We start from the raw sequence: 140235 nt of genomic DNA, 5'->3' as shown, positions 1-140235 counted from the left end.
GGAAATTGGGGTGATCAGAAGAAGGCCCATCAGGCACGTGCTGGTGTCTCGCAAGTGTTGAATCGTCTAACTTTCGCCTCAACTTTGTCGCATTTGAGGCGGGTTAATTCACCAATTGGACGCGATGGGAAATTGGCTAAACCTCGTCAGCTTCACAATACACTCTGGGGAATGATTTGCCCAGCAGAAACTCCCGAAGGGGCAGCTGTGGGTCTCGTGAAGAATCTCGCCCTGATGGCGTACATTTCCGTTGGGTCGCAACCATCGCCCATCCTGGAGTTCTTGGAGGAGTGGTCCATGGAGAATCTCGAGGAGATTGCTCCATCAGCAATTGCCGATGCTACGAAGATCTTTGTCAATGGATGCTGGGTGGGGATTCATCGAGATCCGGAGCAGCTGATGGCAACACTGAGGAAACTCCGTCGGCAGATGGACATCATTGTCTCCGAGGTGTCCATGGTGCGAGATATTCGTGACAGAGAAATTCGCATCTACACTGATGCGGGGAGAATCTGTCGCCCGTTGCTTATTGTGGAGAATGGGAATCTCCTGCTGAAGAAAACTCACACAGACATGCTGAAGGAGCGCGAATACAACAACTACGGATGGCAGGTACTCGTGGCAAGTGGCGTTGTGGAGTACATTGATACGCTGGAGGAGGAAACAGTCATGATTGCCATGTCTCCGTATGATTTGAAGCAGGACAAGGAGAATGCCTACTGTACGACCTACACGCACTGTGAAATTCATCCGGCAATGATTCTTGGTGTTTGTGCCTCAATCATTCCATTCCCGGATCACAATCAGAGTCCCCGTAATACCTACCAGAGTGCTATGGGGAAGCAAGCTATGGGTGTCTACATTACCAACTTCCACGTACGCATGGACACGCTCGCGCACGTCCTGTACTACCCCATGAAGCCCCTCGTAACCACACGCTCGATGGAGTATCTGCGTTTCCGGGAACTTCCAGCGGGAATCAATTCAATTGTCGCTATTCTCTGCTACACTGGCTACAATCAAGAAGACAGTGTCATCCTCAATGCTTCCGCCGTTGAGAGGGGTTTCTTCCGTTCGGTCTTCTATCGTTCCTACAAAGATTCCGAGAACAAACGTATTGGGGATCAAGAGGAGCAATTTGAGAAGCCAAACAGACAAACCTGCCAGGGAATGCGGAATGCTCTGTACGACAAACTCGACGATGATGGCATCATTGCGCCGGGGATTCGTGTCTCGGGCGATGATGTGGTCATAGGGAAGACAATAACCTTACCGGAGAATGATGATGAGCTCGATGGGACAACAAAGAGATTCCGCAAAAGGGATGCATCGACATTCTTAAGGAATTCCGAAACGGGAATTGTGGATCAAGTTATGCTGACGCTCAACAGTGAAGGCTACAAATTCTGCAAGATTCGCGTGCGCTCAGTGCGAATCCCCCAGATTGGGGATAAATTCGCCTCGAGGCACGGGCAGAAAGGAACGTGTGGGATTCAGTATAGGCAGGAGGATATGCCCTTCACGTGCGAAGGCATAACACCCGATATTATCATCAATCCACACGCTATCCCCTCGCGTATGACAATTGGGCATTTGATTGAGTGCCTCCAGGGGAAGTTGGGCTCCAACAAGGGCGAAATTGGTGATGCCACCCCCTTCAATGATGCCGTGAACGTGCAGAAGATCTCAACGTTCCTCCAGGAGTACGGCTATCACTTGCGTGGGAATGAGGTGATGTACAACGGGCACACGGGCAGGAAGATCAATGCTCAGGTCTTCTTGGGGCCAACCTACTATCAGCGTCTCAAGCACATGGTGGACGATAAGATCCATTCACGGGCTCGTGGTCCAGTGCAGATTCTCGTGCGTCAACCCATGGAGGGTCGTGCACGTGATGGTGGCCTGCGTTTTGGGGAGATGGAACGTGATTGTCAAATTGCCCACGGAGCAGCACAATTCCTCCGAGAGAGGCTCTTTGAAGTCTCTGATCCCTACAGGATTCACGTCTGCAACTTCTGTGGCCTCATTGCAATTGCTAATCTTCGCAATAACACATTCGAGTGCAAAGGATGCAAGAACAAGACACAGGTGAGAATAAATCATGATAAAAAGGAAAGAAAAGAGCAGGGAATGAAGGAAAATCTCTCTTGTTTGCAGATCTCCCAAGTAAGACTCCCCTATGCTGCTAAGTTGCTGTTCCAAGAGCTAATGTCCATGAATATAGCTCCACGGCTGATGGTCGTCTAGAGGAGCAACGAAGGTAGGAATTTCTCTTCAATTTAATTTTTTTCTTAAATTTTGAATAGATTGTAATACAGATAAATTTTTAAAAATTAAATTGTCTTTTACTTCCTTTTGATTTTGAAGGAGTTTATTCATTTTTGTGGCTGTTTTTGGTTGAATTTTTAAGGAGTTTATTCACATTCATTCGTGTTTTGACTTCATTCAAAAATGTCATAATAATATATATACCGAGAAAGAATTCTTTTAGAACATCATACTGAAAAGATTTAAGAATAGGAAAACACGCCTTTATTGTATTTTTAATTGCATAAAGCCCATAAAGCATATGCTTCATTGCTTCAATCAATGTTCAAAAAGAGTTTCAGAAATATCCAAACAGATTTACTATTTTTTTTTTAAATTAAAATGATTTTTTTCCATTTACGATCAGTGGGGAAATTCGGCAAAAAAATTTCATAGAAATTAAAAAAATTACGTCACGATCTTTAGAAAAATTCAATAATGACGTCATTGTTTGCATTTTCTGCAATTTTCAAGATATTTGGTTTATTTTTGGCTACCAGACAGTTTTTGAGAGCTTTAATTCGAGTCTGAGTTGATAAAATTCAACAAGTAATGATTTATCCCTAAACAGTTTAGATAACCTTAATTAACTAAACGGCTTGACCGATTTTCAAGTACGTGAACAACTCAATCCAGAGTCAAAGAAATTTATTTTTTATTCAAAGTTATTAGATTTTAAAATCTTTCTGAATTTTGTTTATCCGAAGGATTATTGGGCCTCTTAATGGAGCACTTTCGTGTAGAAGAAATCCTCCTGTCGGGTCCTGTGGGGAAAATTTCGCATATAAATGGTTTCTTTTTGGTACAGGGAACGACTTTCCATGAATTTTCCTTTGTGATCGTCACACAAGCGGCATGTTTGAATTTTCTGCGAAATGTAAATTTAATTTTAATTATTTTTTGCACGTTTAAGAATAGAAATGGGATGATTACCGCGGAAATCCGGGACTCCATGCTCTGAAAGCGAAACATTCTAGAGGAAATCCTTCAGATGTGTGATAAGTGTATTGATTAGTCGTCTCGTTGTGCTCCTTTTCACGCAGGTCAACGAATGCCATGTCCTGGTGGGTTGTGTTGTATTTTAGTTTGAGTAGCTTAGAGAGGGCATTCGTTTGGGATTCAGAAACAACACCAGCAAGGCTTCCATTTATTTCCTGGCAAGCATTGAAGGCTCGAGAGTAGTTTTCTGGTTTGTCGTAGTAGATGAACATGCCCATTCCGGGTAAGCAGGTTGCATTATCAGGAGCTAAAGGAAAAGGATATTTATTTTAATTTAATTTTTAGGGAACAAAAAAAGGAAATTAATCTCACGCGGAGGATTGGCATAGAGGCTGTAATAGTCAAAGCGCGTATCGTTGATCATTGATGAGAAATTCTTCAATTCAGGACATGCTAGAACTTGGCAGTTGTAGTACTCCTCCGATTGTTCAATAATATCCTTCCCAGAAGGATACTTATTCCCTCTGTACTTTGTTGCATTTTTATTTGCACGTTCATACAGATTCTGAGTCCCTCTCTCCTGTGGAGCGTAATTGAAGGCGAGAGCATTTTTGTCTCTTGCAAAATTCTCACATTTTCTCACTGATTCAAAATTAGCCAAAGCCATAACGGACTTATTCGATCGTTGGCAGTGTCTTGCAATGTGATATCGATCGTAGAAAGGAAGATCACTTTCTTCACAAACATTGTCACCTCTCAAAATGATCAGAATAATTGTGAAATGAAGTGCAACCAGCAGAGTCTTCATTTCGACAACTAAAAGCTTTTTAAAAAAAAAAATTCTGCAACATTTTTATGCGATTCAGCACAGAAAAGAGGGTCAAAGAGAGTCGGAGGAAATGCCCATCAAGGAAACAAATGATTAACTTCAACAATTTAATAAATAATAAACACAATTCATTTGCAATTTGCTTTGCGATGAGAGAGAACTTAATGCAACAGAGCAGGAAATCACTTTGTGTCTTTTTTTGTTATTTTACTTTTTAGCCAGCAATTCGTCTAAATATTTTTCAACATCCCCGAAAATCTCATCGATCGAACGATCAGCAGGGATCTGCAATGAAAGATAAAAATTGTTTAAATGTTTTAATAATTAAGCAAAGCTTTTCGCTTTTTTAAAAAAAATATATATTGTTTTATAGAATAAATCTTAATCTGAGCTACGAGGTCTATAAAAACATTTTTTAGACTGTTTAGATTTTTAATTCTTCCAATTCTGAATTATTTTTTAGGAATTGAGGTTTAAGGAGATTTCGATGATTAAACAGTTATTGAATGCTTTTGATGTCTAATTAATCTTTTTTCCGATTTCTTTACAATTCTTACGTTTTATCGTTTTTCTAATAACGTCCGACGTTTTCTAAAAATTGTTTTATCGTTTCTTTTTTTAATATTTAACGTTTCTTTTCTAACGTTTGTCGCTTCTCTTCTAACGTTTAACGTTACTCTTCTAACTTTTGACTTTTTCTTCTAAAATGTATAATTTCTTAATTAAAATATTGAAATCTTAATTTCAATTAATCGTATTAATTTTATTGAATTAAAGAAATGCTTTGAAATAACAAAAAAAAAAACCTTTAATACATTTTAAATAAGTTGCAATCTCTTTCATATATTTTTCCCAAATGATAAAGAATTTTATAAAAATAATATTTCTTTAGATATATTTTCATATTCTTAATCATTTTTGTTTCTTTTATCTTCTTTGTGAACTTCAAAATAGCTCCTAAAACTTCAAGAATCATTTGTTAATAAGATTCTAAAACAATTATTAATCATTTCCTTATTAAATCGTTAACTGGGGTGAATAGGAGCAGAAAAATCTGTTCTAGAAGTTCTTAATTATATTACCTGCACATCTTACTTTCTTTTCTTTATCTTTTTAGAAAGAATCTTAAATTATTCAATCTTTTTAAATAAAGGGCTAATAATATCCTATTAATCCGCAAAATAATCTCTTTACCCCACATCACGATAACAAAAATAATAATTTTTCTTTTTTTTTCGTAATCATGAAATTCTTCAAAATCTTGAGAGAAAATTAATTCTTGTGATTAATTCATGAGAGGAAAAAAAAGTTATAAATACCCGTTTAACTTTATCTCCGTACTGCGAGAGAATTTCTTCGGTGTTTGTGTGAAAAATATGAATGCGATTCTTAATTGTGGCTTCATTGTCATCAGCGCGAACTTGGGCACTCTGGGAGGCACGAAATAGAATTCGTTGGACCATTGTCTCTTCGGGGCATTCTAAGTATAGAATGAGATTTACTGGAGCGATGGTTGCCTCAAAGGCAGCTCCTGAAAAATCAAATGAAATTTTTAAAAATCAATGAAGAGATCTTATAAGTAGAAGGTTGATTAATTTAAACGAACCCTGAGACTTTTCACGAGGATAGCCATCGATGAGGTAGCCCACAGTGGAGTCCTCCACCTTCCTCATAGCTTTCTCAAGGAGGGCCAGAACGTGCTCATTCTGCACCAAATCTCCGCGTTGCATTAAATCCGAGAGTTGCTTTCCCAGCTCCGATCCCGAAGCCACCTGTTCCCCACAATTTGCTAATTAATTCCTGAATTTTAAGGACATTTTAAGCCAAAAAAAAATTTTTTTTTGACCTCTCACCTCTTCACGTAGAAGATCTCCAGTACTGAAGTGACTAAACCCGTATTTCGCCACAATTTTATCACATTGAGTGCCTTTGCCGGAGCCAGGACCTCCCAGGATCCATACAATTGGAACTTTGTACTCCTTGCCCTGAATGCAAAATAAATTGGATTTTGGGGGAATTTTTTAATGCTTTTCCTGCATTTTATTTACAGCAATGTAATAGCAGTTAAAGGAGCGCGCAATCATTCCAACAATAATAATAGTTCTTAGTCGCATAAACATAGAGGACACATATAAAAGCACTCCTTACGGGAACCAAGAGGGGTTGTTGTGTTGATTTCTGACTCTCTTGAGCTTCCTGCTGCATTTTCATTTGATGCAACACAAATAGCTGCAATTAGCAAGACAATATTCTTCCTTTTTCATTTTACTCTCCACTCAAAAAAGCCAAAAATCAAAAATCAGATGATGTGAAATGAAAATTCATCTATATCATTCTTTTTAAATTTATTTCCAATCAAAGAAAATTTGATAGAAAAATTTGAAAGCTCCTGAAAGCTTTTTTTTTTGTATATAAAAATGAACTTTTCTTCTTCTCAACAACAAAATTTCAAAACACAAATTAACGTAACAAATTTATTATTCTTCCCACATTCACGGCCCAAAAATAAAACAGAGAATCAATTTCTATATTATTTTGTTCTTTCTTGCATTTCGTATCATTCGTATTAATGGTCTGATTACCCAAATTACATTGAGGGTGATACAAAGTTGGACTAAATCACAAATTATTGTAGCTCTCTCTCTCTCTCGCGTGAGTGAGAAAAACCAAAATGGAAAGGGAAATTCATGTTGTAGGCAATTAACCTCCACCCACCATTATAACGACGATATTGCACAAATTCACAAAAGAGAGTGAAAACTCCAATTCTTTTTTTTCCAAATGGAACTTTTTTTCTCTTCACAAAACCACTCTGCCCGTGACACGCTTCTACTCTAGACGAATTTTTCTTGTACACTAAATAGGTTCACGAGCTCACGCTATTCACGAATATTTTCGTATACGAGAGAACTTATAAATAGAAAACAGAGAAACAATTTAATAGAGTCTATAAAATTTTATAATACTCTGTCACATTCGTTGTTATGTAATGCTATATGAGTACACACAATCCGTGGGAAATACTCTTCAATAAATTCTTAATTCATAAATTCTAAATCGGATGACCTTGTCCACTTTCTTACCATTTTTCAATGAAATTTTTAACTCTCAGCAGCTGATTTCTTTCACACCTATATAGGCCACTTTTACACGTGATTCATTAGGCCAACGCGGAAAAAAGGTTTTTCCTCAATGAATGTTCGACAAAGACTGACTCTATATACTTAGGAGAGCTCCACTTGGCTCCACTCCTTGGTACATTATTGATTTTTCCTTGTGTGAGAAAAGTCCTTTTTCATGGTGAATTGTGGAGTCGAGAGGGAATTTTTAAAGTTGGACTGTTATAGCTCCATAGTTTGACTTTATTTTCCTTGATTTTGGAATGAATTAAAAAAAAAATTTTTTAATGTAATTTTGTAAAGAGATTGAATATTTTTAAATAAAAAGAATGAAACAAAGAAATTAAAAAGATGAAAAAGTTGTTTTCTTGATTTTCTTAAAATTACTTCTAGAAAATTAATTCTAGATTCTTTTGTCAAAAATCAATTCATTTTTAAAAAGAAAATCTAGAAAATTACTTCGAGACCGTTTCTTAATGTGTTCAAGGATGAGCTTAAGATATTTTTAACCAAAATTTCGAAAAAATTGTTTGAGAATTGATTTTTTTAGACTTTAGGAAAATATTATCTATGTATTTAGGCATATGTATGTAAAAATAATCACTCTAAATAAAAATATTTAACCAGTATAAACTGAAAATTTCCGACCTGTTCTTACATTCTATTGGCAATGGAGATTCATATTCTGAGTCAGGTGCGTCAGATCTTAAATTCATTTCTCAGAAAAACCTCCATAAAGCCCAAGAAAAATATTTTTTTATTATAAAACCATATAAAGAAAATTTCTCTATAGATCCTAAATTTGTACCTAAATAAAAGAATAAATTAATAAAACCTTTATCATCTGAAAATATACTAACTGCTAATTAAGCAGTGAAGCAGTAACAATTTGCGATAATGCGTGGCTATATAAGAAAAAAGTATCTGCAGTAGTGAGTAATTTTGTGGAAGAAAGTGCTGAGAAAGGACAAAGAAAAATGTTCCTCTTGGGGAATTTCTTAATTCTTTTTGGGATCTTTGCTCTGACCTTTGGGGCGAGTAACCTGCCTCATCTTCTCAGCGTCAACACTTACGGGAGTATGCAATGCGGTGGGACAGTTCTATCAGCTAATTCAGTCCTCATTCCCGCATTTTGTGGTGGAGAATTGTGAGTAAGAGAAATAAATTATTTATTAGAATTTCTAGATTTTTTTTGTCTTGTAGAACTTCTCGGGATATTAATGTGAAGATCCGTGATGCGAATACCCCACCGAATGATTCAGGAGACATTTACAGAGTCTCAAGAATTATTCTTAACCCAAAGATTCTTGATCCAAATTGGCCAGGAGGGAATTACGATACGGATCGGATGTTGATTAAACTCGATCGTCCAATTGCAACTGCTGGGGCAATGTACGATCCAGCAGCTCCTGAACCAACACCTGGAACTGTGTGCACAACTTCAAGAGAAATTATGAGAATATCAACTACAACGTGGCACAGTACTGGACGGATGTAATTTATCATTCTGTGACTGTTCTTTCCCCGGATGTTTGTCAGTCTTATGATTTAAATCGGAATATGACTGATAAAATATGCGTGATGGGCTCAGATCCAGTTGGACCCAATGAGTGTCGTCCAGAGGATGGTGCTCCCCTCGTCTGCAATGGAGTCATCGTTGGAATAACTGCCTGCGGTAAATTATTTAAATGCAAAATATCTCATAAAATTCTTATGCGGCTTAACAACAATTCTTTTCTTCTTTTAACTTATTTTTAGATGTTACTTGCTTCGGTACAGATGGTCAACCGTGCTTCTTCAAGAAAATATCGTACCTCGATGATTATGTTTTCCAGTAGATATAAAAAGGTTTTTTTAGGATGAGCATTTTAATAAAAGGATATCTTCCTCAAAGAATTTGCATTTTTTTCAATTTTAATTATTTCAAAATTGGTTAATCAGAGCTTCAGGAAAATGTTTTGGACTATAAATTGGTTTAAAAAGAAAGTATTTTTGATATTAATTGAATTTTATGTAGTACCGCTGGTACTAACTGTCATGGTATAGGACAGATTGGCTTATGTGTGTGGGGTTGGCGGGCGTCTTAAGGTGACTCTCTCTCCCAACCACCGTAGTACGGTTGGCTCAGTTACTCGTGGGCCATGGGGTCGTACGGACGGACTCACCCCCATAAGTCTGAATCGTAGTACCTGACTATGACAGTGGTATCTCATTGTCAGGTATTTTACAATTCAGAAGTGGAATAAGCCCAAAACTTGTTCGCGGAAGTGGAAAAGTGCGTGATTTGTGCGAATTCGCGAGTGAAAAATTCCATGGCGTCTCTTTGACGTCACGTGGTGGAATTCGCGGAAAAAGTCCATCGTTTTGGGACTTTCGTGGCGTGGACAAACCGCGTTGGGGCACCTGTGAGTGCCATTCATAGTTTTCTTGTCGGGAAAAGTGCCGTTTTGTGTGAAAACGCGTCGAAAAAGTGTGAAAAATCGCGAGAAAATACATGCCATTTTGACATGTCGTGACGTGTTCGTCGCGGAATTGAGGAAAAAAAAGTCCTTCGTGGGGCTTTTCCGGGGCATGGGGACGTTGCGTCGTGGTTTCCTTCGATGCGAAAAACGTTTTCGCAGAGGAAAAGTGTCGCAAAATAAAGAAAATGCGTCATTTGAGGACGTTTAAGACGCAAAAAAGTGTCGCGTGTGCATGAGAGGGAGCGGGCGCGTAAGAATGTGTGTGTGCAGCAGCGACGGAGATCGACTCAGCATGATCGTCGCGGAGAGAGAGAGCACACACACACACACACCAACGAAGCTCTCGGCGATGCAGCGAGTCTCGCACGCCGAGGACGATGCGGCATGTGTGTGCGCGGAGAGTGGTGAGAACTCCACGGTGTACATCAGGAATCGTGACGAAGCGACACACACACACACACCAACGAAGCACCGTGCGGCGGCCCTGACACGCGTATGGTGCGGCGAAAAGGAGCGTATGCAGCAATGCATGAGAAGTATAAGAAGGAAAATCGCAAGTATTTTCAATGTGTTGGAGAGTGGTATTCTCCATATAAAAATAATCATTGAAAATTTTTAATTGTTTCCCCCAGAAAAGCGCTTTTCATCCCTCTGTTATGTTATTCTCTTGATGAATTTTATGTTTATCTGTAGCATATTAAGTTTAAGAGAATGTTAAATGGAAGATTCCTTTACAGCTGTCAATGGAATAAATTATGGTTTTTTTTTTATTCCTTGTATTATAATGTGTGATATTGTAATGTTTCAGCTGTAGTTTGTGCGGGAACTCATCTTTAGATGGAACCCGATTTAATAAAAAAGAAAAGAGGTTGTGAGTTGCAAAGGAATTATAAGGAATCAATGTGTTGAAATCTTCATGAAATTCGAAAAAAAAATGAATTTTAATGAAAATTTCAAAGAATAGAAGAATTGGTTGAATTCCTTGAAATGCAACGTAACAAAAAATTTTGACCATTAATTGAAGGTTTCCTTTCAGAGAATTGAAGAAAAAAAAGGAATAAAAAAAAAAGAAAAGACCAACAGGGACTCTTCTTGAAAAAAAGGGGGGAAGAATCTTTCAAGAAGATTAATGAAGAATTAGGGCAACTCGTTTTTTTGTGGTCTTTTCTTGGGAATTCGTACATCTCGGGTTAGGATTATTGAGGGATCTTAGTAAAAAACCGAGATGAAAGGAATATTATGGTGGTTCGAATAGAGATCAAAGAGGATGGAATCAAGGTTGTCGATGTCCAAGAAAGATTCTTCAGTAAATTGTAGGGAAGAGAGAGAGGTTTCACTGAAGCATAGTTAGGGCTTGAATCTAGTGAAACGGACTAGTGGCGTTATAGCATAGGTAGTCTCTCTTTTGTGCAATGCCTACCGAGGCATCTGATGATACCTGAGCGGAAGGAAGTTCTTCGAGGTTATCGCTCTTTCCCTGGTGAGGTATCATGGTAAAAGAAAGGTACTGGTATTGGTACAAATCGTTATTTACTGAAGCGTAGAAGTATAGCTTGCAGTATAGGACACTGACAAGACGTAGTGTGTTGAAGTAGCGTTTCTCTTCTGATCAGGTTTACTGAAGCATTAGATACCTGGGTGAAAGGAAGTCCTCTGAGATTCTTGTTTCGCATAGAGGTATCAGGAGAAGAGAAAGGTGCTTGTGCACATGGAAGAGCGATTCACTCTGTTTATGTGATCAGTAGAAATACTGTGATAAACTGGCTCTTCAAGCATCCATAGAACCAACCTTATGTCTCAATAGATATGGTAGAATGGATGAATTGGAATGTAGGTCTGGGCGATCAATGGACGCATTGTAAGCTAGACAAGACATTCAGGTCATGTAACCAGTTAATACTAAAGACAACATTCATGAGTCTTCGTTGACTAGATGATATAGAGATTCATGAGTCTGTGAGTAAATGATACTGGTGTAGATAAAGCATGACGAGGTTTTCGCGGAGAGGCATCATGCTTGCATGGTGGGCCTGTTACGTTGAAAATCTGAAATGTCGTATTGGTTAACATCAATCCAAGGTTCTTGATAGTTAGTCATACGACGAATGGTTTCTCGGAGACACTGTCTCTATGGAACGAGCTTACGGTTCCTGGAACTGGGTAAGCTAAGTCTAGACATATGTTCCATGAGAAACAAGTAACATGGCGGAAGCTGTGTTGAGAGAACCTCCTGTAGGTTCATGGGTGTGATGATTTTGTGTCATGTGCACTGGCGTACTAAATCAAACAGAACCCTTGTGTACTTGGACTACCAAGTACGGTTCCATTAGGAACAATTTGATATATTCTTCCAGTTGTCTATAGAGTTGTTGTCCACTGTGCCGGGCTTGCACTCTAGAACACATGAACCCAGTTGTTATCGCATTCTTTGCGAAGTATACTGGTCGGAAGAGGTTCCACTGGAACATTTTGATATGATCTTCAGTTTGTGCAAAGAGTTGTTGTCTAATACAGACTTGTACTCTATACAAAGGACCGCAGTTGTTATCGCATTCATTGCGAAGTATACTGGTCGAAGATCACGGGAAAATTCGGTCAATCTGTCTTGCTTTTCCTAGCTTGTGCCGAGGACGTCACAAAAGTCAGGAATGGCCGAATGTAGTACCGCTGGTACTAACTGTCATGGTATAGGACAGATTGGCTTATGTGTGTGGGGTTGGCGGGCGTCTTAAGGTGACTCTCTCTCCCAACCACCGTAGTACGGTTGGCTCAGTTACTCGTGGGCCATGGGGTCGTACGGACGGACTCACCCCCATAAGTCTGAATCGTAGTACCTGACTATGACAGTGGTATCTCATTGTCAGGTATTTTACATTTACAACCAATTAATTAATTAAATTTTCATTTTAGGAAAGTTTTATTAGAAAACTTTCAGCTCAAACATTTGTTTAGATCAATTTTTTATCTCCATGGGGAATAAATTGCTTGAGCTTTTTTAAATCTCGCACAAGCAAGTCTTTTCTGTCTTCCTTATTTCAATAATTTTAATTCAAAAATTAGAAGAATCGATTAAGAATAATGAATTTGAGAATTAAAGAAGAAATGCAAAAAATATCATTAGGAAAAATAATAATTTTTCTTTGAACTTAAATTTTTTATTGAGGTTGAAATCCTATTTTTTTTATTTTATATTAAAAAATCTACAAATAAATTCTTCATAGAATAAAATTCAAGATCAATCAGGAATCAAGCTATTTTTATGGTCATCAAGATCTCTTTGAGATCCAACGATTAAATAGATTCATCTTTACGATCTTTGTAAACGTTTCCTGGGAAAATTTTAGCGTATCTCTAGAACCTCTGCGCAATGCCTTTCCTAGAATTCATTTATTTGGGTAATTTTGGAAATTATTGCCATCATTTCTTTTTACAATGAGATTACCCCAAGCGACCTGAAAACAACTCCATTCCCAGACAAGCGGAGCCCGGATCCCATTCACGTGAATTTAACAGAATTTGAAAAAAAAATCAAAAGAATTAAAAACCTCAAGATGTAATTTAAAAGTTTTATTTTTAATATCTAATTTTTAGCTAAAGATTTTTACATCACTTTGTAGTTTTCTGAGAAGCAGCCGTTGCTTCCGTTGTATCAAGTACATCCAGAGAGATTTTCTTCTCTCCAAGTCCTGCATCGTGTGCCTTTAGAATGGGATCCTCCTCTGCGTTGGGAGTTGAGGGTAATCTGGCTTTGATGGTATTCTGCCGGTCGACTTTCCATTTGTACTGCCAGTAGCGTACCTCCTCCATTGACATACCCGTGGCACGGAGGATGGTTAACGAGAGAATCCCACCGACGGTACCAAATGCACATCCGAATATTCCACCAGCTGCCATGCCTCGTAATCCCCGATTCATCTTATAAAATGCCCCAGCTCCAGCTCCTGCTAGGGCGTATTCTAAGATTGAAGATTTTCCTCTGTAGGTGGATATTGTTGTGACCAGGCCACTGCAAAAAGGTGAGATTTGTGATTAATACCACGAATTGGTATTCCAGGGATTTCCTTACACGTAGGTGTAGGTGAAGAGCCCCAAGCGCCAGCCCCACCGGAAGGCTCCCTTTCCAAAGCTCATTGTGACGGCATGCTGGAGTTTCTTCTTTGCATCGAGGTGAGATGCGAAGCTGGTGGCAAGATTCCTTTCCATGAAATCCACATAGGCTTTGCGGGAGTGCAGGAAGCCCCCATAGCATGCACCCACGAACATTCCTATTAATCCCGCTTGATTCATTGATGTCAACTCCGGAGAGACTCCATCCTCGGAACTACAATAAATCAGGATTTAGTTCATCATGTCAGGGTATTTGTAGGATTCTTACTTTATCGTAAACATCTTCTTCAGGCGCTCCTTCCCGGTCTCTTCACTCACGAGTCTTGAATCATAATCTCGGGCTGTTTTGATGTCCTTTGATACATCGTCATGCTTCTCAAAGATCATCGGAAGGAATGCCATCAGGGGCAGGTGCTTTGCTGAGGATTTGAGCATCTTTTACAAGTATTTTTGGAAGATTTTAGGAAAACCAAGAAAAGGAATCTCACAAGAAATTGAGGTTATGTAACACTAAAAGTTTCCGGACATTTAAAAGAAAATCGTTAGTTTTATTTTTCTTAATTTTTAACATTTTTTTTTATGAAGATTTATAGAAAAATTCCGATGATTGCCACATCTCAATGGACTTGGACACGATAACATCTGAGAGTTCCTTTTCATTCTTTGCCTGGAATTTAAAGGATTTCCATTAATTTTTCTCTTTTTGAAAACTCTTAGAAAATGGGATCAAAAGCCTCACATTGAGTTTATCGATACATTCCAGCAGAGCATCAATATCCTTGCACTTGAAGATGCACCTATCGACTTTACTGAGCATCTTAAAGAGGACAAATGCAAGGATCTGGTATGATCCACCAATTATTTTATCCCAAACTCTGGCAAGTGCTGATTCATTGAGAACTCCCGCAAAGCAAGTCACATACCATCGATTAAGGGGGAGTTTCTGCAGCAAATTATTCGTTTCCATGTGCCTGTAGAGATCCTGATTATTCTTCTCGAGTAGGGAATTAGTGAGTGTGGTCAATTTGGGAAGATCCTTCTCAATATCTTCGGTGATCTGGTAGATTTTCTTTGCCATCCAGTAGATCTCCACTTCGTTGTCGAATAGCTGCAGCAACGTCTCGGAAATTGCGATGAAATTGTGTTCAGATGTTGAGATGTTGCATCCCAGGGGCAGTCTTTTGGTCTCCAGCAGCCACATGGCGTACAATATGCGGGATTTGGGCATTTTGGCCTCATCTATAAGCTTCATAATCTTCAGGGCTCGCAGGAGGTCCGTGTAGACGGCTTTTCGCTGGATCATCACATACTGCAGGTTATTCGTGTACATCGGATGAATGTCTGTGGGAAGAGAAATTGAGCTTCCTGATAAGATCCTCTGAATCCTGGACACTTCTCGCAATACATACTGAGCAGTGAACACCAGAGGAGACTTCTGTGCCGTACGGGAACTGCAAATCTAATGCAGAACTGCTTCAACTTTCCCTGATCCACAAGTTTTTCCTTCAGCAAATTCTCCAGTTTATTTGTCTCACCAACACCGCGACATCCCACCTTTTCATAGTAGACAGACCGGAAATTCCTCTCATCGGTCGTCATTGTGGGAAAACAACGAGGAAAACACTGAGAAAATCACAAAAGATTCGATAGAAAAACAAGCAAAAAAAAACTTTGTTTATGTTTTCCTCTGCCCACGAAGTGTTCCGAAAAATTCGGAATAATGCAGAAATTCGGAATCACATTGAGTCAGATTCAGAATCAGCAGGAATCAATCAAGTGAGTCTGTGAAATCAAGAAGAGTTTTTTCAGTTGTGCCATTTAATTTTTCGTTTTAATGTTGTTTTAACACCTTATTTGGATACTTGAACACTTAATTCAGGTAATTTACCATCCCTTCTTGGGTTTTGCAAGAAAATCCGCAGTGATTTCCCCGCGAAATGGGGTGAAAAGTGCAGAAAAATATTAGCTCGAGATCTGTGTCAATTGAACCTCGTTTTCCCCACAGAGCGCCGAGATATTTCGTAATATTTGTGCATTCGATTGCATTATTTATTATTATTTTTCAAGATAAAATTTCTTATCAATACTAATGGGGGAACTAATTGACCACCCACAAGCTCACGGAGGAAAATCACTCGCACCGTCCCAAAGGAAATAATTAAATGAAAAGCTTTTCGCTGAGAAAAAAAATGTCAAAAGCGCCCCAGAATATTTACATAAAAATCACCTTTAGTGAGCGGATGGAATCCGCTTAGTAATTCAATAAATGTGGGAAAATGCCTACATTATTCGACTACGTACCGTCACAATTGCATAACACATGAATTTCCGCAAGCAGCGTGAAAAAAAACAGTCAAGTTTAAGGTGAAATTCTTGACTTTGACGGTGGAATCCTTGAACAGTTTGTACACTCAGAGAAAAACATCGTCCAAAAATTTACCCATCGGGATTACACTCCGCGCTTGGGGACCACAAATTGTCCTTTTAATTTTCTCTCAATTACCCAAAATTAGTCCTTTAATTATGTACGACGGTGCGACTGAAGAAGGTGGGAGAAAGAGAGAAAAAAAGCCCACAAACTTTACTGGTTCATGGCCACATCTATGTAAAAGTCGTACATAAAATCATTTTAGTTTTATTTCGCTCTGTCGTGCCTTGTTTTTTTCGTTTTTACTGCCGACATGGTGTAGTTGAATAGAAAATAAATGAATTTGCCTGGTAGATTATGTACAGAAAGTAAGATGAGGGCTGTGAGACTCGGCTGTGTGCTCGCATCTGTGATCTTTAATTTTTTTTTAATCGATTTAGAATAAAACTTACTCATGATTTGTAATAAAAAATTAATTAAAAATACAGAAGGGGTGCTGTGAAAGAGCCTAAGAACAGATAGGGGTAGCACATTATTTATTAGAATACTGTGGTACCTCATAGTCCTCGAAGTTTCACATCCTTACACCAGAACTGACGACTTCTGATTTCTCAGAGACTTCAGAAACCAAACAATTATTTTTCTAGCTTATTCAAACCAAGCTTAAAGTAAAGCTCCGCCCTAATCTTATCTGAATACAAAAATTTCGAACAAGAGCTGTCTGATTGATAGATTCTGGCAAAACGTTATCAATATGGCTATATCGTTCGGTTATAGAATGAAGTCTCGGTGCAGAGTTAATTCTAATTAATTCTGAACTAGAATATAAAACCTAATTTTACCGCTCTTAGCAAGGAATAAAAAGGACATTATTGATTAAATCTGAAAAATAAAGAATTTAAAACTCTGAGATAATCATTTTGAAGTTATTTAATCATTATGAAGACCAGAGGCACAACAGATACCTTAAGTATTAACCTTAACAGATATCTTAAAAGGACCTTATGTGAAAAATTGATACTCTTTTGAAGCTCTCTTTCTTTCTCTATATACATCTCTTTTTCAAAATTGGACCAGATCTAAAAAATCTAAAAGTTGACCTAAAAAAATGAAGAAAAAATGCTTTTTTATGATTTTTTGACGTAGATATACTAAAACCTAGCTAAAACTCAAAATCTTTAAAGATTTGAGCCATTTCATCATTTTAAAAATGAAAATGATTTTGGGTTTTAGAATTTTCTATCGCTTTTTCTTATAATTGTTTAATAAATTTTATAAAAAATGAAGGTTTGTTGAAATAAGTTAAAATAGCAAATAAATAATTAGTCAATTGATTACAATATCACCCCACTCCTTCCAGCATTTCGTGATTATGAAGAATAAAAAAGCGAAACACATATACATGGTGAAATTATTTACCGAAAAACGAACACGCGAAAGAGAGTTGGAAGAGTCTGCCAAAATTTGTGTCTGAATTTCTTTGCATATTATTTTGTTTATAGTAATAAAATATATATCCCCCAACCAGAGTGAGGGGGGTGGGGAGGGTGAGAAGTGGCTCAAGATGCCGCGCGCACGAGAATTTTTAAGAGAATACAGAGAAGTTCCTCATCTTCACGCCGGAGAGGCTTTCAAAATATGTAAATTTCTCATCAGCACGAATGAGCACTGGCAAAGGATATAATGTGATACCATTTCATAGGAAGGGAAGCAGGATGTAAGAAAAAAAAGAAAGAAAAGAAAGAAAAAGTTTAGCAGAAAAACCAATTTTTCATCGAGAACTCACACAGAATATCACATACATATCCTAACATTGTTTTTGCCATGGGATTTTATTATTCCACAGCGGCCGGCGTACAATTAATCAATAAATACTTCGATATTGTGTAAAAGAGGCATATATGAATTACATAAAAAGTGAAGAATGATTTTATTTTTATACACATTTTGATTGACCTTTGCGTTTAAATGGCTGAGTTTCGTGTCAAGCTGAAAACGCGAAAAATGGTTAGCATTAGCATTGATAACGAATATAGAGAAAAAATTGACATAGCTCGAGAGAGCGAACATAAGACAGTAAATTGTACAATTTGCAATCGATCGAACAGTCAAGAAAATATACGTACATCAACGAGAGACTTTGAGATAAATAAAAATGATCGTAAAACCCGCGCGCGGTATCACATTTATATTTTTATATTTTCAATAATAAATACAACATATAGGTAATATAAAACATATGTAATGGGGCGGCTTCTACGGTATGGATTTTCCCACCAATTTTGCATCAACTTTCACGACAAAGTTAAATCAAGATTTTAATTAATATTTCTGGGCTCGTTAAGAACCCTTCGGCAGTGTACCTACGGCTTGAAATTTCCTTAATTTTAATATTTTAATTGTCTTTTTGTTGTTCGAAATTTATCATTCAAAAATATATTTTTATTTTAAATTAAAAATAATTTCATAGAAAATATTGAATTTGATAAAGTTTTGTGAATTTCAAGAAAATCTTAATTTAATTATTTCTAAACAAAAATTCTTTAGAAGATTTTTATTATTTATTAATGAATTTCATAATCAAATCAAAAAAATCTCTAAGCCTGATGAAGGCAGCAAAAATACCAAAATGTAATAAAATTAAGAATGTTAAGATTCTGTTATAGTGTTTAATTTTTTTTTTACGCGGTTCTCAAGTTATCGGGTTTTAATGGAAATATTTATAATTAATTTAAAAAAACTAAATACTTTTCCTATTTTTATGCAAAAATTGCTTATTTGCCTATACTCATGGTTTTACATACTTATAACTCATTTAAAAGAAATTATTGAGTTCCAATTCGTAACATAAAAAAAGTTTTACTTTCAATTTCATTTTAAATAACATTATATAACCTGCACGAAAAAGTTTTGGAAAATATTACAAGTTATTTCCCCTAAACATTGCCTAAATGTAGAAATTTTAAAATAATTAGACTCCCACCGTCAAAATAATATGTAATTACCTACATAAAATACTGTCTGTGAAAATACTTTTTCCTGCAGACATGTCGTAGGTATTAATTCACATCTCGAGAAAAAAACGAACATCATTCTTCATCATGTAAAATAAAGTTCGTGCTTTTTCAATTCTCTATTTACCAAAGCATTATTTAGATCTACATAATTGAAGTGTGAAATGATAAAATTCCTCGAAACAGATGTTTTGTGTATTGTAATATCACGTTTGTTCTTTTCTTTATGCGAATCAATAGAAAAATCAATCCTCCACACTGTGAATTGCGTCAGTGTTGTTATTTTATCTTTTTTTATATATTGAAATAAATAAAGTTTAGAATAAAAATGTAAAGTTGAAGAATAATCTGAATGGGTTTTTAAAGGGGTTGCATAGCTTTGAACTAGGTATTTAAAATAATGTTTTTTGGAGTATTTGATGAAATATTATCGTGAATGTTTTTGTGAAGACAAAAAATGCAATGTTGACGTCAAAGTTTGCATTTTTAGATAAATCTTTACCAAATAATTAGTCTTTTGGACGATAATAGACTAAATCTTCTTGATTTTTTGTAAGATGAGAACCAAGAGAAGAACTTTTTAAAATAAAAATTATCTTTTTATTTATCGACCGTCTAAAAAGAAAATTGAGAAGAAATTATAATTTTCTTCAAGATATTTCCAAAAAAAAACTTCTCAAGTCTCAAAAAAAATTTTTAAGAATGTATATACCCCCTTATTATGGAAAGAATGTTGATTTTAGGCTATGTTCTTTTTCTATTTAATCATATATTAATTGTATAGTAATTTATTTTGCGCCTCTTGGTAGCGCATAAAATATTGTGCGAAAGATTTGCAAGTGATCTCTTCTACATGAGTGTGGGGGTTTTTATTTGCAATGTGGCAAATCTGTGAGAGAGAGAGCGAATTTGTGTATATAATATTGTACTACACTGCTATATTTACATTTAATGACATTACGCAATATTTCAATAATAAATTCATCTCAAGCTGGCTTGTTTAAGGAAATTCAATTGAAATAGATTACTGAGGGAGATAATTGGAATTATGGGATTCATTTTATTTTCATCATACTTGTGTGTAGGACTGGCGCATATGTACCTACTTACAGATATTCTTTTTTGCATTTTGTTGGGGATTTTATTTAAATTAAAATTCTATTTTTCTTGTTTAGTTTATTACAATGTGGGTTAATCAGTCAGTGATGAGTTATACGTGATTTTTATTGAGGCAGCTTCTAAAGAGTTTTTTTTCTTATGTGATGAATTCTTTTTTTTTGCAAAGTTCTTATATGCGCAAATTAATTCAGAGACAACCCATATATACGTGTAGATTATGTACAACAAGTCTCATAATTCTAAAATATATATGTAGTGCTCTGTGTGTATATTTTTCAATGGTTTATAAGTGTAGGATATTTTTTTTCTTTTCTTTTTTTGATTGAGAATATAATATGTGTGAAGTCTTGAGAATTTTTCTTCCAACCAGCATTTCTATCTCACTTGTGTTTAGAAGTCTCTCTCTCTGTCTGCCATTCAATTGAGACTTTTTTGAGTCCTCTCTATAGAAACACTACTTTCAAGCAACAATTCTCGTCAGTTGCTTCTGAGCTTGGTATCGTGTTGGAGTGTATATTTTTCATTATCACGAATGAGAAGAAATACAAAAATTGTATATAACTAGAGAGGAGTAAAAGCCAGAGGGAAAATTGCTCAAAATTGTAGCATTAAGTGAAATATAAATAGGAGAGAAAGAGAGTGATAATTTTTTTTTCTTACTACATACTTGAAAGTTTTATCGGCAGTAATATTTTTCTGACACACGAAAAAAAATATAGTTTTGGTTCTCTTTAAATGAATATTATTTTTTTTATAAATGTACCACACAACGTAACACATACAATTCCAGCACTAAAATATAACTATATACAGGGACTTTGTGAATATATAATGTATTTTATCTTGTTAAAATTTATTGTGTAAAAAAACTTGGTGATAAAAAAATAGTCAGCATTAATCAACAGCAAATATGAAGATGAATTTCAATATTTTTCTCTGAAAAAAAAAATCTTCGTGGATGTTTATTGAGTGGAGGAAAATTTGAAGACCTCTCTTCGAAAGATTAATTTGAAGAACAAGAAATTGACAACTGAAATGTCCCCAATGAACAGTTGGGTAGAGAATTTGGTAAGATTAATTTTTTTCTATTAAATGAAGATATTAAAAAAATTTAAAAGAAATTAAAATTTCGTTAAACATTGTTGAAGTTAAGTCACGAAAAAAAGAAATCTCTAACAAATTTTACATTGAAATTGTTTTTGGTAAAGTTCTCAATTCAAAATCATCCTCAGACTTTAATTTTCAAAGGTAGCGTGAAGCTTAAATTTTGCAAGATAAGTTTTGCAGAAGTATAAGTTCTGGTCATTCAAGTTTCTAAGAGGCTATTTTTGACCCTCTTGGAACCTATCATTTGAAGATTCTTAGCTCTTCAAATTCTTAAAGCTTGTAGTCATTTTATTTCTTTAATTCTTATAGATTATGTCATAAAACATTTTTATGTTCATGTTGGGAAGTGATAAGTTTTACTGATAAATTTCTTTAAAGATTACGACTTTTATGGTTAGGAAGATTATAGGCTAGGCTAGGCTAGGCTAGACTAGGCTAGGTTTAAAATTAAATAGTTCGTACATTATATAGGCTAATTATGTTGCACCTGTTTACCTTAAATATTTATTAATTCCTCAATTCTCATGAATAAGTCTCTAAACCATTATCAAATCTAACATATTTGATAACAATTTCTTTATAAGAATTTTGTGATAATTTATACACACCCTATAAAACAATCCCTAAATATTCTCACATGTTCTACTCATATTAAGATTGTTGTACTAAACTTTTACCTTTCTTATTCTACACAAGATATTTAATACCTAATATGAAAGACAGAATGATGGAGTAACTAAAATGTTGTTGGTGGTAAATTTACTTTTAATGTGTGAACAACTCCGCGTGTTAGAATTATCTTATTCGCTCCACCTCATAGTTTTCTTACACCGTTCTCTTCTTTTTTATTTTACTACATAGTTGTTTTTTTTACGAAGCATATATAGAAAGTAAAATTGCTAAATTATTTGGGAAAATAAACAGGGTGTTGTACGTGAAGGATATAATTTGAAGATTGTTCTAGTTGAAATTAGGAGATGGAAAGAATTTAATATAATACGAGGGAAAAAAATATTAAAACACATTGCGTGCGATGGAATACCTCAATCTACGTGGTAGGTATGTAGTAATAATCTTGCATAGTTTCTACGGTTCGGGACAGATGTGTGGTGGTTATGTAAATTAATTCAAGTAAATAAATGTACCTATATACCTACCTACATATATATAATGGCGTCTATATACATATTAAGAGAGTAGGTATAACTTGTGCTAAAATATAGTAGTGGGGCGGGTACAGAAAAAAGTGACAAACAGAAAAAAACTTTTAGAGTGTTGTATGAATGATGATTATATTTAAATAATGTACATATGTATATATAAATGAAAAGAAAAGGAGGGGAGGGAATAAATAAAAAAAGAGGCTCGGTATAAAACACACAGACTGGTTTACCTTGAACTTGGCCGTGAAAGAGAAACACCGACACAACCAGACACATTTACATTATTTAGTATTTGATCGCGCATTGATTCGCGGTTTAGTGTGTTACATCTCTTTCCTTCCACTGGTTTGCTTTTAAAATAACAGTTTTTTTTATTAATTTCTTTTCCCCTCAATCACTTTTGATCTCTTTCTCACGCTGTGTTTTTATATTTAAACATTTTTTCTTCGTTAACTATATACATTGAGTTTAATATATGTGTGCCTCTTGCTATGTACAATTTTCTATATTAAAAACATTTTGACAAAAATAGCCGAGAGAAGAATACATAGCAGAGCGAAGAAAAAAAGTGCTTTGGTGTTTGAATGTTTTGCACAAAAAATGCAATTTATTTAAAATTCGGGTATTAAAATCACGATGGTAATAAAAAGTTTATTTAATATGGTTAGCAGATGGTACGAATTTACGTCGAATATTAACGAAAGATTTGATCTTCCTTTAGGAAATGTTCTTACTGAATAATTCTTTTATTTTGCTTGATCTTAAAAATCTTATTATTGATTTTTTTCCTTTAGATTTTGAGCATTTAAGAGAAAATTGTTAGAATTTTTTTTGAATGTGTCACAGGCCTGATGAAGACCAGATTTGCATCTAAATGACATTTTAATATGTATGTAACCTATATTGTTCTTAACCTATTATCTTGTTAAGTTATTGATGAAAATTTTAAAACCATTAGAATGATAAAATTCTTTCAACTATTCAATTTCGAGAGTTTATTTGCCTTTCATCAGGCAAATTGGTAAAGAAATAATTGTTAAAAGAATTTTATTATAAATGTGTTTTTTTTCTTCAAAATCCGTAATCTCACCTGAAAACACAGGACGATATTTATTAAAATATAACAACAACTTAGCTTCTCTGAAAATATCAAAAATGTCATCAAATGTCGGCGAAATCATTTAATTTAATCAGTTTAATTTGTATAGAGTTGATGATGGGGAGAAATATAATGTTTATATTATGACATATCTCATGAATCTTTATTACAATTGACAAGATCATTAAGAGGTGTGACACAAGAAAATAATAATCAACTCCTGAGCCGGTCTAGCAACATTGAATCATTCACGATGATTGCAAAAAAAGCAGGCACAGCGAGACATAATAGAATAGACAAAATAGCGTCTCACTATTCTAATATATCGCTATATACCTACATTGTAGTTATATATGTAGGTATGCATATACATACATTAGACAATAGAGTTTTTCATTTAAGTATCAACACTTTTATTTTTAAACTTTTCTCATAAAAAAATTGTAAATTGATATTAAAATGTTTATTATCCCTTCTTTTTTTTGAGTGGTACTAAATCAAAATGAATTTACGATGATAAATCGAGAAATTACTACGGATTAGTATTCTACAAAAGCTATATATAATGTACATAATATAGGTATTGTGTGATGTATAAATCACGTTTCGCAATCGAATTACCAACGAACGATGTCGAATTATATCCGGATATAAGCTATTTTTTTTATTTTGTGGTGTGGGAAATTTATTTTTTAAATTTTTATAATTGTTTTTTAATGACCACAGGATGGAAATAATGTAAAAGTTATGAATTTCACAATTTTCTTTGGAAATTTTTATGATGCAGCAAAAATAAGAAAGAAATGTGAATGAAGAAAAAAAAATGCAATTTTCTGACCTCTGCGTTGACGTCGTTTAAAATTATATTTACGACATTGATAAAGATTATTCAATGTGATTGCGTCTTCAGCAGAGCATCACATCTTTTAGTATGTACAATAAGAAAGTTAATCACTGCATTTGTGAAGTGATTAATACAGAAATATATTTAACTGGATGGAAGGAGATTTTTGTTGGGTTATCAGAAGCTTCTGAAACTCTGTGAAGTAGAAGAGTTTTTTTTTCGAATAATCGTCTTTTGAGATTTTTGAGGAAAAATTGCTTGAATTTTTTTTTTAATTTGGAATGAAATATATTTTTTTTTTATTTTCTTTAGAGAAGCTTCTCTTAACGAGATATTAAAAAAACGGAATTATCTCTAATTAAAATAAATTATTAATATGTGTTCTTTTTATTTTTCTTTAAAAATTTAGATCAATGGTTAGAGTAGTTTAATCATAAGGCAAATAACCCCGGTTCAAATTGCGATCAGATTTTTTTCACTAATGCAAACACGAAAATTTCTATAGATTCTTGATCTTCTTGATCAATTACGATCACTGATGTAGGCTCAAAGCAAAAATGCAAAAATGTAATTCTGAATTAAACTATTAAAAAAAAATATCATCATTAGAATAAAAATTAAAATTAGGCATTTTAACTTAAACTTGGGGTAATTTAAACCCCCTCAATTAGACTTCAAGTGTTAGATATCGCATCAATTAAATTAAATGTATTTCATTGATAGATTTACCTGAATTTAGATAAAATATCTCTTAAGATTTTTTTTTATAACAAGAATAAATGGAAAAAAGATTGCATCATCGATTGTTGTTAGGTGAGAATTGAAGAGGAAAAAAGAACCAGCAGGGAAAATTGCGAGGGGAGAAAAAGTCTGGTGTTTTGCATCACTAATTCTCGTTACATGTGCGATCATGAAAAAAAATCAGGCAGGGGGTTTAAATAGCTAAATTCGCCATGAGATAGAAGAATACAACACACACGAAAAAAATGAATGGGAAGCAAAAAATTAAGAGAAGCATGATGAGACAACCTTGAAAGATTCAATGAATCTTTCTCACTTACATGTGTTTTGTCTCTTTATTTTACTTTTTTTCCTTCTTCTCATGTACCAATTTTCAACTAAACATTGTCCAAATGTCTCTGTTTGCCAAAAATAGCTCTTCTGGGGAAGAACACAAAAAAAAAATGTGGAAGACGCGTTTTCGAGATACATACAGTACACATAAGACATGAGATTGTTTATTTTGTCTAATTCGCTGAAAAATCTTTTTTGAATGTGAGATATTCTCCACTCTCGTTGTCTCGGTCGGAACAGGGCGGGGGGTGCATGCGGTGGCTCGCTTTACAAATAAATCCACCCGAAACAAGTGGCTTATTAAGGAAATTACAATCCCAAATCATGTTCAATTATTTTAACACACACAACACGATCTTTTGTCTGACTAAGGCGGTTCTTGTTAATTTCTTTCTGCAACGTTTTTGGGGTGTCTGATGATGATGATGAGAGAACTTTTGGAGTATTAAACAACACTTTGTTTCCTTATTTTAAACTTTTAAGGATGTAAAATGTGTGTACATCGAAACACATAACATCCATAATGTTGAGCATGAAAAGGAAAGGAAAAGACGGCAACTGTCTGGTCTTTTTGGATGTAGATTTTTTCTTCTTCTTCTTGAGCTATTAAGACAAATTGACTGAAATTGCTCTTATTTTTCATTGTCAAAAAAATACTCACATTCAAGGTCTCGCGAAGTTGTGAGCTATTCAATAAAATGTCTTGTAAAATTTTCAACTAGACCCTGTTTTTCTTTTCTATGTTGTTCTTCAAGCCATTTCCATTTCATTGGGTCTTTGTCAATATCTAATTAATTTGTGTGTTCAAAGAGTTCATTATATATGTTGTATATCATTAGCTTAATTTTGAGAGGGATGTTTTGGCAATTTACATTATTATTTTATACGAATTATATAAAAAAAATAATGAAAGTTAGGTTTTTTACTAAAAAATAATTTTTAAAGTTTTGAGCAGTAATGAATAGCTTTAGAGCTTAAAACAAAATAAATTACTACCCTTAATTACCTCAACAAGTATGTTTTCAAATATTTTAATGAATAGAAAAGAAGATTTATCTCCAACTAACGATCATGGTCATACTTAAATTGAAAAAAAAATTAACGAAGAAGTTCCAAGAAAAAGTAGAATAAATTGAAATTTTATTGTTGCTTTATTTCTTCTACTTAAGAAAAAAAAAAAAAAAGAAAAATCATTGTGATTTATGTGTTCTTAATGGCCATAGGAATGCAATCAATCGAGATACAATAATGCACTGCAAAGAATTACGTAAACATGAATATTGACGTGAGAATTTGCATATTTATACGTTTGATTCTTAGAGAGCAACATTACGTAATCTAAGCACTAGTCGCTTTGGCTGTGAGTAGCCTTTTTTGTTGTTAGAATCGTGTGTAGAATATGTGCGGAGAATAAATGAAAACCACATAATTTATACGATAAAAGTTAAATGAATTACATTGCTTTACCTCCTTTCTTGTGTTCCACTAAAATCACTCTCTCGCACAAACATATACGCGCGTGGTGATCGCTTTAGCAAAAGTTCTTACAAAAGGGGGAAAACACAGCGAGATAATGTCGCGCGACCATTTAATTAATATTACGCTGACCACAGAATGCGAATACCATTAAATAACATGATTAGAATTTATTTTTTTAATGTGGGACATTTTAATTAATTTTTCGCATTTTTTTCTTTTAAAAACTTTTTCAAGGTTTCTATGATGGCAGAGGAAAATGGTGCGAGGATTAAGCAAGAGGTCGATACAAATTCATGCTGCAGTCCATCTCCATCAACGGGAAACAATGCACACGGTGTCAACTTCAGAACATCTCCAAATTCAACTGTAAGTTGGTTTAATCTAGAAGAAAAATTTGATTAGTTTAAATAAAAACTTGTAGACAAGATTTACGACCGTGCAAATTGTAGGAAAATTGTTCGGAATTCGGTCAGCGGGGATGATTAAAAATGCAATTGTTTGCATTCAGCGACGTTTCGGAAATGTTTATTTCCTTCTTCAGGCTCTAGGGAAAATACATTAAGTTGGACATTAGGTGGCTTTTCTTCACAAAGGATATTGGACGTTTTCAACGATTAAGTGTTTTTGAGCTCTTGAGAATTTTCTGTTCCAAGACTTATGTTGTTGTGTAGTTTAAAATTAATTTATTTAATTTTAATGATGTGTAGATTGTTATGGAGACTTTCCCCTCCCTTTTTGACGAAAAATGTGATAACTGCAGAGTGAGTTAAATTAGTTTTTTGTAATTTTCTGTGAGAATTTTCCTTTGTGAAGAAAAGCCACCTAATGTCCAACTTAATGTATTTTCCCTAGAGCCTGAAGAAGGAAATAAACATATCCGAAACGTCGCTGAATGCAAACAATTGCATTTTTAATCATCCCCGCTGACCGAATTCCGAACAATTTTCCTTTAAATAAAAAAGAATTAAAAGGAATTTCTAAGTTCGAAAATTTTGACACAGAAATTTCACGTTAGAATGTCTTTATATCGAAAAATAATTGTTGAAAAATATCTTAATCAAAAACTGAATATTTGGTGTTGATTTTTATGAATATTATTTGATAAAATATGTTAGGATGTTAAAGAATGTGTCTAACAAAAGTTAGACGTTCGAAAAGTCTTTATCAAAAATTTTACGTTTGAATATTCTATATCGAAAATTGAACATTTGAATTTTTTTTTAATCAAATGAACTTTTAAGTTTTTATTGAAATTTAAACGCTTTAAATTCATTTTAATGAACGTTCGAAAATTTCTCTGGAAGAAGTTATACGTTAGAATGCATTAGAATGATTCTATATCGAAAGCTGTACGTTAGAAAATTTATATATCGAAATTTCTCTATTAAATCTTTTACGTTAATATTTTACTATAGAAAATTAATCATGTGGAATTTATTTAATTAAAATTCCTTTGAAAATTGAATGTTTGATTATCAATTTATTGAAATTCTATGCTAGAAAATTTCGATGATTTGAATTAACGTTAGAAAATTCATTTCTACAAATTTTTATGTCAGAAATGCGTTAGAAAAGTTCTTTAACAAAAATTGAATGTTGGAAATTTATTTTATGGAAGTCCGTTAGAAAATCTTATGTGGAAAATTGAACGTTAAAAATTGTCTAAGTTCGTTGTAAATTCTATGCTATCTCTTTCAAATATAGAAAGACCTTAGAAAATTAAGCAAGACTTTCAAAATTTCAAAGAGAATTGATTTCTTAAATATTTTTTTCAACGATCTCACAATTAAAATGAAATATTCGTTATAACTTTCAAGTTTTCTGACAAAATGTTTAATTTATTAGGAGCTCCTTGATCTTGATCTTCTCTTAAATTTCGTTGCTGTATTTGAATTAATTATTAGCAAAGAATATGGCAAAACATAAATTTTTTTATCACAAAAGGAGCATATTCTTATCATCCTTCCCCCTTAAAATATTTAATTCAGATTGAGTACAAAGTGACGTTGCTGGATCATGCAAATTCGTCACCAGAATCACCCGATGGCCAGTTCTGTAGCTCAACAACATCAGCCTTGGGTGAGGTTTCGAGTGATTCTATTCAACAGAGTACAATAAAAGAGGAATTGCCAAGGTTTGTAGTACCTACTCCTGAAAAGAAGAATTTATCCTTCTTAAAAGGAGAAAAGAAATAGATTTTTTTTTAACACAAAATATCCGTTCAGGAGGATTTGCTTGGTGTGTGGCGACACAGCGTCTGGCTTTCACTACGGTGTGGCGAGCTGTGAGGCGTGTAAAGCATTCTTCAAGCGTACCATCCAGGGGAATATTGAGTACACATGCCCAGCAAATAATGTGTGTGAGATCAACAAGAGGCGCCGTAAGGCGTGTCAGGCGTGTCGCTTCCAGAAGTGCTTACGCATGGGGATGCTGAAGGAGGGCGTCCGGCTGGATCGGGTGCGTGGTGGGAGGCAGAAATACCGGCGAAATCCCCTAAATAGTCCATACCAATTGCAATTACCTCACTCAAATGCCATCTCAACGGGTGGCGCAACGCTCGAGGATAACAAAATCCTGGAGATGTTGTCGTCATTCGAACCTGATCCCCTGTGCGTGGGTCATGGTGGGATTGACCTCATGAACCGGCAGATGGATGTGAAAGTCTTCATGGATGATCGCATGGGTGTCGATGCTCAGGAAATGCTTAGTGTTTTAAGTGATTTGTACGATAGAGAATTAGTCAATGTTATCAGTTGGGCAAAACAAATTCCAGGTAAGTCAAACAACTTCTTATCTCTCTCTTCCTCTCTCTTCTTTCCTTTCCTGGGGCTTCTATCACATAAATCCCAACACTATATTTTCCTGCAAATATTAGATAAAATGCATTAATGTGTGAGGAGGCAAGTGACCTCCGCACAACGATGAACTTGATGCGCGAGGGAATTAATGAAAAAATACATTTTTTGTGTGATAAACAGGCTTTACAGATTTACCTCTGAATGATCAGATGAAACTCCTCCAGGGAAGCTGGGCGGAAATTCTCATTCTACAGCTGGCTCATCGATCAGTGCCATTTAATGGCAAATTGTACTTTGCAACGGATTTCTGGCTGGATGAGAGATCAGCAAAGGAATGCGGTGCAGTAGAATTGTACAGTCATGTAAGGGAAAACTGATTTTTTTCTCGAGGTTTTTGGTGCTAAAAATTGTATTTCTTCTGCACAGTGTGCCCTTACAATTCAGCGCGTGGAAAGAATTGCGGCCAGCAAAGAGGAATATTACTTACTTAAGGCTCTTCTATTGGCGAATTGTGATGTTAAATTGGACAATTATGGAGCTCTGAGGAAATTCCGGGAGACCATTCTCGCTGCACTCAATGATTGTGTTTATGTGCTGAGGTGAGTTTTCTTTTAAAAATATTCTTAAAATTTCTTCTCAAATCCAAATATCTGAGCAATTTCTTCTGATAAAAAATGCATTAAAAATATATAAAAATTAAATAAAACTTGTTCAAAAACTCTTCTAAATTTTTTTACTTCAAACACTTTGAAACATTTAAGAAAATCCACAATCTTTATGATTATTTTTTCATTTTCTAATGTCAACGCACACAATAGTGTTGACTTTTCGCATTTTTACTTGAAATTGTGCATAAATTCATCAAATATTTGTTTCTTGTGAGCTTAACAATGCAAACAACGCAACAAATTGAAAGAGGGAGTTCTTTTTTAAATTTATTTCTTCTGAATTTTTCTTTATTGGAAAACAAGGCATAGTACAGCAGTTTCCCACCAGCAACAGCTGCTCCTTCTGTTGCCGGCTCTAAGGCAGGCGGATCCCATCATCAGAAAGTTCTGGAGCCGAATCTACCGGGAGGGGAATGTCACGATGAATAAGTTATTTCTTGAGATGCTGGAACCTGTTTCGCGGTAAGTTTTACATTAATATTTTGTTGAATTTATTTAAAATTAAATTGGATTTAAATGTCGTTTTTGTGGGTTCTTTTTTCTTCTTTGATCTTTCAGATAAAACTTAACAAAAGAAGCAAGAAAGAAAAAGGTAAGGAAGGGAGAAAGCCTCCAAAAATAACGAGAGAATGAGGGAATGGTGGAATTAAATAGGGGAGAGAGTTTGAACTGGGATTTATTTTACATACATGGGATGTGATCTTAATAAGGAAAAAAAAATATATAAAGAAAAATATATAAATTAGAGAAAGTTGAGAGCAATAAATTTGATAAGAAAGAGGAAAAAAGAATGAAAATGAAGCATTAGGAAAATGGAAAAGTTTAATAATTTTATCGTCGGAATCTCTTATTGATTTTTTCAATTAAATTTTCTCTTTAAGAATGAAAAAGAAAGGAAATGAAGTAAAATTTTAATCACAGTTTAAGAAAAAAAATATTTGACCAGCTTCACAAATTTATTTAAATAGCTTTTAAGAAATTAAAAAAAATTGGTAGAAATCATGCTTAAAAAAATTGAGAAAAAATTATTGACAAAAATTTCCATGAAAAAATCTTAATAATTTCTTAAGGATTTTTGAATAAAAAGATTTAAATATATTTGTCAATTTGAGTACAAAATGAAAAATATTATTGAGAATGGATCAAAGAGTTTCTCTTTATATCGGAAAGGAGGATTTTCCTCACAATGGCAATACTAAAAAAAGAAAATATTTATTGTTAAATCATTAATTTTTATCTTTCAAATATTTCTTCAACAAAAAAATTTTTCGTGGAGAAAATTATTTTTAAAATTAATTAATTAAGGAAAAAAACAAGTCGAAAAAATTGCGATATAGAAACACAGCGTAGGAAGAAAATAAAAATTTGAGAATAAAAAAAAGAAGAAGTAGAAAATGAAGAACAATTGCGTTGAAAAATTGTAATTTGCAAGCACTGTGATAGATATTAGGTGATGTATTTTTTTATGTTACAGATTGATTTTAATTTTTACCAATGAAAATATAATCTAAACAACAAAAGGAAAGAATTCAAAGAAAGAAGAAAAAACATAAAAACCAATTTTTAAGTTCCATGCAGTGATTTTGAGAGGAAAGATAAAAAAAGAAAATGGAAAAGCGAAATAATTTTAATATAGAAAAAAAAAAACAGGATAACCATACAAAAAATAAATAAATAAATTCCTTCACTATTTCCCCCTCTAACATTTATTTTAATTTTATTACTTGTACCTATTTTTAATAACAACATACAATTTATTTTTTTGCAAAATGCAAAAAAGAAATATCTCAACAAACTTTCCACTTTTGATCCCGCGCAGAGATAATTTGAAAATCAGGATTTGTTTTTTTTTTTTGGCAAAGTATTTTATTGTGTAATATATTATTATCAATAATTTACAAAAAATAAATTAGAGAAAAAAAACTAAAAATAAAAATCTTTTATTTTCACTCCAAATCAGCAACAAAAGTGAATAATCTCCTTTCTGAATTCGTTTCGGAATATTCGGAGTTGGTTGTTTTTGTGATGTTTATGCAATTTGTTGTTCCTCTATTTTTGCACAATTCTGCCTCAAATTGCAAAATAATTTGTGAATTCCGTGAATAATTTGACTTATTGTAGCTAAATCTTCTTCAGTGTGCTGAAATTCGTGCAAATTTTGGTGAAAATTCTTCATTTTTGCTCAATATTTGGGAAAGGTGCAAAAGTGAGGTTATATGTGGGGGAGTGAATGAAGAGTTTTTTCCTCCGGAGAGATTTCCTCTGTAGGGGGTAAAATTTCTATTTATATCTTGGAAAAAACAGCGTCAGGGAATCCCCAAAGTCATGGCCACTTGGACAAGGAATGAACCCCAAAAATCCTCAACGAGGAAGAAATGGAATCTCGAAAGTAAGTTTTCCCCTAAAAATTCTTATTTGCTCTGTTTTGATTAATTTTGGCGATTTTATCGGATTTTTGAGCAAGATAGAAGATAAGAAATTACAAAGAGATAATCAAGGTCAACATTTTGCTTGATATTGTATTCAAACTCAATTTTATTGCTTTGCTAGAAAGCCGGTAATCTCCGGAAAATGTAGAGAAAACTGATGAAGTGATTTTTCTTTTGTAGATAAACAATCCCTGAATAATCTCAAGTACCAAATAGCTGAGGATGGATGCTCAGAAATTCAGTATGATATGGCAACAAAGTTGCTGGCAGAGAATTCCGGTAAGACAGTCCCCTTAATTTCCGAGTAAAAATCGATTTTTGAGGAAGAAAATAAATTCCAGATGTGGACAATGAGGTGAAGGGTGTTTATTGGCTCACAAGGGCCGCTAAGGAGGGTCATGAGGGGGCCCTGGCACTGCTGAAGGAGTGCTTTGAGACTGGCCGTGGGATCAGTGCGTCAAATGAGTGCGAAGTTCAGGCTTGCTTGTCAATGAGCAGGGCTGAGAGGGCGGCCCGGAAAGCCGCTCGGGAGGTCTTTGTGTGCCTCTCGAAGGGCGAGGAGTACATAACGGCGGCCCAGCTTGAGCAGAAGATGCGCGAAATCTATCGAATCCAGAAGAATCGACGACGACGTGGTGCCCAGGAGAATCTGGAGAATGGTGTTTCAGCAAGTCCTCAGCTCTACCGTCGTCGGGTGCTGAATGGGGATGAAGAGCTCTTCACGGAGGCGAATCTCCTCTCAGCAGCCGGGCAGTACTCACATGGGCATCTGCCGAATATGATGCGAGATCTCACCGTTACAGCCCCTCATCCGCATTCCCTCGACCACGTGCCACTCCTCTATCGTCCTATTGTGCATCCCCTCCTTTTCTGGACCCTCATCTACCATCGTCTGATAAAACTCCTGGCGCGGCTTCCGGAATGCGACTACAACGTCAAAATTCCCATCCTCCTCTTTGCCTACCTCCTCTTCTCCAATGACAGCGTTTCCTTGGCAACATTTGTGCCCACCTTTGCCTACTACCTGTCCATCCTCATCATGGTCGTGGCTACGTTCAAAGTTCTCAAAGCAAAGCACGACTACGTGGACTTCCGGATATGGTCAGGACTCTTCCTCCGCTATGGTGATGAATCGCTGGAGACAGAGAATACAGAAGCACAATTCCTCCGGAATAATCTCAAGCCATTCATGTACTTCTTCGGAGCACTTATCACCAACCTCATGCTGACGCCAATTGTGTCAGATCAGTGGATCCCTCATTCAGAGATGACTGTTGTGGCATTTGTGCTCACCTTCATCACACTCTTCGCCTTCATGTACTCCACATCCTCCTTCATGCCCGATTACCTCATTCTCATCTCCTTTGGCGTGAACATCCTGGCAAAGCATCCCTACGAGATGGACAGTGTGGTGAATCTCGGATGGCGCTTCCTGGACATGCAGGCACCCGCCTACCAATCCTTTGTCATTGGCAATGGCATTGAGTTCTGCCTCAACTGTCGTGCTCTCCTCTACCTCATCATCCCACTCCTACTCATCCAGATTGCAGCACGAGAGAATTGGCGTGGGATCTACAAGTTTCTCATTCCACACTGCGTCACTCTCAGCTGGCTGCAGATCTGCATCTCCAGCTCTCAGTTCTCAACGATGTTTGGTCTTGTCCGGGCAACACTGGGCCTCGCTGGAGTCTTCCTCTTTCTGCCCCTTTTCGGCATCGCAACACTCCTCCTGCCCGTCTTCACGCTCGTGGATACCTTCATTGCCACAACGCCTACAATTAAGTTGTCTGTTATTGCTCTCATTGCCATTGTCATCCTCATTGCGTGCAGCTTCCTGGCTACAAATCCCACCACGCAGAAGTACTTGACTTTCTTCCAGGTTAGTTGATTTGATTTTTAATGTTTTGCTATGAAACAGTACAAAATTCAAAGATTTTAAGGGTTTCTTGGTTGCTGAATAAGGCTTAATATCAGAGGAAAATTAATCCAAAAGGTCTTTATTCATTTTCTTCGAGAATTTGTGCAACAAAAATGAACTTTATTTGGAAAATTGAATGATTTTTTGAAGAAATTGCATTTTCCACACTTTCCAGTCGAATTTTAACGGAAAATCAAAATATTTCTTAAAAGTCTTAAGAATGAAGTAATAGAAAGTAGAAAAATCTTTGAAAATATTGGATTTTGGTCAATTTTCAATGTTGGGAGAGTCAAACGCGGGATCTGACCTTTTTTGAAATTCTTCGTTTACCTATTATTTTTGCTAGGTTTCGGTGCTTTATATCTCCTTCATCAGGCCTGCAATTACATTATGCACAATAATTTGACATTTGCGTAATTTTTTAAGACTTTGAAAGGAAATTTGAAAGGAATGTTCAAAAAGGTCAGATCCAGCGTTTGAATCTCCTAATATTAGATTTTTTTTTCATATTATTTTAAGAAAAAACTCACGAAGTCTTTGCTTATGCTTAGAAAAAAAATAAACCAAAAAAATCTTGCAGGACTTTATCACAGGCGCACTAAAATAAAAGAATTTAAATTTTCTTGATTTGCCTTAGAGGAGTTTTTCCTTCATAAATAATTCAGCCCTTAGAAAGCGCAAAATCACGATTTTTTACACCCCAAAAAAAATTTTACAACGAATTTTCACGCTTTTCCCATATAGTCTGAATTTTTAGGGGAGGGCGGGGCTAATAAAGTCACTTAAGGGTTTAGAAAAAGCCTAAAATATCATATTTCCTAGCTAGATAGAACAAAATGATCTTAGAAAGAGTTGTAGGGCAAGAAATATCCTAAAGAATTGGACTTTACATTTCGCTTTATCTGTTTGGGAAATATGATATTTTGAGCTTTTTCTAAACCCTTAAGTGACTTTTTTAACCCCGCTCTCCCCTAATATTATATTCCGACATCTCTTTTCACAAATAAAACATTAAATGATTTTTTGTTTCACACTCTTTGTGAAATTTATAGAAGGAAAATGAATAAACTCCTTAAATCAATTTATTTTATTTTTGACTCTCAAAATTAAGACAATTTTCGGGGTTTTCCGGGTAATAAAGAAAGGCTCCTTTCTTTCTCTGATAGTTCTCAATTTGCATCGCCGTGGTTGCCATTCAAATCAGCCCTCTAGTCTCACCACCTATCTCAGTGCCACGCAACGAAGACTCTCTCTTCAGCCCATTAATTGAGACTCTAAATCCCATTGAGGCACCGCCTGACTTCACGGAGAGATCCTTCGGCATGTCCTGGGATGTCTTCTACCGGTACTGCCATAATCCAGCGTGGGAGCATGTGAGTAAGGTCCACTCCCGCATTCGCTGCAGTGCCCTCAATGGGGTCACCGTGAAGTGGGATGGAAGTGTGAAGGAAGTGGACCTGGGGAGGATTCGCAATACGCGGGAAATGCTGCTGAAGTACGTTAAGCCAAAGATACTCAGGGATGCGCTTGTTTGCTACTTTGGCGAGGAAACTGCCGTCCGCTGTGGCGCCGGGGAGGATTGCGAGGAGATGAAGGAGTTCATTGAGAGCAATGCTAAATGCAATTTAGGAAAATTCAACACGTAAGAAGTTTTTTTTTTAATTAAAGTTTTTCTTTAAGAAATTCCTTTTATTTCAAAATGATTTTTTTTCTACGCAGATACGACTATCAGATTACAGTTCGTATGAGTTCGGGCGTCTTCAAGGCACCCACAGAGATCTCCTTGATGGCTGATCATGATTTTGGGAATTTCACAATGCGCCTCAATCAATCGGATCGCATTTGGTTTGTTGGGGAATTGAGTTTACTGCGTGAGGCCGAGAAGAAGGTGTCTGATGTGCGAATAGATGTGAAGGCAATGGGATGTCTGAGCTGCTCGGATAAGGAGTTGTCATTCATCCGGGCACGTGGCAGTGACTACAGATGGGAGACATTTAGTCAGAGCTTCGTTAAATGCGGCAAATACGTTCTCAATATCATCTTCAACCCACTGCTGACGTTCAAATGAGCTGGATTCGCATTGGGGGGCAAATAAAGATGAATATTTTTTCCTTTAGTGTGCTTCAAGTGCTTTCACTTGGGAGGCTTTCTTGGGGGGTAGGAAGAGCCAGTCTAGTACATCATTTAGCCCATTCTTCGTCACAGCACTCGTCTCGACGACAGTGATACGCTGACGGAGTTCCTTTCGAAGCTTTGCCAGCTGAATCATCAGCAGGGCTTCGTTGCGCATCTGCCTGTACGCGAGATCCATCTTGGTGAGGACGAGGAGTATGTCGGCTGTCTGCAGGCGTGGCTCAGTGAGGACAGTGTACAGCAGCACACCAGCACCGGAGATTTGGCAGAGATTCGACGTGTCCAGGACGTAAATGACGTGAGTAACCCCCTCAAAGTATCTCCTCCAAATGGGAGCCATTGTCCCGCCAATTTCACGCACTTGCACACTTATCATTTGTCGAGCTTTCTGCTTGTTACTCAACTCCACATCCTTCACATGAGGATTCTTAATGGTGTAGATATTCGTCCCGACAGTCGACACAGAGTGGGAGGTTTCATTTATAGAGTCTTCATCCCGCAAACTATTCAACAAATGAGTTTTTCCTAACAAAAAAAAACTTTTAGATGATTTTCAAAAAGGGAAGAAAAGATATTTTCCTACCAGATCCCTTCGCTCCAATGCAAATATGAGACATTCTTGAGAAATTGAGAATTTAGAGGGAGTTTTCGTTGGTATAGAGAGCGGAAAAATTCCTTAAGGAAAAGCACAAAAATTCCAGAAAATATTAAATGTTTAATCAATTGATTTATTTCCAAGGAAACGAAGGCATGTGGACTCAAAAGGGTAAAGGAATTTGTTGAATTTTCTTTTAATTGAGCTTTGATTATTTTTTTTAAAAATTATTCTGGAAGTGACTGAAAATTCAGCTGAATGATTTTAAAATAATTTTTGGGAGTTTTTTGACCTCAAATAAAACATTGGGCGGAATTCTCTACTCAGTCGGGCTTAAAATTTTAAATCAGTCTTAAGGTTTTAAGTCAGTTTTTTTTAAGTCTGACTTAAAATTTTTTAAATCAAATAAAATAGTTCTTTAATCAGAAAATCTTAGATATTTTCCAGGACAACCCAGGAAAATCCAAGTCCGACTTGAAAATTTTAAGTCAGACTTAAAAAACTGACTTAAAACCTTAATATTGAACTCCGCTCTTTATTTTATTTTATTTAAAAAAAATCAGACTTAAAATAACTGACTTAATTTCTTTAGACCGACCTAAAAAATCAACTTAAAATTTTAAGCCCGACTGAGTAGTGAATTCCGCCTATTTTTGGCCAAAAATCCTGACTGTGAAATTTTTAATTTTTTCTCTTTTCTGATCCTTTGAGTTCTTGGGGATGACCTCTTATGATCTCAAAAAGATCATAATTAATTCTGGGTTAATGAATAGAAATTAATTATAAAATTAGAACTTTTCTAGGACGATGAAAACGTCCCTTCTGTCCTTAAACGGTTTAAGGTTTTTTTTCTTTAAAAGGAAATTTTAAGATTTATTTATGAGGGGAAAAAATATTTTATTATACCTACCTACTAAAACTAATTTTTATGTTTTTTTTCTAAGTTTCTGAAAAACTTTTTTTTACAAACAATATAAAAAAAATTTATTTCAAAGTAAAAAAAAATTAAGAGAATAATTTTTCTTAAGATCTTGACCAGACTGGTATGCATTACAGTTACCTTTCTTGTAAGTATAAACTTTAATCATGTCCACTGGGTACCTAAACTAAAACATTTTTTGTGGAAAAGGCTAATGTCAAACATTCCGCAAGACTCAAAGTTAGTCTTTCTCATAAAAATTTAATTTTATTAACTACAAAGCTTTCATTTTTCTAAGTTTTTTTGATGATAAAATTATTAACTTGAAGTTTGAAAAAAAAATTATTTCTAAACATTTCAATTTATTTTAATTAAAGAATTTTCGGTGAAAAATGAGTGAAGAAATTGAAGAAATATTAAGTTCTCCTGAGAGAGAAGGTAGGTAATTTTCAACTTTTAATTCCTTAAATTCAACGATTTCTTTAAGAACTTTCCTTTCCAGTATCTCCAATCAACATACCGAGGATTAAAGTAAAACCCCTTCATAAGCTAACAAATCTACAAAGAATAAAATCCGTAAGTTCTTTAAACTGAATTTTTCAAAAATCAGTTAAATAAAATAGAAAGAATAAAATAATTTCAGAGAAATGCAAATGCAAAGCAACGCGAGATGATGGTTGAAGCTATTCTGAAGAATCCAGAACTCTTTCGTGGAAGGAAAGGAGTTCGGGCTGTTGAGAAGTGGAAGAAAGCCTGGGAGGATTTGACGCTGACTCTGAATACTCTTGGACCTCCAAGGAGACTCCATCTGTGGCACAAGGTACAGGGAAAAGCCTGAAGATTATTCATTTCTCTATGGGAAACAGCCTCGTTTGAGAAAATATTCAGGACACGCGTAATCTTACACAAGATCAGAAAAAGAAAAATAGAAAAATTCAGCAAATAATTTTTGTCTAAAAATCCAAACAATGACGTCACTATTGCGTTTTTTCCTCTAAAATGTTTGAATTCTCGTTGAAAATCTCTGCAGATGTGGAAGAATATGATTGCAAGGGTACGAGAGAAGCAGGCAATAATTAATGGAGAGATAAGAACGAATGGAGATGCCAGTGCTGTTGAACCCTTGACCGCCATGGAGCAAGATATCCTGAAATTCATTAAATTCTGCAAGACGGACAATCCATCACAATTATCGAACAAGAGGGTAATTCAGTGTTAGAAGCAATTTTCTTTGTTGATCCTGTAAATTTTAATGGGAAGATCTTCAATTTGTAGATCCTGAAGACCTATCCGGGACGAGTTATCTCCAAACCTGTAGAGAGCGTTAGTCCACAGAAGGAAGGTCAGAGGGCTGAAACTCCCATTGACATGGTGATAGATTTAGAAGATAGCCGTTCACATTGGACTAGTAGTCCAGAACCCACGGAAGATCCGGAGATGCAGATGAAAGTGTTGAGAACCTACAGCAGCTGCACTAAGTCTGTTGATACTGAGACAATTTCCCTCCCTGATCTTCCACCGGTAACAGAAAATGAGGAACAAGATCAATTTGATGAACCTGCTCAGGATGATGAAGATCACCAAGAAACGGAGAATTCTTCCGTTCAGAGTCCTCAGCCAAGTTCATCTGTTCGTCCTCCGGAAATTGAATTAATCTCTGATGAGCAAATGTCCCCAAGACCTTCTCCTCCAGCAAAAATCCCGAAAAATCGCAAAATCTTCCGGGAAAATCAGGAAAATCCCAATCAGGTACGTTGATTCCTTTCGATTTATTTCATCTCTTTCAATTTTATGATAAATTTTCAGGATTTGCTGGTGGAGAATGCAAGATTGAGGGCTGAAAATGAGGCGTTGAAGAATCAGGTGAAATTCCTGCAGCAAGAATTCTCAAAGATGACTGATATTCTGTACTGTGCCACTGTTTGAATTCCTGGAATCTCTTCATCACCGAAGGAGTTTTAATTTCTTCACTAAAGGAGCAATTTGACTCTTCTCGTACACTTTAACAGCTAAACATGTTGGGATGTTCTCTTCACTCCTTCTGAGCTCAAAGACAATGTCCTTACTTTGCAGATCCTTCACCAATTTCTCCAATTGTGTCTCATTGTCCACCTTTAAAAAAATTTAGAGTTTAATAAAACTGTTGAAAAGGATTTTTTGGTTTCTTCCTTACACCCAGGACGACTTTGTGCATGTTGTCGATGTCGCTAAAATATTTCTGCGTTGCAGGATCTTCGTGGGAATTGAGGTGAATTGATGAGCAGGCAAGACAAGATTCTGCCATAATAAAGTACAGCCCGCGCTCCTTTAGAATATCCTTTCGAACAATAATGTACTGAACGAGATTTTCCGACATTTTCCACGAAAATTTACTTTGAAAAATTCTCGAAATTAACATAAAATTTTAGAAGATTTAATGAAATTATTTTCTCAATGAAAAAGATTTGTTTTGACTGTAAAAACAACCGGAGAACGTCATGTTTTTGATATTTCTTTGAGTATAGGTACCCAGTAGGACGTGCAAAGCCATTTTACGTGCTAATCTAAGCACATTTCCGTAATACTTACGAGTAAATTGATTTATTCCGTTGTATTCTTCTTAATTTTCAAATGATTTTTCGGTTTCTTGATAAAAAAAAGTATTTAACGGACTTTACCGTGTAGGGGAACGTGGCCTAATTCCGACCTTCAGAGATCCGCGAATAGTGAGAAAAAAATATATAAAATAAAAAGCAATATTCTTAAATTTGGTATCATTCTAAAGCCCATTTTATGCTCTTTCTACTCCCATAATTTTCTACATTTAAAGTTTTATCGGTTTTACGTAATAGCGGATTAAAAAAGGCCGAAGGAGGTCGGAATTGGGCCAGGTTCCCCTAAGAATTCCTCTATCTATAAAGTCTTAAAAAAAGGATTTAATTGTTTGGAACTCTAAACGATTGTTGCAAGATTGGGGTCGATTCTGTTAAAAATCTTTCATATTTTTACAATTTCGTCAATTAAAAGATTTTTGTATTTTAAGAAAAATCTAATATTTTAACAATTTGTGTCTTTAATCGTATTTTGGAAAGAAAATTTCTTTTCCAAGGATCTTTAAACATATTAAGGAGTATCTGGACCAAAAGTCCTTTATTTTAACTGTCAAAATCTATAAAAAAAAACTTTTAAGTTGTAAAAAAGATTTTTACCAGAATTGATTCTTTTAAAGTTTTTCCACCTGTTCCACCTTTAAAAAAATTAAAACTCTAAAAACGTCCTTTAGAAGAGAAAGAAAAAACTCATTAAATCCTTAAAATTACGTACAATTTATTGTTTCTAAGTTGTACAATGATAAAATTAAAGGGATTTTCTTTTTTTTTTAATTACATCATAACTGAGATTCTCCTTTACAAGACTTTTATCCTTTTCCGTTTTTCTCTTTTAAAATTAACAGGATAATAAACTTGCAAATAATCTCACTTTTTAATTCCCAAAAAAATCTCAGTCGAAAGCTCTTTTAAGGAGAAATAAAATCTCCTTTTGCTTTAATCCTTAACATTTGAGTTTTTATACAAAAAAAAATGAAAATTTCTACTCATCACGGGAATGTTTTCTTTTCCTTTCTGTGTGTAGAGTAAATGGAACGTTTGATTTGATTTTCTTCATTTTCTTTAGATTTAAAAAAATAAATTAATTCTCCATTTGTAGTGCTGATTTGATGCTACCTGGGAGTCATCGTTGCCTTTGTTGCTTCCTGGAGGCGCCTCCTTTCCGCCAAGACGCGACATCGTCCACTTTTGAGGCGCAAACTGTTGATATTGCGACCGGACAGCCTCACAATACTGTTGATATTTCGCTTAACCATGTCATAGTACGCTCTCATGACCCTCAGGCGGTAGTTTGTGTAGAAATGCCCCTCCATGCATTTTCTCCGACACTTTTTGGGATTATCTATCTTGCTGCTGCTGCTGCTACTCGTGCTGCTCCTTGCTTCGGCGCTGAACACAAAAGGATTCCGGGAATTTTCTTCACTTCCTCCTCCCCGTACTTCTTCCTCCGGAGGATCTTCTGGGGGTTCTTCTTCGGTAATTCTAGCAATTCCCGCTCCGCTGCTTCCTTCATTAGTCCTTACTTCCACGCCTGCTGCATTCTCGGATTCTGTGGCTTCCTGAATCCTCATCTCGGCAACACTTCTTCGTCTCTCGGTGCAACCCTGACTGAGATTAGCCCACATGCTCTTTATGAGATTGCAATCGGGTTTTGTGTAGTTGATTACGCGAGATTTCCTCCTGTCCGGCAGTTCATCGTCATCACACTTCTCAGCACATCGATTGCCACCACCTCCGCCACAGAGTCCCCTACTTTCACCCTCTCCACACTGTGGCATTCCCCCATCTGCTTGTGGCCCATTTGACGCCTCCTCACGTGTCTTATTGTCATTGTCGCGACTTGCACATGTCTCCACCGCTTCCGCCAAGGCATTCATCCCACACGGCTGGTAGATAACAGCTGATGCATGTCCTGAACGTCCAGATGTGAGGGGTGTTCCCTCCTCCCAGGTATTCCTTATGGGATCATACACCTCAACAATGGCGAGGAATTGTTGCCCATCAAAGCCTCCCATGGCGTAGAGTTTCCCATCGAGAACAGTCAAGGATAGAGCACTCCTTGCAATCCTAATCTCAGCCACCATCTCCCAGATTTGTTGCTCTGTATCGAAGCGCTCAACGGACGACAGCTGAGACTGCCCATTGAATCCACCAACAACGTAAATGTACTGATTAAGTGCTGCAACTCCTGCAAAAGAGAAGAACTTTTATTGAAGAAGAAAATTCTATCAAAAAGGAAGTTTTCTCAACAAACCTGCTCCACTGCGTCCAATTTGCATCGATGGCAGACATGTCCAAGCATTATTCTCCGGATGATAACACTCAACAGTCGCCAGACGATTAATCCCGTCAAATCCACCGATTGCGTAAAGCAATCGATTAACGACGGCCACTCCGACCCCGAGACGTTTGGAATGCATCGGCTGCACCAAGACCCATCGATCGTCTTCTGGATCGAAGCTGAAATGTTCATGGATACATTTAGAGGTTGCTAAGTTGGTTAATTTTAAGGCAATAACTGAAATTTTTACATTTTACTGAATAAAAAAGGATTTTAGAGGAAATTTGGGAATTTATCTCGATTCATCGTAGGATAAATGAAAAGAATTTTATATTTTAATGAATCCAAGACAGATTCAAAATTTTTCATGATGCCTGATGAAGGTCCATACTCTGAAAAAAATAGTTTGTAGCGAGTTTTGTCAAAGTTTGTTAAAGGATATTAATTTGGAGGTAAATATGCAATTTAACAAACATAGTTTGTATTTGGAGATCATTGGTTGTAAAATGTTTGTTAATTTAAGAAAAAATACAAAGAAGTACAAACTTTAACAAACATTTTACAAATTTTTGCAAACAAATTAAAATAAATTTGGAAGAACAAACTTATTACAAACTTTACAAACATGTTTGTATGCTGGTTTGTTTTTAAAATCAAACATTAACGAACATTTTTGATAAAGTTAGTTAAAAGGTTTGTTGTTTTGGTGCATTAACAAGCTTTAACAAACAATTTTGAGAAAGTTTGTTGAAGGTTTGTTATTTGGGTACATTTTCATTAGAAATAGAAAAAAAAAATGGACAATGTTTAAGAAAAGTACAAAAAAAAACCAGAAAAGTGATATTTTGTTAAAAATGGAGGTGAAAATCATTGATGATTTCATGGAGAATCTCTAACCTAATGACCTGTGGGTGCAGGTTGGGGTTTTTGAAGCAGATACACCATTGAATGGTAAGTTATTTCTAAATAGCTCCAATCGTGTATGGAATCATTCACGAATTAAACGTCATTTTTATTTATAGATAATGGATTAACTATGGAGCTCCTGGAGGAACTCTAGGAGAGACATCAGTTTGGTTTACACCCATGCAGCCACCAGAGTGAAATTTCGCCACGAATGGAGGAAGCAGAGTCGCCAATAAACCCCCGGAAACACCACGGAACCCCATTGTAAACTGTTTGGCTGTGGCTGGGTATCTCTGTCAAAGGATATGGGTGGACCCATCGCCGAGATGGACATTTAAAGAGATCTTCAGATCAGCATAATAAACAAGCTTGTAATGGTTTATTAAGGTTTGTAAGGAGGGCTATGCAGATTTTCATACAAATTTTTACAAACAATTACAAGCTTCTACAAACGTGGGTATTACTTTTTGAAATTACAAACTTGGAGATTAAAAAGTAATCTCCTTTGACAAAAAAGGGCTTTGACTCCTTTTCACTTCCATGTTTGTTAAAAAATGTATGGGAGTTACAAACTTTGACAAACTCAAATACAAACCTTTTTTTTTCAGAGTAGAGAAACGAAAGATTGAGGAGTTATTAAATTTATTCAAAAAGAAACTCACTATTCTACTGTATTGTGATACTCAGAGCCAGCTGCTCCTCCCACGGCATAGAGAAGCTCATCCATGACGGCAACACCAACACGATTCCTTGGGACAGTCATTGGGGAACATGGTCTCCACTGTTCCGTCACAGGATTGTATCTGTTGGACAGAGAAAAAAAACCTCTTTAATTTGAAAAAACTTTCCTCTAAAAGGATTTCTTTGCATTACCGATCAACCCAGTCGGAGTCGTAGGAAGACCCTGGAGTGTTGTTGCGTCCACCAACTGCATAAAAGGTTCCTTTGAGGAAGGCTGCACCAAGACCAGAACGTGGAGTACGTAGCTGCGGTAGCGTCGTCCACGTTCTATCGTCCACATTGAATGCCTCCACAACGTCTAAGGACGCCCTAAAATAGCCCCCCGCTACGAAGATCATCCTCGTTGTATTTGGCCTTCGCTCCTTCACAACGGGCCTCTTGTGCAACGTCAGATCCTTGAAGATTCGTGCCAAGTACTCCCGACACGCCGGCACCTTTCGTAACACATCGCAATTCTTCATTTGTTCCTTAAGGAAGCTCGGTGTGAGGTATTGGCATCGAACAGCATACAAAATATGCTCCATCTTTGGGTAACGATTGTCCTCGTCGTACTTCACCCACTTTAGTACGGCATTGTAGACTTCACGCTCTCCCTGAACGTTCAACTCATCCTTCCGTATTAGGCTAACTAACTGAATGGCTGATAACTGCAGGAATTCCTCTTCTTGGCAAATCTGTTGGAATTCCCCCCAGAGGCAAAAAAAAACAACATGATACCCTTTAGAATCTCTCATAAAACAACCATGACAAATCATCAGTGACAATCTCTGATATCTCCCCATCGCCGTTGCCCCCCCCCACTAAATTCCCCTTTTGATTACTCCCTAATCTCCGTCAATATTGTGTTCTTATCACACACACACAGGTCATTGCATAATTATCGGCTGATTTGCAAAGTGAAAGTCATGGCGAAAGTTTAGATTTTAACTATACGTTTTGGGCATTTCGGTTGGGGGATGTTGTAGCATGAAGAAAAAAAACATCGCAGGTGGGAAAAAAATATCACGGTGCAAATTTCAAATTAATTAATTTGAACCTTTATCTCATTAAGCTATTGCTCTGGTGTATTGTATACCTTATCTAAATCTCTAGGATCTCACGTCATGTGAAATATTAAAATTTTTCTTCTAAAACCTTTGGTTGGACTTTACAAAAAAAAAGTTTTAGTTGTGACATTGGGTTTTCTCAGGGAGAAAAAAAACCTGTAATTCCCCAATCCTCCGTCTTTCAGAATATTTATCCAGTCAATTAAGTGAAGCCGACGTGAAATGTTGAAGTAAAATGGAAAATCTTGCTTTTCCTCCGGTCAGCGTCGGAAATGAAATCTCAGTTCAGAATTAAACGCGCAATTCTGCCAGAGCTTTCGGCACAAAACAGTGCCTTCCTCAGTGGATCATGTGCAAACAATTTCTGAACATCGTCAAATAGTTTCTTGCAGAAGGCATACTAACATGGAGAGGGCAACAGTGTGATTGAAAAACTGTCGTCCAGCAGAGGCACATGATCCACTGAGGAAGGCACTGTCTTGTGCCGAAAGCTCTGACAGAATTGCGCGTTTAATTCTGAACTGAGATTTCATTTCCGACGCTGACCGGAGGAAAAGCAAGATTTTCCATTTTACTTTATTTATCCAGTCTTTTGAAAATAACTTAATTTTAAATATAATCTTTCATAATTGTTGCAAATAAAGAAATCATAATGATTGGACCTTATTCAGCGACCAAGAAATCCTTGAAATCTTGAAAATTTGTACTGTTTCAAGATTTCAAGCGAATTTCAAGGGTTTCTTGGTCGCTGAATAAGGCATACTAATTGAGTTTGAATTTTAATAAACTATGCCCTATGGACCTAAAGATGTCCTTATTGGACTATACATATTTTACAGAGGAATTACAAAAAGATGTGCTCTCATCGCACGCGAATACATTGATATAGGACTTACGACAAATTATTTAATTACAATATGTTTTTTTAAACTCTAACATTTAAACATTCTTTAACTAATACATCTATTGTGTTTAAACAATCATTGTATAATGTCAATATAATACACTTGACGTTAAAATAATTTATGTATTCTGCTGCTCTTATTTCATAAAGGATTTTTTCAATTTAATCTTCATCCGACATTGAAAGCACTTAAAGAAATTTATATGTAAAATTAGATGGAGGAAACTGGCGAAAAAAACGTGCTGAGAAGAAAAGTTTGACTGTGAAAGTCGAAGAAGAAGAAGAATGGCAGCGCAATTTCATAACCAATGCTTGACTTTCCAAAAACGATTTATTATGAGAAATTGCTGAGCTAGAAATTTCAAATATCTGGGAGAGACAGAATCATTTCTACTCGAAATCGAAAATCCGCTTTTTAAATTTCTTGAATATCGCAAATGGTTTATCAAAACTAGTTTAACTTGGATATAACTATTGTATAGAACTTTGATTGATCATAAGGTACTTAGATCAGACTAAAAAAATCACTTACATAAAAAAAGATCAAAGAGTATGGACCCAAGACGCTTCCTTGTGGAATGATATAACTGACTCGATAAATGGTAAACTTGCATAAGATTTGACCAACAACTTTTGCATTTTACCGTGTAGATAGATTCTTAAGATCCGGTAAAAAAACACTCCTGAAACCAATAGCCTCCAATTTTGTGATCTACCGCATCAAAAGCTTTCATATTTATTGGTCAAAATATTGTTCATCCATGCAATAACGCTCAACTTCCCTGAAAAGAATTCCTTCCAGGGAAGTTACGAGTTGTTACTGGATGAATAAATTGCCACCTGGATCTTACTGAATAAGCAAGAAAATTTCCGTTGAAGAAACATTTTGTATTGTATTTTTAATTGAAAATTCCGGTATCAACTTATAAACTCATCCTCTTCATCTCGTGGCCTAAACACGCTCCACTTTCATATTTTGAAAAAATGTCAACTTTGTTGCCCTTTTATTACAAATAAAGTTTTTCCAACATCATGGTTTAGTCCTTTCCTTCCACAACTTCATTTATGATTCCCCAGGAAAGTCAATCATAACGCGTCCAGTTATTAGAGTTGGTGTCCCACACGTATAGAAGTTTGTTTATGCGTTGTAATGCGATTTATGAGCAGAATTAGTAGACAAATTTAATTTTTTTGTAAAATTCGGCAATTTGATGGATAAAAATAATCATATCTCTGGTTCTATAAGACCTACAGAAATTTCTTGACTAGTTTTGAAAAGGTATTAAAACAGGCTATAAATTAACATAAATTTCAATAATTTTCAAGGTCACCTCCAGAACACAAAATGGCGGCTTTTTGTTTTACCAAAACAGTTTTTCGCGTTTTTTGTCATAAAGGAATGGTTTTACAGGATTCTAATGTTCTAGAAAGTTGTAGAGTTTTACAAAACCTTTAATTTGATACTAAGATGAGCAAAATCGGTCAAGCGGTTCAAGAGATATAGCTCTTAGAACTTTTCAAATTCAAGAATTTTTCAAATGGCTATATCTTCTAAACGGCGACATAGATTTTTTTCATTTTCGGACTGGTAAAAGATATTGAGTCAGACTACAACATATCAAAATTTAAAGGAAATCGATAATGGGGATTCGGAGATATTGCCCCTTAAAGTTAGGCAATTTTTGTTTTTGATTTTAGTGCCTCTTGCGGCCATTTTTGGAACTTCGATTGTTCTAGAAAGTTGTAGGGCTTCTTGAAACCTTTCATTTGATACCAAGATGGTCAAAATCGGTCAAGCCGTTCTTGAGTTATATCGAAAAAACACTTTTTGCTTTAGGCCGCCATATTTGCTAAACCGCTTAACCGATTTTCAAGTATGAATTATCGATGAAAACGTTTCACTGAGCCCTACAACATACTAAAATTTCAGACCTCTAGCTACAAGGGAAGTGATTGACGGTAGTTCAAAATGGCGGACGGCGGCCATCTTGGATTTTGAAAATGCGAAAAAATGAAAATTTACACCCACATTTCTATAGAAAACTTCAAACCGGAAGTCTCTATCTTTTGCCGTTCTCAAGCTATAATGCAAAGTTCGGGCCAGACCCCGGCAGGCCGGCAGGCCGGCCGGATCAAAAATTTTCCACCACCAGTTTTGGAATGTGGGTTGTCTGAAACGTGCTCATACCAAGTTTGAGCCCGATCTGAGGTGGTCGGAAAATCCGACGATTACAATACTTGGTGTTGGCCACGAAGTGGAACACCAACTAATTGTCTTTTGATGTTTGTTCTAGTTGGTTAATAATATTAAATTCGGGGAAACTTACAAATTTTCTTTATAAAGGATGGACCAAAAGTAAATGCAAGTATTTCCATTAAATTAAAGGACATTAGATATAATCAAACACTTGCATTTACTTTTGATCCGTCTCGTATTTTTTAATTATTTAAATTTTAAATTTGTTAAAACTATTTTGATAATGATCTGCTCCATCAAAATTGGTCCGTATTTTCTAGATCATTCTAAACCCTTTAAAATTCATTAATCTCTCCCGATTCATTCATACATTTTATGGACAATAAAAAATATATCTCTGTTGGCTTTAAAATTATACTTTTAATCACAATTATTTTTTCAATTAGCCATTTCTCTTTTAAAATCAATTTTCTTAATTGCTTTTTATCACCTTTTACCAGATAAATGCAATTAAATTTCATGATTTTAAAATTGAATAAATTTAAAGAAACTAAAAGATTCGAATACGTAGAATTGAATTCTGCGCAAAAAAATTCATTCTGTCGTGGGAATCCCATTCAAATTGAGCCCTAATTTGTCAAAGTTATTAAATACAAATTTCATCACATCTGGCACAAAAGTGTGTCTATGAGAAATTCATCATCGCAAAGGAGTTCACTGCTGTCTACGCGAGGTTCTCACATCTATTTTTAGAGCATTTTAGCATGGAAAAATCAGCAACTTTCGCAATGAAAAAAAAAAAATTTTTGGGAAGATAATGATTTCATTTTAGGGAAAGCCTTAAGCACAAAATTGACATTAAATTAGAATCAATTTAGAAAAAAAAGAGTGGAATAAAGTGAATAAACAAAGTGTTTTGGGGCGATAAAAAAAATGGCGAAAAGTCGAAAGTAACGACATGCAGGTCACTAATTGCTGATCCCTGATCCCGAAAGGTTAAACGATTAGAGATATTGGCGTGTGGTTTTCTCATCCATATAAAAATAATACAATTTAGCATCAACCGCATTCCCATTTCACCCCAGACGTTTCATTCAACTTTGCCGAAAGCCGCCAAATTATCCAGGAAGGACCTTCCGGAAGTGAATCGTTCCACCGGCAATGGCACGAGGGGGGCAATGGGGGGTATTGGCTGTGAAGAAATGAGCGAGAAAGGTGGTACGTACCTGAGTAAAGTGCCTCTCGATGAATTGTATGGCTTTCTGCTTGAGACTATCGCAGCCGTGTTGTTCAGCAAAGTTGGAAATGCCAATGGCATTCGTGGGATCGAGTTGACTCTCAAGGAAGGCACAACAGGCTTCAATGACATGGGATACTTGGAACATGGTAGCGGCTGGCAGTAGTTGGCACACCGTGACTTCCGTAACACGAATTTGCCCAGTATACATAAAATAAATCATCTGACCCATTGCTGTGGGGCAAACCTAAATGAAAACAAAAGTTAGTCTGGCTTTAGAGAATTTTTGCATTAAATCTGCGGCAAAAAAAACGTACCCCTTGCAGGTTAATACGCGACATTTCAGCCTCCTTCAAACCACCCGTAAACATGGCCTTAAAGTAGGGACTAGCAGCTGATAATACGACTTTGTGCGCATGAAAGAGCTCCTTGCCCACCTCAAGGAGTACATCGGTGAGCATATGGTGGGATCTCATCATAAACATCATTTTTAGCACTTCTTTGGAATACCTCGAGAGGCGGAATGTCATATCACCCGAGTCTTCTTTTATCAAATCAACATTCTCTGACGAAGGCGATGAACACGTCAAGTCGCCGTTTGGGGCTAAATCATCGGCAACATCCATTGGTATCTCTTGGTAGCACTGCAAAAGATGATCAGACAAAATTTTTGTTTTACTCAAGCCTGGAGGCAAAAAAAATCATTTCTCTCTTGATAAGCAATGTCAGGCTAGCTAAAGTATAATCAGCTCACCGCATGGGACATCGTCTTATGAAACATTTTTAGTGTATTTTTGCAAACATAAGTATGTATGAAAAAAAAATGGGTTGAAGCTCGAAAGCTTTAAGAACTGAAAGTTTAATTTTCTATTAAAATTATTCGTTAGTTTTTTAAAAATTCTTTTACAAAGAAAGCCAAGAAAGAACAGGCCCATTTTTCCTAACTTTATAATTGGATCCGGACCTTTCTCAAAGGCTTTCGTTAGCTGAATTATTCCTTATTCTTTAGATTAAAGAGAGAATTGTATTTTAGACTGAATTACATAATTTATTACACAACACGTAAAAAAAAGTTCTCAAGTATTATACGGATCCTTAACATGTTAAGAAATTCTCTGACTTTTCATGTTTTCTTAATGAAAATTCTATAAGAGCCCTTACTCGTGTTCCACGAAAAATTAGCAAATAGTTTGATGTTTATCAGGCACAGCTCAAAGATTACTCAAAGATTTTTATAATGGGAATGATTCAAGGGAAACTTTTAATAAATATAGATAAAGTTAATGCTGTGAAATTTTACAAAGTAGTTCAAGTTGATGTGATTCAGGTGCAGACACACCTTGAAGGTACTTTGAGAGGTTGAAAAGTGAATTTTGCAACCTAATTCTTTGACCATAAATCAAATATGTAATAAAAATCAGATAATCCAAAAGAAAATTGATTAGAATCTCTTTTTATTCATCAATTTTACTTTTTCATCGTTACAATAATTTAACAGAGATTTATGACCAATTTTTGAAGAACACAGACGGAGAGAATTTTTTCTTCAAGTCATGCTGCAAAGTTCTTCAATACTCCGCCTTTTGCTATTCAATTTTCATACAAAAGAATTATTGCAAATTGCTTGTGCAATGAAGTTTTCTTTCTCCACGGAGAGACAGTCAATTATTTCAGATAAGGCATGCGGCAAAAACTACATAAAGACGTCAAATGATTACGCAGAGAAGTAATCGCAATGTTTGTGGTCTTCCTTTAACACAGAGAGAGTTAAATGACTTTTTGGAAGTGCGGTCAATTAAAATCATTAAAAGCACGAATGCTGCTAAATTGTTTTGATTTGTAAATCAAATAAATTTCTCTAGATTACAATGAGAGGAAAAATCGCAGAAAATGCGGAAAGAATCAACGATAGAATAGCGATTTGAGTTCTGTTTAAAGTTCTTGTGGTTCTAGAAGCTTTACGAATTCAGAAACTTTTAGTTAAGTTTTTAAAAAGAATTTTTAATTTATTTTCCCATAAAACTTCTTTGTAATCATTTTATTATTTGCTAAATGTCGGTAATAATTAAAACATTAATTTATGAAAGAAAAGAGTTTTTTAAGGCAGAATATTTAATGGAAATTACAATATAAAGTAGTTTTTATTACGTTATTTAGGTAATGTTGAATGATACAACAATATTTTATTCTACACAAAAACTGAAAGTTTTATTTACTTCTATTTAAGCACTTCATTGTTTAATTTGTATACAACGCAATTTATTATTTTATTTACGCAGTTTTAAGTGACTTTTTTTTTGGATAACTTAGGGGTTCTCAAATTTAAAACATATTACAGTGAGTAAAGCATTCAGGGTAAATGTTTCAAGAAATTTTTATTCATTTTTAATTACTGAATAATTTTGTTAGAATAATCATCTAGGTTAGAGGTAAAACGAAAAAAAGATTCAAGAGTATAAATTTTTAAAAATATTTAAATTTTAATAATATATATAAGAGATGTTTAAAGATTAAAATTGATAGCAATAATTTAGTGATTCAGTAACTTTTTAACATGTTTTGTTAGAAAATGTTCAAAACGAAAAAAACTCAAGTGGTTGGAAAAACAATGTCTTTGATAATATTGATAACGTTTCTATCTGTAAAACATTCTTTTTTTAATCCCCATTCCCACTTGTTATGTATTTAACTAAAACCCTTATAAAGATTTTAAGAAGTTTTACTTAATTGTTGTTCTAAAATTAAATTCTTATGATATAAAAATGTAAAGACTCAAACCAACATTAAGATAATTTCTATTTCTTTTTTTTTCACTTTCATAAACATTTTTATTATTGAGAAAATTGTGCTTGCGCACAAATCTTCTTTTTAATGCAAGTAAAATGAAATTTCAGCATATTCATCCTGAATTTCAAAGGCAAAAAAAAACCCCATAAAATGTTTGATTGATAACAGAGAATATTGCGAAAGTTTTTTGATTATTTCGTCCACTATATGTATTTTATATTGAATCATAGGTCGTTTGTTAGAGCTCTTTTTTGCGAAATTCCTCTTTATCTATTATCAAAATGATTCAGTATTTTTCATGTTTTCTTTGTTATTTTTTTTAATTCCATTTTTTTTATGACAAAATGTTATTTTTATGATTTTTAATAATTTTTTAACTTGACGATTAAAAAATTTAATCCAAGCCTATTGCTAAGGCTCTTAGAATCCTTATTTAAAAAAATATATATTTAAAAAATTTAGGGTCAAAGATTTAAAGTCATACAGAAGATTAAAAAAAATATCTGGCGCGCTTAAATAAAGTTTCTAAGCTTTATTTTTTTAATTAATATTATTTCAACGTTTTCTTGGCTACCTTTCTCGCTTTTTTAAAAAAGCGTTATCGCATTTCTTTCTAATTTTTTATTGATACGATAAACCTAAGTAAATGGAACACTTGAAGCTTTTGAAATTCGATTGATTTTTTGCGCAGCTAAATTTTCTATTCTCTCTCAACATTGTTGAGTTCTAAAGGACGCACTTCACAACTAATATGAAATTTAGTAAAACTAATTAAAAATGACACTTACAGATTTTCTTTGGAGAAAAAAAATCCCCCAATAAAACATCTTTAAATGCATGAGAATAAAAAATAAAGAAATACGGAGAAGTCGAAATTGCCAGTCATCTGTTTAAATTTTTATCAGTTTCGTGTGTTTTCTTTGTGGGAGAAGTAAAAAAAAAGTTGTAAAACGACATATTTAGGTGTATATATGGCATTTTGCATGATAAATTAGAAAAATAAATAAATAGAAAATAAATATAAAGCAAAAAAGGACATTAATTGTGCGTTGTACCTTGCTATTGCACTGAACTCCATTTGGTCTATGCATACTAACGCAGTCTTTTCAACGATTTTTCCCACAAAATAAAATGAAAACTCTGAGGAAGGAAAACTATATAGGAAAATTGTTTATCAAACTGGGAGGAACTGTTCAATTGTAGTCCTTCTTAAACTCACAATCACAACTAATTCCACCACAATTTTTTTAACCACTAAAAGTTCATTGATTGAACTTTCAAGTCTCTGCGCAATGAAGAAACTTTAGATGTAAAAATCATATTTTTCACGTCTCGCTGGAAAAATAATCCTTTTTTAATCACTTTAAATCCACTTTATCCAAAAAAGTTCTCTCCGCTAATTGCAAAAGCTCGCGTATCCTTGTGCGAGAGGGTTGCGAATGTTGTTCTTGTACTTGTTGCTTTTGCCTCTATTGCACTTTCACGCACCTTTCCTCATCATCATGATGATTTTTCCGTGAGAGGTGAAACTTTTGTGTGGAACCTCCACCGTCTTATTAACCACCAGCAGTATTAAACTGTGAGCGGCCATAAACAAATGCCGCCAGAGCAGAAATATTTTCTGCTTATTCATCGTGATAAAGCCACACAGTCGCACACATTCTTTCCTCGACGTTTTTCAATTTGATATTCACTTCGTGAGTGTTAGAGGCCGGTTTAATACACCACATGCGACGTACATGTGCTCCAAAACAACGACAATTTCTTCAACAATGTATTTTCCATCGCATACAATGTTCATGCTTTTCGTGCTTTTTCCCCCAATCAAACAATCTAATGCTCACGACGTTCCCTCCCCGCGGAAAGATGACCAAAAATGTGTGACAAGGAAATCAAATAAGCCCACCTGTAGTCTCCAATGTATTTTTGAATATTGTTGAAGATAAATTTCTTCAACATTCACGTAAAAACATCATCAAAACCAAAAGCCGTGGCGATGTACATTGAAAATGACTTATAAGCGCTAATTTATGTTGTTTCCATCATAGTCAATTTACACATTCCGCCGCCCTGGCAGAAAAATAAACACAAGTCTTTTAATCTTTTTTTTTGGGAGGGGAAACAGTATTATTTCCAAATAAATCAAAAACACTCGAGAAATTGAGAGAGACCTTCCCCACTTTCTTTGAAGTTGACCACATTTTGGAGCTTTAAATTTTTATGCTGTTTATGTGACTTAGTGATGGTGTGAGCTTTCTGCAAGAGATGGACTTTCAACAGTTCAATGGGTTCAATGTACATTGGGATACACGCAGTTAAAAAATTACTCATTTGTAAAGTAGCTCTTATTAGAGGGTTTGTAACGTTCCAAAATTGAATTTTAATTTATTGTAGAGCATTTAATGGTTTGGTTTAGTATTTATTGATTTATCTTTTATAAAAATTAAACAGGTAATCAATTTCTTTTCATGCTCTGCGAAATATTTAAAGAATTACTGACTATTTATATTTGTAGATTAGTATATAGAAGCCTGATGAAGGCCTAGGTTTAAGCCGAAACTTCAAAGGGATGATTTTTACAATTGAATATTATTATTGTGAAAATTCGTTTAAGTTCAAATCTAGATATTTTTTTAATAATAATTTTACACTTTTAATTTTATTTCTCTATTATTTCTTACAGTTTTTAACATATTTATTATTAAGAGAGACGTAATGAAAGCTAGATTAAAAGCCGAAACTTCAAAAAGAAAATTCCCTGTTTAATTTAATGAAAAGATAGATATCATTGCTTAGTCGAAACAATTCTTTTCTTTAATTTTGATCCTTTTAAACAAAAATTTTTTGTTTTGGCACAGTTTTCGGCAATCTGTGAGCTTTCATCAGGGGTGCAATTGAAGTTTTATTCAGATAAATAAATCAACAGAGAAATTTTTTTTTTAACTTAAAGATTTTCGTGAATAAACTCAATGAAACCTTAAGTAGGTATTAAAAAAGTACCTTAATAAGACCCCAATTACCCTTAATGCAGTCCTACAAGTTTTACAGAATGTTTACATTAAAAATCAACTTATAGAGTGATAGGCTACCAAGAATTATTATTTCTCGATAAAATGTGATACATTATATATTAATACGTATGTCTGTGTTCATTGAAAGTGATAAGACACATTTCTCAGGAAATTGAAACCTCGAGGGGATTTAAATTGCTTAATTCTACAAGCCCTGCCCGGACTATTTTTGTTGCCTGAATGAAAGCAAAAGCGTGATCGAGACAAACATTTATTTTCTCTTTTTTTTGCGTCAACCTATCACGCATGCGAAATTCTTTACTAACACATTTTAAGGAGAAAAAAAAAGAATAAAATACTATCTTTTAGTGATAAGAAAGTATCGCACGAGTTGGAAAAGTGGTGAAAAAAGAGCAAATCATGTGATGCCCATAAAACGATATTACACGAAAGGATGCTCACCTTTGTGTAACCGACCGCATCTCTTATCGCAATCTCCCTTTACATTGTGGCTTAATTTATGTATATTATGTAGTATGAAAGTCATGGTGGGTATATTTGTCACTACAAATTGCAACTTTGAATTGTCTCAGTTGGATTTACAGTGTGCACATGTCGACAAAAATGATCTTATCGCCAAATGTATGTTAGTTTTATGTGCAATTCCTATTTCGAGTGGGTCGGTAATTGTGAGATAATTGGAGAGAATATTCCTTAATTATCATTCAATATTTGTTTATGATGTAGTAGATGTGTTGAATAATCCCATTTACACAGAGAAAATTTCAATAATTCGGTTATTCCTTAAGTTCTTCTTCAGGCTCGAAGAAGATTTATTTTAATATTGAAATTTTATTTAAGAATTTTTGTGATAACCAAATATAATTTAAATTAAATGAAAAATTTAATATTTAGTAAAAAAAAAACATAGTTGCTGAACTATCTCAGAAGCCCAGGCTCTTGTATTTTACTAATAACCATTTTTTACTCACAAAAATTATCTACATAATTTAAAAAAGAATTCTTTTTATTGAATGTTTTGAAGGGCAAACCAGAGATTTGCTTCTAATTTTATATAGTCTCACTCTTGAGTAAATTAACATTTATTCTATTTCTTATTTACTCTAAAAATGTATGAAAAATTACATTTTAGTTATTTAACATTAAGTGAAAACCAACTATTTCTTCTTTTAATTTTTAAGACATTCCTTTATCTTAAGACTTGTGGTAGTAGCTGTAAAATGAGTAAACACGTGAGTTAGAAAAAACCGTAAAGGATTTTAATGATTAATAATCCTTTTACTTATATTGACTTGTTTATCCAGAAATTGTTAAGTATGAAAAATTTGTTAACACTTTCTGCTCATTAGTTGTTCCTTCGATCGTACATCAGCGACGTTTCGATTTATTTTTGGCCATTTAATTTAACCTGCTGGCCGCCAAGACCTTGGAGCTTCCTTAGAGCGCCAAGGTGGGGTCGTTGAACGACCCCAAGAAGGAAGTCGATTTTCTCATAAACTATAAAACCGGGAACTGTCGGGTCACTACCTTTAGACTCCTTATATAGTCCTCTTGCCCCTTGCATCACAAATTCGCCACCCGGAAACACGCAGAAGAAGATATTAGGGAAAAACATTTTTCACTCATTTTTCACACTTTCTTCGTGAGAAATTTGCCACGAAGTTGACCGCAACTGCTATTTTTTTCACTACTTCCCCACTTTCCCCTCACTTCTCGCACCGTGATAAATGGCAATATTTCTCGAATATTCTTTATTGTTTTGCACATTTATATGCTTCTAATTATGTTTTATGTTGTTTATGTTACTTATTCGCGATAATTCTGACACTGAGAAGGTAAAGTGAGAAAGTAAACACAACCCCTCAACCTCCTTCAACCATATGATTTATGATGTGACTAACTTCATTCTATGAAATTTTCCGCAGCATGGCCGTTACACCAATTTTTGAATTCCCTTCTTCTACATTTTCCTTAATAACTTTTCTTGTGGTGGACGGATTGAGCTGAAATTTTTACACAACCTCCTCAGATAACCAAAGAACTTATTTCCAAAAGATGGGAATGGTATCTTTTATATTTATTAAGTTATAGCACGAAATATAGGGCTGGGGTCGTTCAACGACCCCGCTTGGCGGCCTAGAGGTTAAATAAAAACATGATAAATATAAAATCATTTTAGAGACAAAAATAAAGATTTTTCTTTCATTTAAAAGCCTCTTAAAGAGTATTCATTTATTTCTCTTAATAGATTATTAGAGACAATTTTAGAAACTACATAGTGACAAAACTGATAAAACTTCTTCTATCGTGAAAGTGATATTTTTCAAAATAAAAATCCCCTTTCATTGAGGGAGAGATAAGAGCAAACACAGTGCGTCGTGAATGAAGATTGAAAGTTCAGGGAGTACGTGCACAGGTTCCAGAAGCTCATGAGGAATGTTCTCACCTCAGCCTGACCAATCAATTCCAAAAGTATTTTGCGTGTAATTCTTTCCGCGGTTTTGTGCGCGAGGATCGAGGCCCCATGTGTGTGAATGTGGTCAGAGGCGTTGGGAATATGGAAACATTGTTGTGTGACGCAAGACCACACCAAGCAAGCAATATATGACAAAGTTATGACTCGACAGAAAGCTCGGTGATTGTGTGATGTGATCGTGTTGTATGGAAATCTTATCGAAGCGAGGCTTTTTGGAGGAGGACGCGCGAATCAGCAGTCACTCGCAACGGGCGAGAAGACGCACTTGCGGGAGTTGCAAATCACGCAAAAGGGGCCCCAATCTTTGGGTGGAAATCTTATCGAGAGAAGATTTCTCGAAAAAACACCTTATCGATGCTTTTTCCCACATTTTCCCACCTTCTTTAACTTTTCTTCACGCATCAGGCAATTGGTTCCTTTTATCACAAAACAATTTGCTGAAGACTTTGGATTGTTTTTTGCACAAATTGATAAAAACTTCCGGCTTTTCTTTTTCCTTATCAATTTTCCTCTTAACCCAATGAGATATCAGACTTTCTCTGGCAAATATTTCCACACTTTCCGGGGCAACTGGAAAAAGGGAGAGAGATCTTTTAACGAGGAAATTTCATGCGGTGAAAAACTCCCTCAAAACAGGAAAATACTCAACGCCAAATATGTTGAATTTTGCTGAATCACGTAAGGAAAAATCGAAGAATTTGCACTAATCACACCCCATACCGATAAGGCTAATCATTTTACCTCGTGAGAGTTATCAGTGCAGCGCAAAACACCTGAATTATTTATAAAAAATAACACAGCAGAAAAATGTTTTCTTTACCTCAATGTCACTGCGAAGTTTTCTTCGGGAAATGGAATTTTCGTGGTGCGATGTCAGGAAGTGGCACAGAACTTGTGCAATTTAACACATAATTTGCACATAAATCGCCCCACTAGCACCCTCAAATACAACACGAGGCACTGACCTTGCGAGATGAGACCACAGAATTGACTCGCGATTTATGTTTTCCATGCAAAAACCACGGAGAAAATGCTCTGAAAAATTTTGTGAACATGAAAAGTCAAAACATTTTACACACACACCGAAACACATGTTACACACATGCAAAATGATTCACGTTTTACGCGATAAAACATGAAGGGAATTCACTTGGAAAACCTAAGTAAGCGGCGTAAGCGGTAAGATGTAGGAAATGTAAGGAAAATTTTTTTTACGTTTTTATGAACCAAGAAGGGTGGGAATAAAATTGTGAAAGAATAACCTAAAAGTTTTCTGGTAGAATTATTAATTTTGTTGATTTTAAACCCAATTTTATTAATATTTACTGTCAGAACTCTATTATTCTAGAAAAGAAGAATTAAATAAAAATTTTCCGAGCTGAGTTTTACAACTTTATTTAGAACGAGAACTCTAATTAGTTAAATCTGAATTCAAAATTGATAGTTTTGAGGTTAATTTCTATAACTATATTTATTCTATACAGTAAAATCTACTTGATTTTTATTTAATTTAAGCTCGGAACAAGTAATTGTGAATTACGTTTACTGTACGTACATATTTTTAATATTTACATACTTTACATACTTACGCGGCTTACGCATTACACATCTTACAATCTGTGGAGTTTCTAAATGTTTCAATTCTACATTTTTATGTTTCATTCATGTTGCGAAAGGGTTATATTTTAACGTGTTGGACAGAAAGAAAAACAAATCAGCTGTTTAATTTTCCTTTGCAATTTTCTTGTAGAAAATGTCCTTAAAATGTTTTGTGCCGCAGTTATTGAGTAGCTTCCGCAGAAGGACGTGTCAGGGTGTTCAATTCTACTTCCACACATCGAGTAATGTGAGAAAAGCAGAAGGTCGGAGGGATCTGGTGGCTTCCATGCCGGCCAGGGATGAAGGAACAGCTGGAGAGAAAGTTGTGGACATCGATGCCTTGATTAGCAAGTTAGTAAAGATTGGGTTATGCTTTGAAATCTCTTTAATTAATAAATTTCTTTCAATATGAGAAGGAGTTCAAGAAGCCAAATGTTCCCGGATGGAGACACTGCTAATCAGCTCTTCAATGGAATCCTATTCAAGGAACTTCCAATCTGCAATATTCGTGTCTCGAAGAATAACACGATTATCACGGTGACTGATCACAAGGGCGCGGTGAAGATGATACGATCCTGTGGTATGGAAGGATTCAAGAATACTCGCAAAGGAACGAATATTGCAGCTCAAGCCACAGCTATCAGCATGAGTGGGGTAAAGAAGTTCACTGAAAGTTGCATTTTTTGTATTAATTCTCTTTGTCAACAATTTCAGAAAGCCCTGGACTATGGGATCAAGACAATCCGGGTATTCGTGCAGGGTCTAGGACCCGGAAGGATGGTAAGTTGTGCTCAATTTTAAAATTTTATTAGAGAAATTGAAAAAGAAACATTTTAATTTCCAACAGTCTGCCATAAAAGGCCTTCAAATGGGAGGAATGGACATTGTTTCAATAACAGATGGTACCAAAGTATCCTGGAATCCACCAAGACCCAGAAAGCAAAGGAAACTCTAAAAATGTTCTCAATTTAGTTAAAAATAAAATTCTAAAGTAGGAAAAATTGAGCGTTTTTATGATCCTTCAATAAAATTTAATTTAACGTTAGTTGGAAGATTTATTTAAATGTTTCCCCTTGAATGTCTTATGTTTTATTACTTCATCTGATTTATGGTATAATTGATTTTAATATGCACTAGAAATGTGATTTTCACACTAATTTTTATTTACTTGCTTTCCTGTTATAAATATTCCTCTTGATAGAATTCGTAAGAAGATCAAAGAACGAATTGTTTTGCATTAAACATGATTTTTCTATTAATTGTGAACGTTTTAATAGCTTCAGCAAGAGCTACCAACACTACCATCGAGATAGACATCACCAAAGGAGGCAAGTTGCTTATTAATTAACTAGAACAATTTTCTTTTAATAGAAATTGAATTTTTAAAGGAAATTCAACGATAAATGATGATTCCCCTAATCTCATGAAAGAGACTCATAAGAATATTACTTCGAACATTACAATCCACGATGATGACTTCCCAGATTCCCCAAATCTCACGCAAGAGAATCGTAAGAACATTACGATCCACAATAATGATTCCCTAGACTCCCCTATTCTCACTAAAGAGAACAATGAGAACATTACGATACACGATGATGATTTCCCAGCTTCTCCTATTTTAACTAAAGAGAACCATGAGAACATTACCTCCAACATTACAACCCATGATGGGGATTCGCCAGCCTCCCCTATTTTAAAGAAAGAGCTCTTTGAGAACATTACAATCCAAGAAAATAAGACGGTTGATTATTGGGATGAGATGTTAAGTGGTGGACCAACAGCCACCATTGCTGAATTGGAAGAATCAGCAATACCTTTAACATCAAGTAAAAATCAACGTTTAGGAGCTATTTCGAATCTTTGGCCAAAAGGAAAAATCTACTACAAACTATCCTCTGCATTCACACCGAGAGAGATTGTTCTTATAAAGGAAGCATTGGATAAATTTGCAAATGTTTCTTGTGTAAAATGGATTCCAGCCGATAGAAATACTAAATTCTTCACCTCAATTAGGGTAAGAATAATTTTTTTTTTAAATTAATTAACGGTGAATTAAGAAGGACATTTTAATTATTTTCCAGAGGGATTATACTCCATGTAAGGTATCCTTCGGGTTTAAGCATAATAACAAGGAGAATGTTATAGTTTTAAGACCAAGAACTGATCCACCAGTTACGTTCAATTTCAATTGCATCACACCTGGACATCTTATACGTTTGTTTTCATATCACACGGGCCTGCATTATATGCATCAGCATCCAGCAAGGGATCAATACATAACGATTATATGGGCAAACGTGATTAAAATGAATAAATCTGCCTTTGATAAGTTAGATCCCAAAGCCATAAGTATGTATGGTACAACCTATGATTATGATAGTGTGATGCACGTGTGCTATACGGCCTATTCAAAGAATGGCCTTGCAACCATGGTACCACATGAGCCTGGTCATGATCCTGGTCTTCACCGAGAGAACTTTTCTGAAGGAGATATACAAAGATTGAAAAAAATGTACAAATGCCCACAATGATTGAGAATAAATTAATATTTGGAAAGAAAAGTTTATTTTTCTTTATAAAGAATTTTAAATAATATTCTTTGCAGGAAAAATCGTACAAGTGGTTCAGTTCGTTCTGTTACATAAAGTTTTGTCGAAGGACATTTACATATAATTATCATTAGAATATTATTGAATACAGGACTTGATATTTTCTAGGAAAATGTTGAGAAAATCTTGATTTTCTCTAAATCTAAAATATCAATCCATTCATCAGATTTTAACGGTTTGCTCTCTTCAATGTCGTGCAAATAACAGTCATTTGTTTGAGTATAATAAATATTCGGCGATTGAAGAAAATATTGGCGCATATTGTACAAGTTTGATGATTTTTTTCAATCAGAACTGAGGCGGAAGAAATAGAATTCTGCATTTATGCTTTCCAGCGACATTTTGGCGATTTTTTTGCCATTATCAGACTATCAACCGTAACGTTTCTGGAACTAGCAATTCCTCCTATTTTTTTTCCAGACTGAAACTTAAAAGCTTTTTTTGAATATATTTAAAAATCTATAAAAATATTTCGTTTTTAATATTTTTATGAGTTTAACGTGAATTTAATATTTTTTCATTTTTTTTTTCATTTTCATTTTATTTCCTTTATTTCCTTTATCCTTTATTATATACTGTTTTTGCTATTAATTGTGGCGTTCTTCTTCGTGAGCAGTTAGAATCTCACATCTAATTACATATGTATGTAAATTCATTTGGAGTTAAAAAAAATAATTATTTTATTGAATTTAGCACGTTAATGGTAGTACAAAGATTAGTTTAAATGTAAATATATCTTAGAATGAACTATAGCTTCGCGCTAAATTTTAACAGAAATTATCTAATCAAACTATCTAATAATTTAAAATTTTGACATCTAAAATTAAATTCCATTTAAGATGAAGAACTAAAAACTTGATTAGTTTTCAACAAGTGTGAAGCACATAAAAATTGCAGGTATTGATTTAAGTTTCAATGATGAAAAAATCAATTTGAATTTCCAATATATATCCACCTGATACTCTCTAATAGGTCAATTAACAACCACACAAACCCAACACTGTTGCACTCCCCGCCAATGCAAAAAAAAGTTTGTGCAGAATTTCCCAATATTGTAATAAATATTTTTCTGTTATATACTTTTTGTGCATTTTGAAGAAAATTGGCCCAGTTCGGAAAGTTCGCAAAGCTCAACCACATTTATTATTACATTATGTACTTTGCGTGCGTCTGGAAAGCCTACACGGTGAGCTCACCTGTATGGAGGGGCCCCAGATCTTGTGTTGTGTTGGGTTGCGGTGTGTGCTGTAGTTGTAGAATGACTCTCAATTTCATAATAGCTTCACAGCACAAATATTGTGACGCCGTTTACCTTCAAGACTCTTGGAGCTTGGACTCCAATTTTATTATACACAACATTTTAGCAGTATTCGTGGAGTCGTTTTGAAAACTTGTTGCTCAGGCACCATTCTTGCTGCGTGTGCCGAAGAGTGTTGTTGGCCCCAAACACAAAGAAATCTGCGTTGCGGCATAAGAATTTTTCCACATATAACTTTAAGAAAAGATTCTTTTGCTTCGGTGGCAGTGATTTAATTTGTTTCTTGAGGACAATGCAGAGGGTGCAATCTAGTGCTGAAGTGTGCTTATAAAGTGATCTCAGCTGCGTGTAAGATGCAAGGTAGGGCAGTGAAATAATATGAAAAAAAGAGCACGGCTTGTTATTCAATATCTTATCTCATACCTCTCGAGAGTAACCCAAATAAATAACAATTTTTTTTCTGTGCAACTCTGCAGCCATCTGAAATGGTCAGTTCGTGGGGATGATGATCTCCTCCGTCAACAGCACAAGTTCTCTCTGGTTGATAATGATCTGGATGACGATTCTACTCTTCTGCACCCCCTTCATCTTCATGGTGGCCATCTGCCTGCCAGAGTTGCCACTTTTAATCCTCAGACGGGTCTACTCTATACCCTTTGAGGCCATCTAACCACCCACCCACATATGCACCATCCGCGGGAGCCCCCACCACCCAGGTGGGGGAGATATAACTATAGAAAAAAAATGTGCCATAAAACGCTGTGGCATTGAATTCAATTTATTCCACCAAGAAAATTGTTAATTTGTGTTTTATGTCGCTTTTTTGTGTTGGGGATTCTTACAAAGCGTCTGTGACTCGCTAAAACAAGCTTTAAGAGCTTTTTTTCTCTTCATTACCACTATACATTCTTAACTCCACACGATCAATTTGCTGGAGATCATCGACGTTAAAGAAACTTCCCTCCATCTGTGGTAAGATGTCATGAATAATTAATTTAATATACCTACTGTAATACAGTGTAGTGTTGAGCATTGTGTAGTGCTATTAAAGAAAAAAAAAAAGACAAACATAAAGCATGGGATCTGATGAATTTTCTGCACACAAAAAGGTGGCAGAAAGAGAGCAAGAAAACCTTGAAGAGTCAAACACAATAGGAAGTTTTGGGAATTTCGCAAAAAAACCTCAATTTTAATTGAAAGGTAAAACTAAAATATTTGCATAATTTAAAGAAAAAGTGTGGCAATCACATTGAAGAAAAAAATAAACAAAGTCAGCAATAAAAACATTAAAAATGTGAAAAAATGTTCTATTTGGGTTAAGCTAATAGAACAAACGTGTAAGCAGTGCAATAGTTTAATACAACACTGATATTTCTATGGAATCACTTATGTATGAAAAAAATTGATATTAGTAACTCGTTTTACCTCACAGAGTGAATCTAATCGAATTCTAATTGGTATTATACCGACTTATTTAAAAAAAAAAAAATTCTTGAATTTCATACCAAATAACAATTTAATTGACTTAAAATTTAACTCAAAATCTTGGCAAATAATCTCTCTATTGATATAAATATAAAAATAATGTAATAGATTTATTACGTATAATTACAGAGAAAAAAATGCATCTAGTAATAAAATGATACACCAATAAAGTAATTAAATACCTGTACCGGTATATAGTCTTAAAATGGGTTGAAGCAAAATGTGAGAAATTTGTATACATCGACATAAAACCACGTTGAGGATGTTTTGAAATTTTGCATTTGGTGAAAATGTGTCGAAAGTTTTGCTCTTTACGAAATTTCGTCTCTCTGTGCACCCATCAGGGAACACGATCACTTCCAAACAATTTGTAGAAATTTAAATGAAATTTTGTACTGTGAAAGAAAGATGAAAGATTGAAAATATATTTTAGGAAAATTATTTTAAAAGTGAAATAAAATATTTTGTCAAAGTAATTTAATGTTGTTTTTATTTTATAGGTGTAAATTTTAGCTGAAGTCAAAGCTATATTAATAGTAAAAAATTAGAACTTTCAAATATATAATATTGTGGCTTTTTCGTAGAGTCTACAAGCATTTAAGCTGCAATAAGACAATCTCATTAAGTATAGAAATAAAAAATATATATCACAGTTTATTGCATTAATTAAAATTTGCGGAACTCATATATTTTTGTGCTTAAACTTTTTAACCTAAAATGCGCCTTTTCTTATAATATATAGCTTATTTTTACGTCTTTAACATAGTTTTTGAAGAAGCTTAACATTTTATTGCTTAAAGTAAAAATCTATAATCTCTTAATTTATTTGATACGTTGATCTTGTATATTATTCAAATCATTCAAATACTAATACACGAAATTCTTACACTATACGAGCTTTTTCTTAATTAACATTTAAATTACAATCTTTTTAAAATATTTGTTGCGATTAAAAAAAAATACTTACTAAATAAATATATACTTACAAAGATCGAAGAAGAGGTCGTTTGTTGGGTAGAGAGCCTACTATAAAATTGCTTTTACAGCACGTAGGTATTTATCACCAACATATTTTATTATTACACTAGAGTTTCAATTAACAGACGAAATTATTACAATTCATATTGACTCATGATTGAAAAAAGATTAAAAGTTTTCTACTCAATGTTAGGAAAAATTTCTCGAAAAAAAATCAGTTAAGCAAATTGTCTGTTAATTGAAGCCCTTGTGTACAATTAATTGGCATACGACAAGATCAAAATAAAAGAGATATAATAAATACAAGAATTGAGATTGTTATGGAATAGTTTTTTGTTGCAGAAATAAATATCAGAATGGCTCAGTCGGTCAAAAATTTCATGTTGGTATGAGTTTGGTAAAAGCCCAAAAGATGTTGCAATCGGAGCTGAAGATTTAAAAGAGAAAGCTCTACAATATAAAAATTGAGTCTAGAAAATTATACCAATTGGATTACTTTGCTAAACATCATATACTGCTTATTTTGGGATACTTATTAAACTCACCTCTAAAGTAAGAGGCCTTTTTTCATGTTGCTTTGCTCCAATCACAGGAAGACTATTTGACTTGATAGTTGTTGATGCTTTTCCTCATTAGATTAAATTCCTTCTGTTGTTAACCTTGAAATTTTGAGGTGGTAATTGATTGGTGTTGGTTGAAAATTCGGTTAGTGTAATGCATTAATTAAATTAAAAGAAAACTTAAATATTTATTTGTAATTTTAAAGTCCTTTCAAACCCTCAAAAATCCGTTAATCTCAAATGTTCAAAAATCTTTAAAAATATTTTATTTTATTCGCTTGTTTTAAAATTATATAATTTTTTGGCATAATAATATGAATTAAGATGAGCCAAATACTTAATTTCGCGTAAACACTAAAATGAGCGCGAAAAGAGATTTCCGTATAATAATTCTAAATTATCCGAATTGATTTAATTTTAACCGCTCATTTAGTATCACCGAAATCAATTTAATTCAATTAAGTGATTAATAAGACAAATTGATTGAAGCTGCAAATATAATTTAAATTTAAATGTTTGAGTCACTCTGTAAAATTCTCGATAGAGGAGATAATTGGATTATTTGTAGTCGTGAAAGCTCTAACGCTTTTCCTTAAAGCTCACAAAGAGTTTTAAATTAAAATAAGTCAATTTATTTGTATTACATCCTTTTGTCTACATTTACTTCCCTTTGTCTACACTACAAATATAATTTCATGAATATGAGTTCAATTCTCTACAAATCAATGTAATAAATAATTCAACTCTATGGCTTCCCTAGCAACGTTCAATTGTTATCAGTTTAATTGATTTTTCGCAATTGAATTGAGAAAAAGAAGTTTTTTGTTGTAATTTCTTCACTTAAAGCTTTCCAAGTTTTACAAAATCTGTGAAAATTGGTCATCAACTGAGATCCACAATGCCTAAGTTGGAGTTCCTAATGCGTAGGCGTCCCGGCGTAAGTATTCAATGGACAAAAAAACGGTTCAACGAGCTTTTCTTGGCATACACTCTTAAATGTCCTTTTAATCAATGCAAGGTGTTTTAAATAAGTGCTTGTTGGAAAATAGTTTTGGAATTTTTATTATATTCATGCTAAGAGATATTTCAATGAGGAATATTTTCCTCGTTTAGTTTCCCATTTGCATGCACTTGCAATTTTTCTCCCTGCAAGCGCACCATACTCTAGACTCCTAGGCTTCCGCTTAAAGCCGCCCTGTGGTAGCTACCTATATATATTCGTGTTTTCCGGTGTCTCGTGTGTGGCAGAGTCGCGCATTTGTACGATGGGGTGGCGACAAAGTTTTTAAAGTCACGCGGCATGAAAGTTTAATTTGCTGTCTCGAGAGGATGTACACGGGGGTAAGCGGGGGACTTTGAAACTTTTCACCACGTTAACTCATAGATCTAATAAATTACACTCGTTTGAATGGAAATTGTTAACTTTCACCCCACATACTTGCTTGCTTTTCCGCTGCTTTTCCCGCTTCGTCTTTGAAAATGCAATATAAACATTTTCCTTTATTTACCTACATATTTTTGGAATGCAAAATGTTATCTGCAGAAACTTTATTTGCACCTGGGCTTTCAGTTTGCCCGCGTCCATTGTGATATCTGCATGCTTTTTTAGTGCTTCCTTAGTAGTGGCATAGAAAATTCCCTCAAATTGTACAAAAATACTGAACCACCCACACAAATAAAAATATGTCTTCACCCACTGAGGAAAAATCCTCAAATGCAGCATCTCTTGTGAGTTTAACAGCAGATCCTTTTTAGTGAATTTCCCGATAAAAGAAACAAAGAAAACTAATGAAAATGGTCCAAAAATCTCAGAATAAAACGCCGAGTCAGCAGAAGTTGGGCAAGGAAATGGGAGAAGTTTCGGGGAATGATGAGTATGAGAGTTGGATGAAGTCACGGCAGCTGCAGAGGCCAGAAGATCAGCTGGACCTCACAGAAGCTGAGCTGAGTGAGGAGATTCCAAAGTTGCTAACAACAGAAAATACTAACATTGTGAAGAATCTCGTTATCTACAGCTTCAAGGATGGAGGATTTGTCACTGTGAGTGTCCTTAAAAAAGTTCTTTTTAGAGAAAAGTTAAAAAAAATTCTGTGGGTGTTCCAGGCTCCAACTGTGGGGAATACGGTGACCCTGTTTCAATTTGAAGGATCCTCCCTCCATTTGGAATCCGCAGAGGCAAAAGCCCAATTGGCTACAATGGGGGAAGATGGTATAATTTGATAAGATTTAAATGAGTTTTTTCTTAAATTATTTTCTCTATCAATGTCTTTTAATCTTCTCTAAAGCGCCTGATATCTCAAGAAATATTTTTACAAATTCTAATTTATTTATCGATTATACATAGGGGAACGTGGCCCAATTCGGACCGCCGCCCAATTGCGACCGCCCCTTTTTCTCGTAAATGACGAAATATTATAAAATTAGTTTCACTACATTATGAAGATATTATAGTAAGGTAATGTTAGCGCCTAAAATAAATTAATTTGGTACACAACAGGATTAATAAAAAATCAAAATTAATTTTCAGCACTTGGCCGACATTTTCTGATTTTAGAAACGAAGTTGATATGAGTTTTTTTCCCACTATTATGTCTCATATTATGCCGCGTTTCTGTAGCTTAGAGGGTCTAGTTTATTACTTGATTTACAATTTCTTGAAAGATTTTAGGTATTTTAAGTAATTAAGTATAAATGTAATACATGCAGAATGGTCTAATTGCGACCCCCAAAATGTTTCAATTCGGACCGTCTATTTCCACCACTCACCACGGTAAAGCAGTCGCGCATGCGTGTAGTGGTGTGGAAGTGTCTCTCTCACACAGACCGCGCTGTGTTTTGATTTCGGGAAAATCAATATTTTTTCACGTTTCTTGAAAGTTTTTTCGCAGTGAAAATGTTCCTACAGCCAAAGGGGAGTGCAGTTAGTGTAATTTACGCATTCCTCAGAAGAATTTTCGTGGATTATCTGGGAATTACGTCAGTGAGTGCGCAATTGTCAGTGTGTGTGAAAGTGTGTGTAGTCACCTCAAGGGCGAAATGTCAAAACAAATGTGGGGAAAAATGAAAATAAATTCTTGATTTTCCGGCTTTTCCGGGTAATTCATGGTGTTTTTCCTATTTATAGTAGTGATAAAAGTGATCTACTAGTGAAAAACCCACAAATTACGGCAAAAACAGGGGGTCGCAATTGGAACACTCGGGGGGTCGCAATTAGAACACCGTGGTGAAAAAGTGCAATTTTAGCAACTTTTCTTAATTACATTATTTCTCAGAACAGGTAAGAGTTAGAATGTTTGCATCTATGGAACAAAGTTAGCCTATTAAATAACCTTTCCAATGGTACCACACTTGGGAAGATTTAATTCCTTTTTATAGGACTTTTTCCAATCCTTCTGAAACAGAATTTAGGGGGTCCGAATTGGGCCACGTTCCCCTAATATAATGCTGTGATTTTCATCAAGTTCAAAAACCCCACAAAGTACAATTTAGTTTGGAACTTTTTTATGCTTTTTCACCCCCAAAATTTTTGTGGAAAATATTTTCCACTTCTACCCTTTTCTAAACCGAAATGGAAAATGTGTGATAGGGTAATTTTAGTTTTTTGTTTTCTTTAGGGCAATAACAGAATTTAGCAATGAAAATATATGAACCTGAAAGGGTTAAATCAATATTTTATGTAAAATATGCGAATCAATTTAATAATTCATTAGGGAATAAGGGTAGGAAAAATCGTATTTAATTTACTACAAGGACTTTGATGTTTGTCGGGAGCTTAAACTTTGCCTATATTTTTTTATGTTTATGAGCTTTCCATTCAATTCCTAATCACGCATTGGAAAAGTTTATCAGAAAACTAAACAAATTTATTATTTCAATAAAATTCTGTGCGTCATTGGAGTAAGTTAATTAACAAATAAGCTATTTCTCATTCATTTTTATTTATTAATAGAAAGCTTTTGAAGGTTCGGAAATGAAAGCTTGTGAAAATTTTCCTCTATAAAAAGTCCGATTATTTTTTTTTTCATGAAAATCACAGCAAAGTAAAATTTTTCAATGAATTTTCTTTTTATAATCTGAAAGGAAAAAAAATCAAAAAAGCGCCAAAATTGCTTTTCTCTTCCTTTTAATTCCATTTTATCGTCTTGAGCTTTTCTTCCTAAATACTCATACCATATGTATATATAATTTTTTATGTCTAAAAATTTGTATATAAAATCCAAGCTTTTGCATGCTCGTCTTTCGAAAATTCTTTTGCATACAGAAGTTGAGGAAGAAACTGAGAAGACAGAAGAGAAGACTCCTGTTGTGGATCAGGACATTCAGGAGGTAGATAAGGAGGTGGATCCTGATGCTGATGGTGCAGATGGCGAAGCAGCTGATGGTAAATGCTTCTCTATCACTCTTAATCAATTCATCTGTGTCACACGTGTTCTGCTTCATGCTTCATTCTCTTTTTTGGGGATTTTAATGTGACTCGAGAATCATTCAGAGGATTTTCCTTTTATCTTTTTTGTGTAGAATTTGATGAAAATTATTGATTTAATTGCAGATGAAGTGCTGGATGATGATCCAACTGGTGGACAAGGTGGTCCAAAAAAGAAGCTAATTAATCAATTTAATTTTTGCGAGAGGGCTGCTTTAACAACCAACAATCCATATCGCGTAAGAATAATTTAATTTTTTGTTAAAGTCTTTTTGCAACATTTTGAATTTTTTCTAGACCGTGGAGACGCAAACAATCCCACCGCCAAGATCTACTTTCGGTGGGAATGTTCTTCAGTGGGTCATCTACGATTCCTACGCTGAAGACTATGCACAGCAGCAGAAGGAGCGTGAGAAGGACACCAAGAAGCCAACACCGAAGAAGGATGAATCGAAGAAAAAGGAAGACAAAACGAAAGCTTCAGAGCAACTCAACCGGAAGTATCTCCAAAGCTGGCAGATTCTCGAAAGGATGGTCAATCAGAATATTTACGATGAAATAGCTCAAGGTTTGCATTTAACTATCCTTCAGTGGAGAAAAAATAGAAATTAACTAATGAGATAATTTTTCCTGATAGATTATAGATATTGGGAAGATCCTTCAGATGAATTTAGAGAGGAAGAGGGAACCCTTTTGCCATTGTGGAAATTTTCCTACGAAAAGACCAAGAAACTCAGTGTGACTGACCTCTGCTTCAATACGCTCTACTACGATTTATATGCCGTCTGCTTTGGTTCTAGTAAGTAGAGTATGAGTGTAGCATGTTCATGTAAATTAGATAGATAATTAGGGAGGTAAATGCAAATTACATTCAGTAGTAGACAGAAAATATGCTTTAGCAAAATAAATGGGAGATTTAGCAAAATACATAATGTTGGAAGAATGAATGGAAAACTTTTACAATTTGGTAGTTAAAAATTTAAAGTAAAAAATAGGAGTTTTAAATTGATATTTGACAAAAATTAAATGTTTTAAAAATAACTTAATAATTTAAAGATTTTTAAAATTCTCTTTCAGTGGATTTTGTGAAGCAATCAGCTGAAGGATCTGTCTGCCTCTTCACTATGAAGAATCCTTCATTTCCAGATTATCGCAGTAAGTTCAATGATTCGTTTTAATTTTAATCTTCACTGTACTAATTCCATTTTAATTACCTTAAAGTTTGGACAGAGAGCGGTGTTATGTGTTGTGATATCCATACCAAGTATCCCTATCTCTTGGCTATCGGTAAGATTCAATTAATTTTCAAAGTTAAGATTTTTCTTTCGTTAATTCTTATTTACTTTTTAGGGATGTACGATGGTAATGTTGCCGTCTACAACCTTCAAACTAATACGCGTGAACCCATGTACATGTCGCAGGGAGTCAATGGGAAGCATCTGGAATGTGTGTCAGAGATCAAATGGGGACCAGATATGACGGATGGAGAGCTAAATTTCTATTCAGCCTCAACAGACGGACGAGTCTTCAACTGGGTCCTCATGCAGAATAAACTCGCCATCACACCAATAATGACGCTCTATCTGAATCGCGAACTTGGAGGATGTCCCGACGGAACGGATATTCGACTAAAAGGCTGCGCCACGTGCATGGTGTTTCATCCAACCAACACTGAGGTCTTTCTTGTAGGAACAGAAGAAGGACTCATTTTTAAATGTAGCACAGCCTACAGTTCGAAGTATTTGATGACCTACCAGGCACACTATCTTCCAATCTATCGCATTGATTTCAACAAGTACAACTCCAATATTTTTGCATCCTGCTCTGGAGATTGGAGGATCAAAGTCTGGGAGGATATGCGGGAGTACGAATTTTTCTGATTTTTTTTTCGAATATTTTTCATATTTGGCTAAATTTTTTTATTTTTATTCCAGAGAGCCTCTCTTCATCTTTGACCTAGCTGCAAGCGTTGGAGATGTTAAATGGGCGCCATATTCTAGTACAGTATTTGCAGCAGTTACCACCGAAGGAAAGGTAAAAAAAAAAGTAATAAAATCATAAGAATGTTTAAAAAATTAATTAAAATTCCTTAAAATAGGTTTTCGTCTTCGACTTGAATGTCAACAAATACAAACCCATTTGCATCCAAGCTGTTGTGTCCAAAAAGAGGAATAAACTCACAAGATTAGCCTTCAACCAGAAGCTTCCTTTCATCATTGTCGGGGATGACAAGTAAGAAATTTAATTTCTTTTCTTTGAGAGAATTTAAACTAAATTTTTAAATGTCTGGCGTAAAGAAGTTAAAAGACTAAATTTTATAGTCCGTAAACAGCTATAAATGATATTATTAGTGGGAAGTTTTTATGTTACCTTAACCTTGTACCCCAGTCTCTTTAAAAAATTAATGATTGTAATGAGATTTAATTTGGTACTTAATGCTAGACTATTCAGTGCATGTCCATAAGCTCGCGGATCTTTAAAAAAATCAGTTAATTTTGGTCAGACGATTTTTTTTTCTTTTTAAAGTCCAGACTTTTAGCTCACAAAATAATTTCATTTTAGGGGTACAACAATTTCTCTCAAACTCTCACCGAATCTCCGTTTGAAGGTGAAACCGCCGAAGAAGCAACAATGGATGGATCAGGCAACGCTCGAAGCACAAAAGCTCGAAAAGCTCCTCTCATTGGTACGAGAACTTCCTGAAGGTGAAAAGATCAAAGATACAGCCACAACTGTTGCTTCGGGACGAAATTAGAAAAATTCTTGATTTGTTTGTAAAATTCACAAGTCTCATGTTAAAGCACTTGATGTTATAACAAGATGGACGGACATTATGTGCCAATCCATACTATGGCTCCATACGTTCAAATGATGAACAGATTTGACTCCATCGAGGCTGAAGATTTCACTTTCAAGCCTGTTCAGACTCATATTTCTCGGTACTGCATCTAGAAGGACTCTCACTGCGTCCCGAATTATGTGAAAGGTGGTAAACATGACGATTATTGAGAAGATAAACGTACAAATTGGATCAGCTATTTTAGCACTGGGCTGGAAAATTTAAAAGAAAATTTCATTAAATGATTTAAATTGTTTTGCAACGAATAATTTTGAAAAACTTACAAAAATCTTGATAATTATCGCAGCTATTAGAACGCCAATGCTTTGAATGAAATCTCCAATAATGTGGATCATTGCAGCACGAACATTGATGTTCTTGGTTTTTTTGCTACCAGATGAACTCTCTTCATCCCTCACAGCCACTTCATCGTCATCATTGTGCCTCTGAAGAGAGCCATTTTGCTCCAGGATCATGTAATCATGATTGTGAGGCGATGAGAGTCTGCAAGGAAATTCGTATAAATTTGAGGATAAAATGTTGATTTTCATAATAAAATTCTTACCTTGTCAAGGCGGCATCATAGCTCCCTCTTCGAACCTCCGCAGCCTGCAAATCAATCACCTCATCAAGTCCTCCTGATGCAACCCCATTGCATCCTGATGCCTTGCTGAAGGAATTGTGTCGACTGTGTGTCGTTATGAGGGAACTACTGTGTAAATTCAGAGGATTTGGCAGAGTACCATTGTGCTGGTGCCGATGTACTTCCGCTGGTGTCTTTTTGGTATGATCACAGCCACTGTGGGAGCCATGGGAGCCATGGGAATGGGCATGGAGTACACTGGCGCAAGATCCGTGCAGCACAATTGCCATTCTGAATGCCAATAAGCAATGTGAAAGTGCCATTAGCGTATACACGCCCAAAGTCATCAAGGCTATTACTTACACAACATTGAAGGCCACACCGACGGAAGAGATGATGATCATGGTGTCAGCATCGATGTCAAAGTCCCAATTCACGATGCGCACAATGGCGAGGTAGATGAGTACACCGGTTAGTGCCCAAATCCCCAGGATGGACGTCACAGCGCCGGCGACTTCGACTCTCTTGTAGCCAAAGGACATATGCTCATCGGCAGGACGTTTTGCCAGCCAAATGGCACACAGGGCCACAATAAAACTGATACAGTCCGAAAGCAAATGGGCTGCATCGGTGATCACAGCTAAACTCCCTGCCAGGTATCCACCGATCAGTTCTGCAATCTTTTTTTTTTAAAGAGAATTAATTAATTTTATTATTTTTCAGAGAATTATTTTTAAAGGGAAGAGCTAAGTACTAAATTCACAAGGACTTAGGTTTAATTAAATTTATTTAATCATCATTATGCTATTTAGAGGAAAAATCCTGAAATTTTCTATTCTGTTTTTGGAACTTTTTAAAATAAATTAGTAAAGATTTTCCTAAAGAATAAAAAAAATCTTTCAGGGTCTCGTAGGTATTTAAAAAATCCAAATTATAAATTTTGCCTAAAAAAAGTGATTGAAAAGGTTAAAAATTTGCCTCGGAATTAAAACTTAACCATATATGGGCTTAAACCTTGATATCAATAATTATTTATGTTTATCTGATTATTTTAATCATTTTTAATTTATATTTATTCTTCAGAATGAGGAACAAAGTTTAAAGGCTTTAGTTTTAAATATGAGCTAAAACAGTTTAGAAAATCTAAAGAGGTTTAAATCCACTAAGGATAATATATAGAATTCACATTTTCAATCCCTTCAACTGACACACTTATCATCATCATAAAGTAATTGCTATTTCTTTAACATTTCATTAGATTTTTTTTTATATATAATAATGAAACTGAATCCTTCTTCTTTTCTCACTCTTCTACTTATTTTCACTTTTCAAAATTTAATTGCAATATTTCTCAAACACTTTCCATAATTTTCTCCAACACTGTGCAAATTTTTCTTTGTAAACAATAATATCGTTAAAAAATTCCATCTGAAATTTCATTTTCACGCGTGGAAGTGTAGAAAAAAGAATTTAACTCATATTTTTTGCTTCTCGCAGTTAATACAAAAAGAATTCCAAAAAGTGTGGAATGGGGAAAAACGAGCATTTTGTGTGCAGATATGCGTGTTTTCTGTATTTTACAAAATTGATAATAGCAATGGAATAAAATAAGTTGTTAACACACTACTTCAGGTGAGAACCAATCAATTATATAATTTCTTTAAAATAATAATTTTTTTCAATATAAAATGAATTGAAGACAACTCATCAAGAGGTAAACGTGCGGGAAAGTATCTTATCTTATTTTTCAATATTGTTTTATATGGATTACGATCTGAATAACTTAGTGATAGAATTTTATCTTTAAGGGGGACTAACAAGGACTATCTTCTAGAACCAATACAGTGGCATTTATTTTTATTATTTTTTAAATACCCACGAAGAACTTTTTTTTATTTTTTTTAATACCTATTAATTCCGTCTGAATGTAATTAAATTGAAAAAAAAAACTAATTCTAGTAGACTTATCGGCTACAAAACATTTAAATCCCGCACATAAAAATCATATTTCAAGGCGATTTTTAACGACTGATAAGAGGAAATGTTTATCTAACTTTTCTCGCGTTCACTAAATTCCGCTTTATGTATTTATGTAATTAATAAGCAATGGAGCATATCTGCTCTTTCAGTTTTTTCTGATGTTTTGTGAATAAAGAAATTAAAGGGAGTTATGTATTGTTGATTATTTTTTACCATGAAGAATGTACAGATGATCGTTGCTATAAGTAGCTGCTTCTTAGCTCTGAGGCTTTGTATATCCGTTGTGGGATTTTTGAAGCCTTTCTGGCCATACAAGCACTTGTGTTGGTAGTCTTTTCCATTTGGCTACATGGAAAATGAAATGAGGAAATTAGAGCAAGAAATGTCTCAAGAACATGAGGAAAGATTGTGGAAAAAAATGATTTCTTACAGTAAGGAGTGGCTCGTCGTCTGGAGAACGATCATCAGCAATAAATGTGGGTATGGCGCAGTCATCGTCAGACACTCTGATGTAGTCAGCCATTGTATTCCAATTAAAAGGGCTTCTTCCTCAAAAACTTCCACCTTGCATTGATCACAGCTTAGCACCCGCGACGATTGACGAATCTTATCGAAATGCCTCAAATTGCCTTATATTACAAATGTTTTTCTCCACGAACCAACTTCTTATCTGTCCATACCACGCGATTATCGCACTCAAGTCTCTCTCTTGTGAGATAAAATTCACACGCGTATACTGTTGGCTACATTTTTCTCCGGATACATGGAAAAGTGGCTGCGTCAATGTCACATTACTCTGCTGCCCTGTCCACCCGCAGACAAACGAAGGTGAAAAAGAAAATATGTTGCTTTAATATTGAAATTCACTTATCGTGAGATGCTAATTCATTACAACTTTTATTGCAAGACACGGAAGTTATAATGTGAAAAATAAATAATCCATATCTTCGTGGAAATTGAGTTCAATTGTCCCCATTAATTTGCACAATCAATCTCAATTTTGCAATATGAAAATTTTCCATTTTAGCGACACCACTACGGGAAAACCAATATATATAATTTCTCAACACGCAAATGAGGAAAAAAAGAAATTAAATTTATCTGAAATAAATCACTGAATGTTGGTTCTGCTTGAGTACAAAGGCGCACTTAGTCATCCAAATAAAAATGTATATCATGAATTATTAACACTTTCCGGGCTATTTTAGGCGTACTTCCAAAATAAAAAAAATTCCCACCAAATTGGTTGTTTAGCACTCTCGCATGAAAAGATATTCAATAAAGTAACTACGCTATAAAAATAATTCTCTCAATTGATCGCGATAAAACTTAACAAACATGCCACCCAGAGAAGAGATTTATTCGATTTGCACACACACTGCAGTCAAGCAGAAATGTGCTTCAAGCAGACTCTTATCGCATTGAGATGTGATCCTAAACAATGCACAAGAGACAAACGTTTTTGAATAAAAACTTTTCTTTTTCTGTCTTTCTCAATTTAGGTCTTTTAATTCGTTTTTGTCATTTTTACAGAAGTCTTTCATGCGCGGAAGAAAAATCCTTGCAGATTTATGCATTTTTACGGATTTATCCGAATTAATTGATCAAATGCACATTATTCCTTTTATACGCCAAAAACGATCGTGAATGACTCATTGACACATTTCAGACATTATTGCTCAATTTATTCTGAATAAAATATTATAAGAAACTTCATTACGCCTTGTACATAAACATGGAGGCGCCTGGTAGACACAAAACGAATAGTTTTCAATAGCAGTGGAGACGCCGAGTCCTCGAGTCTCTATCACTTTGTTAAAAAATATTTTTGACATGGAGGCGCCTGGTTTCATATTAATTAATTTTTATTAACTAGACTTGGTGTTTTAATAATAATAACAAGCTTTAATCGAACAGTGGAGACGCCTGGTATTAAAAATCCTTGTATATTGTTCTTAAATGAAACGAAGATGTAAAATAGAGCAGTGGAGGCGCCGGGTTAGATTATATATCTCATTGAATTGATGTTTAACAAGCTGAAGCAATAATTTTAAAGGAAGTCTACTGTTAATTAATAAAAGGTAAAATTATATAAATCAAGTCCAATATTTAATAATAAAAACCGTGCATGAAGCAGCCTCTTTGACCCACATCTCTTCTACACCTATCTATATCGTGAAAAATATTATATTGTATTTTGTTTACATAATCCAAGAGAGAATATGTATCGTTTCCCCATTTTATTTCAATTCCAGCCACTTTAGCGATGCTGGAATATATTGCACCACCTTGATTTACTTGGATAAATGCAAAAAATGTCACCTTTTTCTTTCTTAAATTTTTAACGTTGGTTCGTTGCCCTTTCTTTGTACTACAAAGCTTTTTTTTCTCCTTTAAATTGTTTACCCTGTCATTACCACTTAATTCAGCTTTAGTAACGTTGACTGCAACTACCTACATACTATATAGGCGGCTTTGATGAGCGAGAGAAGCTCTCTACCGCTATTGCTTAACTCATTATTCTCAGTTTTTTCCAGCTGCTCTTCAGAATTAACGATCTTGTCTCATTTGATGCCAAACTGGCTTTTTGGAGATTAAAGTCTGGCAGTCACATGATTTTGGATGGCAAAGACCGTGTTTATTTTTCAGACGCTTCTTGAGACGGTGAAAGAAAATCTGCTACACTTTTGGTGGTGTGAGGCACGTAGCAAAGGCAGAACGAAGTAAAAGGTGAGCACGGAAGTTGTATTGAGTACCCAAAATTAAAATCAATTTCACGGGAAGAATTTCTCTAAAAACAGTAAAACATCCATCACAGGTTTTACAAAAGGTACTTAAAACCGTCACGTTTTGCTGCTTTTTTCGTTGACTTTCATTGTAATCTCACTCACTTTTTAGACTTGAGCAGGTGCTTTCCCAGTAACACTTCTAATCATTTTCACTACATCACTGACTAAGCGAAAAATGTATTGTAGCAAGTAGAATCCACAAAATCACAAACTATCGCAGTTTTGCTGCAAGAATAATTTGCAGACAAGCAAATATTTTGGCTTTAGAGTCCAATTAAGAGAATAAGCTGGTCCTTAGTTGTGGGTTCTTTAAAGAAATTATCACTTTGTTAGGAGCTTTGCTTTTTTACAGAAGGTGTATAGCGCTTGAATTCAATGGAATAAATGGGAGACGAAGCAGGTTTGTATCTTATTCGACTCTCATTCTCTCTCAATTGGCTCTCTTCGTCTCTGTTCGTGTTGATTTTCAACAGGTGGGTTTAATCTTACACAGAGTTTTCCAACATTTCTTCAATGGGCTGATTTTAATTTTAAAGAATTTCCTTTTTTAATTTCATTTGTAAAAGATTTTTTATGATTGTTTTATAATTAAGAATTTTTTTTACAAGATATTTGTTGTTTTTATAAAGAGCTTTAAAATATTAATCAGTTTGTTAGATGATCCTTAATTGATCTAGATAAAATCTTGAATTACACCTGAAGAAAAATATTTAGTTTTAAATGAAAAATTTTGTTCAATATACCACAACAAGTAATTTTTAATAGGTATAAATATATTTATTAAAGACCAATTTCAACGAATTTTACTTTGAATTTCTTTCCACATACAACATCATCTACCTTTCACCACCTGTAGCATAATGTTGGTTTTGAGCTTAACTTACAAAGTTTTTCCCACAAAAGAGAAGCATTTTTTCTTCATTCCACACACCACATTGAGCAGAGTTTAAAAATTACATACCTACATACATAAATACCTGTCTCTTTTGGGAGAATCGCAAATGAGGGTGTCAGGTGAGAAAGAGGTGTTGCACGGAAGATTTCTACAAGTTCATCGCCTATGACATGTGGTGCTTCTCCGGCCTCTGGTTCCCTTCGAGATGTGAGCATGACATCAGCACATATCGAAGCGCGCGGTATACGTTAATGTCTGACCTGCCGGTGAGGAATAATAGAAATACGATAATAACAGTTCTGGGAGTTGAATCAATTTTCCATTGTTGCTATCTGTGTAAGCTCCCCCTCCTCGATTTGGATCTCCTTCAATTGTAATCGTGGAAGATGAAATAATTTTCACAGGAGCTACTGGTTCTTGCGCACATTCCACAACCACCAATTGAGCTTGAGAACTTGCATAGAAAGCTCAGCTATATGCTATTGATCTGTTCTGTCTAGTTTATCTGAAATATTATTTTCTTTAAATTTTTTGAAAATGAGAAAAGGTAAGAAAATAGATTTTTCGAAGGAAAACAGAGGAAAATATAGATTAATTGGTAAGTTTTCTCGGTTTTACTATAATGCATAATTATGCAATCAATTATATATTTTAAGCATAGGAAGAAAATATTTTAGAAAAATGTATAAGAATTTCGTGCAAGGATTACATAAATTCTTAAACATTTTTAATTCATAAATAAGCTTGAAATGGCACAAATTAGAGTTTTTTATGTACCTTACTTTGAAAGCTTAAAAAGAATCAATGATTTCAAATATTTAAATATTATATGTAATTAATTAGAAATTCTCATATGATAAAAATTAAAAAAAAGTCATGGCTTTTAAAACTTAAAAGTAAAGAAGTCAATCCGATTTTGTATGGAAAAATGTATTCTTTGAGGAAATTTTTGCCGTTATTTTCAGCGTATTTCAATGATTTTTTTTAAAATTAACCTCATTGGGTTTTTTCTGTAGGTCAAAAAAGTCTTTCTTTTAATCATTCACAATTCCATCCCTTATTTACTTAAAAAAATATTTTTTCTAATCGAAATACTCACGCAAAAATTGTATTAAACGATATTTCTCATAAAAGAAACATAAACCACATGTAAACATAAGAATCATTTCTTCTACAAAAATATTACATTTATTTTTTTTCGTATTGGACTCTCCAGACAAATAAAGATACCGATTAAATTGCTCGATTAAGTTATGTGTATATACTCAAATTATACTGATCTGTTAATTGTCCATCATTTTCGCTTCTGGATGATGATAAAATTACAACAAACCGATAAAATTAAATTACAACCTCATCATATATAGCATTCTTTTTCTTCATTACAACTTACGAATTTGAAAAGTGTGAGGTTGCGAGTAATTCTTTATACTTTTTTTTTTTAGTAATCTTTAGGTGCTAAAGAAAAAAATTTTGGTGCAGTTTTGACGAAGGGGAGGATAACTAGTGGTTATATGGCGCCATCCTTGAATATTATTGCAAGTCACAATCGCGCGAACAAAAGAGAAACCTTCTCTCGGTGCGCGCATTCGGATCAAAAGCATAAGAAATCCACTTGTATTGTATATTTTCTTCCAAATCACTGGGCTCTATACAAAAGAAATGTTACCTTTTGTTGATCCTTCTGTGGGTCAAGAGCGTCCAATTGAAAATGAAAATCGATTTTCTCCTTTTTTTGAATCCTCATCATCGATTGAAATATTTTACAAAAGACCAGAAGCATCAACAGCAGCAGCATGTCACCTGAATAATGTTCTTTAATTTGATGCGCAAAGTGTCGTTGAGAGAAAATGCCCCCTTCGTCGTCGCCATACCTGTGTGAATGAGGAGCTTGTTGTTGATTTTATGTGTGGCGCATATTCTTCGGCGGGGATATGAATGATGATTGATATAAAAATTATAGTCTTCAGCGGATGGCAAATTGCATACCACACGATGATCCATGCTGTGACTCTGCCACCATGCGATGCACTTAATTGATTCCCTGAAATCCGGACAAATCTTCGTTATGTTGTGGCTTTCCCCACCGCGCTCTGTCAACTTGCGGTTCCCAATTCCCCATTCCCTCTCGAGGCAAAAAAAGTTCATGTTGCAATCACGCCAGCAGAGACAAGTCTTTGGGTACACCGCCAAAGATTCGGCTGCGCGGATGGGCAATTATATATTGGATATAATTGAAGTGTGCCAAAGTCTGCGAATCCGCATGGAAGTCCACGCTGCGGTTCCGTTATGCCACTCTCTTGACAAAATAACCCACCTTCCGGCTACTTTGGGCTCCCCAGGTGATCATTATGCCACCAGGATTATGGTGTTTATGGACAGACAGAGGAGTGAACAGCCCTCAGGCTTTTCTCTTTCCCATCCATGCTGGTTTGCGACAGAGACTACCATTTTTTTCACGGTTCTCCCCGTCATTCATTACTTTTTCCAGAAGGAGGATTTCCTTTTTATTATCTAATTTTGCTCGTTTTTTATTTTCATTTAAATTTTTTTTTTATTTCGTCTGGGAAATTAATATTTTTTCAAAGAACATTTCATCTAAAATTTCAAATAATTTTGTAAGGTGAATTTCAATAAATTTTTTAATACTTTTTTGGTTTTACTTTCTTCTATGGAATATTTTTGTCAAAAATACTTTAATTTTCTGATAAAAAAAAATATATTAATTGAGTACAAGAAAGGATCTTTGAGGGTAATTAATAAAACCCAAAATTAAGACGAAACAATTTACAGTCAGGTATTGATTAACGTCGCATGGGATATACTCTTTCCACTCATTATTATTAATGGGTGGAAAGAGTATATCCCATGCGACGTTAACCAATACCTGACTGTAAAATGATAATATATTTTTGTTTTAGGAAGTTATTAAAATTTATTACACCTCAAACATTGAGCAGGTGACTTAAATAAATACAAAATTGGTGTAAGTGAAATAAGTGTGTGTTTAGTTCTTCTAAATTATTGTTGGATTTTGCAGGTAAAAATTAACACACACATTTTTTTTAATCATTTTGATGTTTGTAATGTTTTAAAGCGCCATAAAATTATGATGTTAAAAAAAATTCCTCGTGTCTTTTTTTCCTCGAAGAATTGTTATTTGGTGTGAACCAAAAATAAAATATTAAAGAAAATATAAAAGAAAATATAAAATAAAATCAAACAAATAAAAGTTATATATCAAAATCGAATCTTTTCATGACTATAAGTTCGTAAGAGGGTTTTGGGTGAATATTTTATACTTAAAAGAAACTTTTTATGAAAATTATTTTTTTATTGATTTGGTTTTTTTTTCAAATTTCTAAATAGTTATTTTTTACTCAAGGCACTGATACCATTAAAATTCAAATTCAAATCTTATTTCATTTTGTTTTTCACCTAATCTCATCTTCGAATTAAACAGAACTCAAATTATACGAATCAGAGACCCAAGCAGACATAATTTGAGACGGCTCGAGCTAGCCGCCGAGCTTTTCGAACTAATCATAGCTTCGGTATAGGTCTCTCAAATGAAGACGGCTTGTTGTTAGGCAGCTCTTTGATTTTTTGTTAAATTCCTGGTAAGACATTCTTATTGACTACCTGATTGATAAATTTGAACAAAAACTAGATTTATTGGTTATTATTTGTTCATCTCTTAATAGGGCTTATGCAATGTTACAGTGGAGACCTTGTTCAAGGTATTCTTAGTTGTATTCTTTACACTCATTGTTTGTAATGAGCGAGAATATACATCCAACGAAGTCTTCACATTTTGAACATATTTTATAAAGTTTAAAATTTAATTTTTAACGTACTTGATCTTACGTTAGCAAAACGTTAGGAAAGTGAATCATCCTAATATGTACTATTCCAGTGTGCAGTGTTTGCCCACTGGGTGTCGTTCGTGTTCTCTCTCAGCCGTGCCAGCGTAGTGGTGTAGTGTTGTGCGAAAGAGTGGGAAACTTGTCTTCCCTTCCCGAGAGAGCACCACGCCCTGGCCCGCCCCAAAACCATAGCAACACATCCGAGAGCACCGGGCGCGTTCGGAATCTCCCACCTCATGCACGAGTCTCCGTGTTGGCTTCTTCTCGCGGCTCGAGAACTCTCATCTCGCCGCAGAACCCCAGTGTTCAGCTGAGTGTCGTAGACGGCGCATGCGTCTTTCTCACTCTTCCCGCGGCTACGTCTACATCTTCCTCTTACCCAATTTTACCGTGATCCTGTTGTACGGAAAATCAGGCAGGAGCCCTCAAAATTGTGGTGCGAAAAAAACTATCGCGTGTGCTAGAGTGGGTTAAATTTTGGACGAAGAACTTTCTTTTGGGTGCGAATCCTTTGAGACCGGTACGAGTGCGGTTGGACTCCTTGAAAGGGATGCAGGATAGTGATATTGCATACGCTGGGAAAAGGGATCAAGAAGAATTTTTGTGAATTTTTCTCATAAACTCCTTGAGAGACTTGCCGGTATACTGGTTGCTATATACTACACAGGCTCCTATATAAATTTTAGACTATCCCTTAGGATTGATCTGTTGAGAAAATTTATTATCCAAGCTGTTGAGTCCGTCGATAGGTCATATAGTGCGGTGTTTCCTGGATTTTTTTCTTGTGTGTCCTCTTGCCGCGTAAAAATCTAATGAAGAGATCGTTTCTGGGTGTTTTATTGACCGGGTAGAGGCAGCAGAGAAAAACCCTAAAAGTGGAATGTATCCATCAGCACAGGCGCAGAGACAAATATAAATAATCCCTTATCGATGAAAAATCTCTCAAATGACACACACGGTACTCTAAATTGCTTCTTATCAAAACGATACATCTCCCATTGGGACGAGTGGAAAGAAGATTCGACTTTTTGGCCTTCTCGAGTGACACGGAAAAAGGAATCCTCCGGAGCGGCTGCAAGAAGTGGAGAAGACACAAAAAAACATATAAAATATTCTAATAAATGTCATCCAGGCTCTCAAGCCTTCTAAATAATTGCTGAAGAAGAATTTTAACAGTGATTTCGAGTTCTTGACCCGCCGTGCGGTTTATTTGTGACTTGTAAAAGAAATTTTAAAAAAATCCTTCTTAAGGACCTTCCGAATCAAGCAATTATTTTTTTTTAAATAAAAATTTGTGAGCTTATAAGAAATATTTATATCTACAAAGAAAAATCTCTAACTTTTCTTACAAGATCTTGTAAAGAGACAAAAAGGACTAAACATAATAAATTTTCCGGCTTAGGACTCCCGATAAGAGACAATAATTTCTTCTTTTAAATAAATAATCAAAAGTGTTCAATGTGCTTAAATAAAAATTAAAAAAAAAAAGTGTTAATTGTGCCTCTGATTAATTCCCAGGCTTGTAGCAAGTAATTTCCGTCTGTGAATTCCCAACACTTTTGTCTTTTCCGGCACATCTTGTGGCAAATTTTCCCTCGGTGGCACAGAGAGAAAAATTCTTCAGAGTCACATCAATAGAATTTGAATGGTGCGGCATTCTGCGTAGTGTTTGTTGTGTGCATCTTGCACGCAATGATGGATTTGTGAATTCGTGCGAACTGTGCGTGCGGAGATCTTGTGTGGCGAAATTTTACCTCTTGAGAAAGGGGTGCCCTTCACACGGGCTCCATTGACAACGATAAGCGGCACAACGATTGAGGCGCTTATGGGCGTCTGCAATGAGGAGCGCCCTGTAATGCATTGGGTAAGTTTGCCCCCATAATAATTTCAATCAAATTCACTACTTTTTGTAAATTTCTATCGTTTCTATCAATTAAAGTTTTATTTGTTTTGAGAATTGAAAATAAGGCAAAAGAATCACTGAAAGACTTTTAACTCTTCTGGGACCGGCTTAATTATATTAAAAAATTTATCTTTCTATCAAGTAAATGTTTTTAAAAATGATTGTGAAGGAATTAAAGTCCTTGGAAATACCTATATAAATTATAAAGCAAAATTTTAAGTCATAATCATAATCAATTTTTAAAAAATCCTAAGTTTTTTTTCACACAAACTAGTAAATCAGTTAATAATCTAAATTAAAAAAAAAAGTCTTACTAATTTTATTTCTCAGAATTTCAATTTTAATGTAATTATATTAATAACAACTTGAAATACGAATTGATTCTATTTTTCTCAGTGACCTTTTCCCCTTTTTCCATACCAATTAACGATTAGATTTTTTAAAAACTTGCTCAGTTGAGTAATCAATAAAATTGCATGAAAAGTAAAGTGACGAGAATGAAATTAAAAATTAATTTTCCCATGAAAATTAAAAATTTTCTTTTCAAACTAGACGATTCAGTTAATTCTCAAAAAAAAAACAAATAAAAAATTCGACCTATAGCAAATATTTTCAAAACAGTGCATAGTAAAACTTTTTCTGCTACCAGCGTCGTGTTCATTCAAATTGATTGCATTGGTCGTCTTCTTACGCAATCCGCAATGAAAGTAAAATTCTGTTGGGAAAATGTCTAAAATGGACCATGTTGTCCATGTTTGAAAATTATTTAAACAAACAAAGCTTGTTCGATTTGAATTTGTAACCAAAGTCTTTCAGTGTTTGTATTGGGATTAAAATATTCAGAAAATTCAGTAGACGCATGATTGTGGTGTTCACGGATATTTTGTGCCTTCAAATAATATACATTCATGTTACACACAGTGCCCTATATAACTAACTATTTACTAAAAGCTTTTTATTATGTTTTTTCTTAATTAATTTCAATTCAATTCAATAGATTTAAAAAAAATCAAATGAACTTATCCGAAAAACAGAATTAATTTTGGGAAATAAATTCTAGACCGGACAGGTTAATATTTAAGAAAACTTAGGGGAGACCGGGGTTAAAAAAGTCACTTAAGGGTTTAGTAAAAGCTCAAAATATCATATTTCCCAAACAGATAAAGCGAAATGTATAGCTCATTTCTTTAGGAAATTTACTGCCCTACAACTCTTTCTCAGATCATTTTGTTCTATCTAGCTAGGAAATATGATATTTTAAGCTTTTTTCAAACCCTTAAGTGACTTTATTAGCCCCGGTCTCCCCTAATATTTATCAAAATCGGATATCTCATGACTAAATTCGATTCAATTTTATTTAGAGAATTTTTTCAGAAGCATTGTCAAATAAAAAAGATAATTAAAATTAATAAAAAAATATAGCCGATTTGAATAAATTTTCTTTACATTACAATTATAAGGATAATTTAAATGAAAATATTTGTACAACAAGGATAATATTAAACCTAATCCTTCATTTTATAATAGAGATTTTTTATCGTGGCCGTAGATACTTTTAGAACAGCATAAAATTAAAACAAAAAATATTGCGAAATCTCTCTGTACTTTTTTTTTGTATGTTAGAAGAAAGAACCAATCAGCGTTGCATCGCTGTTCAAATAGAAGAAACTTCTAAAGAAGGAATATTTGGTTCTATATTGTACCTATTCTAACAACATATAGCGCTATTATATACCTATGTCTATATGCAATGTGCATACCTACATATTTCAAGATGCATTGTATATAGTGACAGAGGGCATATTGTGTATTCAATATACATATAATAGGGAAGGTACTTTATTTGTTTGTTTTTTATGGGTAGTGCGACGTATAGCGCGCAGAGACAAAGTCAAGCATCCTTTTGTAACAATGCGAAACATATAGCATCTTGAGAGTTCCTCCGAAGTGAAACGCCTGACCAAATAAAGGGTTAGGTTGTACATTATATTCTTTTTGAGTTCGCAGCATCACTTGTTAGGGACAAATGTGGGGATGGGGCAGAAAAAGAGGTTTTGAGAAGCAGCGCGCACGGCTGAAAAAGTGAATAAAAGATTAAAAGCGGGCTTTTTTTCTTCCACCTTCCTTTTGCAATTTCTGCTGACTTGGGTGTATTTTAGCATTATTAAATTGATGTTATGTGTCAAGGAATTTTATCAATTGTGCACATTTTAGTAAAGAGAGAGAATCACAATTGCAAATTTGCACCTCGAGTCATGCAAAAAGCCGACCGATTGCCACCTGAATTGCTTTGGCTTTATTTCTTCTCTCCACCTTTTCAATCATGCTGCACGTCTTGGTGGTGACCAAAGTGGTAGCCTCATTGGAATGAGTCTCGGAACCGGCAACCGGTTCCGTGGCTTCAGCCAACCAATCCACGATATCTTCTTGTTGTGCGCCATTCGACCGGCGGCGGAAATTCTATCGCGCACTGGGCAAAAGAAGAAGCCACTGGTATCGACCTTTTTTTGGTCTTCTTCATCTTTCTTCAAACCCCGAGCGCGGGCTTTGAGCTCCTCTTTTATATATACACATAGCATACCTACCTACACACAGAAAAAAAATGACAAAAAGTGGCAGTCAAATCGTCAATTTTTGCGAGTGGGCCACTCGCATAGACAAAATACGAATATTTCACTCGCACTCATTCGCACTATTTCTCGAAAATTTTCACATTTATTGGACCGAAATTGAACATTGAATTCTATAAATACTGATTTGCTCAATCACTTACACCAATTTAAAAGCAATATTTCTTCCATAAATAGCATTATTTGCCCAAAATAGATAAATAAAAATACAATATTAATTGATAAAATTGACGAGAAGAAAGCAAATGTTGTAGCAGAAAAAACATTTAAAAGGTTTCTTTCACAAACACTAGCGCCGCGCGGAAATTGGGCGGAATTACCAATTTTACACATCGCTTGGCCCATTCATTTTGAACCTAAGTCGACTTAGGCTTATAATGCTTTTTTGTGTATTTCAGTGCTCCAACTATCCCTCTATCACCCCATAAAATATTACGCAAATATTTAATGTCCCCATGGAGTTATAAGGATTTTACTGAAAGGAGTCGAAAAATTTTTATAAATCTCCGGGCATTATAAACCCCCAAATGTTCGGCTCGGCACCGGAGATTTTCATGCGAGAAAAGAATAGCGCGCAAGAATGTTCGCAGCGGTTTTTTCTTTCTCGCTGCCTGTAAGGCGCCCTATCCGGGCGCGCATGCTTATGTGTGTGTGTGTTTCTCCACCCCGTGAGCGTGGTGGTAGGCAGCTCAAATAGAAGTTTTGCTTATTCGATTGCAACGCATGTTTGGCAGACGTGTAGAGTAGCCGTTTTCGTATATTATGGTCGGCGGGGGTCGCGGTATCAAATCTTACAAATGTCAATGATTTATTTTTTTTTTTCGACTAAATATTTTTTTTTTTATTTTCCCAATCATTTTAAATAAATCTTTTGATGTTAAACTACCCTTTTCGTGGACAATTAGGGGGGGCTGGGGCAAAATTTTTTTGTTTTTCGCCGGAATTGTGGTTACTCCTCATTGGTAATGATGGAGTGACCTCCGGATTGGGGATCTCATCCCAGAAATATAAAATTCTGGAAAAATAGGGGGGCTGGGGCAAAAATTTTTGTTTTTCGCCGGAATTGTGGTCACTCCTCATTGGTAATGATGGAGTGATTTCCGGATTGGTGATCTCATCCCAGGAATATCAAGTTCTGGACAAATAGAGGATGTTGGAGCAAATTGTAGGGTTTTGCGCCGAGATTGTGGTCACTTTTTATTTACAATGATGAAGTGACTAAAATATTTTATAAAATATTATTTTCAATAAAAAAGAATATTTACAAGCAGCTTCCGCAGAAAATCAAACTGCCTATTAATAACTTCTCTTAATTAAAAAAAATATTGTTGAGCCCGTAGAGCCTTCGGTAATAACCACACTACTTTTGTAATAGAAAAATATTCTAAAGCCTGAATAAAAAAATAATTTTTAATCAAGGAAGGATTTAAAGAATGAAATCCCCTTTTTTCTCAACAAATTCACTAATTATTCTTAAAGAGTTATTTTATTATAAATTTTATCAAGGTACCTTAAAAATCTTAAGAAGAAAAAAGTTGTTTTAACTGTAATACGGAATTAAAGAAAGAAATCCCATTTTTTCTCAACAGTTGGTATACCACAATCGTGGCATACCAAGTATTGTAATCATCGGAAAAACCGACCACCTCAGATCGGGCTCAAACTTGGTATGAGCACGTTTCAGACATCCCACATTACAAAAATGGTGGTGGAAAATTTTTGATAAGGCCGGCCGGCCTTCCGGTCGTCTAAACTTTGCCTTATAATTCGAGAACGTTAAGAGATAGAAACTTACGGTTTGAAGTTTTCTATAGAAATCTGGGTGTAAATTTTCATTTTTTCGCATTTTCAAAATCCAAGATGGCCACCATCCGCACATTTTGAAACACCGTCAACCACTTCCCTTATAGCTAGAGATCTGAAATTTTAGTATGTTGCAAAGCTCAGTGAGACGTTTTCATCGATAAATAATACTTGAAAATCGGTCAAGCCGTTTAGCAAATATGGCGGCCTAAAACAAAAAGTGTTTTTTCGATATATCTCGAGAACGGCTTGACCGATTTTGACCAACTTAGGTTCAAATGAAAGGTATTGAGAAGCCCTACAACTGTTTAGAACATTTCAAGTTTCAAAAACATCCGCAAGAGGCGCTAAAAACGAAAACAAAAATTGGCTAACTTTAAGGGGCAATATCTCCGAATCCCGATCATAGATTTCTTTGAATTTTTGATATGTTTTAGCAGGACTAATAATCTTTCACCAGCCCGAAAATCTGAAGAAAATCTATGTCGCCGTTTAGAAGATTTGGTCATTTGAAAAATTCTTGAATTTGAAAAGTTCTAAGACCCACATCTCATGAACGGTCTGTCCGATTTTACTTAATTTGGTATCAAATTAAAGGTTTTGCAAAACTCTACAACTTTTTAAAACATCAGAAACCTCTAGAACCATTCCTTTAGGACAAAAAGTGCAAAAAACTGTTTTAGTAGAACAAAAATCCGCCATTTTGTGTTCTTGAGGTGACCTTGAAATGTTTCGAAATATAAGTCAGATTATAGCTTATTTCAGGACCTTTCCATAATTAGTCAAGAAATTTCTGTAGGTCTAATAAAACTTAGGATATAAGCATTTTAATCTGTCAAATTGCTAAATTTTACAAAAAATTGACTTTGTCTACTCTAATACTTCTCACAAATTAAATTACAACGCATAGACTGACCCATCCGCGTTGTGGTATACCAACTCTAATAACTGGACGCGTTGTGATTGACTTATTCTTAAAGAGAACCTTCCCTTTTAATTTTTATCAAAATAGGTAGGTATCTGAAAAGTCTTTAGAAGAACGAAACCATTTTAATTTTAATAGAAAAATAAAGAAAAATTAGAAGAACAAAATGATTTTTTATTAAAGAAGGGATTAAAGAAAGAAATGCCTTTTGTTCTTAGAAAATTCACTATTTTTTTTCAATATTCAAAGTTTTTTAGAATCATTTTGTTCTTGTAAAAAAAATTGGGGTATTAAACAAAAATGAAAAAAGAACCCTTTAAGAACAATTACTGAATTTGTTAAGAAAAAGGCATTTCTTTCTTTAATTAAGAATCATTTTGTTCCTTTAAAGAATTTTCGTGAATCTTAAAGGAAAAAGAAAAGAACTCTTTAAGAATATTTAGTGAATTTATTTAGAAGAAAAGGCATTTCTCTCTTTAATTCCTTCTTTAATAAAGAATCATTTTGTTCTTTTAAAAAATTTTCGTGAATCTTAAAGGAAAAAGGAAAGAACTCTTTAAGAATAATGAGTGAATTTGTTGAGAAGAAAAGTTCTTTCTTTCTTTAATTCATTTTTTAATAAAGAATCATTTTGTTCTTTTAAAGAATTTTCGGGAATCTTCAAGGAAAAAGAAAAGAACTCTTTAAGAATATTTAGTGAATTTATTTAGAAGAAAAGGCATTTCTCTCTTTAATTCCTTCTTTAATAAAAAATCATTTTGTTCTTTTAAAGAATTTTCGTGAATCTTAAAGGAAAAAGGAAAGAACTCTTTAAGAATATTTAGTGAATTTATTTAGAAGAAAAGGCATTTCTCTCTTTAATTCCTTCTTTAATAAAGAATCATTTTGTTCTTTTAAAAAATTTTCGTGAATCTTAAAGGAAAAAGGAAAGAACTCTTTAAGAATATTTAGTGAATTTATTTAGAAGAAAAGGCATTTCTCTCTTTAATTCCTTCTTTAATAAAAAATCATTTTGTTCTTTTAAAGAATTTTTGGGAATCTTCAAGGAAAAAGAAAAGAACTCTTTAAGAATATTTAATGAATTTATTTAGAAGAAAAGGCATTTCTCTCTTTAATTCCTTCTTTAATAAAGAATCATTTTGTTCTTTTAAAAAATTTTCGTGAATCTTCAAGGAAAAAGAAAAGAACTCTTTAAGAATAATGAGTGAATTTGTTGAGAAGAAAAGTTCTTTCTTTCTTTAATTCATTTTTTAATAAAGAATCATTTTGTTCTTTTAAAGAATTTTCGGGAATCTTCAAGGAAAAAGAAAAGAACTCTTTAAGAATATTTAGTGAATTTATTTAGAAGAAAAGGCATTTCTTTCTTTAATTCATTTTTTAATAAAGAATCATTTTGTTCTTTTAAAGAATTTTCGGGAATCTTCAAGGAAAAAGAAAAGAACTCTTTAAGAATATTTAGTGAATTTATTTAGAAGAAAAGGCATTTCTTTCTTTAATTCATTTTTTAATAAAGAATCATTTTGTTCTTTTAAAGAATTTTCGGGAATCTTCAAGGAAAAAGAAAAGAACTCTTTAAGAATATTTAGTGAATTTATTTAGAAGAAAAGGCATTTCTCTCTTTAATTCCTTCTTTAATAAAGAATCATTTTGTTCTTTTAAAAAATTTTCGTGAATCTTAAAGGAAAAAGGAAAGAACTCTTTAAGAATATTTAGTGAATTTATTTAGAAGAAAAGGCATTTCTCTCTTTAATTCCTTCTTTAATAAAGAATCATTTTGTTCTTTTAAAAAATTTTCGTGAATCTTAAAGGAAAAAGGAAAGAACTCTTTAAGAATATTTAGTGAATTTATTTAGAAGAAAAGGCATTTCTTTCTTTAATTCCTTCTTTAATAAAGAATCATTTTCCTTGATTATAAATATTTTTATTCGGTGTGGTTATTACCGAAGGCTCTACGGGCTCAACAATATTTTTTTTTAATTAAGAGAAGTTATTAATAGGCAGTATGATTTTCTGCGGAAGCTGCTTGTAAATATTCTTTTTTATTGAAAATAATATTTTATAAAATATTTTAGTCACTTCATCATTGTAAATAAAAAGTGACCACAATCTCGGCGCAAAACCCTACAATTTGCTCCAACATCCTCTATTTGTCCAGAACTTGATATTCCTGGGATGAGATCACCAATCCGGAAATCACTCCATCATTACCAATGAGGAGTGACCACAATTCCGGCGAAAAACAAAAATTTTTGCCCCAGCCCCCCTATTTTTCCAGAATTTTATATTTCTGGGATGAGATCCCCAATCCGGAGGTCATTCCATCATTACCAATGAGGAGTGACCACAAATCCGGCGAAAAACCCATCAATTTGCCCCAGCCTCTCCTAATTGTCCAGGAGTTGATATTCCTGGGATGAGATCCCCAATCCGGAGGTCACTCCATCATTACCAATGAAGAGTGACCACAATTCCGGCGAAAAACAAAAATTTTTGCCCCAGCCCCCCTATTTTTCCAGAATTTTATATTTCTGGGATGAGATCCCCAATCCGGAGGTCACTCCATCATTACCAATGAGGAGTAACCACAATTCCGGCGAAAAACAAAAAATTTTGCCCCAGCCCCCCCTAATTGTCCACGAAAAGGGTAGTTTAACATCAAAAGATTTATTTAAAATGATTGGGAAAATAAAAAAAAAATATTTAGTCGAAAAAAAAAATAAATCATTGACATTGGTAAGATTTGATACCGCGACCCCCGCCGACCATAATATACGAAAACGGCTACTCTACACGTCTGCCAAACATGCGTTGCAATCGAATAAGCAAAACTTCTATTTGAGCTGCCTACCACCACGCTCACGGGGTGGAGAAACACACACACACATACAAGATGCACACGAATCTATCGGCGCGCGCAGGAAAGAAAGAGAGACCTAGTGCTTGCGTTGAAGGACGGTCGACCCGAGCTTTGCCGAACACTCCGGCACATAATTTTTTTCTCAAAATCCGTGCAAGAAGAACCTCCAAAGTATTTTCTCTGCATATTTTGCAATATTTTCGCACTTTTTGCTAATTATTTTACATAATTTGGGGTGCCAGTGCTTTCTAAATGGTAATAGTGAGTGAATACCATCATTTGCGTGTGATAATTGCTAAGTTGGAGCCAGAAAAAAGGCAAAACATGTAAGTTTCTCATACATTTTAGAAAATCGGCTCTCCTGAAAAGTTGCGTTTTTGAGATAGGTTCATAATGAATGGGCCAAGCGACATGATTTTTATTTTGTTAATTTTTCATCTGGAAAAACTATTAAAACACCAAAAATCATTATCTGATCTCATGTAAAGGTCCACAAAAATAAAATTTCTTCTCGAAAACATAAATTTTCGCATATTTTTTAAAGGATGTCACAACCATAGAAAAAATAATTTCTGCAACAGAATTTCATGACGATATATCGTAGGATAATCCATACTTTTTCTTTTTTCGTCATTAAATAATTTCATAATGACTTTCAAAGTTTGAATTATTTTTTATAATTAAAAAAAAACAAAAGTTAATTAATAGACCCTTAAATAAGGCTGTGTTACAAAATCTTACGTCGCAGGGTTACTTTAAGATAACTTGAACTATGTACTTTAGAAAGGATATTTAAAAAATATCGTCAAAAACTAATTTAACTTGATAATGTTTCATAAGACATTAATTTAACTTTATAAAATAAAATTTAAGTCAATCGGACGAACAATCCTAAACCGAAATGTCCGATCATAAATATTAAAGCTTATTATAAGCTTAATGGTAAAATATGAAAGTATATTAATATGGTTACGTTGATCAATTTTAGATAAAAATTTTTAAGCAATTCAAAAATGGCCGCCATTTTATCCGAACTTTTTTCCAACAAATGTAATGTAAAATAAATATTCTATTTTACAACCATGCTTTTTGGATGATGTTTCTCACATTTCCCATAACCATAAACTTGTTTTTCACGCGAATATTATTTTTTTTATTTTAATTATTAATTTATTTGTTTTAATTTAGGAAAATATAGATCTTATGAAACGTTATAAAGCCCTATTTTGTAGAATCAAAGATATGAATTTAAAAAAATCAATAATAGTTTGGTATGCAAGATGGCGGTCAAAAGAATTTGAGGGCGAAATCCCGACTGAAAATCCTTTCTAAAGTAGCTCGTGTTATTTTAAAGTAGCACTTTGCGACATAAGATTTCGTAAAACAGCTTAATTTAATTTTCTATAAATAATTTTTGGGTTTTTTTTTGTAATTATAAAAAAAATATTTGCAAAATTTTGTAAATGATTGGATATATTAAGAATTTATTCAATGACGAAAAGAGAAAAAGGTATGGATTATCCTACGACATGTCGTCACGAAATCTTTTTGCAGAAGTTAATCTTTCAATGGTGTAACATCTTTTATAAAATGACCCAAAATCATACGTGTATGATGAAAATGCTTTTTTGTTGCAGGAAAACCAGAAAAAAAAACGTGTAAAAACGTTTTCTGGACTGAATATCTCATATACCACGTCTCTAGAAAATCGTGTCAGTGTTCTTTAGATGAGGCATTGCGGTAACGGGCAAATTGAAAATAAACAAGGAGCTTGTCAAAAAAAAACCTGTCAAATGTTAGTGAGAAAGAAACTATCTACCATAGACTCGTAATAGTAATGTGCGAGTCTACCTGAGGCTCGCAGATTGAAACTGCGAACCATTTCACTCGCATTCACAAAATGCGAAAAATTTTTCTGTGTGTACATATACCTTACAAATCCCAAAGCGAGCAAGAATTGCTTCGCCTTCAAAATATTTAAATCACCAAACATTTATATATATCTCGCGTTCTACCGGAATATATCCAAGAAAGAGACATATTTTACCAACTAATCGCACTCTTCGGCTCCATCCCGGCTTTTGGCTCCTCTATGGGGGAATATTGTTAACGAAGACATTGATAACATCATCACGGCACTTAAGTGATTCTCATGGAGACGATGAGTTCTCTTTATCATCAATTCACGAGTCTCTCTGGGCTTCTTTTCTTCATCTCAATCGCCCTCTCTCATTCTTGCCTGTATCTGTATGTGCCCCATTCCCCCTTTGGCCCCCGCGTATTTATGACAAGTGTAAAAGAATTGGATGTTTCCCATTGAGTGGCAAAATTGAAAGAAAAATTATCATCTGAAGATTTAACGAAAAATATTTAAATGTTTTCACATTGACAACCCATTCAAGCAAATTATCGTAAACAGTGGGGTGCAAAAACAGGCAGTTTGCAGGAAAGCCACCTCGAGATTTATTTTATTTTTGCCAAAATGAAAGGCTTGAAATTTTTATTCACCTTTTTTTTGCCTTTAGCATATCCAACAAAAAAATCAATGTTCTTTTTCACATGTTAATTTTCAGTCGCTCTTTATTAATGCAAACTGCTTTTGAACTTTAATTCAATTATACCAAAATGAATTTAAAGCTTCTTTGATGGGATGTTAAAGTTTACTGTTGTTTATATACAGCGCATTATGAATGTATATAGGTATCTATTACATATTAACATGAATCAATTCCTTGTTCTATTTGTGCCATTAATGCTCTTTCTGGATGATTATGATTTTGTGAATTTTCTTTTAATATAATTTGAGAAGATTTTAATTTTTTTCTGAGCTTTTGACTTAGATTTGACGCTAAAAAATTAACTGAATAAAGCTCAAATGCATCCGTAAGCTTTGAAAAACACTTTGAATATTTTTGTTTGTGTAAAAAAAACTTTAAAATAAATATAGGATCAAAGTAGAGCGACAAACTCTAAATTCCTTGATAAAATGCAAGACTTCTTTCAAGAGAGAATAGGTTTAGTAATTACGTTCAAAGACTATGATTCATAAATAAAATTGAAAATTTCATTTTATTTTTATAAAATTAATAAAATGTAGATAAAATAAGAAACTTAATAAGATATTCTGTTTAAGAAGAGATAAATTGGAGTGATATGTAAATGATCCATATATGCGTAATCGTTTAAAGAAGAAGCAACAAGAGATAAAAAAAACTAACATGTGATTCTTAAAATAATAACAATAAAAATTTTAAAAATTACCCTTCTATGGTCATTGGTTATGTAAAATAAAAATTTAAAAGTTATCCACTCATTAATTTCCTTGATAATTTTCCATTAAAAGACCATATAATAATGGATAAATCGAACGGAAACAAATCAAAAGTAAATGGACTAAAATAAAAGTTTAATAAAACAAGTTGAAAATTTTATGCTTCTTGCCTCAATAATCGTCAATAATTTATTTTTTTTAATATATTAAAACTTATGGTTATATTGGTTTGGTTTTATTGTATTTAAATTATGCACAAACAGTGAAAAGTTACTTTTTATGTATTAATCGTGCATTTGTGAAGCTTTTGGCAGTGTGTGATGGCAAAAAGGCATAAAATTCTCACTGGGAACTTCTGTGGATGGGTTTGCATGGGAGAAATTCTTCGGTGCCGCCGGAATTGAAGATGACACATTAACGGGCTGCCCAATAAATTTCGAAGAAATCGACACTTTTATTCTTTCCTAAAACAACATTCTCGTTGGCATGACAAATAGCAAAGCAGCGACTATCGATGTGATGTGAACAATTTAGTTGAGATTAATCAATTAATTATCATTTCGCCATTAACATTTCCTTTTACTTTGTCTCCTCGCGGAGTCATCGAGTCAAGTCGATGAATTTGTATGTAATTTTGGTTCCATGTGCCCATGAGTGAGAGAGAAGGAGCAAAAGATGCGAAGGCAAAAAGAGGCATTCACAAAGTAGCACTAAAAGAAATAATTTATTTATTTTGTAACATTAGAAATGAATGAGTGGAGAAAGAACTCAACATATATGATTTATTGCTATTGTTTCACGTCATCATAACTCAAAATATATCAGGCAGATGGAAATTCTGGAACATCCATAGGGTTGGAATAGCAAAAAAAAAGAGAGAATCGCATTTTCCAAGAAAGCCAACGCCATGGTTTCGCGGAAAAAAATACGATAGAAAGCAAAAGTAATTCGCAATCGTTCTCATTTCTGTGTTTTTGATTTAGGTAAAGAGCTATTTTTCATTCATTATATTGACTGTTTGAAACTATATAAAAAGCGTTTTAATTTCACTTTTATTGCATGTTTTAAAAATGGCTCTAAAACTAAAGTTTATATTAAAAAAAACTAACTTAACGATTGTTTTTCAAAATTTTTCCCCATTTGACTGAACAAAAGTAGACAATTTCAACTAGAAGGAAAAACACATTCAAACCCCTTAATTTGAAGTCAGATGATATGCAGGTTTTTGCTTCATTTTGGTTTTTTTTTCGCTTAGTCGTCTTTCAGATGTCCACTTGACACAATTTTATGTATTGTGAAATATTTTAATAGGTGAGAAGTTTGAGATCGTGTGAGAAAAATTTCGGTGAAAAATTGAAACAAATAGAGGTTTGTGTTGAAATTTAGGTACAATTTAGTAGAATTATAAAAAAAAACTCGACTTCATCTCAAAGTACTCATTAGATATTTCTTAAAGTCTGTTAAATGAAAAAAAAAATATTTTTTTAGGTTGTAATTGGACATAACACTGAAGAAAAAAAAATGTGCAATTGAAAAAAAAAAGATCAAATGACTTTCGGAAGATTTACTTGTGCAACAATTTAAACAATGTCACTAAAATTGCAAAGCTATATAAATAAAGAATTTTTTAAAGAAATACATGGGAGGACACTATAAAAAAAAACAGTTTTCCTACTTAAAAAAAATTATTTGCTCAAAAACCATAATTTCCTCTCGTTTCACCAAGGAATCTCGTCAACAAATATTTTTTTTTTGTAATTATTCTGAAGGAAGTATAGAGTGTGATTTAATGCTGTATTTAAAACTGCAATTATACCTTTAATTATATACTATTAAAATTATTTAAGAATATAATTACATATTCCATCGTCATTGAGACGTAAAGTGCGTAAAATGAAATATACAGCAACACTCCAACGTGCATTAAAGGCGACGAAACTTGTGGAAATGTCTCAATGGAAAGTGAAATATATCGTTTACATAGAAGAGAGTTGTGGAAACCTAGCAATTTTTATAGGCACATTATGTACTTTGATTGCTGTCGACTTGTTTGTACTTTAGTTATTTTTATGGATATGAGAATTCTCTGATTAAATGAAAATTGATGGTCAAATCCAGTAAGAGAAATATCTTTTTAATGCTTTGGTATTAATTAGAACTGATTAAAAGAAAAACACTATATATCTTTACCCTGATTAAGAAAATTCAATTTATTTTTATATATTTTAGAAATATTAAAAACTCTTTAAGCTTTCAACGTCTTTTTCAATTGATCATCAAGAATCTCAGAATCGAAATAAAATTAAGATTTTTTATGATATTTAAATTTTATTAGGGCTCTCTCAAAACTAATATCCGAGGTATTTAAGAACCCTTTTATTATCTTTAACTGTAGAATGAATATTTTTCAGTAATATTTATTCTTTCAAAACCATTAATTATCAATATTTATTTTAAATATATACTTGTTAATTAGAAACCTTATAAATAAACACAGGGGATGTTTTTGTACATATTTAGCAACGTCAGGAGACTTTAGCTTCATGACCACATAATTATAGGTTCTTAGCACCAAATGAAGAGATAATGAATTCGGGAGCGTTTTGTAAATTTTTCTATATAAGGTGTTGAAAATATTTCACAAATTATATAGGGAAACGAGGGCCTAAATACAGCTGTAAAATATTTTATCGCGATCATAAAGGTGATTTTTTAAAATCCTTCCAAGCTTTCCAAAAATTTTTAACGCCCAACCTTTTTCTTGGAAGATAGAGTCGAAAGCTCTGTGGAAATCGTGGGAGTTTTTATAATGTAGTGAAAGGTTATCAATGAAAACTTACTTGTATTTTCCAATTTTTCCCCGCATTTGTAGAATAAAATTTTTAAAATATAAGTCCTCAATTTTTTTCTCAAATTTTCCTTCACTCTTTCAATGCACGGATGAATTAAGATTTTAAGCAGACCTCACAGAGATCAATCATAAAATCAGTTCAGTGTGAATTTTTTTTTAATAAAAGTGCAATATTAAACATATTTTTATCGCTAACCCTGTGACTTCTGAGAAATTCTCTGGGTTGGAGTGTGAAGTGAATTATGGCGAAAATTCACGCAATAAAAAAGTTTTTTTTTCTTTCCACTCGCCGTGGAATGCTACACGTAGACAAATGGATGGAACGCGAGGCAAAAGTGTAGACTTTTGAGTTCACGACCTACAAGTGGCAGGCGAACTAATCACGGAGAGTCATCGTCTTTCCGTATATACTTTCGTGCGACATAGGAGTGAGAGTAATGTCTGGGGAAACGCATGTCTCTTTAGTGAGCAACAAATAGCGACTAATGTGCAATTATTAATTAAACACTACAAATTATTCTACAAGTTTTCCCGTCCACCCACCTTTAGCACTCTGGGTGAGGAACACACGCCTCGTGGGCAAATAAAATGCGCAAATGGACGCGGAATAATGCGCGCATCACTCACTTGTCGGGAATTTTGGCGAGAGATTTGTGTTGGAAAATTCAAGCATTGAGAAACCTTTCTTGGCACGATGAAGGCTTTTTACGGCTCAGCCTTGTATAGGGGCTTGTTTTGCTTCTCCAACAAAATCTAAATTGTTGCCAATTTGGACAAAATGTGACGCTAATTTGGCTCTAATGGTGATTCGAAAATGCAAGAAATTTATGAAAATTATAAGGAGATGGCGCAAGAGACAAGGACGAGCGTTTTGCAGTTTGAAATTATATAAAAGAAAAATATCACTAAATTAGCAGGAAGATTTATTTCTCCGGTGATAAAAATAAATATCTGATACGCATCTCTTTTATCTCCAAAAGTGCGATTTTTATTCAAATTTTGCCTTTATTATGAACACCACGAGAGGTGTTTAAGATTTTTATGGTTTTATTACTGCATTTTAAAGAAAGGAACATTAAAGATTATTTTCATTAATTATTTTTTAAGAGAATTTTGATTCATTTTCTGTTTTTACTATTTCTCAGAGATTTTATCGATTTATTCATTTTTGAAAAATGAAAATCTCAAAAATGTATTAACCTAAATTTGGTTTGTATTATTTTGATTTTTTCTTGTTTTTTTTTGTAAGTTTGGAAATTTATTTATAAATATGAAATTATAATAAAAATTGAATGAAAATTTTAATAATTTATAGTCTTTTATATGCTGCCTGGAAATTAAAAAAAATAATCAAAATTCCTCTGAATTTATATACATATTGCTGTATTTTATAATACATAATACATATCCATAAAACTTTGCAAAATCACTAAAGCTAAGTATTTTGTAAAAAAAATCCCAAGCAAACGAAAGCAAAATACAAATTTGTAGATTTTATGGAATTTTTTTTAAAACATTCTTGCAATTAAAAATGTATTTAAAGAAATCTAATAATAATAAGAAAAAAGAAAATATCTAAAACATTTTTTAATGTAAAAATAAACGTGAAATATAATTTTCTTATCAACCGCATAAAAGGTTGGGAAAAAAGTCACGTCCATTTTTGAAAACATTCACACAGAGAGGTTGTTTGTGATGAAAATTGCTCCGCAGAGTAAAAGTTGCGTAAAGCCGGTGTTCTTCACAGAGCAAACAACTCAACATAGATACATGTAAATAATATAAATTTATTTTCTCCGGCCGATGAAAGGCAAAAGGCGCGTAAGCAGCAAAAACCAAGAGACAAGTTGATAATTTTTTCAAATTGGAAATAATAACAATTTCTTCAAATGAATTTTCTTATCGTTCTTCTGCTATAAGAGCTTGTTTGAACCAAAATGAACTCTCTCTCTCTTTGGCTAAAAGCTTAGTCGTCTCTTTTTATGGATGCTTGAGACTGGGTATAAGAAATCTTTTACACCACATTTAAAATAATTCATAATTTTTTTTGCCGTTTTGGAGGCATGTTGGAATCTTATGGAAACTGATAAGGAAAAAAGCAATAGTGTAGTGAGACAAGCTGAGACAGAGGGAAAAATAACAAACATATAATAAATCCGTCTGGCTCTGATGCAAAGGTCAATTTGGTGTTGTGAACTAGATGGGTCAGGGGGTCATCAAATAGCCCAGTGTTATTTTTTTTAAATAATTTATTTTATCTCCTCTCAAATATTTCTATGCAAGCTTTTTCTATTTCTATTTATGGAATTATTGAATTGTTTGAGGGAAATGTTCCAGTTATGTACATGGTATATAGTTTTGTCTTATATATAGTTATGAACGAGATATAATTGATTTATCTCTGATTAAGCAATTTTACATAAAGAAATAAAATACTTTTGTATACTACGAAATCAGATAAATTGGTTCTGATTTTATTTTCAAATTGTTCAGAAAATTATTTTTAATTTAATATTAGCTCCAATTGGCTCCAATAGAGCGCCAAAGAAAAGGGAGAAACTTTGTGAAACAAAGCGCAGTAAAATATCAATTGTCCAGTGGCAATATCCACTGCGATAGGTATCAACAGGTGTTGAGATATTTTGAAATGTCGTGATTGGGTGTTTATGTGAGATCATTTAGGTTTAATCCATGAGATTTACATGGTAACCATTTGAGACAAGATCAAAATGGTGCGATTACGGTGTATAAGAGAGTGAAAAGTGGTCAGTTTGAGAGGTAAAGTGACGCCAGCACGAACTTGAAATTAATTTGATTTAAGCGCGACTTTTAATTGTTCAATCATGGGATCATTTTGAGATTTTCAGAAGCACGGTTTTTGTGGCTTTGGTGGTTGCTGTTTAAGAGTTGAGGAATTTCAATACGACCATGATGGTGATTTATCCTTGAGGCTTATCCCTTCTGTTTCACCTTAAGGAAAACAAAAAGTTTTAATCCCTCGGAATGTCTTTCAATGCATATGGAGGTAGTCGTGATCAGATGAATGGCGTGATCAGAAGTTGAAGTGAGAACGAGTTGACGAGAGATCATTACGTTGGTCGCGAGATGCTTTTTCGTAGCTCATTGACACATTAATTGGTGAATGAAACGGGTTACTCACAAAAAAAAGGGAGTGAGTTAAGTGATCACTCATCGATCATTGTGCGGAGGCCCGGATGGGGAATGCAGGAAGACAAAACGACAATTGATGTTGTGAAATGATCACCTCATCATCGTCAGCCATGTGGATGCATTTATCATGGACAAATAACACGAATTTTGAATCTCGTCTCAATCTCATGTGACTTCCCGTCCAATTGTTCAGTGAAGCGCACACGAGAGGAGTGATCACATTAACTTCTTCAGCATTTCACAGAGATGTCGCATTTCAGTTTTCTTCCTTCATCACAGAGGTATCTTGTGCACGAAAGTGCAACAAGGGGGGAGATCTTCTTGGCAAACACACTCAACAGCATCTCCATGGCAGAGCATCAAGGTGGAGAAATCACGGCGCCAAGAAAACCAAACCTCCCTTCCCTCGTAATCGTTCACGCTGTCCAAATAGCAAATACTCAAGATCTCTTATCGCTTCGTCGCTCATCCAGGAGCCTCGGTTGTTTTGGGATTTTATTATATATTTATATAGAATTTCTTCACGCTGAAATTCAATGAATGAATTTTTTTCTCGACTTCTTCTCCACAGTCTGTTTGTATTTTATACCTCTCCACCTTGTCTTCGATCATTTGAGATTTTAGCGTGTTGGACATTGGACATGATCATGATCGTATTATGATGGATCTCTCTCCGGTCAAGAAAACATTTCATACATACATCCAAAATACTGTGGAGGGCGAAGATGAAGAATGAGGAGGAAATACGTATAGATGATCTGATTTTGATTGTAACAACATAGCATCAGAGAGGTGAAAAAGAGACCTTCTTCCATCCGAGACTTTTGTTTTACCTTTCTCACATCAACGACCAATTGACACGAGATCATCAATCACTTGTTGTGCCCACGCTTAAGAAGCAAACATGTGATGTGTCTCCCCTTAAAAATTTCTCTGCGAGCATGGGATGTAAATTGGAAAGGACATCCAAGATTATGAGCAAAAATGTTTAAAGAAAAAAAGCTTATCTCTTTTTTTTCTTTTAATCGCCATATAAGATCAATTAACAAAATTCACCCTGGAGATCATTTAAAATTCAGAAAGAAAATTTGTTGTGACACGGCGCGATCGTAGGTATTTAAATTGAATATTCATGAGATATGTAATTTTATTGTATTAATTTCCATATCACAAATTTATTGATCGCTGCGATCTACTCGAAGCCAATCATTTGGATCATCAATTAAATCGCCACAGAGATCTTCACACAAAAGCGTGGAATGATTAACATGTTGTGATTTTTTTCTAGACAGAATTTACAATGCAGTTGAGGGTTTAAATCTTTTCTTTTTTTTTGAAATTTTTTTTGAATATTTTCATACATTTTTCACGGATTTTTTTTAATTTTTGCAATTTCTTAAATTTTCTTAAGGGTGGTAAAGGGTTTTATTATGAAAAACTAAAAAATAGGATTTAAATAATGAAGAAAAAAGAACATTTTCACTAATTTTGAAAGATGTTTTTTTTTTCAACTTCTAGTCATAAGATTTTAGTTCTATTCCCCCTACATATTTCAATAAAATATTGAAGTTAATTTAAAAGGGATTTTCAAGATTTTTATACGGAAATTATAGTTTTTAACAACTTATGAATTAGCAATAAAATCTCAATGGCGCGAATGAGAAAAGAATCTAGCTTATGGTCTACATTTCTCAATTGAAAAAAAATGCCAACAATTCTTAATTTATGATAATTTAAAAACAATATAAATTATGTTCAACATTTTAATATAAATATTTATGATGTGCTTGTTTCATGCTTTTCCATTTAGAGAAACTATACATTATGTAGCATGATGGGAAAGAAATTTTCCGCAAAATAAGTTATACAATAAATATGAAATTTAATGTAAAGCAATTTTTCATAATTTATAAAAATTATGTTATGACTTTATGTAGCATAAAATGTGCAGCATGCTGTTTGCATTTTAGGGAAAAATTGCGAATAAATACGAGAAGCGAATGTGGCTTCTTGCATGCTATACGATGGCTCTTGGGTTATCTATGAAAGCGCGATATCTTCAAGTATAGGGATGAAGTCGAGCAGTCTATATGGGGAAAGAGAGGTGAAGAAGATGTGATAAGGAATTGTGGTGCATTTGCTCTCAATAAATTACACAATTTGCACATTTAAAATGTATAATATTACTTTAATATATCTCGCGCGGCGAGTGATGCACACGAAGGTGAAATGGATGTGGTATTATATATAATTCTCTCTCATGTGATATGTGAGTAGAGAGACCCCACAGATATAACACATAATTCAATAATAACGTGAATATACGCAATTATGCGATAATTGAATAAGAAATGCACTTGAGATCCTTTTCGGCATTACTTGAGCATCGTCTTGATTCAACTACCGTGTCTCGCATGTTGGTTATTTATTATATCATCATATCGCAATATAAATAATTGCAGACACATTAATTATACTTTTTGATGGCACATTTATCCTAATTTCATATTAAACTTTCCGCAACCCAATGCATTAATAATTTTCGTCGACGATGATTTTAAAACTGAAAAATAAACTAAAAAAAGGAACGCCAACACGGAAACTCATACGACGCCGTAAGCCCACAGGGGATATTTTTGCGCTCTCAACAATCGAACCCCATATTATAACTTTGTCGTCCTGCAAATTACTTTTTAATGTTATGTTGAAATTAAAGGAATTTATTTGCATTTTCTCCCCTTTCAATTGCAGCAGCAGAGCGCAAGATTCTTTGGGCCGACGAGGGAAAGAAGTCCAACACTTCCAATACCCGTGATAGGTGGTCAGTGTACAAATAGGAACAACAATCATCCACTCCATAGACCCTGTGCATCGTGTTTGGAACCCTGTGAGCACATTGGAAAGCCCTTTGGACCCAATCAGGTGTATCCGGACTCATGTCGAAGGTAGTGCCCATCCCCACATTTTTGCATAAAATTGAAATTTTCAACTTAAAGATTTTTTTTATGCTTTATGAAGCAATTACAAATCTCCGGAGCACGGTGGATTGTTCGAGGATGCTTCCCTGAGTTACACAGACTTGCCCAAAGAATGCCTGGAGCGTACGAGTGTACCAACGGGGAGTGGTGGGGCCGCCAGTGCAGGATCCACCTCCATGTCCGATCAGTATCTTCAGCTAAAAGCAGAACCAGCACCAAGCAGTCCAGAATCATCATCGGATGTCCCTTCGTCGAGTCCTGACGATTGCGCTGGATGTGGTCAACTGATACAGGTAAGAATTCTTTTTCAATTTAATTTCTAGATAAATCTATTCTAGAAGTCTTTGCGGCCACCGCCGTCTCAGTATTTACTACGAATTTCTAGGAAATAAACAATGGAAGAATTCTTTTTTATTTTCCTTGTTGTAAAAGATTTAGAAATCCTATAATTAAAAAAAATCAATTAGAATGCTCGTTTGTTGATTCTCACTGTACTCTACTTTTCAATCAGGTGGAGCTTTGGTGCAAAGTTCATTTAAATAGATTATTGCAACAAACCAGAAGATTGTATAAATTAATTGGCAAGAATTGAAAATTTATCGGTATTCAATACACAAGATAGAGGTGTTGCAAATAGTTTTCTTCTCATGTTTAGATCTGATAAATAAAAATGCGATTCATTGGAAGATAAATTGGAGCAATTGAACTTGTGCACAAATAACTTCTCACATAAGAATCTCTTCTTAAGGATCGATTCTACTTGTCGGCGGTGGAGAAGAGGTGGCATGCCGGATGCCTTCAGTGCTGCATGTGTCGCCAACTGCTCGAAGGTGAAACTTCCTGCTATTCCCGAGATGAGAATATCTACTGCAAAACAGATTACTACAGGTGAGTGCCCCCCCCCCTCACCCATTCTATTGCATTCTATAGGTACTTCCCCATTTTCCCAATGAAAGTCTATACCCGCGTGTGTTTTTAAGCGTTTATACGGCGAAAGTTCATTAGCGATCGCCTCTCACATAAGATTATCCGCGCCTTATCGCAACTGAATATCTTTTCTCAATTTGTCTTTCACTGATTTTATAGAGATCTTTTGTGCTTTTTATCTCTCTACTATAGTGGAGCATTTGAAAGCCCCCAGGTTTGAAATATAGTTTATCTATATATATAGGAGGTAGTATTATTTTAAAAGTGTAGCTTTCGCAGTATTGTTACTTCATGAAATCCACTGCTTGAGTGCTTTCATGCTCTCTTGCAATTTTTGCCACCGCCCACGAATTTCCGAAAGACGCTCACCCAGAGGAAGCACGCAGCGAATGAGCAAACAACTCAAGAGTAAATTTGACTTCCATCACCCATCTGATAGTGCAAGAGATTAGCGCGATGGATGTTGCCGGGAGAGCGGCAGCTAAATTGGCAAATTCAATCTGCGCGAGTGTGAGAGATAATTGCAGATTTTGCACTGCTGAAGGAGCCCCGATAATCCCCCCCATTAAAATCTTGAAGAAGTGAAGTACACCAAGTTGCATCTTTTGCTGCTTTTCCCCTCGTGTTGCTTTTTTTTTACTTCTTCTTAAAACAACGCGATATACACCCCGTACAACTGCCACTTTTCTGCACGCAAACCCACGTCATCTCGCCTTTGAACTCTACACTATATGTGCAAAAATCATCTTTGCAAAATACTCCGTAGGGCAAAATCTTGGCCTTTCCGTTTCGATGCATTTTTTTGCTCATTTTCTTCGTCTGTATTAAAGCCTTTCCACCCAGCTAATTCGCCATTGCTTAGGCGCATGTTTTTGTCTGCACAGAGGTAGTCTTTCACAAAATCCGATAAAATTTCCCGCCCGCGGTCATACAGTCCCCATTGCTACGCGGCTGTAAGAAGTTGAAGGCGGTGCAGGAGCGCACTCAATTAACAAATGCCCTTAGCTTCAGAGATCTTCGTTGGTTTCTTGCAAGTGTGGCAAAAATAGCTGTTTATTTGACTAGATTAACCTTCCATCTATTAAGTTTGAGGTCTCCTGCAGACCATGGAAGAAATTTTTAATTATTCTTTTTACTAATTTCTAATAATCCTTATACAAGGAATCTTTTTCTAATAATAAATTCTAAAGCTTTTTATATTGAGTAACTTAACTTGATTAAATTCTTTAAGGAATTGGAAGGAAAGGGAGGATTCTTTAAGGAAAATTAAGGAATCCTTAAAAATTTGTAAAAATGAAATTTATAAAAAAAAATCGATTAAAAAAATATGAAAAATAAGAAAAGAATATTTTTGATTATAATGTTTTTCTTTATTGGATATTTAAAGAAATTTTAAAGACTCCAGACGCTCTTTTTATTGCAAAAAGATAAGCATCTTTTCATAAATCACAAGAAAATTAATGACAAGAGCTAAAAACTTTTTTATTTAAATTTAAGTGGATTTAAATTATTTTAGTGTGAAAATGTGATGACCTTCATTTTGTATTTCCTTCTCTATATTCGAAAATGGGAAGCTAAAATAAAGTTTTACTGCTGAATGTTTTTAGTAGACTTGTTTATGTTAAGAATGTAAGAAAGTAAAAAAAAACATAAGTTATGCTTTTTGCAAGGAAGAATGGTAAAAAATTTCAAATATACATATTTTTTAAATTTATTAATGTCGCTATTCGTTGATTTAGGGTATCTGGATGATACCTTACCAGTTTAGAGGCTTTTGTGAAAGAAAAATAGCTCATTTTTGTCCTTTTTTCTGGTTTCCCTAAATAATTAAACTGAAAGAATGTGAAACCAATTCATGCTTTAAGCCAATATAATTATGCAAAATATTTCCAAAAAAAATATTAAAAATTGGTCCAATCAAATACATACATACATAATAATTTTCTTATCCACTGATAGAATATTAAATTTGCATGAAATTAATACTTAATACTTGCAACAATGTAAGATGGAAAGTCTTTAAGAAAATAATAAGAGGAAGACAACTGCTTTTAATGGAATCAATATGAAGTACAAATTAGTCGAAGATACTAATCTAATCTTTCGTAAATTTATATCCCAAAATTAGTATCATTATCAGCACACACAAAATTCTGCAAAACACTTGCGAACAAAAGGTATTCCTTTTATCGTGGAGGGGAAATATGTATGCATATAGCGAAAAAAATCATTAAACGATTTCTTTTAACATTTATTCTTGCAGCAAATCGTGGCAAAAAGTTGTACATTGTAAGTCAAAGTGGCATAAAAAGACTGTTATATCGCGTTATGTTCTACATTGCGTACAATTATTCTTACAATTATTTGCATTTGAATTAACAATTTTTTAAAAATGTTCGCCGTTCTCTGGCTGCTCACCCTTTTTTCTTGCACCATCACTTCGCCTCTCCTCTCTTTCGTGTCATGAACAAATTGTCTGTGTTTCATTTGTGGTATGCAATCAAAGAATTTGCTTCCTATCATTAGATGAGGCATTTATGTATGAATTTCATTTGCCTTTCGTGAAAATATTATACCTTCTGGTTGGGGAGCTTTTAACCTTTCCGACTCTCATGCTGTTCATGTCGGCGCCTGTGGAACATTTCTCTCTGCCTTTGGACTATTGCACGATATACATAGATTCGATTGAAGGAAAATTACTGAAATATTGAGAATTTTTCACGCTTTGCTCTGTTTTGTGCCATCCTCGTGCACTCGAGCTGATTTGCGTGAAGTTTCAAGAATGGCGCCTTTCTGCAAGAAAATCCCAACAAGAGGAGAGTTTTTGGTGTGTGTGGTGGATGCTGGAGAGGCCCTTTTAGCTGTGGATGTGGGGAGAACGATAGAGGGACAAGAAGTACAAAGACTAAAACTAAAGGTATTGGCGAATGGGCGGATAAAACAAGAAGCAAGAATAAGACCTTCATCTACCTTTCTGCCATTGATTCTCTCGAGAAAATGGTGCCCAGGGATTCTTTTTTCGTGGAAAAAGGGAATTTTGCCATTTAAACTGCAACCAAGTCGATAAACTTTGGGCTTACGTGCGCGAAGAATAAAAAAAAGTGGCGCAGCTTTTTTTTGTGCAATGGATGTTCCATTTTTTTCACCGATGATTTTTGCTGTTTTCTCTCAAATTACCTTCACGTATATGTATGTGTCATAAGAAATTACATAATTTCCCAATATTTCCCGTGAGATGTTACCCAATTTCGTGCCTGAAATCACGAAAGTCATTGCTTAATGCGCCAAAGAGTATATACATACATATATGGATAAGGAATCTCAAAACTCACTGTCTATCAACTTCTGTTGAAATTCTTATGCTTCTTGTTGTTTTTTTTTTGTGTTAAAAAACAGTGTCGATGCTGCCATGCTTTTGCCCTTCATCCTTCACCCGACACACCACGATAAATCACACAATTTTTGCTGAAAAAGATTTTGTTTTGATTCTGAACATGTGGGCAATTTCAAGATGCAATTGCTGCTTTTACAGCATCAAAATGGCCAAAAAGAGAGATGGAGAAAAAGTCAAGAAAATCTTGGATGACATTCACCATTGGGCCAATTAGGCGCAACGGAAATAGTAATTGGTGTCACACATATTTTCCTTCGTTCGTGATTTATTCTTTTTTCCCTGCATTTGCTTCATCTTTATTTCCTACGTGGTGCACATCCTAATTTTCCGGCTTTTTGGGGATTTTCCTAATTTTTTTTCTGAAGAAAAGAATTTTGAAATAAAAATTTAAATAAATCAATTTGGCGAATTTTTTTTCGATTCAAAAACAAACTTTTCCTAAGCTTTCTTGTCTTTTTCTTGTAATTTTCTTTCACATTAAAGAAAAAATAAAATTCTCTTCAGCCACCTGATGAAGGTCCAAAGAAAATCGAAGGCACTAATAAGAAAATATTTTTATACCTCCAAATTCTTCTACGCGTAATTAATGAGAATCTCAAGGAAATATTAATTTAGATTCATTAGATTTACAATGAACAGCCCCCTTTGCTGAAGATTCAGCCCGGATAAATGTGAATATGTATCTAAATATGCATCTAAGTCTATTTATAATGCATCTATATGTATCACTGGATGATGTATAGCACAAGATCAAAAACTTTTCAATTTCCCTCCTCAATGCACTTCGTCTCTGCGCTTCCTTCCTCTGTATCCCACCATGCGTGCGGCGCTTAAGGATGCATGTGAAAAAGAATATAAATATAAATTGTACGGAACTTTTGACGCAAGACCATGTTTTTCTCCATATAGTACGCGTGATAAAAAAAAGAAATATTTTATTCTAATTAGGAGAGCTAAAATATCCCCCTATATACAAATAAAATAACACGGAAAATTTCCTTAGAAATCTCTCATATATACAAGAAAGATCTTACCACTGACTCGCTCGACATTCTTTCATCAGTGCGAATTATCCAAGTGAAGAAAGTACTTGAGAGTTCTTCTTTTCTTCTTTTTTTTTCTTCTTTCATTGCTACCCATCCTCAGAAAATCTCCCCTAAATCACTGGCTTTGATGCCCTGAATTGCACTCCGTGAGAGAATGACGAATGATAGGGAGCCATGTAGTATGGCACACCAGTGTGGGGGAAAAAATTCAAAGTGTTGGCCCACCCACAAAAGAAATCGTGACCGCGTCGTACTCATCTGATGGCTTCCACATGAATCCCCATGGAGGTGGTGAGACGAGAGTCTCGCACCCCTTTTCACCTCTGACCACGCTTGTCTGTGTCTCGCATCTTCAGCTGCGCGCCTTATTCCACACGGTCGAGAGAATAAGCTGTAGCATCCTCCTGACTTGTTATCAACATCGTAAATCTTACCATTTTGCTTCTTCTCTTCGAATTTTAAATTGGTCGCACAATTCCTTCGTCATTTTCTTTTTTTATGCCATTTTTGTACACCAAACTCTTTCAACATTTCTTCCCTCCCTGTTTTCGTACTAAAATTCTGTGCGGAAAATCCTCTCCTGGAATAATCAATAATGATCATAATAATTGAAAGGTTTTTGCTCAAAACAGTTTTCCCTTAAAGTTCGTCTAATTAAATTTGTGAGCCAAAGTAAAATCGTAAATTTTGTTTAAAATTTATGGGCAATTTAATACAGTGAGACACTAAAGAATCATTTGGCGCACAGAAAGTGGGCATTTTCGCTAAAATATGACCCATAGAGCTCTAGCAATTAGCAAAGCAATTTTTCTTCACACCACCATCAACACAAATTGAATGTAAATGAACTGGACGACATTTTTATTATCAAGCATTGATAATTGAATTTATTATTGCTCACACACTTTTACGATCATTAAAGTGATATGGGTGTAATTATATATTTAATTTTATTTCTTCTGAATTTATTTAAAATTTTCAATTTGCACTCATTTTGTGTTGGAGGATATGCGTTACAATAAAGTTATCATTTAGTGAAAATGGTTTTTATTTCGAGAAATTGTATTAATTGATTTTGCTGGCATTTATTTTGTAAACAAATACATTTTCACTTGAACGATCAATATAATTGTGGCGGTACGTGGAGATATTTAATAAAATTTGGGAATGAATTAATTTTACTAAGGATTCGGTAAAGACTAAAAGAAATATTTTTTACTCGTAGATCTCATATTGATGGGTAATTGCATCGTTTCCCTTTAAAGTGGATTTAATTCAATTTGGAGTGATTTGTCAGTTTAAGTTTTCCACCCCGAAAAGGAAATCATTTCCAAAAGCAATCTTGCAATAAAAATATTTTTGCCCAAATCCGAAGCTTCTGCGAAAGAGGAAAAGTGCCACATTAATTGCCAATATTATGTGTATTGCAAATCCACCTATAAAAGCACATAGAGAAGCAAGTTGTTCATTTTGAGAAGCGCCTCCTTCTCAGGTGATGGCTCAACATTTAACCTGGATTCCTAACTTTTTTTTTGTGCAAATATATACATTTTTAGTGCTAAAATCCAATATGTGGCTCTGTGCCAATTGACCGTAAATGCTTAAATTGTAGAATTTTCTCCCTTCCACCAAGCTCTTTCCTCACTCAATCACGCGCACGTTTTGCCCATTTGAATTGTAAGTTTATATTGCTCGTAGACATTTTTTTCACCATTTTTCTCAACCTGTCCCTCACACATTTTCACAGCATCACAGTGAAAATCAATCAAAAGTCTCTCGGCTCCCCTATTTGGTGGGCACCTCATAATCGTCGCGCACTCTCCTTTATAAAACTTGTGCCTCCCGACCCGGTACATATGTCGCCGCGACGTGATTATGTGCAATGTGGAAGTTGCATAAAAAAGTGCGCGCAAAGCTCAATACTCAAGAAGGCGGTTCATGTGTTGGAATTTCCCGCCAAGCTTGTGGACGAGATATTGGCCAGTTGATAAAAGCACTTGCCGACAATTTTTTTTCATCACCTCCTTCGTTAAGGCCTCTTCGATTGGAAAAGCCAATGCAGCGAAAAATGCTATGGAGGACAGGAATAAAATTGCATCACAGAGTTGTCTCGCCATTCCAGCCAGGCGCGGCACAGAAGCGTCTGAAGGAATGGACCTGCATCACTTCACGATGCATCATTCACATTTGACAAATTTCCCATAAAATTCTCAAGCCTTTGAGGAAGAACTATAAACTTATACAGTTAGGGCGCTTCTTTGCGGAAAAACTCTCGAGCATCAGGCGATGTATCTAAAAAACAATTTCCCACGCATATGAAAAATATTACATTGTTACAAAAATCTGGAAAAAAAAGTTTAATTCGTCCATTCAATGAAAAGTGAAAAGATCTGTTCGTGTTTAGAGATACAGAAATTTGATTTCAATTAATTCCTATTAGAATTTAATATATTCTGCGGTTTTTTTACGCTGAATTGTCCTTCCTGGAAATTATTTAGTTGGAAAAGGTTTGTCCTATATATTACTTGTTAAATATATATAAAAGAAATATATTCTTTTAACGGAAAATAACTGTGTAAAAATTTTTGCATATTAAAATTTAATCAAAAAAACTAAAGACACAATTTACGTTTTACGCAATACTTTTATCTTACAATTTGGAGTGAGTTTCCTGAATATTTTATTACTGATTTTTACGCCATTTAATTTTTTTCAAGAGATATTGCTTCCAATATTCTATCCAATAAGCTACGAGCCGTGTACAAAAACGTGGGCTTTACTTTAGAACTATATAGTGAATTTAAGCTCCACCTTTGTACCATAAAATCCAATAAAAATAATAAAGTAATAATAAAAAAGTCACGCGAAATCATTAAAATTGTCAGAGGAAATAATAGAAATGTTAGGCAGGAAGAGGAGCATAACAGCGAGGCGACAAAGAATTTATTTAGAAACATCTCTTTAATGACTTTATTGTGAATTTCCTTCTTCGCCATGCGCCTGTGAAGAATGTGAAATTTTCTCACCTATCGTGCTTGTTTTCTCTTCAATATATATATGGGATTGATCAATTTAATAAATTGTCCCCGGTGTGTGTGAGACAAGATCCAATTGATTCGATCATTTCTCCCTTGTTGATCATTGACTTTTATGACATAACTTGTCCATTTAACACTATAAAATAAATTAGCCATAAAATCACCAATATTTCCACACAAATACAAAAAAAATGTATTCTCCATTCCACAGGAGGAAAAAGCGAGGGTTTTATATGGTTTTTTTTTGGAGTGAGAAAATATGATTATTTCTTGGCTATATGGAAGACATTGGAGGTTCTCGTATGAAAATTCCTCCCGCAGTTGGAATTTTATTGAAGAAAAATGGTAATTTGGAATGGATGATGCTGAGGTGATATTTGAGCAAAGGGAGAGCTCAAGCTATGTTTGCGCATTATATATACTTTTGATATGTATATACATAACGAAAGTAATTGAATTGCTTTTGATAGCGCTTATAGAGAATTTTTATTGTATCTTTGTTTCCTTGATCATCAAATTTTTAATAGGCTAGAAAATCATAGCGAGGGGGAAATCCATTTTATTTCTCCGTGGATGTGATCTTTTGAATTTTTGTGAATAGATTACGCATTTGGCGCACATGGAGACGCCTCTGGAGCTATGAAATGGGACCCCCTGGGGGTACACTTGGCCTCTATGCTAAAGCCTACATACATGAGATTCACATCGTCTTTTGCTAAATGCCATCCACAAAACGTTGGTGCGAGAGAGGTGAACTTGCCTTCTGGGCACGACATTTCATAAAGTTCCCAGTTTAAGACGGAAGGCACAATTTTTCGACAGTTTTGATCGAAGAATCTCTTTGGTAAATTTATGTTCTTCATGATAAACTTGATGGCTTCATTCTCTCATCCTATATAACACACATAAGAACCCAAAGAAAACCATAAAGATCTTCTTCACCAATATGGCTGTATGGTGCTTCTTTTAACCAAAACCCATTGACGATATCGCGAAGCAAAGAGAAGATGCGATGATGGGTGCAAAAGAACACGGAATTAAATATAGAAATTGTACCTGAAAGGTGTCTCTCTCTCTCTTTCTTGATCTCCCAAAAGCATACCTATATGTACATTAATACAAAGACCATTCAAGAAGTCTTTCAATATCTCAACAGAAATCAATAATAAAACTATTTTACGTTGAAATATCATCGTGTGGTAAATTTAAAGAGATAATAATCATAACTTTTCAAAACTAAAAGTCGACCGTTTTTTTTCCTTTTTTTCTTCTATTTCCATTATTTACCCACACCGGGAGATGGGTAAAAAGAACAACAAAAAGAAGCATGAGACACACATTTAAATAGACTGTGGAGACTTTTAATGCCTTCTTCCAAGTCACACGCAGTCCATTTGGGGAGAGAGATGAATGATCAGACTTATCGGAAGGATCTGACAAACATGTTTGACAACGTTGTCATCAGACATATTTCTCTTTTATTGTAAAAATAGATAGAGATACTCAAAATAATATGCATATTAAATTGTCCACTGACTTTTTTTTTGTATTAATGCACGATGGCGCGATGGCAAAGAGTCCAAAGAGTGGACAAGGAGAAATAGAGACTCCAACAGGCAAAAAAACGAAGATATTAAAAATTTGTTAAGAAATATTCAAAGCATGACACTTTTGCCTCACTTTGCTGGCAATCCATGATGAGTACACGCACAAACCCACTCCTATTTGTGTTCTGTCCGATTAACCATGTTCATCAAATTGACTCCCAATCCTAAATGATCTCACAAGAACTGAGAAAAGGAAGATGTGGAAAAAAAGAGCCAAGAACTCGATGATCAGTTTTAGAATTCAAGAAGTAAAATAAAATATACATAATATAACAAAATCATTCCACCCAAGTTAAAATAGAAATCTTGTAAGAAGATTATCGATGGATTCGTTGAATGAAATTTCTTAATTCCACTTTTGATTTTTATTGTTGAGATTAAACACTTCTCCATTTGTAGATTTACGATTTCATTCGCTTTTTTGGACATTTGATACCTCTCCTCTACATATAGCTTCATTCTCCATATAGTCTTGCGCACCATGGAATATCTTATCACAAACATTTTTGGGGTCTTCTTTTATGATCAAAAACGTCTGATGGACGCACCCACAATATTTCGCCGTGGCAATGGATGAAAACAAGTTGTTTTATTGGTTTCACACTTTATTAAGAAAATCAATAGAATTGCATTTAAATTTTCCCATTCCCATTCATTCCCACTTAAATACGGGCTTTTAATTAATTTGATTTGACTACCAAAATTTATGGGGTTTTGAATGCTTTAAAAAAAAGTAAATTGTTTTTTTCTTGATAAAACTTCCCACTGTGGATACTTTGAGCTCTCAATTTTAATCTTTTTTGTGTTCCTATAATGCTTTATGTTTGGGATCATGGTTGAAATGATATTTTTATTTTAAAGCTGTTTTTATTTATTTATTTTTAATGTTGGCTTAGAAGTTTTTTATCTTTGATATGTATTTTCCTTAAAAATAAATAGAAGAAAGCTGTTTCATTCAAAAGAAGGCAGAATCTTGAAGATTTTCTATATCTTTTGGCAAATAGAAGATTTTTTTGTAAAAAAAAATAATCCTGATCAAAAATTATCCTTTAATAAGAATTATTTCTTAGATATTAATTTTAAACAATTAATCTAATCTAATCCAATCTAGAAAAATCTCCAGAAAACTTCGTTAATTTTTCTTCATACTCTATAATTTTATTTACAATTTTTTTTATAAGATTTGTTCGCATTTGTCTTTCAATATGTTCCAAAAAGTTATGTAGCAGCGATCATTGGCTTAGTATACAATGTTAGATTAAATGATTGTTTGTTTTACATGTTAGACAAATCTGATAAAGGTTTAAAGAGTTGTTTTAATAGTGCTCAGTTGTGATGACTGGCGCAATTGTAGGCCCACTCAATTGCCTCTCAGTTGCAACTTCTGGTTCAGTTGAGATTTTGTAACAAAATTGTGATAAGATTATAGAGCAGTCAGATATTCAGCTCCTATTTAAAGAGATCTTAAAGAAAATTCAATTAAAATATTTTTTTAAGTAAATTCTTCATTTAGAAACTTTAGAATTATCCGAATAAAATAAATTGCCAATGTGTAAGTACTTAGAGGTTGGAGGAGAAAGAAATAAATTTGTGGAAGAGAGTGTGTAAGAAATACAATCAGAGATTGATGAGATATCGCTACTTAATAATCGATTACAAGGTTCTGTGAGCGCATCCAAGTGGTTTTGTGCATTAAAGTGCAAACTTCATGCCTCTATTGCTTCTCACCTAATGCAATAGCACTCAAGCAGTCGCGATCAACACTGCGGCATCTCTCACAGTCCACGGAGCTGTAGAGACTCTTGCAAACGGAGACACGCAATATCCCACCCAATTCCAAGCCAGCGCAGACCCAAAGTCAAATAACAAAATATAAAACATTATTAAGTATAAAAATATAAACAGCACTTACATAATTTATACATTTCTTGATGTTCGCATGTTTTACGCCAGATTAACATCTGACAGTCGATGCTCTCTTGCCTTTTTTCGTGTGTACACATTAGACGTATACATACATATACATATATGATAGTTTTTTTTATACATTTATATATTCAATATAACATTAAATTATATATACAGTGTAAATAGTAAAGAGAGGTCCCAACAAGTGAATGAATGGCGACTTTTAGTGCTCTTCAAAGCCTTCTTACGACCATCTCTTTTGCATTTTCTTTTCTTCTGTATTTCCGTATTACCAACAACATATCGTCGTTGGTTCAAATACCTTGCACATTTCCAGCACGTTGGATTCCCTCTCAAGTGTCATCTCTTGTCACTAATCTTGACTCCCAAAAAAAAAATATAATTTTTAATACTTACAGCTTTTTTGGTCAAATAAGATCTCACCTGATTATTATCACAAAAAAAGGCAGCCAAAAGTTAATGTTTTCATTAACAAAATAAAGAAGAATTCAAACAGCATAATTAAAGACTTTTAAGGCAGACTTTAGGAAGGTATTTAATGCAATGTTCAACCCCAAATAATGAAAAATAATGACTGATGAATGCACGCAAATTGAGTTATTATTTTTGGGCAAATGATAGACTTTTTTATGCTCCTTTTGAGTTTGCTAATTGATGAAATTTTTACGATTGAAGAAAAAAATCTGCATTCAACGTATTCATTACATATGTACGTGTAGGTATTATATATAGTTTACCTCCCCATTGACTACCTCTAATGACATTTTTTTGGGTTGCTACTTGTTCCTCCTCATTATTAACCTCAATTTTTTGGATGTGCAAGAGATCCATGCAGTGTGTGCGGGGGGAAAATCAAATGGAACGAAGAGTAAATTAAATTTCTCACAAGAGGTGCATGGGTATGAGTGAGATGGAGGAATGAAAATGCCAAAAATCATCCTGGTGTAACAAATTATAATTAACACATCCCGTACCAGGTATTGCGCCTAGTATGTGGAGATCATGAGACGTAGCACATATATTTTATATCACAAAAATAATTACATAAATATATTTTATTTACAATACCTGGCGGCACATTTATATGATTTATCTATGTGCACCTCTTACTCCTCCTGGGTATGGCCTTATACTCATTTATTGGAACAGGGGAAAAAATTTGGGTTTGTTGTGAAAGACCTCTATAGTGTCGAATGTTGCTAAACTGAGAGAACGTACAAAATCAGGTGACTAAATCACTGCCTTTTGTGCTAAGTATAGATAAGAAATCTCAATATTATATCCTACAGATACTGCCCGAAAATTATAAAATTCATTTATACATTTGATACTTACAGTAGGTACTTGAAAGACTTGAAATGAAATTATTTTAGTTTGTACTCATTATATTCAAATTAAATTGAATTTATATTAATCTGAGCGTTTAAAATCGTATTAAATGATGGAGACGCCTGGTAGTTTTAATATTTTTTTGTTAAATGGACAAAATAGTTCATTATTTATAAATAAAGTTTCTAGCATAAAAAAGTACATTCCAACCGTACCAGATTATGTATCAAACATTGAAAAGAAATCATATTCTTTTTTTATTACACAAAAATTTTATTTTTTAACTTTGATTCTTTTACTTATTTTACACACAAACTTGGCCTCTAATTTTCCGCAATCCGATGAAAGAAAAATTAACAAAAAAGACCATCATCTTACGAGATTTGAGCTAATTTTTGAATGAATGAAGTGTGTACAGACCCTGAAATTTTTCCCTCCACTCGCTCCAAATTCAAAATGAAGAAAAAAAATCAAGTTGAAGTGAAAAATAATTACGCAATTATGGTGTCGGTATAAGATTAAGTATTTATTGTTTGAAATAGCGGTGCGGTGTCACTTGGTGCTAATCTGATGGCATCGCTGAGATTTTTTTTTAATCTCCACTTCTCAATTCCAGGAGTGGTGGAGGAGAGTAGAAAGAAAGAAAAAAAATAATAAGGTTACTGCAGTTCATATCTTATATATGCTCCCCCTCCTTCCTGCCCCATGATTGTAAATGGCCCATAAGACATGAGAGCAAAAAGGTGCGGTGAGGTGCGAAATTGTAATCAGGCACAGAGAAACAAATTATTGAGTGAGAAAATTTAATTGAGAGACACTTAAATTGATTTAACGGCGGCAAATTAAATGTGAATTAATTTGTCAACATTTTGTGAAAAAGAAATAATTAGCCGCGCAAGAGGTTTATACAATTAATTTGAGGGCGCGAGAGATTGAGATAAGTTGCCTTTTTCCACTTCTTGGACGTTCGTTGGTCTTTTTAAGTTTTAGCTGCTTTTATGTTTTCGCAGTTTATTTTTTTTCTCTTAATGTGTATATGAAATTGTGTGCGGTGTCTTGACCCCATAGAGATGCCAAAATCCTTTTGCAAAACTTCCACATAAAATATCTCTATTTGCAATATGGACGCTTTTAGATTTTTTTCCATTAACTTTCTCCCATCGTCAGTCGTGATCATTAAAGTAATTTGATCACTTGCTGTGGCGGAAGATCATTTTCTTCGTGTAATGCACAAAGATCTCTCTTCACATGTCAAGATGTCACGGCGCAGTGCCTTTGATATTTTGCTCCTTCTTGGCGACACCACGTACACATTGATGAAATTTCATTGGGAAAATCGCAGAGGGAAAAGGCGGGAAAAACTTTATGGGAAGTATGAGTGAATGAGACGGAGAAAAAAGAAGTCTCCATGGGAGCCATAAGAGGGATTTCTCTTTGATCATCTGTGGGATTTTCAGCATCGCACCCAGGCTTTTCTCGGTGGTTGCATCTCTTAATGATTTTCACCTTCATCGAGTGATTCTTTTCATTGGCACATTCATAAAATTCTCAGGTGAATTGTGTTTCTGTGCAATTCAATCTGTGTGTGTGTTGTTTTTTTTCGGTATCGCATAATGTATTATTTAATTTTTAATGTAAACATTGTAGGTAGAATCCCCCACCCTCACACCTCACCCACGCGCGTCCAACTTTTCGACTCGAGCAAAGCAAAAAAGAAAAACGAGAAGAAAATTACTTTTGCAGATTTTTTTTCTCTCAACTCCATTCCTAATCTATTATCTCTCATGAAAGAAGAGTTACGAATGTCTATACGTCCTCCTCCCACATACCCATTTGGGATGCATCACCTTTTTGCATCAATTGAAGGCATATATACATATATGCCGGCTGCTTGATGAGAAATTCCGTGATGAGAAAAAATGAATTAATGCAAATATAACATGTGAACAAAAAAATATTTAAAGGTTGCGTTCCAACACCAGAAGAAAACGCAAGATGTCGTGTCTGAATATGTATATAAAAATACAATTCTTATAATGTACACACAAGGAGTAAAGTGCACGATGCGTTGGAGGAAGAAAAGAAAAGCTTTTTTGCACTTTGCCTCTCTCTCTTGCACATTGAGGGGAGTTTGTTCGAGTAATTATTGCATTCTGTATTGTTTTAAGTAATTGTCCAACAATTATTTGAGTATCTATATTTTCTTCTCTCTGTGCTATCGCTCTTTTTTTCTCTATTTTGTTGTAACCTTCATTTTCAATTTAAATCCAATTTAATCTTTCTTTCGATTTGCCCCCTTTCTTGCCTCAAATGTGGGGGAAATTTTTAAGGAAGTGAGAAAGTAATTTTCTTTCAATTTTGATTAGAAGATGAGTTAGATTTGAATTTTTATTCCATATAAATAAGAATTTTGACGGTTTTTCACTTCCAGGTGAATAAAAATTATTAGAATTTATAGAACGAAATTTAGAATTTTTATCTCTAAAATAGTATTAAAAGTTTTCATATTTTCATTCAAAAAATCATCAATGCCACATCTAAAGAAAAGAGCTTCATAGAAAATTTTCTTCTTTGAAAGTTTCCCTGAGAAAAAAATACTAAATCTTGATGTGGGGTTTCCCCAAACTTTCCCTGAAGCTTTGCGTGACTAATTCCACTCCAATATCTTTTAAAATTACATATCATCGATAGCCATATCAATTTATTAATCCAATCCCTTAAGGAACAATATAATCTTACCTAGCAAACCTATACCTGACTGTATAATAAAATAAATTACTTCCATTGACGCGTAGAGGTGGAACTTTATAAATTACAAATGAAATGTAAAACAGAAGCCATCTGATAGGGATTTTTTTCTCATTCTGAGACGAACCTTTTTCCACGCAGTATCACCTGCAGAAGACTTAACTTGCGCAAGAGCGCGAAATAGTAGATTGGTATACATATGTGACTGAATTCGCGGTGGCTTTCAATAAATTCAGTGGAATTTATGGAGGTCTCCTTGTGGCAAGGTAATCCCATCTCTCAGTATATATGTAACTTACATTTGGATACCGCCACATGGAGACATGCGGGGAGATGGATTAAACTACTGGGCACGAAGGTGTATATGATTTGTTGCCTGAAGATGTGGACATATGAGTGCGCGACATAAAATGTGAGATTTATACCTGCCTTGAGCGACATGGAAAAATTCACATAAAGACGCACGAAATTGTTGATTTTTTTCCAAATGAAGAAGAAATCTCTGTGTGCAAAATGAGTCGCAAATTGCTCATAAGATCCTTCCAAGGCATATAAACATTCCATCCTCGGCTTCCTCTTCGTGAATTTCATGCACAATAAAAACAACCATTCGGTACAAGAGTACAGCATCCACGAAAAAGTTAAAAGTACCTGAGACAGAGAGCGAATGGAGTCCCCAACCGGCCAAAAGCATCGAGCAAGAGGAAGATCTCATAGTGATAAAGAAGTGCGCGCGTATCAGATTTCAAACAGAATCTTTTGGGTGAGAAAGAGTGAAAGAACATTGTCATATATTATGCGCGTACACCGAGAAAACTGTCCTCGTGTTTAATTCTTTACACCGTAATGACAATTATCGCATTTGTCATAAAATTCATGTAGGCAATTAATTGAGAAATCATCTCGATAAATCACCATGCACATGCTGCGTTGGCTTCTTCTTCCCCAAAGGAAATTCATCTTACGCACCCATAGTCGTCTCGATGGCGCCAAAATTTATTTTATCCCCGCGCATTATCCTCTTCATTTCCGATATGCGATATTTTTCTAATCTCCCTCCGGATAGTTTATCATTCTTTTTAATGTCTTTTTAAAACACGTTAAGATCTGTAATATGTGTTGCCCTGTTTGATGTATTGCACTGTATAGAGATTTTGTGATAAATCAGTGGGTTTAGTTATAGATAGTCAGAAACGGTGTGAGATTGGAAAGCGCGGAAAACGTGTTTCTTTTCCCTTAAGATGTTGTCCTTTCTTTGTACTAGCATTGTGGTGTAAATTATAGTAAAGGAAAGACTCTAGCGCCATCTGAATTTTAAGATTAAATTAAGATTTTCTTTGAGAATGTCTGAAAGTGCAAAAAGACAGAACAAATTCAATTAAAAAATACAGAAGGAAATATTAATTTAAACCTTCTACCTTACTAGCTCTAAAATCTAGGTTGCAAAATTGAAATTTTGTGTAAATGTCGGTGTATTTAATTAAGATTTCAGAGTACCTGCCAAGTAAACTTTTTTTTACAACGTCTCCTGTAAGTTAATTCAAAGCCATAGTACGTCGATTTGTTATCTGTGCCCATCATCAATGGGCCAGTTGTTTTGGTAGACTTACCAAATACCATGTGAATGAACCATAGAGTCCACGTGCGATGGAAGTAGAGGGAAACATATTTTATTTATGAAAAATATTATACATAAATATGAAACGATTTAAAAAATTGTTTTCATAGAAAAGTGAGACTTTGGTGATGATTTAAAAGTCAATTTTGGAAGATGTTTTCTCATGTCTCGTTCTCACACGTGACTTCGTCTGGCATTGACTCTTAAGAAATTTATCTTAAAAAAAAGGTGAGACTCTGTTAATCGGTACACTGACTTTTTTTCCACCCACACATTAATTCAATAAATTGGTTACAGATCGTTAATAGCAAAAAAAAGTGAATTGAAATGAAAAATGTTTTATTTTCCCTCGTGCTTATTGAGCTGGGAAAATGCAATAAATGTTGATGCAAATAGATTTTGCAGAAAAAAATGTGAATGAGGCGACAAGAATGGTTACAAATGGCAAAAACAAATCTCAAGCAGCTTTTCAACAATAAATTCTACTTTTCCCCCTTTTCCGGACCCTCACACACTGAGTGTTTCTGCCACTTGGTGTGCGAGGACACAAATGCGCCCAGTTTGACGATTTGTTTGTCGAACTACCTACAAAAGAAAGATATACAATTGCAAGTTTATATGTCTCACTCCCAAAACTATATGTAAGCATAGGGGGAAGATCCTTTTTCTGCTTACCTTTCAATTTATTTAGCTACATGGCAGGATTCCCAATGCAGTGTGTGCTTACAACGATTTAAAGTCCCCGCATTTTGAGACATTTTTTTCATCATCGCTTTGGGAGTCTATTGTGGTGTACTTAATTGGTATATAGGATAAATGCGAATGCTCGAAAACCGCGTATTATCGCAGCGGGTTATCATTCTTCGGTGCTATGGGCGCTTCCCTCCGGGGCTGTTCTGATATTGTTTATGCGCGCTATGCAGTAGGAATTGAGGAGAAAGAGAGAGCCTTATTGGTAATACAGCATTAAATGCGAGAATGCTATGGGAAGAGAAGAGAGACGACTTCCGAATGGATTTATGTGTGAAATTCACAACCATCACCCCATTGATGGGCAGAACGTGCAATGGACACATGGTGATGGGAAAATATCAATGACGCCACATCACTGTGAGATATTACCTTTAGGTACAATATACATAAATATATCCCTCCTCCCGGCGTCCGTACTACGGATATTTTCTCACAAGAATTCACTACAAGAAGTCTCCTCTACCTCCTCGCGGGAGCCAAAAGGCGTATGTGGCGCGGAAGAAGAGAAAAAAATCAACAGGTGATGAAACTGATGAAAAGTCGATGACATTAATTATAAAAGTGATGACACGGAGTGATTGGTACTTACCGCGTCTGCACCACCTCACCCAATGCCGTGTCGTTTCGTATTTGTAAATTAACACGTCAATTTCGCGGCTATTTTCCTCGATGGCGTGTGGCTGCCGAAGAGACGTTTATAATTGATCAACTTTTTACCCTCAACATGCAAATCACATTCTACAATCAAAAGCTCCCCGCCCGAGCTCTCTCCGTCCTACCTCTGAATGAGACTTTATCGCAGAGTCGGTTATACGTTGAGGAGGGGTTTTCATGTGGGGGGCGAAAGCATACGGAAATAGGTGGGTCATTAGATGTTGCTAAATTACAATGAAAGGTGCTTTAGGCTCATCGACATTTGTACACAGTAAATGTGTATCAATTATCCTCCTATGTAGGCCATTAAAGAGCTCTTTTGCGCCAAAAGGAGGAATTAAATTACATATAGGCGATTTTTCGTGTGTAATTGCTTGATCAGTTTGATCAATTGATTACATACCAACATAATTTTCCCCGCCGAATGCATTTTCATAACCCATTTTATTCCTAAAGGGCTACCAATTTTACTCACCGCTCTTTTATTTTATGTTTTGCATGCATTTGATGAATTTATCGTGCTAAATTGAATCGTAAAAAATTCAATTCTCCCAAAAATCCTTCAATTTCTTTTAAATATATATTTTTTTAATTAATGGTTATTTAAATAAATTCAAATGATAGCAAATAATAAGAAATAATTTTCATTAACTAAATATCTATACAGGTCATTAATCTATTTTTTCGCCAGAAATCACCATGTAAAAATATGTGAGGATTTAACGTTCAGTTTATCTTATTAGAATCAGTCATAAATTATTCAAGGAGACGCCTGGTAGTTAAGGGGTGCTATGTAAAATAGAGCAGACATTACAATGGAGGCGCCAAGTTTTGCATAAAGTCAAGTCATAAATCAAAATAGATGTGCATAGTACTGAATGGATATCTCAATTGCAATGCGAAATGGAGAAAAACTTGATTTTTTTAAAGATTGCAGTGGAGGCGCCGGGTCGTGAAGTAGTAATATAATTTTTTATATTTTTTTTTCTTAAAAATTTTTAAATATTTTGAGAGTAATTTTTCTTCCAATCCATGCCTTAAAATCTTTATCTTAATAACTAAAATGCAGTCTCCGCATAAAATAATATAAACTGGGGAATTTGTTTCCCATGGCTGAAAATTGAAGGGACAGAAATTTCATGATTTGTACGATTGTATGATTTGGTGAAGTAGCAAAAGGTGCCAGTTGTTTCCTCACCACAAATACAAGAAATCCCGCCGAGGACATAGCGAGAGCATAAGGAAAAACCACCCGCTGTGCACCTTTTCTTCCCTCCATGGGTGATCTCAAAACATCATACATTGTAGCAATGCCGCGCATCTGCGGATAAGACGAAGTACAAGCACAATGTTTTGTAGAGCTGCTAAATTAGCTGTGTGCATGAGAGGGCTCACCTCACACACCCGTTCCACACCGCGTGGTCTTCGTGATGCCCGTTGAGACAAATTTGAATAAACATGTGCTGAATTATTATAATCACAGCACAATGATCAATGGCGTTTCCTCCTCATTTTCTCGTTCAATGCAGCGAAAAAGAGTGCAAAACACTGTGTGCGATTAGATTTTGGACGGTTCATTTCTCCGGACACGCGATCGATTGGATTTTATATTACCCCCAATGATCGGCACCTTCGCACGACTCATTCATAATCCCAAAAAAGGGAATTCAAACATCAGCCTGAGGTTGCGTTCTGCTGCTGAGACGACGACACACCTCGAAAACATCTTTATAGAGCCCTTTGCATGATACGATAAAATCCACACCTCAACCGTTTGAAGCTTGTTTTGGTAGCACTGGCGCAGATCACTCGCCACTCATAATTATGTCATGGGTGTAACATACAGTAAAAATGCTCCTCATTGACTCCCAATTAGTAGCACCCAACAGCGGAGAACTTGGTGGAGAATGATTACAATAAGAGAGAGCTTTGTTAAAAAAAAATATATTACACAAAGCAGAAACATAAAATGCCTTAAAGCCCGACATATCAACGAAAAAAAATTCTATGCATAATTATAAAATTCTTATCTGCATATTATTTGTTGCACTATTCACCATGAAGACATATTCTTGGCAATAATTTCACAAAATTTATGCATTTTCTTCACATTTTGCATTAAATGTCTTGCAATGAAATTTTTGTCCACTTATGAAAATTTTCTCTCTCTCTCTCTCTCTCTCTCTCTCTCTCTGTGGAAAATATTTCCCTTTTAATGATACATGAGAGACGCCAGCTTCTCAATGGTATATGGAGTGCCTCAAAATTACAATCTTATTACAAATTCTTGTCATATTTACTCAATGAAGGAAACTATTTTAATTGTAGTCAGACTGGCGGAGGGAGAAGGGATTGCATGTGAATGGAAAAAAGCATACAAAGTGAGACAATTTTCATTCCTTAAATATTTAGCAACATGCACCTGACACTTTGACAATAAATCCACCTCATTTATAGCCACATCTTAATCTTTTTGTGATTTCTTAAGTGGTGACAATCTTTAACTAGACGACACTCTTTAACTATAGCAGCACTCTTTTACCATCAATGTAACGAGAGGTTTGTTATTTCTTAAGCAGGTGAGAAGTTGAATGAATTTATTGGATTAAGACTTCTCCTTTGCCGCACTTTGTTAAAAGACTTAACTGATTGTTGGAAAGTAAATTAAAATTTTTTTGAAGCATTTTTTTTTAGTAGGTAATGATTTTTTTTATGAATAAAAGATCATCTCAATCTTCTAGAATTTAATAAAAACAATTTGAAAAAAAAATGTCTAAAATATCAGAAAATATCAAATATTCACGTGTACCGCTTCCACTATCTGGAAAATAAGAAAAATCGGAAAATTATTACAAAAAAAGAGTCATAAAAAACTATAATTTGACCTTGAATATTTTAATTACTCAACTGTCGCATTAAATGAAAACTCAATATAAATTTCATTCAGCAGTTAAAACTGAATTTTCATGTCAAAAAACTTTTATCTCTTTGCTCATACTTATGGGACATATCAGGGAGGAAATTGCAAAAGTTTTTGGTTTTTCCTCACAAGCTTTATAATAATGTTATTTTGTGGTATGATCACTACCGAAACATCTTTCTTGTGTGCGCGCGAGCTTTATCTCGCTGAAACACTGAAGAAGTCTTCTTGGATGTTTTTCTTTACGATTTCCTTCGTGTCTCACCCCGTGAATGTCACTAAAAATGCCTGACTGTGTAGACGGTGTATATAAAATAAATTAATTATCCATTTTATTTAGTATATATCTTCGACTTAAGATGAAAAATATTCGGGCAGGTTTATTGTGGTTTCTTTTTTCTTTCTTGCTGTTTCTGTCTTTCTCCGCCAACCAAATGCTCCATGAATGGGGAGCCGATGGGGCTCTCAGTGGGCACATATATAGAATTTTTGTGGGAGAGTGAGAGAGAGAAAAAGGTAAAAGAATAAACACAACATAAAAGTAATAAAAATAGTTGATTCTACCTTCAGAATTTATAGCATAAATGCGCCAAGAAGGTAGAGGAGAAAAAAGTTAGATTATGTGTATTTTTTATGACCATTTCCTCTCCCATGGGGCAAAGGAGAGATGGACAAGTGAGACACATGGAGTAAGAGAACCTATAAATTTTAATGAAATTATTTTGAATGCTACAAATGGTTGAATCTTTTAGTATCATTGTAATTTCTCTTAACAAGCCCCTCTCTGTACTACATACAAAATATTATTGAAAAGAGAGATGAGAGTGAGAAATATAGGTGCAGGTTGCATGGAAGAAGTTACATTTATGCAAAAAAAAAGTTCTACTCCTGAATGAAATATTCAAATGAGTTCTCTTTACTAAAGGAGAATTTTTCTGGGAAGAAGTTGTAAAAATCCCGGGTGATGGATTGTGGCGGAAGAAGGGTGGAAATTGGAGCGTGTTGGCGCCATTTGTCAATTTAAATTCAAATGAACCCTTTGGCGATATACCTCTTTTCTCAGAATATTATATACCATACATAAGTACATTTATATTTCTCCTGATTTTACTGGTTTTTGCCTCGGCACTCAACAAAGACATAACATTGCTAAAAACTAAAAACTACACCTTCGTGAATGACCGCCCTGATTAAATTTCACGCGAAATTCAGGATGTGGACTCTCATTGATCTCGTGTTTGCTGCTACGGCCAATTTTCTTATGTGGTGTTTACTCGAAAATTTTCACAGCACAAGAAATTGGCGCAGTGAATGGCAGATTTTTGTGCAAACCAAAATGCAAAAACCCATAAAAATGGCGGTAAAACTTAACCCTGTAATTTGAACTAATAATTCCAGAGTATTCGGTACGAGAAGATGCTCCCGCTGTATGGCAACGATAAGTTCATCGGAATTGGTGATGAGGGCACGTCATCTTGTCTTTCACGTGAGATGCTTCTCTTGTGCTGTGTGCAATACACCCCTCACAAAGGGGGACCATTTTGGGATGAGAGAGTCGACAGTTCTGTGTCGGTGAGTTTTGATTTTTTTTAAATCATTTTGAATTGCAAATAACTTATTTTTTTCTTGAATTTATGTTGCTTGAAAGGATTGATTGAAATGCATTAAAATTTTAAGAGAAATGGGTGGAAAATTCTCTACATTTTCTTAGTTCATTAAACACATTTAAAGAAGTCTTTAATTAAAAAAAAGCCTTCTATTCATTAATATGCTTTTGAGCATCAATTAAAAATTAAGAATAGTTTAATGAGAATAAATAAAGGGTTTATGATTATTTTACCAATTCAATGATATTCATAACATAATCCTTTTGATTATAGATAATTCTAAAATTCAGATTTAGATAGATAATTCAATTTTCAAAGTTAAATTTAATCAAAAGCTCTTCCTAATTTTTATTTAAAGTTCTTTTCTTCTAAAAATCAAATAAAGTTCTTAAAAATTTTCTTGATAAATATATTCTAGACTACATTATGAGATTTCACTGGAAACTGAAGCTCTTCCTACCACCACACCAATGACAATGGCTTGTCAGCATCCTCAACCATTTGGTACGTCTCCACTAGGACCCCCAAGCCCCAGCGATGGCGCCACGAAGCTGGGACCCTCAGGCTTCTTTGGCGGATCGCAGCACAACCTCACGACGGCCTTGACTCATCCACCGCGACAAAAGGGGCGTCCTAGGAAGAGGAAGCCCAAGGACATTGAGGCCATGACAGCCAATTTAGGTAAGCAATAAGTGAAAAACATCTCAATGCAGACAAACTTCCCTTTGGCAGACGCTACATATAAGACACAGTGCTATGAGTTGGAAAAAGCTATAAATAACAAGAGAGAATCATAAATCAAGATTTAAATCTCTATTGACGAAAATATAATGAACAACGCCGTCACAATGATTCGTAATGTTTCGTGTCTAACAATGAGCTCACAGTGTATTGGGATTTGTCTTAAATGATTGTTAAAAGATGTGAAAGACTCCTGTTGAGACCCCGAAATTGAATGATTTACGCGTGCGGGATCTTTCCTCAACTCCTCAATGAAATTCTTATATAAATTATTTTTACCTTTTTCTTCCGTCTCCCACAACCACAAAATTTTTATTGAGTCATCATTGGTCATCAGTCATAGTATAAAGACTTTTTTGTGTGCATATAAAGTTAGTTTTTATTTTATCAAGTTAATCGATTAGTGCAGATGAAGATATTGTGAAGCTGAATGATTGAAAACAGTACGTGGTGATAGGAACGAATTCAATTCTTATTCGTTTTGATGATTTATTTAAAAGATAATAAATTTCTAGACGGTCTATAAATTTAAACCTCCTGTATTTGAGGTTAAAATATTAAAATTTATCCATGAAATATTAGAAGAAGTCATAAAACGGGCAAGAGACTCTACAAGATCAGCTGATAAAGGGCTAATAAAATTTAAAATTATAGGGAAGAATGGGGTAAACCTGTTCAATGTAAACAGTCATTAAATATTAAACATCTTCTCAATCTACCTTTAATCTTATGTGCATATTTTATTTCTTAGAAATCTCAATGAGTTATTCTGAATTTACAAAACCAGTAGACACTGTTTAATTGACAAGAGAGGCAATTTGAATCACTCAACTGGGGCTAATATATTCAACGCTAGTTTTTTGTGTTTTCTTTATTACATTGTCAATATTAATTCATTTTAACATTTCTTTTATAATTATCATAGAATCACGATCTTTAAAATAAGTTTTTGATTATTTGTGTTATTTAATTTAAAAAAAAAACACTTGCAAGATGGGGCAATTTAACTCACTCGGAAGTATTAAAGAAATAATTCCCACAATTTTTTTCTTTTCTAAATTAAATAGAATTATTAATTTTACTATAAATTATTCTTCCTGATGATGAAATAAAATTTCTAATAACCTCCTAAGGAGCTAGAAAGATTGCAAATTTTCTTCTCTATTACATTATGCCCAAGTCTCCCATATATAAATAAGAAAGGAATATATCTAAAGAAAATAAATATCCAATGTCATGGAAAAGCAATTAGTGGGAAATCTGTAAAATGTCTCAAAATTTGAAATTTTTGACTATAAGTGGAATATGCAGAGCATAGCATAGAGCAGGCAACTTGGTAGATCTTTAGTGAATAATGAGACAATTTACTTTGCATTGATGCAGAACAAGAGTGGTGTGTAATGGACGTGAAATGAAGCGCCACACGGAAAGTTTTCTAAGAAGAAATTTATCGTGAATTTAAATATTTTCGTGGTTAGTTGTGGCAGGTGTGACAATTTAATCGACTGAATAGCGGGCCTTGGGGAGAGTTTCCAGAATAAGGAGAGCAAAAGTAAATATGTAAGAAAATACAGAGAGACGCGGGACATTTTGAAGTTTCTGGTGACTTGAAATAAATTATAACCACACGAGAAAGGAACATTTTCTCCCTTCTTGGCAGAAAGAGAAAACCATTTGGAATGAATGACTGTGTCACATTGAAATATTTCCACCATGAAGATTGTGTAATTTATGTTTTCATTAATTTAATGTCTTCCCCTCTCGTTCTTTCACATAAAAAAACACAACATATCAACATCTTCTGTGTGCGAGGATATACCACATGAGGGAAATTTTCTTCTTCTCCTATTGACATAAATTTTAATATTTTCCCAGGAAGGAATGAAGCGGAAAAAAAAGAAATTATTTTTCATTCAATGTTCTTTAATCAATTTGGAGCAGAGCTTTTCACATTGAAAAGTCTATATTTACATTTTATTAAGCAAATGTAGCAAAAATGTTTCTATGCTCTCTCAGGGAATCATTTCCCATTTTCTCAATTGGAAATTTCCTCTTTCTCTTCAGAGGTCCTTTCTCTATATGGTACGCAGGTCGTCTCTCGTTTGGCAAAGAGGGTAGAATTTTGTGTATTTTACCGGGAGTTTTATTTACACATGGTTTTAACGAGTCATATTATTATTGAACATTATTTGTCCATGGCAATATAAACATACAAATTTTCACCATCACCCCTCCCCCAACATTTAATCAAATACAAGGGATTTTGTATTTATTTCACTTTGCCTATTTGCCAAATGGATTCTGCGAGAGAGTGTTAAAAAAGCAAATACTAAAAAAAAGTGAAAACTTTAATCACCTCGATTAGCCTGGGTATTCATCAACCCCGAAACAATCTTTCTGCAAATATTTGTTTATACGGATGCAAAAAGGGAATTGAGGGTTTGGTTTTTGTTATGACTACAATCCCTCTTCAAACTATTGGGGTTGGGAAGATCGTCTTTGCGTAGGGATTTTAATATATGCACAATTGATGTATTTATGCATAAATAATCGCAAAAATTAAATAACTCGGCTATTTTACTTGATTTACTTGAGGACATAAAATCGTATAAAAAATTTTCAGTTTTCCCAAAGTCGAATATATTCGATTTAAGAGAGATTTTGAGGTTCACGAAAACTTCGAAAAAGTCGAAAATTCCTGGGCGTGAAATACAGTAGAGACACGCAGGATAGCTTTAATTTGTCAAGAAAAAGAATTTTCATTTTTATTCTTTTACCTTACCCAAAAATCTTAAAATTTTCTAGTTTCCTATTATAAATTTCTCTTAATAATTGTCTTTAAAGTGTCGTTGTACGAATCGAGGTTCCACTTCTGAAACCCCACTGTAGTGTTAAAATTTTTAAAATTTCAAACAAAAATACGAGAATCCTTTTAGGACTTCATTCAAAAAGCAACAAACTTTTTAAATGTCTTCTTTCATAAAAGTTAAGCTACTGTGAAGCTTGACGCTTCGCCCATTAATTCAGCATCATTCAACAATTTCATAAAATGATTTTTATGACCCTCTAGAGGCTCTCTCGAGTCTTGTACCTCACTCATTTTATTTTTCCTTGTTACTCACATGGACTGTTTTTCTCTTTTTGCTTAGGACGTCTACCCAGACAAAATATCATGTTATATGGAAACAGGTACAAAAGATGTTCTTTTTTGCCATATAATTTCCTCTTCTTCTAAAATAAAAGCAACAGTCAGACAATTTGGGTGTTACTGGCGCCTTCAAGTTGTATATTGCATTGTGAATTTACACCACCAGAAGATATAAAGTTAGTGGCTCTCTTTTTCTTCACTTTTTTCTTGTTTTGAAAAGATCATTGTGGCTCTTACGATGCCGTTTTTGCTGTTTGGGGGCAGGTTAAGAAAAAAAAATATACAGCAAAAGGGGGGAAAAGACGTTTAATAATACTGAGAGAGAGATTTCAGAATTGAAGATTTTTCTGCTGGGGCATGAAGTGGAGAAACGATTTCTGAATGTTATCTCACCATTTTATATCTGCACAAAGTTTTATTCTTCACATATATTGCGATTTATGCAACGGGAGGCGTCTGCATTGATTACTTTCAACACTCACTGGTTGGATACATACATATGTACACTACCCTAAAAAAGTTTCCGGGCAAGGAAAAATGGTGTATTTTTGAAGGCAAATTTCAAGTGGCTATATCTTCGGCTGTGGTCAACCGATTTTCAAAAATTTATTAGTTTTGGAAAGGTACATTTCTCACCTTTCCAAAACTGGTAAATTTTTGAAAATCGGTTAACCCGTTATTTATTGGCAGCCATTTTGGTAAAGCTAGGAAAAAGCCTATTTTTCATGATTTCACAAATTTTGACTTTGACCTCTTGCATCTCGGCCGCTAGTGCACCGATTTTGATGAATAGATAGTCGTTGGAAAGGTAATTTAATTCCCTTTCCTGATCTGCTAAATTTTTGAAAATCGGTCAGGCGGTTCGGTTGTAACAGTCATTCTAGTGAACTATAGTGAAAAAATACACTTTTGACTATATCTCAGCTTAGGGTTGACCGATTTGGACAAACTCGGATTCAAATGGTAGCTAATAATGCCCTCTAACTTTTAAAAAAAATTTCATCCCGATCCGTCACGTGGTTCTTTTTTAATGTTTTTTTATGTGACCCCCTTATGTTACAAAAAGTGTACCCTAACTTCATTCGCTTCCCAGATTTTTTTTATAAGTTACACCTGGCTCAAATTTCATCAGAATTAATAGTAGATATTATCATCTAACTTTTAAAAAAAATTTCACTCAAATCCATCAAGGGGTTCTCCTGTAATGTCAATTTTTGTGAAGCCATGACCCATTTTTGCGTTAAAAGTTGTCATTTTGACTTAAGCAATCCATCAGCTCTTGAGCGTGATTTGACTCAAATCCTTGTTAAATCGTCTTAAAAATGTTAGTAAAGATGTCCTGGACCTTATTTTGATTTGTTATCCCCATTTAATGAAAAAAAAAAATTTGACGATTTTTCGCCCAAAATCTTAATATTACCAACCTCAAAAGCCACAATATGAGTATTAGCAGATTTCAAGTTAGGAATTTATTATTTTTATTTAGAATCAAATCCCATTGGCATAACAATATAAAAGAAGGTCAAGGATGTTTGTACAAATATTTTAAATACAATTTGAGTCTTGATTTAGTGGGGGGAGGGGGGGTATAACAGGTAAAAGACAAAAATCGCGCATAGCTTCACAAAAATTGACATTACAGGAGAACCCCTTGATGGATTTGAGTGAAATTTTTTTTAAAAGTTAGATGATAATATCTACTATTAATTCTGATGAAATTTGAGCCAGGTGTAACTTATAAAAAAATCTGGGAAGCGAATGAAGTTAGGGTACACTTTTGAAAGGTGAGAAATGTACCTTTCCAAAACTAATAAATTTTTGAAAATCGGTTGACCACAGCCGGAGATATAGCCACTTGAAATTTGCCTTCAAAAATACACCATTTTTCCTTGCCCGGAAACTTTTTTAGGGTAGTGTATGTATGTACGTTATATATAATCCTCAAAAATTGACGTGAAAGAAACTCCCTTTTGGATCTGAAGACAATATAAAACCCGAAGCAATACATACCTATATAGGAGACTTTGCATAAGAAATATATTCATTCTCAAACTGATCATTATTCCTCTTTGAGAGGTATTAAAAATACATACCAAAAAGAAGGGAAGGGAGGTGTAGCAAATAATGAGTGAGAACGAAGCAAAACCGGGAGCTACTGAAATTTTTAATATATAGCAACGCCCATTTTAGGAGATTATCCACCCAAAAGCTCCATGCTGGGATGATGAAAAGCCGTGGGAATGATTTTTTTGTTGTGTGTGGGGATCCCTTTTATGATTTCCCGCGCGTTCAGATCACATTGCGCGCAAATATATTCTACAAAATCATCAAATTTAACTATGCTTGAACATTAAAGAATTTCAATTCCATGGAATGAATCTTCCGCATACGGAAATCTCCTGGATTTTTTTTTTATTTAATTTTGTTTCAAGTGAAAATTATACTCTAGGCGATTCCAATAAAAATCATTCTACATAGATTTCCGTGTACTTTTCATGTTCGGCCATAATGCAATAAGATTCTGAAAAAAAAAACTTTTCGCAAAACACGCAACGGCAGCTGAAGGGGGCTCACAACTTACGGAAATTTTGCTTTTCAAGGGAATTTTTGTTTAAATGAATAAAAATTTGCAAGAAAATGAAAAAGGTGTCTCTTTATTAAAGAAAAAATATTTCTTACTTTTTATTTATTTTCGAAAATTTATTATTAATCATATTGTCAACATTTCCCCAATTTACGGTATAATGGGTATAGAAGAAAATTGAAAGGAAAACGTCTGCCACAGACTTACGTAACTCAAATTCCTGCCAAAAAATAGCAGAAAATCACCTTTAATTGCAAATTCAAACAAATAAAGACATTTTGCTGTGAAAAATAATATAATTTTTTCAGTGTATGAGAAGTGATTTACCCCCTGGCAGAGATTTATTCGTTTGTAACTGAATAGATAAACTCACAGCACAAGAGACTCTTAAAACATTAGAAAGATTATGCTTCTATGATGAAAAAAAAAAACTACAAGGGAATCATCGATGCGCAATAGACATGGTCTGTGGTCAGTGGGAGATTCCTTCGCGCGCGTTTTGCTGCTGAAAAAGTTAAAAGATTTGTAGCTTTTGCCACAGACAAGAAGTTGGTGTGGCCAGTGGCAGAGAACAATAAAGAGCTAAGGTTTGTGTCATAAAAATTCGAAATAAAATTGAATCCTCATAACATTAATTATTTCCCCTCGAGAATCGCCCAAAATTGGATTGGTTCTGTGAAATGTTATATACCTACACTATATGCTATGTGTGGTGTAAGATGGAGAGAAGGAGGAGCACTAAACACTGATTTTATTCCTGATAACATTCCCTTCTTTATGAACATTTAATATGTAGGCATAGAGAGTACAAAAAAAGAAGAACCTCCACTATATCAATATATGTCTCTATCTTACAACATTTATTCTCTTTATAGGTTCTTTTAGCTTTAATTTTCTCATTGAGAGCTGAAGATGTTTCTCGCTTCGCTTTATTTCTTGTGAGAAAATAAGAAGAAAAAATATAATATTTTGTTGTAATTCTAGATGTGATTCAGGGATGAAGCATTTTGATTGCTTTATTGTCTTGCTCTGGGGGGATCGGTATTGTTGAATGCTCACAAGAGGTTTATTTTGGGCACTTCTCCTCTTGGTCAACCCGCCGTAAGATGTTCCAAAAAATCGCTCTGAGGGTGCTAAAATGCCTATTTTATTGGGGGCTATCGCTATAAAATAATAAAACTGCGTGACCAAACTGTGAAGAGAACACGGGTTGTAACAAAAGGAGCAATTCTTGAAAAAAAAAGAATAAAAAAATAAAATCATCGGCGCATCTCTTGAAAAAGAAACTTCATGTCCTTGTTATAGCGATTTTATGTCCCTCAAAGATTGAAGGAGCAAAAAAGAGAATAATTTTTTGTGTTTTTATTTCTTTAAAGATCTCAATTCGGAATATTTGGACCTGAGCTATGGACGAGGTGGTCCGGGTGGGTTGAATGCATCCTCACGAACGAAGAGGATGCGAACATCCTTCAAGCACCATCAACTGCGCACCATGAAATCCTACTTTGCCATCAATCACAATCCCGACGCCAAGGACCTCAAGCAACTGTCCCAGAAGACGGGATTGCCCAAGAGGGTGCTTCAGGTATGTACCAAGCATTTCAGATTCAACTTTGGCGTGAGAATTTCCCCTTAACTGGAGAATTCTTCTTTTCCTGCGTCTCATGTAGGTTTGGTTCCAAAATGCCCGTGCTAAGTGGCGGCGGATGATGATGAAGCAAGAAGGAAAGGGTGGTGGCGGCGAAAAAGGTGATATTTCCTTGGATTTGGACAGCTACAGCTCCCACAGTCCATCCTTCATGCTCGGCGGTCCGCATAGTCCCCATTCGATTGACTGAAACACACTCTACGGTTTCCATCCTCGAGGACTTTTGTACATGATTTCATCTAGAATGTTGTCTAGTTTTTAACTACATACTACTACACATACAAAAAAAACCCGCGCGTGTAGCTTTAGATCGCAGAGAAAATTCATTCGATTTTTCCCTGACTCCTAGAAGGAATTTTCTCATATCTGTGAGAGCTCTTTAGCATTATTATACATATTAAATTTAGTGAGTGAGTGAAAAAAAATCCTCTGTGGGTGCCAAGAAGTTTGGAGCTAACTATTAAGGACATTTTACTTCCCATAGCCTTCCAAATTTCTTATTATCCTAGTAGATTATAAACTACCTAACCCTTAAAAGAAAGGAACCCTAAAGTATGTTCTTGAGCAAGTATGTTATACAAACTTGTCATCTCAACACGTAACTAAGGAACAGGTGTAGTTTTTTTATATAGGTCCTATATACATGCATATATAGCAATTCTGCAAATTCAAGCTAAATGTGAAAATCCTATGTATAAAAACAAGCTGAAAAAAAAACAGGTAAAAAATACGAGAAAAATAGCAAAAAAATGTAATTAAAAATAAGAATTTTTTTCTATTTTGATTCCTTGGATATTTGAAACAAAAAACTACGACCATTAAATTTATTTGACGTATAAAATTAGAACCTTTGTCATCTAGTTTTAAAAGAAAAACCATAATAAAAATAGGATATATAATATAATTTATGAATGAGAATCCCTTAGCTTATTAACTTAAAATTGCATGATATTTATGTAATTTGTAAGTAGAAAAAAAGTGAAAATACTTATGGAAAATAAGTCAGAAAATAAAGAGAGAATATTGAAAAGTATTTGTATTTTTTTTTATTTTTTCTTCTTTTTTTTTCAATTTTCTTAATATTTTATTTAGGGACTTCATATTCAGTTACAAGAGAAGACGTCAGCAATGAGACAAGTAAGTGTTTATTGTTTTTTTTTACTAAAAAATTAATATCTTTTTAATAGTTAAAGTTGTTAAGAAAAAAATAGACAAATTATTTCTTTTCTCGCGTCTATTTTATTTTTGACGTTCCTGTAAATTTTCCTAAATTATTTTATTTTTTTGTGATTCATTTCTATTAAAAAAAATCTCATAAATATTGAGTATTTTTGATCAAAGGATTACATACTCAAAGAAAGTCTTTAAATTTTTCACAACATTTGCGCTTTCGTCCAAATCAAATCCCTCGCATACACGTTTTGTTTAGTAAATCCTCACCCTCCTATAACAAAAAAAACGAAACCCTTGATATTTTATGTTTGTTGGGTAAAATAATTGGGATAATCTTTCAATATTGTACAAGAGATACATGCATGCGATACATGTTCATTTTATGGTGGCATCTAAATGCTACATAACCCTCCAAATTAATAGGAAAAAA

General features: G+C 34.3%; 14 protein-coding genes and 2 long non-coding RNA genes across 27 annotated transcripts in view; 8 read left to right on the top strand and 8 right to left on the bottom strand.

Annotated features, from left to right (window-relative positions):
* LOC129786224 (DNA-directed RNA polymerase II subunit RPB2) overlaps positions 1–2338 on the top strand; it is a 4070-nt gene extending 1732 nt beyond the window's left edge. The window contains exons 4-5 of the mRNA XM_055821085.1: positions 1–2088; positions 2158–2338. The exon at positions 1–2088 is cut by the window's left edge and continues 1107 nt beyond it. Coding sequence (XP_055677060.1) covers positions 1–2088; positions 2158–2247 — 2178 coding nt within the window. The 3' untranslated portion in view covers positions 2248–2338. The remainder of the gene's footprint in view (positions 2089–2157) is intronic.
* A 15-nt stretch (positions 2339–2353) lies between these two features.
* Positions 2354–4099, bottom strand: LOC129786228 (uncharacterized). The gene is made up of 3 exons (XM_055821088.1): positions 3619–4099; positions 3241–3553; positions 2354–3175 (listed from the first exon to the last, which is right to left on the bottom strand). The coding sequence occupies exons 1-3, from the start codon at positions 4052–4054 to the stop codon at positions 2983–2985; spliced, it is 942 nt and encodes a 313-aa protein (XP_055677063.1). The 5' UTR covers positions 4055–4099; the 3' UTR covers positions 2354–2982.
* A 69-nt stretch (positions 4100–4168) lies between these two features.
* On the bottom strand, positions 4169–7302 carry LOC129786229 (adenylate kinase isoenzyme 1). 3 transcript variants are annotated; one of them, XM_055821090.1, is made up of 6 exons: positions 6791–6942; positions 6224–6304; positions 5929–6060; positions 5682–5847; positions 5395–5606; positions 4169–4360 (listed from the first exon to the last, which is right to left on the bottom strand). In XM_055821090.1, the coding sequence occupies exons 1-6, from the start codon at positions 6791–6793 to the stop codon at positions 4283–4285; spliced, it is 672 nt and encodes a 223-aa protein (XP_055677065.1). In that variant the 5' UTR covers positions 6794–6942; the 3' UTR covers positions 4169–4282. The 3 variants fall into 3 exon arrangements, with proteins under 3 accessions (XP_055677065.1, XP_055677066.1, XP_055677067.1); XM_055821091.1 differs by lacking the exons at positions 6224–6304; positions 6791–6942 and adding an exon at positions 7159–7302; XM_055821092.1 differs by lacking the exon at positions 6224–6304 and having other exon boundaries at positions 6791–7009.
* A 5908-nt stretch (positions 7303–13210) lies between these two features.
* LOC129786222 (RPII140-upstream gene protein) lies at positions 13211–14198 on the bottom strand. Its single transcript, XM_055821083.1, has 3 exons — positions 14032–14198; positions 13723–13977; positions 13211–13662 (listed from the first exon to the last, which is right to left on the bottom strand). The coding sequence occupies exons 1-3, from the start codon at positions 14196–14198 to the stop codon at positions 13263–13265; spliced, it is 822 nt and encodes a 273-aa protein (XP_055677058.1). The 3' UTR covers positions 13211–13262.
* Positions 14199–14290: 92 nt separating this feature from the next.
* On the bottom strand, positions 14291–15362 carry LOC129786221 (TBC1 domain family member 7). Its single transcript, XM_055821082.1, has 3 exons — positions 15173–15362; positions 14503–15104; positions 14291–14430 (listed from the first exon to the last, which is right to left on the bottom strand). Exons 1-3 carry the CDS (start codon positions 15360–15362, stop codon positions 14341–14343), a joined length of 882 nt encoding a protein of 293 aa, XP_055677057.1. The 3' UTR covers positions 14291–14340.
* A 78-nt stretch (positions 15363–15440) lies between these two features.
* LOC129786220 (steroid hormone receptor ERR2) lies at positions 15441–32105 on the top strand. 3 transcript variants are annotated; one of them, XM_055821079.1, is made up of 8 exons: positions 15441–15539; positions 27265–27396; positions 29019–29164; positions 29256–29803; positions 30009–30190; positions 30255–30427; positions 30800–30958; positions 31055–32105. In XM_055821079.1, the coding sequence occupies exons 1-8, from the start codon at positions 15441–15443 to the stop codon at positions 31056–31058; spliced, it is 1443 nt and encodes a 480-aa protein (XP_055677054.1). In that variant the 3' UTR covers positions 31059–32105. The 3 variants fall into 3 exon arrangements, with proteins under 3 accessions (XP_055677054.1, XP_055677055.1, XP_055677056.1); XM_055821080.1 differs by having other exon boundaries at positions 15492–21332; XM_055821081.1 differs by having other exon boundaries at positions 15534–15642.
* A 382-nt stretch (positions 32106–32487) lies between these two features.
* On the top strand, positions 32488–36964 carry LOC129786219 (wolframin). Its single transcript, XM_055821078.1, has 5 exons — positions 32488–32885; positions 33106–33204; positions 33267–34804; positions 36010–36485; positions 36563–36964. Exons 1-5 carry the CDS (start codon positions 32822–32824, stop codon positions 36909–36911), a joined length of 2526 nt encoding a protein of 841 aa, XP_055677053.1. The 5' UTR covers positions 32488–32821; the 3' UTR covers positions 36912–36964.
* On the bottom strand, positions 36957–37593 carry LOC129786223 (ADP-ribosylation factor-like protein 16). Its single transcript, XM_055821084.1, has 2 exons — positions 37560–37593; positions 36957–37501 (listed from the first exon to the last, which is right to left on the bottom strand). The coding sequence occupies exons 1-2, from the start codon at positions 37591–37593 to the stop codon at positions 36957–36959; spliced, it is 579 nt and encodes a 192-aa protein (XP_055677059.1).
* Positions 37594–38682: 1089 nt separating this feature from the next.
* On the top strand, positions 38683–40643 carry LOC129786217 (uncharacterized). 2 transcript variants are annotated; one of them, XM_055821075.1, is made up of 6 exons: positions 38683–38928; positions 38993–39066; positions 39134–39310; positions 39521–39694; positions 39766–40239; positions 40297–40643. In XM_055821075.1, exons 1-6 carry the CDS (start codon positions 38883–38885, stop codon positions 40414–40416), a joined length of 1065 nt encoding a protein of 354 aa, XP_055677050.1. In that variant the 5' UTR covers positions 38683–38882; the 3' UTR covers positions 40417–40643. The 2 variants fall into 2 exon arrangements, with proteins under 2 accessions (XP_055677050.1, XP_055677051.1); XM_055821076.1 differs by having other exon boundaries at positions 38708–38932.
* Positions 40241–41025, bottom strand: LOC129786218 (uncharacterized). Its single transcript, XR_008750106.1, has 2 exons — positions 40664–41025; positions 40241–40602 (listed from the first exon to the last, which is right to left on the bottom strand). It is a non-coding gene; the product is annotated as an uncharacterized LOC129786218 (long non-coding RNA).
* Positions 41026–41771: 746 nt separating this feature from the next.
* On the bottom strand, positions 41772–59779 carry LOC129786215 (kelch-like ECH-associated protein 1B). Of its 2 annotated transcripts, none has more exons than XM_055821073.1 (7): positions 59506–59779; positions 50708–51034; positions 50380–50637; positions 45139–45680; positions 44928–45068; positions 43333–43538; positions 41772–43266 (listed from the first exon to the last, which is right to left on the bottom strand). In XM_055821073.1, exons 2-7 carry the CDS (start codon positions 51014–51016, stop codon positions 42191–42193), a joined length of 2532 nt encoding a protein of 843 aa, XP_055677048.1. In that variant the 5' UTR covers positions 51017–51034; positions 59506–59779; the 3' UTR covers positions 41772–42190. The 2 variants fall into 2 exon arrangements, with proteins under 2 accessions (XP_055677048.1, XP_055677047.1); XM_055821072.1 differs by lacking the exon at positions 59506–59779 and adding an exon at positions 54233–54827.
* LOC129786216 (30S ribosomal protein S11) lies at positions 58640–61285 on the top strand. The gene is made up of 5 exons (XM_055821074.1): positions 58640–59363; positions 60436–60635; positions 60701–60938; positions 60999–61064; positions 61132–61285. The coding sequence occupies exons 2-5, from the start codon at positions 60439–60441 to the stop codon at positions 61237–61239; spliced, it is 609 nt and encodes a 202-aa protein (XP_055677049.1). The 5' UTR covers positions 58640–59363; positions 60436–60438; the 3' UTR covers positions 61240–61285.
* Positions 61286–64016: 2731 nt separating this feature from the next.
* Positions 64017–66115, top strand: LOC129786214 (uncharacterized). The gene is made up of 2 exons (XR_008750105.1): positions 64017–64514; positions 64631–66115. It is a non-coding gene; the product is annotated as an uncharacterized LOC129786214 (long non-coding RNA).
* A 2630-nt stretch (positions 66116–68745) lies between these two features.
* LOC129786211 (dynein intermediate chain 2, ciliary) lies at positions 68746–74412 on the top strand. Its single transcript, XM_055821065.1, has 13 exons — positions 68746–68905; positions 68990–69217; positions 69281–69386; positions 71439–71558; positions 71727–71839; positions 71898–72168; positions 72238–72399; positions 72678–72755; positions 72822–72887; positions 72951–73464; positions 73535–73634; positions 73699–73832; positions 74163–74412. Exons 1-13 carry the CDS (start codon positions 68861–68863, stop codon positions 74353–74355), a joined length of 2130 nt encoding a protein of 709 aa, XP_055677040.1. The 5' UTR covers positions 68746–68860; the 3' UTR covers positions 74356–74412.
* On the bottom strand, positions 74368–80202 carry LOC129786213 (proton-coupled zinc antiporter SLC30A2-like). Of its 5 annotated transcripts, none has more exons than XM_055821071.1 (7): positions 79894–80202; positions 77433–77806; positions 77216–77347; positions 75386–75702; positions 75005–75313; positions 74724–74943; positions 74368–74651 (listed from the first exon to the last, which is right to left on the bottom strand). In XM_055821071.1, the coding sequence occupies exons 2-7, from the start codon at positions 77523–77525 to the stop codon at positions 74391–74393; spliced, it is 1332 nt and encodes a 443-aa protein (XP_055677046.1). In that variant the 5' UTR covers positions 77526–77806; positions 79894–80202; the 3' UTR covers positions 74368–74390. The 5 variants fall into 5 exon arrangements, with proteins under 5 accessions (XP_055677046.1, XP_055677044.1, XP_055677042.1 ...); XM_055821069.1 differs by lacking the exon at positions 79894–80202 and adding an exon at positions 79325–79369; XM_055821067.1 differs by lacking the exon at positions 79894–80202 and adding an exon at positions 77895–78427.
* Positions 80203–84773: 4571 nt separating this feature from the next.
* LOC129786210 (protein apterous) lies at positions 84774–139665 on the top strand. Of its 2 annotated transcripts, none has more exons than XM_055821063.1 (8): positions 84774–86416; positions 106715–106908; positions 106982–107234; positions 107690–107829; positions 130303–130476; positions 130930–131192; positions 138361–138569; positions 138655–139665. In XM_055821063.1, exons 1-8 carry the CDS (start codon positions 86378–86380, stop codon positions 138820–138822), a joined length of 1440 nt encoding a protein of 479 aa, XP_055677038.1. In that variant the 5' UTR covers positions 84774–86377; the 3' UTR covers positions 138823–139665. The 2 variants fall into 2 exon arrangements, with proteins under 2 accessions (XP_055677038.1, XP_055677039.1); XM_055821064.1 differs by having other exon boundaries at positions 84803–86416; positions 106718–106908.
* The last annotated feature ends 570 nt before the right edge of the window (positions 139666–140235 follow it).

This window comes from Lutzomyia longipalpis, chromosome 1 (genome assembly GCF_024334085.1).
Source record: "Lutzomyia longipalpis isolate SR_M1_2022 chromosome 1, ASM2433408v1".
NCBI classification, from domain to species: domain Eukaryota; kingdom Metazoa; phylum Arthropoda; class Insecta; order Diptera; family Psychodidae; genus Lutzomyia; species Lutzomyia longipalpis.
This window is presented reverse-complemented; position numbering and strand designations above follow the sequence as displayed.

Bases quoted from the DNA above. Each gene is read 5' to 3' on its own strand.
- LOC129786229 (XM_055821090.1), bottom strand. The intron at 5,848-5,928 runs GTGAGAGGTCAA...TGTGGGGAACAG, and splicing joins GAGATCTTCTACGTGAAGAG to GTGGCTTCGGGATCGGAGCT. The intron at 4,361-5,394 runs GTATTTATAACT...CTTTCATTGCAG, and splicing joins ACGGAGATAAAGTTAAACGG to ATCCCTGCTGATCGTTCGAT.
- LOC129786215 (XM_055821072.1), bottom strand. From the start codon at position 54,268: ATGCATAGACCAAATGGAGTTCAGTGCAATAGCAAG. The intron at 51,035-54,232 runs GTACAACGCACA...CATCTTTTGCAG, and splicing joins GAGTTCAGTGCAATAGCAAG to TGCTACCAAGAGATACCAAT. The intron at 45,681-50,379 runs GTACGTACCACC...GAATTCCAACAG, and splicing joins TCGAGAGGCACTTTACTCAG to ATTTGCCAAGAAGAGGAATT.
- LOC129786217 (XM_055821075.1), top strand. From the start codon at position 38,883: ATGAGTGAAGAAATTGAAGAAATATTAAGTTCTCCTGAGAGAGAAG. The intron at 39,067-39,133 runs GTAAGTTCTTTA...AAATAATTTCAG, and splicing joins ATCTACAAAGAATAAAATCC to AGAAATGCAAATGCAAAGCA. The intron at 40,240-40,296 runs GTACGTTGATTC...ATAAATTTTCAG, and splicing joins ATCAGGAAAATCCCAATCAG to GATTTGCTGGTGGAGAATGC.
- LOC129786210 (XM_055821063.1), top strand. From the start codon at position 86,378: ATGGGCGTCTGCAATGAGGAGCGCCCTGTAATGCATTGG. The intron at 86,417-106,714 runs GTAAGTTTGCCC...TTTCAATTGCAG, and splicing joins AGCGCCCTGTAATGCATTGG to CAGCAGAGCGCAAGATTCTT. The intron at 106,909-106,981 runs GTAGTGCCCATC...TGCTTTATGAAG, and splicing joins TATCCGGACTCATGTCGAAG to CAATTACAAATCTCCGGAGC.
- LOC129786228 (XM_055821088.1), bottom strand. From the start codon at position 4,054: ATGAAGACTCTGCTGGTTGCACTTCATTTCACAATTATTCTGATCATT. The intron at 3,554-3,618 runs GTGAGATTAATT...CTTTTCCTTTAG, and splicing joins CCTCTATGCCAATCCTCCGC to CTCCTGATAATGCAACCTGC. The intron at 3,176-3,240 runs GTAATCATCCCA...TACATTTCGCAG, and splicing joins TGGAGTCCCGGATTTCCGCG to AAAATTCAAACATGCCGCTT.
- LOC129786223 (XM_055821084.1), bottom strand. From the start codon at position 37,593: ATGTCTCATATTTGCATTGGAGCGAAGGGATCTG. The intron at 37,502-37,559 runs GTAGGAAAATAT...TTTTTTTGTTAG, and splicing joins CATTGGAGCGAAGGGATCTG to GAAAAACTCATTTGTTGAAT.
- LOC129786211 (XM_055821065.1), top strand. From the start codon at position 68,861: ATGTCTTCACCCACTGAGGAAAAATCCTCAAATGCAGCATCTCTT. The intron at 68,906-68,989 runs GTGAGTTTAACA...CAAAAATCTCAG, and splicing joins CCTCAAATGCAGCATCTCTT to AATAAAACGCCGAGTCAGCA. The intron at 69,387-71,438 runs GTATAATTTGAT...TTTTGCATACAG, and splicing joins GGCTACAATGGGGGAAGATG to AAGTTGAGGAAGAAACTGAG.
- LOC129786220 (XM_055821079.1), top strand. From the start codon at position 15,441: ATGTTTTCCTCTGCCCACGAAGTGTTCCGAAAAATTCGGAATAATGCA. The intron at 29,165-29,255 runs GTTTGTAGTACC...ATATCCGTTCAG, and splicing joins ATAAAAGAGGAATTGCCAAG to GAGGATTTGCTTGGTGTGTG. The intron at 30,428-30,799 runs GTGAGTTTTCTT...TTGGAAAACAAG, and splicing joins GATTGTGTTTATGTGCTGAG to GCATAGTACAGCAGTTTCCC.
- LOC129786219 (XM_055821078.1), top strand. From the start codon at position 32,822: ATGGCCACTTGGACAAGGAATGAACCCCAAAAATCCTCAACGAGGAAG. The intron at 33,205-33,266 runs GTAAGACAGTCC...AATAAATTCCAG, and splicing joins GTTGCTGGCAGAGAATTCCG to ATGTGGACAATGAGGTGAAG. The intron at 34,805-36,009 runs GTTAGTTGATTT...TTTCTCTGATAG, and splicing joins AGTACTTGACTTTCTTCCAG to TTCTCAATTTGCATCGCCGT.
- LOC129786222 (XM_055821083.1), bottom strand. From the start codon at position 14,198: ATGCTCAAATCCTCAGCAAAGCACCTGCCCCTGATGGCATTCCTTCCG. The intron at 13,978-14,031 runs GTAAGAATCCTA...GATTTATTGTAG, and splicing joins AAGAAGATGTTTACGATAAA to TTCCGAGGATGGAGTCTCTC. The intron at 13,663-13,722 runs GTAAGGAAATCC...ACCTTTTTGCAG, and splicing joins CTCTTCACCTACACCTACGT to TGGCCTGGTCACAACAATAT.
- LOC129786221 (XM_055821082.1), bottom strand. From the start codon at position 15,362: ATGACGACCGATGAGAGGAATTTCCGGTCTGTCTACTATGAAAAGGTG. The intron at 15,105-15,172 runs GTATGTATTGCG...CTCTTCCCACAG, and splicing joins CCTCTGGTGTTCACTGCTCA to ACATTCATCCGATGTACACG. The intron at 14,431-14,502 runs GTGAGGCTTTTG...TTTAAATTCCAG, and splicing joins AATGTATCGATAAACTCAAT to GCAAAGAATGAAAAGGAACT.
- LOC129786213 (XM_055821071.1), bottom strand. From the start codon at position 77,525: ATGGCTGACTACATCAGAGTGTCTGACGATGACTGCGCCATACCCACA. The intron at 77,348-77,432 runs GTAAGAAATCAT...TTTTCCATGTAG, and splicing joins ACGACGAGCCACTCCTTACT to CCAAATGGAAAAGACTACCA. The intron at 74,652-74,723 runs GTAAGTTTTTCA...TAAATTTTCCAG, and splicing joins CGATAATTATCAAGATTTTT to CCCAGTGCTAAAATAGCTGA.
- LOC129786216 (XM_055821074.1), top strand. From the start codon at position 60,439: ATGTCCTTAAAATGTTTTGTGCCGCAGTTATTGAGTAGCTTCCGCAGA. The intron at 60,636-60,700 runs GTTAGTAAAGAT...CAATATGAGAAG, and splicing joins ATCGATGCCTTGATTAGCAA to GAGTTCAAGAAGCCAAATGT. The intron at 61,065-61,131 runs GTAAGTTGTGCT...AATTTCCAACAG, and splicing joins GTCTAGGACCCGGAAGGATG to TCTGCCATAAAAGGCCTTCA.